Raw genomic sequence first — 119,438 nt, 5'->3', positions numbered from 1 at the left:
AGGCAGATTTCTCTCCATCCTGGATCAGTCCAATCAGGGTTGTGTCGTCCGCAAACTTGAGAAGCTTGACAGAGGAGTCAGTGGAGGTGCAGTCATTGGTGTAGAGAGAGTAGAGGAGAGGGGAGAGTACGCAGCCTTGCGATGCTCCTATGCTGAGGGTTTGCGGGTCCGAGATGTGCTTTCCCAGCCTCACATGCTGCTTCCTGTCTGTCAGGAAGCTGGTGATCTACTAACAGAGGGGTTCAGGCACAGTCAACTCAGAAAGTTTGGAGTGTAGTAGCTCTGGCACAATGGTGTTGAATGCAGAGCTAAAATCAACAAACAAAATCCTCGCATTAGTCCCGTGGCGGTCTAGGTGCTGGAGGATGAAGCGCAGGTCCAGGTTGACTGCGTCATCCACAGATCTATTGGCCCAATATGCAAACTGCAGAGGGTCTAGCAAGGGGTTCGTGATATTTTTCAACTTGGCCAGCACAAGCCTTTCAAGGGACTTCATGACTACAGAGATCAATGCGACAGGCCTGTAGTCATTAAGACCAGTAATCCTTGCCTTTTTGTGTACAGGGACAATAGTGGAGGCTTTGAAGCAGGCAGGGACAGTACAGGTTTGCAGGGACTTGTTGAAAATGTCTGTGTAGACCGGTGCCAGTTTTTCGGCACAGAGCTTGAGAGTAGAGGGGGAAACATTGTCCGGTCCTGGAAATTTCTGGCTTTTCTATCTTCTGAAAAGCCTCTCCACCTCCTCTATTTTTATTGTTGATGATGGAAAAGTGATGTTGTGCAGCACGGAGGGTGTGGGTAATTGGGTGTGAAGTGGTGATTGGAGAAGGGTGGGTGAGAAAGGGTCCAGTCTTTTCAAATGGGTGACGTTTCGGGTCAAGATCCTTCAGACTCAGTCTTCAGGTCTGAAGAAGGGTCTCGACCCGAAACGTCACCCATTCCTTCTCTCCAGAGATGCTGCCTGTTCCGCTGAGTTACTCCAGCTTTTGTGTCCATTTTCGGTTTAAACCAGCATCTGTAGTTCCTTCTTACACAACTATCACACCAAACTAATTGTCCATGTTGGCTTGCTGAATATTGCATAAGACATGGTCAGAACAAGGGGGAGGTTTTATATATACTGCCTCTTTTATGCACATTCGGGAAATAAATTAAACATGTGGCAAATATGTTATTGCTGCATTTGTGTCGGGGAAGGGGGAAAGTTGCAGTTGAATAATTTGCAATTTCCATTTCATTCTTTTCCACCCTGTGCGACGTGGGCTGATCGATACTGCATCGCCTGGCTATCTTTCACTACTTGACGTGCTCATGAGATTGATTTTAAGATGCTCAGATGATCTTCTAATGCGGCCATTGTTCTGAGTGCCAAATCCCTTCAACTGTACCTGCAGCTGAAGCTATGGGTGGATTAGTAGACCTTGAAGAGGCATTGACACTTTGTTTTTATGTAGACGGGTAATAGAGGTAAGGTAAGTGATTTGAGAGTAATATATCGTCTGTGGGGGGAAAAAGTACGACTTACTCGACACCGCTGCTAAAATGGCACTGTTAAATGCGCAAAGTTTAAAAAAACCAAATGAACTGCAAATAAACTGAAAAGATACAGATTATCTGGTGTTTTGTGCATGCGAGCTTGTTGTGTGCGTTAAGCAGGCAACTAGACGTAGGTATGTTACAATACTTACCTTCAGCGGCGCTGCAGTTCTACCACTGGCCGTGTGCGCAACTTTGGCGCCTTTGAGGGGGGGGGGGGGGTCGGGATTAAAATGGCATTTTCTCCTGCCTGTCCGAGATATATTTTCTCGGGCTGCTAGCTGATGCTGAAAAACTGTTCCGACTTGCGTTCTCGGAAGTTTTTTTTAAAAGTCGCGGGACAATTTAATCGCTGGAGTAAAATAAAAAAGCGACTTCTAACGCTGTCAACGCCGACAACGGGACGGATCTTACGTAGGGGACAAAACATAAGGCAAGTCATGTATTTTACATATAAACTTGCTTCTTAAGATGACTTTAATCAAAATTTCATTGGCGAAAATGTGATTATGGCCCCATACGAACCTGCCGATATGGGGTTCAAATTCACCGCAAACCGCAATGTTCCAATCGATCGTGTTCCACAAAAACCCACTCGCAAGATGATTAAAATGGCCATTAATTTACGGGAATTAAACATTAAATTCCTTCCATTTGGCCTATAAATTCATGACAATGAGATTTAAAAATCATGTTATATTGTGAATTCTTGTGTGAATGTTATTTGTACACTTAGGCTATTTAAAAATGTTAATCTTTTCTTAAGAAATGGATAGATGTTTAGATCTAGTAATTCAATTTTGTAATTAGCTACAATTAGGTAACTAACTAATTATATGCTTTCATTTCAGGTCATCCAAGTAAGATTGTTTCATATTTGTTTCAGAATGCTTCAATCTACAATAACTGAAAATGTATTTCAGTTCTCTTAATTTTTAAGAAAGTTATGGGCTTTTGACTGTCCTCGATCAGCGTTTGTGTTATGTCAATGGAAAAGCAATTGCTAATTGCTACAAGATGGTAATTTCCGAGTATGAAAATGGCCATAACTTTTTTAATACTGAAGATATGAAAGTGAATTAGGTGTCAAATTAAACTTCTTTTTATGCTTTATCTGATGGGATAAATTGCAGACTTGATTTTTAAAATCTCAAAATTTTGTAACATTGCTACCAGACGGGATGACTGTGTTTAAACAATAAATAGCAATAAATCAAATGTGCTTCTTGTTGTTAAGGGGATGGATGGAGTGGCAGGAGATAAAATTGTTAGTTGTCATGCACACTTGTCATCGGGCCGCCAGGAAATTTGCATCCCCCCCACCCATGTTTTAAAAAGCGATTTCCGCCCATATATTTCCAGGGAGATGATTGATATATTTCGGTGGGCACAGAGTGTAGTTCAGGGGGCTGTATATTGTAGATTCAGGGGGGTATTTCATGTAGTTCAGGGGCCTTGAGTGTAGTTCAGGGGTCTGGGGGCGTGTTGTGTTGTGCAGGGTAGTGTGGGCCGGCGGGCCAGCGGGCGGGCGGAGCTGGGCAGGAGGCTGTAGTGAGCGGAGTGAACACCCCCACTGGGCTAGCTGGCAGGCTGGCTGCGAGCTCCAGGCGACGGGATGCAGCCTGTCCGGACCCTTCACCGGAGCGGCCGGGGAGCGGCGTTGGTGACCTGGGTGCTGCTGTGTTCCTCCTGTACTCACACCCTGTCCTCCTTCACCTCGGTCGTGGATGTGCGGCGGAGCGCCCCGAACCTGGACCAAGGCGACCTGTCCGAACTGCTGGGTGAGCGCTGCTGAAATCTCGCCCCGTCTTCAGGCACTTGGGAGCGGGGACGGGACGGCAGCCTGGCCGGGCAATGCAGAGGGAAAGGGCAGCCAGCTTTACAATGGGGACGGAGGTTCCGATAGCGAGAGCGGTGCTTAAAGACATGACCATCTATTACTAAATACAATCCGCTTGGACAGCTTGTAACCTTATGGTATCAACATTGAATCCTTGAATTTCCACCAGTGGGAGAGTCTAGAACCAGAGGGCACAGCCTCAGGATAAAAGGGTAGCTTTAGAAAGGGGAGGAGGAGGAATTTATTTCGCCAGAGTGTGGTGAATCTGTGGAATTCATTGCCACAGTCGGCTGTGGAGGGCAAGTCAATGGGTATTTTTAAGGCAGAAATTGACAGGTTTCTTGATTGGCAAGGATGTCAAAGGATATGGGGAGAATGAGGTGGAGAGGGAAAGACAGATCAGCCATGATCGAATGGCAGTGTAGACTCGATAGGCTGAACCTAAGTCTACGATTTTCAAGGATGTTGCCAGGACTGGAGGGCCTGAGTTGTGGGTTGAGGTTAAGCAGGCTAGGACTTTACTCTTTGGAGCACACGAGGATGAGGGGTGATCTTATAAAGGTGTATAAAATCATGAGGGGAATAGATTGGGACGGTAAATGCACAGTCTTTTACCCAGAGTAGGGGAATCAAAAACTAGAGGACATAGGTTTAAAGTGATTGGAGAAAGATTTAATAGGAACCTGAGGGTCAACTTTTTTTTAACACAAATGATGGTAGGTTTCAGGAATAAACTAGTAGAGGCGGTTGTTGATGTAGGTACTGTCACAACGTTAAAAAAAACATTTGGACAAGTACATGGATAGGAAAAGCTTAGAGGGACACAGGCCAAGCACAGGCAGGTAGGATTAGTGTAGTTGGGGCATGTTGGGCGGTGAGCAAGTTTGGCCGAAATGCCTGTTTCGGCTCTGACTCATTGACTCCATAATTTCAAGACTCAAATTGAGAGTGTTTACTGTCATTTGTACCGAAAATTAACAATGGAACGAACCTACAAGGAACCTCCTTCCCGTTTCCCCCATCTCTTCTCTGTGCCCCATCTGAATTTGTACCTATTTTCCCCTTCCCGCCCCCATTCCCTACCGCCTATATTCCTTACACAGTTCACAGTTTGTTCATCCTTTATCCCTAACTCAAAGATGAAAGAGACAAAGTGCTGGAGAAACCCAGCGGGTCAAACAGCATCTCTGGAAAACGTGGATAGGTGACTCCAGAGATGCTGCCTGACTTGCTGAGTTACTCCAATGCTTTGATTCTTTTTTTGTAAGCCAGCATCTTGTACCTTGTACAGCAGGACAGGCAGCATCTCTGGAGAGAAGTAACGGGTGACGTTTTGGGTCGAGACCCTTCTTCAGCCTGAAACGTCACTCATTCCTTCTCTCCAGAGATGCTGCCTGTCCCACTGAGTTACTGTAGCATTTTGTAGTGGAGTATTTTGTACCTTCTGTCCTTTTATCTAAACATTTGTCTGTGGGTGTGATATATGAAGTTGTATTTTTAACAGTTTTTTTAAACATGCTCTAATATAATTGTGCAAAGTTTTAGACTTTAGACTTGGATGCGGAAACAGGCCCTTCGGCCCACCGAGTCCATGCCGACTAGCGATCACCACATTAGCACTATCCCACAAACTAGAGACAATTTACAATTTTACTGAAGCCAATCAACCTACAAACCTGCATGTGTTTGGAGTGTGGGAGGAAATTGGAGAAAACACACGTGGTCACAGGGAGAATAAACTAACTGTACAGTCAGCACCTGTAGTCTAGATCGAAACCAAGTCTCCGGCGCTGTAAGACAGCAACTCTGCCGCTGCGCCACTACAGTGCCCCCAATGGGGTTTGAACCCCAGAGCAATACATTTGTTTATTCTTAATTGAATGTATAACATATGCACTTTAGTCTGATATGACACATATGCACTTTAGTCTGTTGAATTGTTTTGACTGTTTCACTGTTTTATTACAATCCATGTTCTCGGGATATCAATATCTAAATCCAAATTTTATTAGTTATTTATGTTATGACATCGGTTGGAAGCTGCATACCAAATCTCGTTACGCTTATGTGCAATGACAATAAAAGATATTATTATTATTATTATTATTATTATTATTATTATTATTATTATTATAAATGGGCTTGTATTTATGTATTGTTTAGTTTCGTTTCGTTGAGATATACAGCATGGAAACAGGCCTTTCAGCCCACCGAGTTCACGCCGACCACCGATCACCCGTTCACTAGTTCTATGTTATCTCACTTTCTCATCCACTCTCGACACACTCGGGGCAATTTACAGAGGCCAATTAAACTACAAACTCACACATCTTTGGGATGTGGGAGAAAACCGGAGCATGTGGAGGAAATCCACATGGTCACAGGAAGAACATGCAAACTCCATACAGATAGGGCCTGAGGTCAGGATTGCACCGGAGTCTCTGACACTGTGTGTTGCTGCTTTTAAAACTGGCAGTATCATTCAAAAGTAATCTGCCGGTAATCTCAAAACAAAGCTCCCCTTCGCCAGTCATTGAATATCAGACTATCCTTGATCGGACTTTACTGGACTTTATCGTGCACGATACGTTATTCACATTATCCCCTTTATCCTGTATCTGTACACTGTGGATGGCTCGATTGTAATCATGTATTGTCTTTCCGCTGACAGGATAGCACGCAACAAAAGCTTTTCACTGTATCTTTGGAACACATGACAATAAACTAAACTCAACTTAACCCAATAAACTAGAAGTTGGAACATTATGTTACAATTATACAAGACGTTGGTGAGGCTGTACTTGGAGTGTTGTGTTCAGTTTTGGTCACTCTGCCATAGGAAGGATGTGTGGAGAATGAGTGCAGAGAATATTTACAAGGTTGTTGCCAGGACTCAAGGGGCGGAGCTATAGGGAGAGGTTCATCAGGCCAGGACTTTATTCCTTGGAGCACAGGAGAATGAAAGGTGATCATATAGAGGTGTATAAGATCATGAAGATAGTGAAAGGGTGAATGCACAGTATTTTTCCCAGAGTAGGGGATTCAAGAGCCAGCGGGCATAGATTTGAGGTGAGAGAGGAAATATTTAATAAGAACCTGAGGGGCAAACTTTTTATACAGAGGGTGGCGTATATGTGAAATGAGGTAGTTGAGGAAGGTACAATAACAAGATTTAAAAGACATTTGTTATATAGATAGGAAAGGTTTAGAAGAATATGGAGCCACATGCAAGAATTAGCTTGTAAGAGTTTCTATAAGCTCAGCCTTCTGCACTGCAAGGAATAAAGTCCTAGCCTGACCAACCTCTCCCTATAGCTCAGACTCTTGAGTCCAGGCAACATCCTCGTAAATCTTCTCTGCACCCCTTTCAGGTTATGTTGCATGATTCTGGTATTGAGTTACCAAGGAGTTATGTCAGGAATTCTTTGTGGATTTCCCACATTTTAAAAAAGTTTTTCGGATTTTAAAGAATTTTAAAAAAAAGATCTTATAGAGGTGCATAAAATCATGAGAGGAATAGGGTCAAGAATGTTTAACTGTAATATGTCCTGAAAACTGACCAGCAGCGTAACAGGTCTGTAAACTATAAATGCAGTGGTTTATTAGTGGTGAATGAAAGTTCGAAGTGAATGTGCAGGGAATGGAGGGATATGGATCATGTTATGGATGGATCATGCCATTAGATTAATGGCATCATGTTCGGCACAGACATTGTGTTCCTGTGTTGTACTGTTTATTGTATGTTCTATGGAAGTGTGAGTGAATTTGGACATTTATCTCATGGGAGAGTAGAATTAAAAATATTATTTTTGTTTAATTTGTGAAGTGAACTTGAACTAATCAAGTGTTAGTATGTTGCCAAACATGAAGGTAATTTGTTCCTGAATAAATGAAGACAGATGATACCCAAGGTGGCACGATGGTGCAGCGGTCGAGTTGCTGCCTTACAGAGACCCTGGTTTGATCCTGACCTCGGGTGCTGTCCATGTGGTGTTTGCACGTTCTCCCTGTGACCGCGTGGGTTTCCTCCGGGTGATCCGGTTTCCTCCCCCATCGCAAAGATGTGCAGGTTTGTCGGTTAATTGGCTTCTGCAAAATCATCCCTGTGTGGGTTGGATAGAACTGATGTGAACGGGTTATAGGTGGCCGGCACGGAGTTGGTGGGCTGAAGGGCTTGTTCCTGTGTTGTGTCTCTAAAACTACAAAAACCAAAACTAGTGCACATTGCAGCCACATTTCTCTGACAGCAGGTACTGCAGATTAACTGTGCACATGGTCATAAAGTATACTTTGGAAAACTCTCCCCATCCTTCCACTTCTCGATGATTCTTTGTAAATATATATTCCCATGTTCAAACAGCATCCACACGCCAAAAATCTGTTTTCCATTTGAAGAGATCTTGGAACAGTCGTAGCAAATTCTAGAAGTTGAACTGATTAGTGGTTAGGCAATAGAGTATATTTTTCCATGGTTAACTTCACATTTTGCCAACCTTTACAATGTTAAGTTTGGTTCAGGTCCATTAAGTTTGAGAAGCACAGAACCTACTTCTTTTCATTGCTTCGTGGTCTTTTTTTATTCTTAACAAGGAGCTTTTATTCGATTAATCACTGAGTACTGAAAAGATCAAGACTGCTATTGGCAGTTTGTAAACATCAGTCATCAATGTACATTGTGTAGGGAGGAACTGCAGATGCTGGTTTACACCGAAGATAGACACAAAATGCTGGAGTAACTCAACGGGACAGGCAGCATCTCTGGAGAAAAAGTACAGGTGACGTTTTGGGTCTAGACCCTTCGTATCTACAATACACTCAACCCACACCTCCCCCCCCCCCCACCGTTCACAGAAGGACAACCCAGTTCTTGAATGTGACTGATGCATCAATTTCTGTTAATAATTCCTGTTACTTATTTTTATTTTTATTTGTAAATTAGAATAAGGTATTAATAATTGCCGGTACACAAAAATGCTGGAGAAACTCAGCGGGTGCAGCAGCATCTATGGAGCGAAGGAAATAGGCAACGTTTCGGGCCAAAACCCTTCTTCAGACTGATGGGGGGTGGCGGGGAGAAGAAAGGAAAAAAGGAGGAGGAGCCCGAGGGCTGAGGGATGGGAGGAGAAAGCCCGAGGGCTGAGGAAGGGGAGGAGACAGCAAGGGCTAACAAAACTGGGAGAATTCAATGCCCGCAGGATGCAGACTCCCCAAGCGGAATATGAGGTGCTGTTCCTCCAATTTCCGGTGTTGCTCACTCTGGCCATGGAGGAGACCCAGGACAGAGAGGTCGGATGGGGAATGGGAGGGGGAGTTGAAGTGCTGAGCCACCGGGAGGTCAGGTTGGTTAATGCGGACCGAGCGGAGGTGTTCGGCGAAACGATCGCCCAGCCTCCGCTTAGTCTCACTGATGTAGATCAGCTGACATCTAGAGCAGCGGATGCAATAGATGAGGTTGGAGGAGATGCAGGTGAACCTCTGTCGCACCTGGAACGACTGCTTGGGTCCTTGAATGGAGTCGAGGGGGGAGGTAAAGGGACAGGTGTTGCATCTCTTGCGGTTGCAACGGTAAGTGCCGGGGGAGGGGGTGGTACGGGAGGGAAGGGAAGAATTGACAAGGGAGTACGGAGGGAGCGGTCTTTGCGGAAGGCAGACATGGGGGGAGATGGGAAGATGTGGCGAGGGGTGGGGTCACGTTGGAGGTGACGGAGGATTACTTGTATGTGACGGCTGGTGGGGTGAAAGGTGAGGACTAGGGGGACTCTGCATTTGTTGCAAGTGCGGGGATGGGGAGAGAGAGCAGTGTTGCGGGGTATGGAAGAGACCCTGGTGCGAGCCTCAGCTATGGTGGAGGAGGGGAACACCCGTTCCCTGAAGAATGAGGACATTTCAGATGCCCTGGTGTGGAACGCCTCATCCTGCGAGCAGATGCGGCGTAGACGGAGGAATTGGGAATAGGGGATGGAGTCCTTACAGGAAGCAGGGTGGGAAGAAGTGTAGTCCAGATAGCCATGGGAGTCAGTAGATTTATAGTGGATGTCGGTCAGAAGTCTATCACCTGCGATGGAGATAGTGAGGTCAAGGAATGGTAGGGAAGTGTCGGAAATGGTCCAGGTGTATTTGAGTGCCGGATGGAAGTTGGTGGTGAAGCGGATGAAGTCAGTCAGTTGTGTGTGGGTGCAGGAGGTGGCACCAAAGCAGTCGTCGATGTAACGGAGGTAGAGGTCGGGGATGGGGCCCTGGTACGTATTGAACAAGGATTGTTCGACGTACCCGACAAAGAGGCAGGCGTAGCTGGGGCCCATGCGTGTGCCCATAGCTATGCCTTGTGTTTGGAGGAAATGGGAGGAGTCAAGCGTGAAGTTATTGAGGGTAAGGACCAGCTCCACTAGGTGGAGGAGAGTGTCAGTGGCCAGGTATAGGTTGCTTCTCTGGTCGAGGAAGAACCGGAGTGCTTTGAGACCATCCTGGTGGGAGATGGAGGTGTAGAGTGACTGGACATCCATGGTGAAGATGAGGGGGTGAGAGCCTAGAGAAAGGAATGCGCGGAGACCGCGGAGAGTGTCTGAGGTGTCTTGAACATAGGGAGGGATTTAACCAAGGGGGATAGGATGGAGTCAAGGTATGTGGAATGAGTTCGGTGGGGCATGAACAGGCAGAGACAATGGGTCTACTTCCGGTGGCGCTGGTGCCAGCAGCCTCCACCTTCAGCCCGGTATCTTTTTGTTTTTTTGTTTTTTTAGTTATGTTAAAGTGTGTTTTTAATGTTTTTTTAAATGTCTTTATGTGGGGGAAGAGGGCACGGTAAGGGGGATACCGTCCTTCGGTCGCTTCCTGGAGAGGACGCGACTATTATTCGAGTCGCGTCCTCACCCCCCCAGCGGCCTACCTACTGGATTGGCGCGGCCTTTCCTGCCGGGATCGACCAGAGCTCCAGCAGCGGCGGGACAGCGCTGTAACATCGCGGGGCTGGCGATGCCTTACCGGGGATCGCCGTCTGGAGCCCGGAGTGCTGGACCTGCTGCACCGACATCATGGAGCTGCGGTTTGCGGAGCTCCCAACGCGGGCGGCGCTGATCAACAACGTGGGGTCCTGCGACTCCGCCCGGCTCGGCCTGCGGGCTCGGGAGCTGCGGACTCCGGCTGCGGGAGGCGGCTGATCAGGAGGTCCAGGCCGCTGAGGAGGAGGATGTTCACCGTCGGGGATCGGCGTCGGCGTTCCACCAGCCCGGCGTGAGGGCCTGAACATCGGGCCGCCCGGTGCGGCGACTGCGGGTGCTCGGAAGGCCCAGACCACGGATGAACATCTGGGAAGATCGGAGGGGAGGCTGGCTGGACTATGGTGCCTTCCTCACCTTGGTGCCACTGTGTTATGTTGTGTCGTGGACTTTCTGTGTTTGTGCTTTTCTTTTTTTTAATTCAATTTTATTTTTAATATGTTTTATTGTTTATTATTTATTTATTTTTATGATACTGCCTGTAAGGAAAATTCATTTCGTTGTCTCTAATTGAGACAATGACAATAAATTTGAATACAATACAATACAATACCGGGACAGTCAGGTTTGTGGATTTTAGGGAGAAGGTAAAATCGGGCCGTGCGTGGCTGGGGAACGATGAGGTTGGAGGCTCGGTCGGGCAGGGCGTGGGAGTTGATGAAGTCGGTGATGGTGCTAGAGATGGTGGCCTGGTGCTCGTCAGTGGGGACATGGTCCAGGGGTAAGTAGGAGGAGGTGTCCTTTGTATTACTACAAGTATATTAACATCCTGCAGTATATTTTTACTTTAACCACCTGACTCAAGTTTATGGAGCAGTCCCTTTATAATCTTAACATTTTGTCAATGATTTGTAACATACGCTCTAAATATTTAGCTTAAAAATAGCTTTTGTTTTACTCTTGGCTACTCCCCAGTAAAATCTCGGGGTTCAACTTGTGGGATATCTTTTAAGCTTCTGTCCCCCAGTTAGGAAAGATTACAGAAACAAGAAAAGGTGTTTTTTTTAAGCAAGTTCCTTGTTTCTACAGAAAAAAAGTCTTGAATAATGTTTGCCTGTTTTTATCACAACCCTTCATTCAGTGTGGTGTGATAGGTGGAATTGAATGAAGGGACAGTGGTGCAGCGGTGGAGTTGCTGCCTCACAACGCCAGAGACGCAGATTCGCACCCCACTACGGGTGAGGTCTCTATGGAGTTTGTACGTTCTCCCTGTGACCGCGTGGGTTTCCTCCGGTTTCCTCCCACACTCCAAAGACTCCAAGAAGTAGGTTAATTAGCTTCGGTAACATTGTAAAATTGTACCTAGTGTGTAGGATAGTGCTCGTGTACAGGGGTCGCTGGTCGGTGCAGACTCGGTGGGCTGAAGGTCCTGTGTCCGCACTGTATATCTAAAGTTTAAAGACGAGCTTACATGGGGCATATTAGTCGGCATGGACGAGTTGGGCTGAAGGGCCTGCTTCCTTGCTGTATGACTCAATGACTCTATGGTTGTGACTTTAAGGTTTTTATCTTCTTATGTTTCTCTCACTCTTGAAAGTAAGTCTTTATTATTTTACAGTCGTAATCTTCCAATAATTAATTTTTACAACATTCATTCTCAATTGTTAACTTACTTTTTCTCCTTCCCTAGGTAAAAACATCTTTATTCTGCAGAGTGAGCACCTCGACACGTGTATAAATGTGGAAGGCCAGGATCTTCGACTCGATGACTGCAGCCAGCCCTCAAGAAGCATGCTGTGGAAATGGGTCTCTAAGCATAGACTTTTCCACTTAGTCAGCAGCTCATGTCTTGGACTCGAAATCAATGATCAACAGCGGCCTTTAAAGTTGTTTAGCTGTGATTCAGCAACGGGGATACTGCAGTGGCATTGCACTGGTAAGGTGCTAGCCGGTGCCTCCAAGTACAAGTTAGCCGTTGGACAAGGTCATCGTGTTGTGGCAGAGAGGACCATCTACGACAGATGGAGAAGGTACATGACGCAAGATGAAGGTCCATGTAAGCATCTTTATGAAGGTACTGAAACAATATAATTTGCAAAAGTACAAAATAAATTGGAGAAACCAGGAACTGCAGAACTTTAGAATTTCCTTGATAACGTTCTCCATCTCTAAGAGGTTCCTTTTAAAGATGTTTCTGTCTTGTACATGCATCTGTGCTTTGGGGTCAAATATAGTTTGATAAAATTTCCATGGAAAATCATGAGCACAATTAAATGCATTAAAGCGATTTAGACATGCAGCTTGTGATAGTTTGTCTGTAGGTCACCTCTATGTGTACAGCATTGTTACAGGTCAGCTGGTATCACATGGTGTGACTCTTGGTATTCTGTTTTATCTACAAACTGCAGGGTCGTTGAGGGTGAGTGCCTTTGGGATATTTTGCTGGTATCGGTATTGGTCCATTATTGCGACACAGCAAAAAAATTATATTGTGTGCTATTCATAGAACCGAGAAACATAGAACATAGTGTAGATGGAATCAATGGATGGGTGGGTAGATTGTGTGATGGACCGAGCAGCCTCCACAACTCACTGCAACCATTCCTAAAAACTTGACAGATGCATTCATTCTCCTGGGTATGGTAAGCAGGGAATAACCAAGTGATTGGTTATTCAGGGGAGGGACATGAAAAAATGTCTTCATTCAGCAGCTAGTGAATCTTTGGGATTCTCTCCACCAGAGGGCTGCGGTAAGTTCCTTCACTGTCTTTTTTCAATAGGTTTTAACCGGAAGTGAAACATAACAGATTAGTGCAGAGAAGCGATGTTGAGCTAAAAAATATTACCTATTAACTTATTTGGTAGTAAAGAGAAGCAGAGGGGTGATCTTATAGAGGTGTATAAAATAATGCGAGGAATATCAGCAAGAGTCAATAGTGTTTCATAGTAATATGTCCTGAAAACTGATCAATTAAATTCTTACTTGCAGCAGTGTAACAGGTCTGTAAACACTCGTAACACAATAAACAAACTAGGCGGCACAGTGGGCAGCGGTAAAGGTACTGTCACAGACCTGGGTTCGACCTCACATTTGGTGCTGTCTGTACGGAATTTGTTCGGTCCCCCTGTGACCACATGGGGTTTTTCCAGGTGCTCTGGTTTCCTCCCACACTCCAAAGATGTACAGGTTTGCAGGTTAATTGGTTTCGGTAAAATTGTAAAGTGTAAATTGCCCCTAGTGTGTAGGAGGGGTGTACGGGGTGATCGCTGGCCGGCATGGACTCAGTGGGCTGAAGGGCCTGTTTCCTCGATGTATGTCCAAAATACAGTCTAAAAGAAAGTTCAGACATTTAAACCAAGAACAATACAGTGCTAAACTAAAGCAAAAAGATAGAGTAAAGGCAGAGTCTTTTACTTAGAGTAAGGGAATCAAGAGGTGAGAGGGGAAAGATTTAATAGGAACCTGAGGGACAACTTTTTCACACAGTGGGTGATGGGTGTATAGAACGAGCCACCAGAGGAGGTAATTGAGGCAGGTACTACAGCATTTAAAAGACATTTGAACAGGTACATGGATAGGAAAGGTTCAGAGGGATATGAACCAGACACGGCCAAATGGATGGGACATCTTGGTCAACATGGACAAGTTGGGCCAAAGGGTCTGTATCTATGTTCACTGACTCTCGAAGGTATGAGGATCCGAATGACGTACTTTTACATCAGCTTCTTACGTTTGGCACCAAGGCACCCACAAACACTATTTTGATGTAGAAAAAAAGGAACTGCAGATGCTGGTTTACAAAAAAAGACACAAAGTACTGGAGTAACTCAGTGGTAGACAAAAATGCTGGAGAACTCAGCGGTTGAGACAGCATCTATGGAGCGAAGGAATTAGGCGACGTTTTGGGTCAAGACCCTTCTTCAGACGTCACTCAGTGGGTTAGGCAGCATTTAGTTCAGACGTAACTCAGTGGGTTAGGCAGCATTTAGTTCAGACGTAACTCAGTGGGTTAGGCAGCATCTCTGGTGAACATGGATAGGTGGCATTTGGGATCAGGACCCATCTCCAGACTATTTCAAACACTTTAGACTATTCACTATTTTTATCACATTCCCTGATGGATTGTTGAGTATTGAGCAGGGGTGTGAACTGCAGTGCAGATATACTTTATAGAGTATTAACCCTACAAGTTGTTTGCTTGCATTAGCAACATATTAGAGCACACACAATTAACAAGGAATCATAGATTTTTAGTGAAACCTGTGGCTGCAGAGCCCCCTAGTGCCCACACACTAGCAAGTGTCGTGATTGAAATGTTAGGTTCATGGTAGTCTCAATGTCATAAGTCATAGAGGAGAATTATGCCATTTGGACCAAATCATGGCTAATCTATCTTACCCTCACAACCCCATTCTTCTGCCTTCTTTCCGTTACCTTTGACACCCTTACTAATCAAGAACCTGTCAAACCCTGCTTTAAAATACCCAATGCATAGATGCATAGACAATAGGTGCAGGATTAGACCATTCGGCCCAAGCCAGCACTGCCATTCAATGTGATCATGGCTGATCATCCACAATCAGTACCCCGTTCCTGCCTTCTCCCCATACCCGATTCCGCTAGCCCTAAGAGCTCTATCTAACTCTCTTTTGAATGCATCCAGTGAATCGGCAGAGGCAGAGAATTCCACAAATTCACAACTGTGTGAAAAATATTTTTCCTCATCTCAGTTTTAAATGGCCTACCCCTTATTCTTAAACGGTGAACTCCACCAACATCGAGAGCATGTTTTCTGCATCTAGTTTGTCCAATCGCTTAATAATTTATATGTTTCTATAAGATACCCTCTCATCCTTCTAAATTCCAGTGAATGACTTGACCTTCAATGCCGATTGTGGCAATGAATTCCACAGAATCACCACCCTCTGACTAAAGAAATTCCTCCTCAGTGCCATTCTAAAGCTACTTCCTTTTATTCCGAGGCTGTGCCCTCTGGTCCTAGACTCTCCTGGGTCCTTTTTTCAGACTTGTCCCAACCTGATACATCATCTCCACAGATACATTTCCTTCACGGATGCTGCCTGTCCCTCTCTTCCAGCATGCTGGACTACGCAGTTGCAGCATGGGACCCATACACAAATAATAACATTTCTTCCATCGAACGTGTCCAAAGACAGGCAGCTCGATTTGTTACTAACACCTATGTGAGAGAGAAGCGAGTGTCACCAAACTTCTGAATTCTCTGGGGTGGAACCCTCTCCAAGACAGACGTGAAGCTCACCGTTTGACCTGTTTTTACAAAATGTTAAATGGTCAGCTCGACATAGATTACAAGACCTACACCAAACCCAAACCAATTAGGAGCAGACGAGGGCATTCGATCCAATTTGTGATCCCAGCTACAAAGACAGATGTGTACAGCAATTCGTTCTTCCCCCGCACAATTAAAGCATGGAATAATCTCCACCCTACTATAGTTACCCAACCAGATGCAACTAAATTTAAAGTAGCTCTTTCTTCCCAATAACCCTTTCTGGCTTGTCCTCCCTCCACCACCTCCAGTTTAAATTCCATTTGGAATATTTTGGAGGACCAAGAAACCAACCAAGAACAGCACTTTATGACTTGCAAAAATAAATGAATTCAGTAAACTCAGTTAAAATTGACCATGTGGGGTTGTTGCCGCTTTATCTTGCACAAAATGCTATTCCCTTTTTCCCATATCTGTACACTGTCGACGGCTTGAGTGTAATTATATATAGTCTTGTCGCTGACTGGATAGCACATGACAAAAAGCTTTTCACTGTACCTTAGAATATATCAAACTAAACTATGGTTATAAAGGGGTCGGTAAAACGAGGGTTTATTGTATTGGTCAAAACTGCTAAATGTTCTTTTATTTTCCAGAAATCCACACTGTGCTGGGAACCTCCAGAGGAATGCCTTGTGCTCTGCCATTTAAATATAATAATAAATGGTACCATGAGTGTACAGATGAAGGTAGGGAAGATAAACTACTGTGGTGTGCGACCACCAGCAATTACGATGTTGATGAACAATGGGGATTTTGCCCAAACTTGGGTAAGAGTTAATGGGAACTTTTTTAAATCATCAACAGCTTCATTTAATTTAAAGTCAGATATCCAATGGTTTTGTTCTGCATTTTCCAGACACAGGATGCGATTTGCTCTGGGAGAAAGATCCTGTTTCACAGACTTGCTATCAGTTTGATCTCTTTGCTCTGCAGTCTTGGAATGTGGCACGTGCTTCATGTAAGGCACAAGGCGGAGACTTGTTGGCTATCAGGGATCATGAGCAGCAGGAGTACCTAAAAAGTAAGTTCTTAAACAGCACCCTCTGAGTTTTAACCTGAGGAAGTTATATACAACACTAAACCTTCGCTATAATGGACCATGGCGGGAGGGGGAGGGGTTGGTGTCCATTATTGACGATTGTCTGCTATAACCAAGTGGGGGGGGGGGGGAAAGTTGAACCCAAGACTGAGAGGAAAGACACGCTATGCTGGGGACGGAGGGTTAAACCAGCGGGGCTTCACAGGATGGGAAGCTCTGGCGCCTCCGGCCCCGCAAGCTGTGCACCTGGGGCGGGCCCGGTACTCACACCACCCTCATGCTGCTCGCTCCCCCCGCTCCCGCAACCAGAAGCTCCCGCCACGTGGCGCCAGCACATTGGAGTAGCTGGCAGAATTGGTGGGGCAGTGCAACGATGGCCTCAGTCCGCTATAACCCATATCCATTATATAGAGGTCCATTATTGAGAGGGTTTTACTTTACAATTTTACGTGTTTCACACCAGTAACTTGCCTTTGTTGTGATAAATGCCAGAGTAGTTTATAATTTTAGCATTAGAGATACCTTGTGGCAGCACAGTGGCACAGCGGTAGAGTTGCTGCCTTACAGTGCCAGAGACTAAGGTGCGATCCTGGCCTCAGGTGCTGTCTGCACGGAGTTTGTACATTCGTCCTGCGACTGCGTGGGTTTTATCCGTGTGCTCCGGTTTCCTCCCACATTCCAAAGCCATGTGGGCTTGTTGGTTAATTGGCCACTGTAAATTGTCCCTGGTGTGTCGGATAGAAAGAGTATACGGGGTGATTCCTGGTCGGCGTGGACTCGGTGGGCCAAAGGCCCTGTTTCCACGCTGTAAGTTTAAAGTCTTAAGCACGCCGATCATTGATCACCCGTTCACACAATTTCTCTCATCCACTCCCTACATACCATGGGGCAATTTACAGGAACCAATTAACCTACAAACCTGCATGTGGGCGGAAACTGGAGCACCCAGAGGAAACCAGTTTGGCCAGTCATTGTTATTTAATTGTTAATATTCCAGGCATAACTTTGATGTAGGTGCACAGACCAATAATAGACTTTTAGGTTAAGTGTACCATTAGAAATTCATTTGGTAATGTAACTATTTTATATCTAGCTAATGCTTTATCCTTGTTTACAAGTATGCTGAGATGTGTTTAGTTTATTGTCGTGTGAACCGAGATATAGGTAAAAAATGTTTTGGTGCATGCTAACCAGTCAGCGGAAAGACAGTACGTGGTTACAGTCAAGCCATCCACAGTGTGCAGATAAAGGATATAGGGAATAAGGTTTAATGCATGATAATGTCCTGAAAGGTCCAGTTGAAGATAGTCCAATGTCTCCAAAGAGGTAGGTGGGAGATCAGGACTGCTCTCTAGTTGTTGATAGAATGGATCAGTTGCTGGATAACAACTGGGAAGAAACTGTCCCTGGATAATGTTTTCTCTTTCATATGTAATTTTTTTTCCCCACCTCATTCTTTGATTAAAAGTTATTCTCAACATGGAGAGTCTTTGCAGTACAGTAAACATTATCTACATGGATTTTAGCCAGACCTTTGACAAGATACGCAGGCACATGGAATCCAAGGTGAGCTGGTTTATTCAACGCAAAGGGACTCTGAAGAAAGGTCACGACTCGAAACATCACCTATTCCTTTTCTCCAGAGATGCTGCCTGACCCGCTGAGTTACTCCAGCATTCTGTGTCTATCATCAATTCAATGCAAAGTTAGCTGAAAGTTAGGAGACAGAGGGTGGCAGTAGAGGTTTCTTTGCAGACTGGAGGCCTGTAACAAATGGGATTGGTGCTGTGTCCACTGCTGTTTGTTATTTACAATATATTAACAATTTGAATGAGAATGTAGGTAGGATTGTTATTAAGTTTGCCGATGACACTAAAATTGTCGGTGTAGGGGACAGTGAAGAAGATTTTCTAAGATTATAAAGGAATCTTGATCAATTGGGCTAGTGGGCCAAGAAATGGCAGATGGAATTTAATTTGAACACACGAAAGGTGTCCTTTTTGGTAAGACAAACCAGGACAGGATTGTGACTGTATATGTTAGGGCCTTGGGGAGTGTTGTAGAATGGAGACCTTGGGGTGCAGGTACATAGTTCCATGAAAGTGGCAACTCAGGTAGACAGGGTGGTGAAAATATGTTTTCGACATGCTTACCTTTATTGGTCAGGGTATTGAGTATAAGAGTTGGGAGGTGGGCCAATACTAAACTATGGATAGTTTGAGAGATAGTCTGAGAGACATCCATACTCTGGAATAATAAATAGTCCTAAACAATAGTTTATATTGAAAAGGATAAATCCCATGAAACGTTTTTGATCTGGTTGCACAGTCACACTCAGTCATCCAGGATGGAAACTGACCCTTCGGCCCAACCTGCCCATGCTGACCAACATGCCCCATCTATAGTGGTCCCACCTGATTGCATTTGACCCATATCCCTCTTAACCTTTCCTATTCATGTTTCCGGAATCATGCGATCCAGGGTGAACTCGACTCAATCCACTTGATAGAAATATATTTTATTTTTCAATGGGATACGGTTTGTAGAATTGGTTATTAGCTGAAAGTTTTAGTATCAAGAAGACCCAAATAAACACAAGATTTAAAGTGGTTGCAATTAAAAACAAAACTTTTAAAAAAAAGATGCAGAAACATCAAGAGACATAGCAATGTGTTTGAATGCACCAAAAGGTAAAGGAGAGATAAATTGAACCTGATCACTCAGTAGGTAAGAATAATAATTCACTTTTAAAACACCTTATACTTTAATTTCCTCTGAAGTAATTTACTATAATGTTTAGGTTTATTATTGTCAGGTGTACAGAGGTACAGTGAAAAGCTTTGTTTTGTGTGCTATCCAATTAAATCAGATAATACTATGCATACGTATAAACTTAAGTACAATAGGTAGAGCAAAGGGAGTGCATACAGAGTGCAGAATATAGTTCTCAGCATTGTAGCGCATCAGTTCCAGAGACAAAGTCCAATGTCTGCAATGGGGTAGAGCTGAAACGGACAGTACCCTAGCTTATGGAAGGACCATTCAGAAGTCTGATAACAGAGGGGAAGAAGCTGTTCCCAAGGTAGTGCGCAGTTTCAAGTTTCTGTACCTTCTGCGCGACGGGAACAGGAGCAAAAGAAAGAATGATGGGATGGGACAAGTCTTTGATTATGTCAGCTGTTTTCCCGAGGCAGCGTGATGGAGTCAATGGTGGGGAGTCTAGTCTGTGTGATGGACTGGGCGACATCCACAACTCTCTGCGATTTCTTGCGGTCTTGGGCAGAGCTGTTCGGGACCAAGCAGTGATGCAGCCCGACATTATGCTTTCTACGTCGCATCTGTAGAAGTTTGTTAGGGGCGCTGGAGATGAGCCTAATTTCTCTGTACCTCGACACACGTGACAACAAACTAAACTAAACTAAAGTAGTTTGACACATTTTTGCTAAATGGTGGCCGACTAGGAAAAGGGGAGATGCAGCGAGACCTGGGTGTCATGGTACACCAGTCATTGAAAGTGGGCATGCAGGTGCAGCAGGCAGTGAAGAAAGCGAATGGTATGTTAGCTTTCATAGCAAAAGGATTTGAGTATAGGAGCAGGGAGGTTCTACTGCAGTTGTACAGGGTCTTGGTGAGACCACACCTGGAGTATTGCGTACAGTTTTGGTCTCCAAATCTGAGGAAAGACATTCTTGCCATAGAGGGAGTGCAGAGAAGGTTCACCAGACTGATTCCTGGGATGTCAGGACTGTCTTATGAAGAAAGACTGGATAGACTTGGTTTATACTCTCTAGAATTTAGGAGATTGAGAGGAGATCTTATAGAAACTTACAAAATTCTTAAGGGGTTGGACAGGCTAGATGCAGGAAGACTGAGGAAGTAAAGGTACTGGTGTGCTGTTATTTTGGTCCATTTTGGTTTATTGGTCTGCTTCAGACTAGTAATGGAAATGACATGACAGAAAAGCTCTATTAAACATCTCCTTCATTGGAGACCCTGGGACTATATTTAATCGGACTTTACTGGACTTTATCTTGCGCTAAACATTATTTCCGTTATCCTGTATCTGTACACTGTGTTTGGCTTGATTGTAATAATGTATAGTCTTTCCGCTGACTGGAAAGCTTGCAACCAAAGGCTTTTCACTGTACCTCGATACACGTGACAACAAACTAAACTAAACTAAAGTAGTTTGACACATTTTTGCTTTGTGGGTCTGCATCGGACAAATAATGGAAATGGCATGACGGATAAGCCTCAACATTGTTATGTTGCTGTTAACCTTCCTTACAGAGCGGCTACAAAATGTTGGAATTCTGGCGTGGATAGGGTTAAATCACTTGGACGAAGATTCTGGATGGCAGTGGGCAGACAGAGCACCGTTGAGCTTTGTAAATTGGGATGCAGGTATTTAGCAATTACCAACAACACTCTCCCCTCTTTTTTCGCTATTCCACGTGCGCATCCTGATGGTCACGCATTTCCCCCAATATCCTGTCCCCCCCCCCTTTCCTCTCCTCCCCCATCCCCTTCCCCCTATATCCCTTCCTCTGACCTCATTTTACTCCTCTCCTCACTTATCTCACAGCCTTGTGTCTTCTTCCCCATCTCTGGCCTTTGTCAAGCCATCTTCCAATCAACTCCCTCCACACCTGTATCTACCTATCACTTGTTGCTCTTTGTCCCACCCCCACCTCTCTCCCCGTTTTCCTCCCCACTGCAACAAGCAGGGTCCCACCCAAAATGTCACCTCTCCATGTTCTCCAGAGATGCTGCCTGACGCACTGAGTTACTCCAGCACATTGTAACAGATGATGGATGCCTCCTGTGCCAAACATCCTCGGCTTACCCTGTTTCAAGACCCATTTTATCCAGACACAAGGAACTGCAGGTGCTGGTTTACAAATTAAAAGATACAACGTGCTGGAGTAACACAGCAGGGTCAGGGATGATCTGTGGAGAACAAGTAGGTGACTCCATAGCTGCTGCCTGACACGCTGAGGTACTCCAGCACTTTGTGTGTTTTTTTGTAAACCAGCATCTGCAGTTCTTTGCGTCAACATGAAACTGAAGCTTTCTGGTTTGATGTAGGCCTAATTAACCTATTCAATTGTCTTAGTAATTGGCCTGATTGCTGTGCTCTAAAAGCTGTGTAAATAAGAAGATGGCGCCCAATCTAGGCGACTCTCTGCGTGCTGGTCTCGGAAGTGGATCTGCAATCACGCATTACAATCGCTCCACTCTTTTAAACCACTGCTCCAACGGTAGCATTTCTTACTTTAACTATGCTCTTCTTAACCCCTCTATTCCCTTTATCCTGTATTTTGTGTTTTACTTTGAGCGAAACAGCATGGAAACAGGCCCTTTGCCCCACCAGATTCGTGCCAATCAGTGATTACTCTGTACACCAGCACTACCCCCACACAATGGGGGCAATCTACAATTTACAGAAACCAATTAACCCGTTTTGGAATGTGGGAGGAAACCAGAGCACCTGGAGAAAACCCACGCGGTCACAGGGAGAACATGCAAACTCCGTGCAGACAGCACCCCTGGTCAGGACCGAACCCTGGTCTCTGGTGTTGTAAGGCTGCTGCACCACTGTGCAGCCTTAACCAAACACTAAGTCACACTATTAGTAATACATTTAAGTATAACGTGAAGCATTATGGCGAGAACTCCCCAATTGAAATGCTTTCAACTTGCTTTTATTTAGAGCAGTCCCCAGTACCTTTGTTTGAAACACACCATTGTGGGACACTAAATTCTAAATTAGGCTTCAGTTGGAGCAGAGCCGTATGTGAGACAGCGCTGCCCTATATTTGTGAGAAAACATTGAACTCATCAAGAAAAGTCAATCCCTTCGGTAAGTAATGTTAATTCATCTACTTGTCCTTTCTCTCTTACCTATCAGAATGGATAAACTATGATGATAGTCAGTGCTTTTTTTTTTTATGTTGGTAAAGCAATTGGCATTGGTAAGAATTTAAAAACTATATAAGAGCTAGTGTATAAGATCATGAGAGGATTAGATAGGATGAATTCACAGAGTCCTTTACCCAGAGGAGGGGAATCAAGAACAAGAGGACAAAAAATTGTATAAGGCATTGGTGAGACCAAATCTGGAGTATGGTGTACAATTTTGGTCGCCCAATTATAGGAAGGATGTCAACAAAATAGAGAGAGTGCAGAGGAGATTTACTAGAATGTTGCCTGGGTTTCAACAACTAAGTTACAGAGATAGGTTGAATAAGTTAGGTCTTTATTCTCTAGAGCGCAGAAGGTTAAGGGGGGACTTGATAGAGGTCTTTAAAATGATGAGAGGGATAGACAGAGTTGATGTGATCAAGCTTTTCCCTTTGAGAATAGGGAAGATTCAAATAAGAGGACATGACTTCAGAATTAAGGGACAGAATTTAGAGGTAACATGAGGGGGAACTTCTTTACTCAGAGAGTGGTAGCGGTGTGGAATGAGCTGCCAGTGGAAGTGGTGGCGGCAGGTTCGTTGGTATCATTTAAAAATAAATTGGATAGGCATATGGATGAGAAGGGAATGGAGGGTTATGGTATGAGTGCAGGCAGGTGGGACTAAGGGAAAAAAGTTGTTCGGCACGGACTTGTAGGGCCGAGATGGCCTGTTTCCGTGCTGTAATTGTTATATGGTTATTATATGGTTATAGATCTAAGCTGTGGGAGGGAAAATGTAATAGGAACTCGAGGGGCAACCTTTTCACACACAGAGGATGGTGGGTGTATGGGACGAGCTGCCGGAGGAGGTAGTTGAGGCAGGTACTATCGCAACATTTAAAAAACATTTGGACAATACATGGATAGGACAGGTTTAGAGATGTGGGCCAAATGCAGGCAGGTGGGAATAGTACAGATGATGATGATACATTAAGTACAGTGAAACCTATACCTAGATATAGTGAAATTCTTCTATTTGCGTACAATGTACACAAAAGAGTCACCACAAACGCGCCGACAAAGTAACAAAAGGTACTATAAGTAATGTTTAAGAAAGAACTGCAGATGCTGGAAAAATCGAAGGTAGTCAAAAATGCTGGAGAAACTCAGCAGGTGAGGCAGCATCTATGAAGCGAAGGAATGGGTGACTTTTCGGGTCGAGACATCTGAAGAAGGGTCTCGACCCGAAATGTCACCTTTTCCTTCGCTCCATAGATGCTGCCTCACCCGCTGAGTTTTTCCAGCATTTTTGTCTACCTTTAAGTAAGGTTGGTCACCTACAAATTTGCACGTTTGTGGGACATGTCAAGATGGCGGCGCTGGCTTAAGCGCGGCCCACCTGCAGTCCGTCTGTTTATTTTCTTTCTTTTTGTTTCTTGTCATGTTTTAGTTAATTTTGTTTTATTAAGTTGTGTATGTGTGTGGGAGGGGTGGGTGGGAGAAACATGCTTTGGTCTTCCTTCCAGGGATGCGACTTTGTTTTTTTGTCGTATTCCCCGTCTCCGTCTGCGCCGAGGCCTAATGGCGGAGCTTGCGGCATCGGTGCCGTAGCAGCGGCAGCAGCAGCGGAGACCCGACTCGGCCCCGAAGCTGTGGCGGCGGCGGCAGCAGCAGCGGAGACCTGACTCGGCCCCGAAGTTGCGGCGGCGGCAGCAGCAGCGGTAGCAGAGACCCGACTCGGCCCCGGAACCGTGGCGCAGCAGCAGCAGCGGAGACCCGACTCGGCCCCGAAGCTGTGGTGGCGGCGGCAGCAGCAGCAGCGGAGATCCGACTTGGCCCCGGAACCGTGGCGGCGGCGGCAGCAGCAGCGGTGACCCGACTCGGCCCCGAAGTTGCGGCGGCGGCGGCAGCAGCAGCGGTGACCCGACTCGGCCCCGAAGTTGTAGCGGCGGCGGCAGCAGCAGCGGTGACCCGACTCGGCCCCGAAGTTGTAGCGGCGGCGGCAGCAGCAGCGGTGACCCGACTCGGCCCCGAAGTTGTAGCGGCGGCGGCAGCAGCAGCGGAGACCCGACTCGGCCCCGGAACCGTGGCGGCGGCAGTGGAGACCCGACTCTCGGAGCTGTGGCGGCGGCAGCGACCACCCGCGGAGTTTGAACCGTCGCCTCAGCGCAGAGGGAGAACAAAGGGAAGAGACAGAGACTTTAAGATTTTGCCTTCCACCACAGTGAGGAGGTGTTTGGTGAACTCACTGTGGTGGATGTTAAATTTGTGTTGATTGTGTGTTTTTGTCATTTTTTAATTATATGTATGACTGCAGGGAAACAACATTTCGTTCAGACCGAAAGGTCTGAATGACAATAAACAAATCTAATCTAATCTAATCTAATCTAATCTAACATGGGAGGCAATCGGAGTAGTTTAGTTTAGAGATACAGCGCAGAAACAGGCCCTTCAGCCCACCAGGTCCACACCGACCAGCGATCCCTGCAAATTAACACTAGCCTACACACACTGGGGATAATTGACACTTACTGTATACCAAGTATACAAACACAAGCTAAGTAATCTACAAAGCACTCAAAGGAAACCAAATCAGACCAGAATGAACCAAACCATACATTAACCTCGTACGTTGATTGTTTTGCGATGTCATGTTGAGAATCTAAGTGTCTTTTCTACTGGCTTGCATGACAGAGTTCTGGCAATATAGAGCTACACGCTGTGAGCCAGACTGGCTTTCTCACAATGGCTTCTGCTACAAGATACACAAGGAGATTCAGGGCTGGAAGGATGCACTGGCCTCCTGTCGCGAAAACGGAAGTGAACTCGTCGGTGTCCATTCCTTGGCAGACGTGGGGAGCCTCATGAAGTTATTTATGAATGGTGAGTACAGGCTTGGTTAGTTTGGAGATGCAGCATGGAAACAGGCCCTTCAGCCCGCCAAGTCCGAGCCGACCAGCGATCACCCCGTACACTAGCACTATCCTACACACCAGGGGCAATTTACAGCAGCCAATTAGCCTACAAATCTGCATGTCCTTGTGATGTGGGAGAAAACCGGAGCACCTGGACAAAATCCACGTGGTCACAGGAGAACATGCAAACTCAATACAGACTGCACCCATTGTCAGGATCAAACTTCCAACTTTTTTTGTTAATCAGCCAGGGCTTTTTAATTCATGCACCAGCCTCCTTTGTGAGACCTTTTGAAAGCAAGTTCTCCTCTAACATAGACGAAAAAAGATTTGGCAAATCACTTCCCTCAAACTAGAATTTCAGGTAATATTGCAGAAGTGTACATTTTATACGTTACTGGTTGGATGTTTGCTGCATAACTCATCCCATTTTTTCTTTTAAATTTTAAAAACTCTAAACTTAAATTGCGTGCAAATTTTAGGATTGTTGGCACTGTAAGTACCCATAATCTGTTACAAAGTGCTGCATCCACCTATCACTTGCCAGACTTTCTCTTCCAGCTTTCTCCCCCCCCCCCCTCCTTCTACAATCAGACTGAAGAAACGCCCCAACCCGAAACGTCACCTGTCTTTGTTCGCCAGAAATGCTGCCTGACCTGCTGAGTTACTCCAGCACTTTATGTCTTTATTTTGTAAACCAGCATATGCAGTTCCTAGTGTCGAAATAATCTCTCACACAGAAGCCAATAAACGTTGTGGGCGCAGCCCAAACCATCACACAAACCAACTTCCCTTCCATTGACTTCATCTACACTTCACGCTGCCTCGGCAAGGCTACCAGTATTACCACAGATTCACCCCAGTCACTCCCTCTCCTCTACTCTCCCACCAGGCAAGAGGTACAGAAGTGTGAAAACGCACACCTCCAGCTTCAGGGACAGTTTCATCCCAGCTGGTATCAGGCAACTGAACCTTCCTATCAGTCTATTCTTTAGTCAGAGGATGGTGAATCTGTGGAATTCTTTGCCACAGAAGGCTGCAGAGACCAAGTCAGTGGATATTTTCAAGGCAGAGATAGATAGATTATTGATTAGCACAGATTAGCACAGATGTCAGAGGCTATGGGGAGAAGGCAGGAGAATGGGATTAGGATGGTGAGATAGATCAGCCATGATTGAATGGCGGAGTAGGATTGATGGGCCGAACGGCCTAAGTCTACTTATTTTCCTTATGACCTTATCACCAATTAGAGAGTGGTCCTGACCTCTTTGATACCTCTTCAGAGACCCTCAGACTATCTTTAATCGGACTTTACTGGACTTTATCTTGCACTAAACATGATTCCCTTCATCCTATATCTGTACACTATGGATGGCTTGATTGTGATCATGCATAGTCTTTCCACCGACTGGATAGCACGCAACAAAAGAGTGTTTCATTGTACCTTGGTGCATGTGACAATAAACTAAAGTATCATTATCTAAGGTATATTTCTGGCCCAATACTCCAGTCCTCTGCACTAGGATTGTTAATTTTATGGCCTTTGTCCATGACGTCTCAATTTTAAAACATCACAGCTTATTTTGTCTTTTCATTTTCTACCAATTCTTTCCAAATGCCGTTCCTTTCCTATTCTTTGTTTTAATTGCAACTTTTTCATAAACAATTCCAAGGTCTCTATTTCACACATTCCATTTGCCAAAATATTCAATTCTCTATATGCTCTTGTACAAGGACCCTGAAATTTATCTTAAAAGTATATACAGTGACGTAAGCTGCGGCATGTAAAGCCTTTGCTTCTGATACACACCAGGCTGACCAAGAAATGTTTATTTGGAACTAATTTGATAATGTGTTCAACACAAAGTGCAGGTCAGGCAGCATCTCTGGAAAACATGCCTAGGTAATGTGTCGGGTCAGGATCCTTCTTCAGACAGGTAATAGGAATACAGATTACTGTTTTTATATTGTCACAAGCACCCCAAGGTGCAATTAAATTCTCTTTTTGCATACTTCAGTAAAATTATTGCCATACATAGGTACAATCCCAGGATAAGTATAGAATGTATAGAAACAGCCCACGGTGTCCATAGGCAAGAGTCATCCGGTGTTGGTGCCATTTTCAAAGTCCCAGCTGCAGCTGGCCATAAAGGCCCCTTGCAGCCATCATCCAGCGAACCTGAAAACTGTAACATCCAGGTTCAGGAACAGCTTCTTCCCAACAACCATCAGGCTCTTGAACACTGCAAACATCAACTAAACTACAAACTACAAATTGTCTTGGTTGCACTGGGAACTTCAGGCTTGTTTTGCACTAATATTTTGTTTTAATTTATTAAACCTTTTTTATTCATATTATCGATTAGTACTGCGTTTACAGACATTATGTTGCAGAAAGATTTTATTGTTCTGTTTTTGGTACATATGATAATTAAACATTCATACAGCATGGAAATAGGCCTATCAGCCCAACTTGCCCAAGCTGACCAAGATGCCCCATCTATACTAGTCCCAATTGCCAGTGTTTGGCCCATGTCCCTCTAAATCTATCTTATTCATGTACCTGTCCAAATGTTATTTAAACGTTGTAATAGTACCTGCCTCCTCTGGCAGCTCGTTCCATATACCTACCACCATCTGGGAAAAAGGTTGTCCCACGGGTTCCTATTAAATCTTTCCTCCCTCATTTATCTCCCTCATTTATCTCCCTCATCACTACATTTATCCTATCTTTTCCTCTCATGATCGTGTACACCTCTATAAGATCGCCCCTCATCCTTCTGCTCTCTACTCTTGGTGTGGCCCTCTGGTCTTTGACATTTCCACCCTGGGGAAAAATGTTCTGACTGCCTACCCTACCTTAGATAATGATGATGATTCTTGTATTCAGTCTTAAACTGTTAATGACTTTTTTTCTGACAGAAACTGTGTCAGAGGTGTGGACTGGACTATACAATAACAGAACCCCTGCTGAATTTACGTGGTCTGAGGAATCACCTGTAACGTTCACTTACTGGCACAAGAATGAACCAAACTTTCCATACAGCACCAGAGAACACTGCGTATCATTGCAGACAATTGTAAATATATTTACTAATATCTTTGCTTTTCTAAAAACTGATGTGTTATTGTCTAGTCAAAAATATTTGGGTACCGCTCTGGAAAATTTACTTGCCTTCATTTAGTTAATACAGGCACCTCGCATTTTACGCAGAGGGGTTCTGCGTTTGAAAAGCAGCGTGTAAATCAAAAAGCAGCATACATCAAACATATGCCAGGCACTGCCAGATGGTGCCAGCCATAAATTTGTGAGTGTTATACCAAAATAGGTGCGCGTAAATTAAAGTTATTAATCAGACAAACAAATATAGACGGGCAGCACGATGGCGCAGTGGTAGAGTTGCTGCCTTACAGCGCCAGAAACTTGGGTTTGATCCTGATCACGAGTGCTGTCTGTACGGAGTTTGTATGTTCTCCCCGTGATCTGTGTCAGTTTACACCGGGTGCTCCAGTTTCCTCCCACACTCCAAAGACTTACAGGTTTGTAGGTTGCTGGGCTTTGGTAAAATTGTATATTGTCCCTAGTGTGTAGGGTAGCATTAGTGTGTGGGGGTTGCTGGTCGGCACAGAGTCTGTGGACTGAAGGGCCTGTTTCTGCGCTGTATCTCTAAACTAAACTAAAAACAACCATGTTATTTTAAAGTCCCGTAACTCAAGCATGCGTAAAACATCAGATATCTAAAATATTGTCCGCCTTTGACTTTTCTTAACATCATGTAATTTTTCATCATTATAAATGATTGTTTTCTCTGTGGAGGGGAGACATGATAGAAGTGTATCAAATTCTAAGGCATCGATAGGGACAGTCAGAAGCTTTGTTCCCCAGGATGGAAAAGTCAAATACTCGAGGACTTCTCATATTGTTCTCATACAGATTCTCATACAGATGGCACAATGGGCTAAGTGTTCGGCTGGCGACCGGAAGGTAGCCGGTTCGAATCCCGCTTGGAGTGCATACTGTCGTTGTGTCCTTGGGCAAGACACTTCACCCACCTTTGCCTGTGTGTGAATGTGTGTGAATGTGTGTGAGTGATTGGTGGTGGTCGGAGGGGCCGTAGGCGCAGATTGGCAGCCACGCTTCCATCAGTCTGCCCCAGGGCAGCTGTGGCTACAGAAGTAGCTTACCACCACCGAGTGTGACTGAGGAGTGAATGAATAATGCGATGTAAAGCGCCTTGAGTATTAGAAAGGCGCTATATAAATCCCATCCATTATTATTATTATTATATTCTCTACAGATTGAGACGACAGATTTTTTTTATCATCTGTTGTCAGGGGATAACTATCTTAACTTTCTCTTAATATAAACATAGTTTGTTTGAAGCTATAAACAACTTGAACCTTATATCGCAAATTCAGTGTCACTGCTAAATGCCTGTGTCTTTATTTGAACTCCACAACTTCACAAGCAGTAATAAATTAACATCTTAATTTAAAGTCAGTAGGATATTTGCACGTCAAATTTGTTCTTTCATAGGTAGGAGTATGGTGAATTTCATGAATGTTTGCAGTTGGGGAAATCAGATAATTAGGTACGATTTGTGCTGTCGCTGTACAACATTTTCTGTTTGTGACATGAATTGTGTTTCTTTATTTCAAAGAATGGCCAGTGGAAAGTTAAAGACTGTCAGGAGAAAATGTGGAGCATCTGTAAGAAACCAGGAAAAGTGGAACAGCAAGGAAAAGATAAAGGCTGTCTTGAGGTGGGATATGTATTTCATGGAATGGTGTATTGTTTTTAAGAATTAACCTTGATTGTGTTTGGTTCTTGCTGTTGTGTAAAAGAAGTGTGGACTTTTGTAGGATCATGAAAAATCAATTGAGAGGAATATTAGTTTAATGTAGAGATACAGCATGGGAACAGGCCCTTTGGCCCACTGAGTCCGCGCCTGTACACTCGTTCTATCCTACACACTAGGGACAATATTACAGGAGCCATTTAACCTACAAACCTGCATATCTTTGGGATGTGGGAGGAAACTGGAGCACACAGAGAAAACCCACGCGGTCACAGGGAGAACGTGCAAACTCCGTACAGACAATACTCATAGTCAGGATCGAATCTGGATCTCTGGCGCTGTAAGGCAGCAACTCTACTGCTGCGCCACCATGCCGCAGAATATCTATGATATGTCCAAAACTATCTTAAGGGCTTGTCCCACTTGGGCAACCTAATCCGCGAGTTCTGGCGAGATTGCCCTCGACTCATACTTGCAGCATGGTAGACACGAGGTCATAGGAGGTCTTCATAACTCTCCTTCATGCTCGAGAGTTGTCTCCGTGTACTCGAGGCCTCAGCTAGGTCGCGGCGTTTTTTTCAATATGTTAAAAAATGCCCACGATTAAAAAATGTTGCCATGGAAAAAAACAATAATTTTTTTCCTCGTCGTAGTAGGTCGGCATGTTAGTCGAAGGTAGTCGTAGAAAGCCTTCATCATAATCGAAGGGAGGTCGATGGAGATCGAAGGAGGCCCTCTTCACTCTCCACTATTCGGTGTCCAATTTTCCCGAAGTTAGTCGTAGCTAGTTGAAGCTAGTCTTCAACATAGTCAAAGGAGGTCGAAGGAGGTCTTTACATAGTCAAAGGAGGTCTTCAGCATGACATTTTTTCAAACTCTTCTAAACTCGCCAATTAGGTTGCCCAAGTGGGACAGCCCCTTTACAGCCATAGAAGTACTTTTGAAATCCGGTTACTGTGGTAATGTAGGAGTAACGTCGATTGCTATTTACAAATAAGCAATGTAACGTTAGCGAAGATAGACACAAAGTGCTGGAGTAACTCAGTGGATCAGGTAGCATCTCTGAAGAAAAAGAATGGGTGACGTTTCAAGTCGGGACCACCTTCAGACTGAATGTAGAGGGGCGGGAACTAGAGGTAGGAAAAGGCAACAGATGACCAAGGTAAGGTGTAACCCACAATGGCCCATGTTGGCTGGGGTAGAGGTGATAACGAAGGGATACAAGGATGTGAATAGTGGAACTGGTAGGACGACTAGGGTGAGAGAGGAATGGAGGGGTTACTTGAAATTAGAGAAATCAACGTTCATATCATTGGGGTGTGAGCTGCCCAATCAAAATATGAGGTGCTATTCCCTGAATTTGTGTGTGGCCTCACTCTGACAGTGGAGGACGACCAGGACAGAAAGGTCAGTGTGGGAATGGGAAGGTGAGTTAAAATGGTTGGAAACCAGGAGATTGCGTAGGCCAAAGCGGACTGTGCGTAGGTGTTCAGCGAAACGATCGCCCAGTCTGTACTTGGTCTTGTTAATATATACGATCCTGCACTGAGAACATTTAATGTCCTTTGCAAAGTTTAACGGTGGTGTGCGGGGCAGGTATTTTTTACATAGAAGATGGTATGTGCCTGGAACGCGCTGCCAGGGGTGGTGGTGAAGTTGGATACAATGGGGATATCTAAAAGACTGAGATAGGCTCATGGATTTGCAGTGAATGGAGTGATATGGATCATGTGCAGCCTGAGGAGATTATTTTATCTTGGCATCATCTTTAGCATGGGCATTGGGGGGCAAAGGGCCTGTTCCTGTGCAGTACTGTTCTATGTTCCACGCTCTATATTGTCTGACTAAGGATGGATTTTATTCCTCAGGAATGGAAAAGATATGACGACTCGTGCTATCACATTGACACTTACCTGCAAACATTCGACGAAGCTTCAAAGGGATACCTTTGTACACTCGCCAGCATTGAGAACAGGTAACATTAAGATCACCGGACAAACTCTTTGTGATGGATGAATGATTCAGTTGTTGTGTTTTGTTACATGTGTCGGAAGGAACTGGTTTACACTGAAGATTGACGTAAAATTCTGGAGTAACTCAGCGGGTCAGGCAGCATCTCTGGAGAAAAGGAATAGGTGACGATTCGGGTCGGAACCTTTCTTCAGACTGTCATATCAATAATTTTCTTTCTGCATGAGATCAGAATTCATGTCACCCTCTATACTCCTTCTCAGCTGACCTGTGGTCCTTGATTGACCAAGTAACGCAAGTTGGATTTTTAGAATCCTGCTCTGGAAAGCAGAAATTCCTGCTTTAAACATCATTCAATGTCAACTCTCTATCAGTGACCAAACTCACAATCCAACCAGCCTCTTGGACATTGCTAACTCCTACTAAACTACCAACTGCAACTAAGCTGTCACCTACCAGGGTTCCATTAGCAACTTTGGGCTTTGTTTTATCTGTTGGAGCATTTTTAAAATGTTATTGAACTTATTTATTTATTCTCACTTGTTCTACGTTACCCAACTTTCTCATCCACTCCCTACACACTGGGGGCAATTTACAGAGGCCAATTAACTTACAAACCTGCACATCTTTGGGATGTTGGAGGAAACCAGAGCACCCGGAGGAAACCCACATAGTCACAGGGAGAACTTGCAAACTCTACGCAGGCAGCACCCGAGGTCAGAATCGGGTCACTGATGCTGTGGGGCAAGGCTCTGCACGCAGCACTACTGTTCCGCCCTTACTTCCATTACATTGAGATCCAATACAATTCCAAGGCACAATGTTCCTTTCACAACAGTAGCAAAAGTGTTTCACACAGAATATCCACAGAGTACAACTTCATGCAACACCAGTAGCTCAACACCATCTCAGATATACTCAGATATACTGATCTCATAGAGGTAGTCATGATCTTATAGAGGTGCACAAATCATGAGAAAAATAGATCGGGTAAATGCAAAGAGTCTTTTGCCCAGAGTAGGAGAATCGAGAACCAGAAGACATAGGTTTAAGGTGAGGGGAAAGATTGAATGGGACCTGAGGGATAACCTTTTTACACTAAAAGGTGGTGGGTGAATGGAACGAGCTGCCAGAAGAGGTAGTTGAGGTAAGTACTATCACAATGTTTAAGAAACATTAAGGATAGGTTAAGAGGAATATGGGCCAAACGCAGGCGGGTGGGACTAGTGTATGTGGGACATATTGGTCGGTGTGAACACGTTGGGCCAAAGGGCCTGTTTCCACATTCTTTGACTATATGTGAGACACAGGTTAGAACTGGGTGTGTTGTGAGATACACAGGAGGGGAGACCAGAACAAGACTTTAGACTTCAGAGAATCAGCGCAGAACCAGGCCCTTCAGTGCACCTTGTCCACGCCGACTGGCGATCACCCCGTACACTAGCACTATCCTAGAGACAATTTACAATTTTACTGAAGCCAATTAACCTACAAACCTGTACGTCTTTGGAGTGTGTGAGGAAGCCGGAGCACCCGGAGAAAACCCATGCAGTCACAGGGAGAACGTACAAACTCTGTACAGACAGCACCCTTGGTCAGGATCTAACCAGGGTCTCTGGCACTGAGAGGCAGCAACTCGACCGTTGCACTGCCTACAGATGAATGAGATGTGTGAGCTTCTCTGACTGATACGGAAAGTATAACTAGTGTCGGTTTGTTCCTATATTTAATTTTTTAAGTTTTCTCTTATTTTCCATAGATTTGAACATGCTTTCATTGATAGTTTGATCAGCAATTTCGCCAGAGAAAAAAATAAATACTTCTGGATCGGTCTTCAGGATAGGAATCGCACAGGCGAATATACATGGTTAACAACAAACAATCAGAAAATACCGGTTACTTTCACAAATTGGAATAAGGATCAACCAGGTGAATAACCAAGCTGTAATATTTATTGAAAAATAGATTAATTAATGTGTTACTTCCAACAATAACTTTAGCATTTTGTCATTTGTTAATTAATGTATTTACATTTGCATTTATATTACAAGAATGTTAATTTGCAACTCTTGTACTTTAAGATGATTGATAAAAACTGTTTTAAAGGAGATGTGTGGGGCTAGTTCTGTTTTACAGAGAGTGGTGGGTGCCTGGAATGCATTGCCAGGGGTGGTGGTGGAGGCAGATTTGATGGTGGTTTGTGGATTGACACATGGATATGGATCATACTATATGTGGTCAGATGAGGTTAGTTTATCTTGGCATTATATATTTTGAACATAGAACAGTACAGCACAGAAACGGGCCCTCTGGCCCACAATGTTTGTGCCGAACATGGTGCCAGGTTAAACTGATGTCATCTGCCTGTACATCATCCATATCCCTCTATTTCCTGCACTTACATGTGCCTGCCTAAAAGCCTCTTGAACACCACTATCGTATCTGCCTCCACCATTGCAATGCGTTCTAGACACCTACTACCCTCCGTGTTACAGAAACATGCCCCGCACATTTCCTTTAATCTTTCCCCCTCTCACCTTATAGCTATGCCCTCAGTGTTGGACATGTCCACCTTGGGGAAGAAGGTTTTGACTGTCTATCCATGTTTCTCTGTTGTACTTTTCCAAGTTATATAAGTTACTGATAATCTTTGTGCTTTCTTTGCTTTTCAGCATATTCAGGTGGTTGTGTGGCATTAGTAAGAGAGAAATCTCATATACTTTGGGAAGTTAAAGATTGTAAAACCTTCAAGGCCTTACCTCTATGTGAGGACAAAGTAGCATCAAGTGTAAAAGTGGACACCTTCCCTGATCCAACCATGAAGGCAAACAACAAATGTCACTTTGGATGGGAGTCAAGATCAGACCTTCACAACTGCTTTAAGGTGAAAACATTTCAAGATAGCTGTGAGAAAATTATAAGCAAAGTTCTTTTCACCATTTTTGCTGTACCTGTCATAGCTGACAGTGGTAGAACGTATAACATCGAACAGCACAGTGCAGGAACAGGCCCTTTGGCCCACAATGTCAGTGCTGAACATGATGCCAAGACCAACTCTTATCTGTCTGCACATAATCCTCTATTCCCTGGATATACATATGTCTGTCCAAAAGTCTCTTAAACGCCACTATTGTATCTGCATCCACCATCACCCCCGGCAGCGTGTTCCAGGCATTCACCACAATCTGTGTTTAAAAACAAAACTTGCCCTACACATCTCCTTTAAACATTGCCCCTTTTACCGTAAAGCTTTGTTCTCTAGTATTTGATACAGATCCACCACCGATTTTCAGACAACTGATGGCCCGGCACCTCCTTTAATGTGGACAAAATTACCCGAGTACACTTGAACTCCCACTGGAAGTGTCCCCCCCCCCCCCCCCCCGAAAATGTGGCGCCTTGGCTGGGTAAGGCTGCCGATCACGACCACATCGGGACTTCCACAGCCGATCTGCGGGTCGAATTTGTCCCCTGCAGCCAGGGATCTGGAACACAACAACAAAATCTCTTAACTTGTAATATGAGAAAACAGGAGAAGGATTGTCACCTGGCACCTCCCACGTGCCCACCATTCAGTGTGATCACACCCTAGTGCCCAAGGCTTCATCTACTCTTCTCTGCCTCTTTTCCGTCGTCCTCAGTTCCCTAAACTTTATCTACTTTCTTCATAAATACCCCTACAATCCAGCCTCCACAAACCTCCGACATAAGAAAATTCCAGATATTTTAAGGATGCCATTAAGCTGGAAAGGGTGCAGAGAAGATTAACAAGGATGTTGCCAAGACTCGAGGGTCTGAGCTACAGGGGGAAATTGGGTAGACTAGGACTTATAGAAGTGATCTTATAAAGCCACAACGGGAATAGATATGGTGAATGCACAGTCTTTTACACAGGGTAGGATAATTTCTTGCAGAGGGTTAACGGTGTATGGAACGAGCTGCCAGAGGAGGTAGTTGAGCCAGGTACAATAACAATTTTTGTTTCCAGAGGTACGGCCTGTCCCACTGAGTTACTCCAACATGCTGGGTTTTTTTACCTTTAAATGATATTTGGACAGGTGCATGCATATGAAAGGTTTAAAGCAGTATTGGCCAAATGCAGACACCTGACACTAGTTTAAATGGGGCTTGTTGTTCGGCATGGGCAAGTTGGGTCAAAGGACCTGTTTCCGTGCTTTATAACTGAGATTAATACCCTTTTAAAATACTTTCCTTTTCATCTCAGTTTTAAATGACTGCCTCAATTTTACATTCCCATATTCAAATTCTCCCATGAATTCAAACATCTATCCTGTCATATCCAAAAGATTTTGCATGTTCCAATAAGATCATCTCTCTTTCTTCAAAAGGAATTTAGAAGGATGAGAGGGTACCTCATTGAAACTTACCAATTAGTGAAAGGCCTGGATAGGGTGGATGTGGAGAGGATGTTTCCACTGGTGGGAGAGTCTAGGACCAGTGCCATAGCCTCAGAATAAAAGGACATACCTTTAGAAAGGAGGAGGAATTTCTTTAGCTAGAGGGTGGTGAATCTGTGGAACTCATTGCCACAGACAGCTGTGGAGGCCAAGTCACTGGTTATTTTTGAGACGGAGATTGACAGATACTGGATTGGGAAGGGCGTCAAAGGTTATGGGGAAAGGCAGGAAAAGGGTTGAGAGGGAAAGATAGATCCACCATGATTGAATGACGGAATACACTTGAGCTGAATGGCCTACTTCTGTTCCTATGACTTTTGAATTTATAATCTCCAATGAATCTAGATGCAATGTCTTTAGACTTTGGTGACAGACTGCCAACTCAACTCAGAGTGTAATGAGATGTATATGCAACACATGCTTTACACTGGACTTTTGAGCTTGTGGGCTGTAATCTTTATAAATCTAAATATTTATGCTTGAAGGTATTTCATCGTGAGAAAGTGTTAAGAAAGAGAACTTGGGAAGAAGCAGAGCAGTTTTGTCAAGCATTTGGAGCACATCTTGCCAGTTTTAACCATTACAGTGAGGAGGTTTTTCTGAATGAAATTTTGGGATGGATGTTTGCCAGGTAAAATGTATATCTTATATACGTTATATTTTTGAATACAGTGTGGTTATTCATTTACTCTTCTTTATGTCATTGAATTTAAACATGGGATACTTATAACATTTCTTTTCTCTATGCATTTTGACTTGTTTGTCTAAAATCAAGTGTAATGGCAATTAAATGGATTTATTTTTGTGGCACTGTATATTACAGTTGAACAGCATATTATAACATTAATTGGTGGAACATGTATTTTCTTTAAATAATTTTATTTGATAATGGCTTTATACTGTTTGAAAGAAGATTCTGGATTAGAGTCATAGAACTATACAGCATGGAAACAGGCCCTACGGCCCAACTTGCCCACACTGACCATCTCTACTCTAGTCCCACTTAGTCCCACATTTAGAGGGATTTGGCTCATATCCCTCTAAACTTTTCTTATCCGCGTACCTGTCCAAGTGTCCTTTAAATGTTGTTATTGTACCTGCCTCAACTACCTCCTCTGGCAGCTTGTTCCACCATTCTCTGTGTGAGAAAATTGCCCCTCCGGTTCCTATTAAATCTTTCCTGTCTCACCATAAACGTATATGTCCTCTGGTTCTTGATTCCACTACTTTTCCTTCTTCCTTAATTACTTTTCAACTATATATCAATAGATTTGCATGACTGTTCCACAGAAAAAAAATCAAAGGGTGAAAATAGGCACATATTTATCAAACCAATTATCCAAATTATCCTAATTTATTACCTTGCGTGGGTGCTGTGCCTTTGAGCAAAATGAACTTAAAATGACAAGCTTTAGTCTTTAACTTTTTGTACAATTTTAATAATTAGTCTTAAGTATAAAATATATGTCCTTGCTTAATGGGTAAGATGTTATTTTTATCTCCAATTATGCAGTATTTTTTAATATGATACTTTGTTCAATGGAGAAGTGTTTTTAATGTACATTCTCTAGCGATTTAATTCTTTGAAACATTGCAAAAACTGGAACGAGGGGAGGATTTTGCTAATTTTGGTTTAGTTTAGAGATGGAGCATGGAAACGGGCCCTATGGCCCTCCGAGTTACCGCCGACCATCGATCACCCTTTCATTCTTAATCTACGTTAACCCATTCCCTCCACACTAGGGACAATTTTATGAGGCTAATTAAGCCACAAACCCACACGTCTTTGGGATGTGGGAGGAAACTGCAGCACCCGGAAGAAACGCACCCGTGATCAGGATCAAACCATGGTGTCCAGCGCAGTGAGGCAGCGACTCCACCAGCTGTGCCACCTTGCCAAATATTTTTCACATTCCAGTCAATGAGAGACATGACCTTGTTAAAAAGGGGTTGACACAAGTATGCAAGGATATTTATTTATTTTATTTATTATTTATTAGTTATTAGTTATTTATTTCAGACATATTGAAATGACCTTCAGAGTCTACAATCCAAAGAGTCATTGGAAGTTAAAAAAATGTTGGTTTAGTGAAAAATGCCGTGTGAGGAATAAATTAACTTAAAGGGACAAGTTAACTTTGCTCATTTTGGTATTAATTATTGGCTAATTCTTGCAACACTTCAGATCAGACAAGTCATTCTAAATGGGGATTGACTGATATTTCACTATTACAATTACTTTTTGGCAGTCCACTGACAAAGCTCTTTATTTTAAAAAAAACATAGAAGAGTGCAGCACAGAAATGGGCCCTTCGGCCCACAGTGGGATGTTGATGAAATAATGTAAGTATTTCACAAGCTGTATTATTGATAATGTATGATCAATTGCTATCTTATCTTACTTTAACGTAACTATTTTCAGCTTTGCTTGAAGCAGATAACATGGCTACAGATTTTCAGACCCTAGTCTTGGTTTCCCTCTCCCTCCCAAATATGATTGTACTGGAAAACTACCAAAATGATAAAAGTAAACACAAATAAAACTAGCCAAGTGACAGGGCGAACCAACTGTTTCCGTGCTGTAAGAGTCTATGACATCTGGGGGGGGACTGAACAGACAACGTTTTTTAGATCGGAATCTGAAGAGCATGGATCAGACAGACGCTGCCTGACCCACTGAATTACCCTTGTGCTTTGTTTTTATCTCTAGATTTCAGCATCTGCGTGTGTGTCTCCGTAGAACAGAGTTAGATGCTGCTCTTTTGAAATGATGGGAACTTTTAGTCTTTGGTTTATCATAGTGAAAGAACACATAGTGAAAGAACACATAGTGAAAGAACACAATCGAGAAATCTTGAGTGCCTTTGAAATAGATCATTTAGTTTAGTTTTAGTTTTGAGATATAGTATGGAAACAGTCTCTTCGGTCCACAAAGTCCACGCCGACCATTGATCTCCCGTTCACACTAGTTCTATCTTATCCCACTTTCTCATCCACTCCTCACACACCAGGGGCAGTTTACAGAGCACCAATTAACCACAGTTCTTTGGGATGTGGGAGGAAACAAGAGCACCCGAAAGAAACCCATGTGGTCACAGGGAGAACGTGCAAACTCCACACAGACAGAACCTGAGGTCAGGATTAAACCGTGTTGCTTGATTGATTGATTTTATTTTATTAGGGACAGTGAATATTAATAAAACATTTGCATGTAATATGCAAGATTGTAGCCAGTGTCTAATTTCCATCTTTAGTCCCACAGTGTTCTCTGGCACTGTGAGGCAACAGCTCTACCCACTGCGCCACTGTGCCACCCTGGAGGGAAATATTGCACGCTCATCAAAACGAAATAAAACTCATGAAGGTTTTTAATATTGAAAATATAGAATTTAGAAAAAAAATCAGCTTCAATATATTGTCTGAAGAAGGGTCGCGACCCAAAACATCACCTATTCTTGTTCTCCAGAAATGTTGCCCGCTAAGTTACTCCAGCATGTTGTGTCTTTCTTTGGTAAACAAGCATCTCCAGTTTCTTGTTATTACAGCCTAAATATTTTGTTTCCCTTTCTAGGGAAGATGAAAGATGGTTTTGGATTGGCTTTAACAAAAGGAATCCCACTTCAGCTGGCTCCTGGAAATGGAGTGATGGCAGCTCAGTAAGTCATTACTAATTATTTTTACTTCTCCCTGTGACGATGTGGATTTTCTCCGGGTGCTCCGGTTTCCTCTCACGTTCCAAAGAGGTGCAGGTTTGTAGGTTAATTAGCTTTGGTAAATTGCCCCGAGTGTGTAAGGAGGGGAAGTGAAAGTGGGATAACAGAATGAGTGTGAACGGGTAATCGGCGGTCGGCATGGACTCAGTGGGCCGAAGAGCCTGTTTGCATGTTGCATATCAATCAATCTAAGAGACAAAAGACAATAGGTGCAGGAGTAGGCCATTCGGCCCTTCGAGCCAGCATCGCCATTCAATGTGATCATGGTTGATCATCCCCAATCAGTACCCCGTTCCTGCCTTCTCCCCATATCCCCTGACTCCGCTATCTTTAAGAGCCCTATCTAGCTCTCGCTTTAAAGCATCCAGAGAACCTGCCTCCACCTTCTCCTGAGGCAGAGAATTCCACAGACTCACAACTCTCTGCGAGAATAAGTGTTTCCTCGTCTCTGTTCTAAATGGCTTACTCCTTATTCTTAAACTGTGGCCCCTGGTTCTGAACTCCCCCAACATCGGGAACATGTTTCCTGCCTCTAGCGTGTCCAAACCCTTAACAATCTTATATGTTTCAATAAGATTCCCTCTTATCCTTCTAAACTCCAGAGAGTACAAGCCCAGCCGCTCCATTCTCTCAGCATATGACAGTCCCGCCATCCCGGGAATTAATCTTGTAAACCTACGCTGCACTCCCTCAATAGCAAGAATGTCCTTCCTCAAATGAGGGGACCAAAACTGCACACAATATTCCAAGTGTGATCTCACTAGGGCTCTAGAGAAAGAAATGGTTATACCAAATATATGGTTCGATAATACAACAAGAAGTATTCTAGAGAACAAGGATAGGTGACATTTCAGATGTCACCCCTTGAAGGATTGGACCCCTTCTGAAGAAGGGTCTGACATGAAATGTCACGTATCCATGTTCTTCAGAGATGCTGCCTGACTGCTGAGTTACTCCAGCACTTTGTGTCCTATTTTGTAAACCAGCATCTGCAGTTCAATAATGGCATTTAGGAGACTTTTGGATTGGCGTGGATATGCAGGGAATGGAGGGATATGGATTATGTGCAGGCAGATAAGAGTTGGTCTTGGCATCATGTTCGGCACAGTGATTGTGGGGCGAAGGGCCTGTTCCTGTGCTGTACTGTTCTAAATTCTATGTTGTTCACTTATTCATTTTGGGAAAACAGCTCATCATTGAAATATTCCTGTTGATTTTTTTTTTGTTTTAATTTCCCCAAAATGTGAATAAATTTGAAGCAAACTCTTGCAGATGGATCTCCTGACAAATGTCATTACATATTGGTTTTCAAGTTTAAAATTTTCTCAAATATATGATGGTATAATTCAGGCTTTCAAATCATCTGCTTTGGTACCTCGTGGAATGACTGATAGTGTTTGACAAAAATCTCCCGCTGGCACTAAAGTGACACTTGCTTTTAATTTCATTTTAATTGTGGTGGAAGATGCTGGAGTCAATTATAAAAGATGAAATAGCGGCACATTTGGATAGCAGTAGCAGGATCGGTCCGAGTCAGCTTGGATTTACGAAGGAGAAATCATGCTTGACTAATCTGGACTTTTTTGAAGATGTAACTGGGAAAATGGACAAGGGAGAGCCAGTGGATGTAGTGTACCTGGATTTCAGAAAGCATTTGATAAGGTCCCACATAGGAGATTAGTGGGCAAAATTAGAACACATGGTATTGGGGGTAGGGTGCTGACATGGATAGAAAATTGGTTGGCAGACAGGAAACAAAGAGTAGGGATTAACGGATCCCTTTCAGAATGGCAGGCAGTGATTAGTGGGGTTCCGCAAGGCTCGGTGCTGGGACCGCAGTTATTTACAATATACATCAATGATTTGGATGAAGGGATTCAAAGTAACATTAGCAAATTTTCAGATGACACAAAGCTGGGTGGCAGTGTGAACTGTGAGGAGGATGCTATGAGAATACAGGGTGACTTGGACAGGTTGGGGGAGTGGGCAGATGCATGGCAGATGCAGTTTAATATGGATAAATGTGAGGTTATCCACTTTGGTAGTAAAAACAGGAAGGCAGATTATTATCTAAATGGTGTCAAGTTGGGAAAAGGGGAAGTCCAATGGGATCTGGGGATCCTTATTCATCAGTCACTGAAAGTAAGCATGCAGGCACAGCAGGCAGTGAAGAAAGCGAATGGCATGTTGACCTTCATAACAAGAGGAGTTGAGTATAGGAGCAAAGAGGTCCTTCTGCAGTTATACAGGGCCCTAGTGAGACCACACCTGGAGTATTGTGTGCTGTTTTGGTCTCCAGATTTGAGTTAAAACATTTTTGCTATTGAGGGAGTGCAGCGTAGGATCACGAGGCTAATTCCCGGGATGGCGAGACTGTCATATGTTGATAGAATGAAGCGGCTGGGCTTGTATACTCTGGAATTTAGAAAGATGAGAGGGGATCTTATTGAAACATATAAGATTATTAAGGGTTAGGACATGTTCCCAATGTCGGGGGAGACCAGAACCAGGGGCCACAGTTTAAGAATAAGGGGTAAGCCACGCAGTATGACTCTATGTTCAAGAGGCACGTAGACAGTTACGAGGGAATGGAGGCAGACTGGATTAGTTTAATTTGGCACCATTATTTGCATGGACAGTGTGGGCCGAAGGGTCTCATCCTGTGTTCTGTTCTATGCTCCATTATGTCTGAGAGAAAGAACCAAGTTTAGCGCAAAGCCAAAGAAGTGTTTTCAATAATACAACAAGAGGCTGTTTAAAATCATCAAGGAATCTTTTTTTATTGCTTCTTGTGGACTGGGAAAAACATTCGTTATTAATCTACTTTTAGTGAAAGTTCAAAGACAAAACATGATTGTCCTTGGTCTGGCATCATCATACATTGCTTCCACAGTATGGGGTGGCACAGTGGTAGAGTTGTTGCCTAACAACGCCAGTGACCAGGGTTCCAACCTGACTACGGGTGCTGTCTGTATGGAGTTTGTACCTTCTCCCTGTAACTGTGTGGGTTTTCTCTGGGTGCTTCGGTTTCCTCCCACACTCCGAAGATGTACAGGTTTGTAGGTTAATTGGCTTTTCGGTAAATTGTAAATTGTCCCTAGTGTGTAGGAAAGTGCTGGTGTACAGGGTGATCGCTGGTTGGAGTGGATTCGGTGGGTCAAAGGGCCTGTTTCCCACGCTGTATCTCTAAACTAAACTCTCACCTTAAACCTGTGTCTTCTCATTCTTGATTCCTCGATCTTGAGTAAAAGACACTGTGCATTCCCCTATCTATTCCCTCATGATCTTACACACCTCTATAAGATCACTTTCGTCCTCTAAGGAATACAGTCGTAGCCTGCACAATCTCTCCCGATAGCTCAGGCCCTCAAGAAAATAAAAAATGTGAGCAAAAAAAACTTTTTGAATTTTCTCCCAAATGGTCACATAACAAATAAAAATCAAATGATTTATTCATTAGGAAATGAAAAATAAATAAACTGAAGGAAAATAACTCATGTTGTCTCTGACTGTCTATCTTGTCGTTGCTTGTTCTGCAGGTTGTGTCTCTGTTTTCGCTGGACAAAGATAAAAATGACGACCTCAGAATCTGCGCTGCTTACAGATTTGATAAAACCCTTGCACCTTTTCAGTGTGATGAGAAGCTGGGATGGGTTTGCAAAATGCCAAAAGGTAAAAAACATGTTTCAAACCATGAAGGTAGACAAAAATGCTGGAGAAACTCAGCGGGTGAGGCAGCATCTTTGGAGCGAATGAAATAGGCAACGTTTCGGGTGGAAACCCTTCTTCAGACTTGAAGGTGTTGGCTTCTCTTAGTGACACCATGCACTGGTACTGTGAACCGGCATCTCTACACGTTGTGGACGCAGCCCAGACCATCACGCAAGCCAACCTCCCTTCCATTGACTCCATCTACACTTCACGTTGCCTCAGCAAGGTCGCCGGCATAATCAGGGAGCAATCTCACCCCGGTCACTCCCTCTTCTCTCCGGTTGGTAGGCAGATGGTTGTAACAAAGGCCAGGCATGAGAAGATAGTGGGTGTCAGACAAATGGATTGAAGAGTTGCAAATTGTGAAGCCAGAGGAAGGAATGTAGATGGAGGGAGAGGGGCAGAAACGTGCAAATCAAGGTGGGGTACGGGGGAGGGATGGGGGGGAGGGGGAGAGAAAAAAAAGGAGACGGGTGTGGGGGAGAAAGGTGGGAGGGTTGGTTAGAGGTTACCTAAAATTGGAGAATATTTATTGAACAGATAACACTAGAAATACAAACAAGCCAAACTCAAGTGTACCAGCACCATTTAGTCCACAATAAAGCACTGACAATCAGTAATGTTGCTAATAAATAATAATAAATAAATAATATATAATAATAAATGATAATAAATATATTAAATAATACATCTAATATAATTTTTTTTCAGGAACTGAACTGAAAAAAGCAGACTGGTATGTTGACGGTAAGCATAAGTAACTAAACATAACAAAGTTAAGTCCCCAACACAGCACAGTGGCTGCAAAACTACAAAAGAGTTATACATTTCACAATGAACTATCTCCATACCTGGGTGGCACTGTGGCGCAGCGGTAGAATTGTTGCCTCACAGCGCCAGAGACCCAGGTTCTATTCTGACTACAGTGCTGTCTGTACAGAGTTTGTATGTCCTCCCTGCTTCCTCCCTACAGCCATCAGGCTTTTAAACACAAAACGCTCCAAATAAGCTCTGAACTCCATTGACGTGGGCATCGGTTTTGTATTTTTGCACTATTATTGTTTGTTTTATGTGTCTGTGTGTGCATCTGTGTCTGTGTCTCATGACCCGTTTCTTCCGGGTACTCGGGATTCCTCCCACATCCCAAAGTCATGCAGGTTTGTAGGTTAATTGGCTTCTGTAAATTGTCCCTTGGTCTGTAGGATAGAACTAGTGTACAATGATCGCTGGTTGGCACAGAATCAAGACGATAGTCAAGAGTTGAATTGTGAGAAGGAAGAAACTGCAAATGTTGGTTTACCAAAAAAAATGACACAAAGGGCTGGAGTAACTCAGCGTGTCAGGCAGCATCCCTGGAGAACATGGATAGGTGACGTTCTGGTTCAGTCTGAAGAAGGGGCTTGACCCAAAACGATCTCCAGAAATGCTGCCTGATCCGCACTTTGTGTTTTTGTTGAATTATCACATGTAGCGACAACGGAACAGGAGACTTAAGACATTATTGAGGGAGAAAACAAGATAAACATTTCCTTAGAATGGGCGGTGCGGTGGAGCAGCGGTCGAGTTGCTGCCTGGAGAGTGGCAGCAGATCCGGGTTCAATCCTGGCTACGAGTGCAGTCTGTACAGTTTGTATGTTCTCCCTGTGTCCGTTTTCCCCGGGTGCTCTGGTTTCCTCCGACACTCCAAAGACGTTTTGTAGGTTAATTGGATTTTGTGAAGATTGTAAATTGTCCCTAGTGTGTAGAGTAGTGCTAGTGTACGGAATGCTCAATGGTCAGCGCACACTCGGTGGGCCGAAGGGCTTATTTCCGCGCTGTACCTCTAAACTAAACAAAAGCCTTGGGTCTCTGTAGGATAGCAACATCACATCATAAAACCCATCACACCTCTTCAAACAAAGAAATGTTGTTCTTTTTAGATCTAAGCCCATTTCTAAAAAGAAAATGCCACTATAGGGCACAGATCCTCGCAACAATTAAATAACTCACTTGGATGCAATGGCACTTCCTCCTTGATAGCGGTGGATTGCATCAGAGTAGTGGAGATTCCCTCAGGGTAACTCCTTACTAACATAATGTTCCATTTTTCCCCTCCCCCGTGTTCACAATAATAATTTTTGTGGTGTAGTTGGTAAAGTACCTGCCTGGGATTTTCAGAACCAGAAATTCAAAAGTGAGAAAGATTCTTCTCTGGTTTTAAGAACGCAAAACATGGAATAGTACCTTATAAGTCCTACTAGTTTGCATCCTTGTATCCTTTTCGTTATCACACCTTCCCCAGCCAACAACGGGTCATTATGGGCTCCACCCTTCCTGAGGTCATCTGTGGCCTGACCTGATTTGTTCTGGCCTTTTCTCGCCACCAGTTCCACCCACCCTCACCCCTCCCCACCACTTCTATCTTTCAGTTTGAAGAAGGGTTCCAAGCCAAAACCCTCACCTATTCCTTTTCCCCAGAGATTTTGTTTAGTTTAATTTATTATTGTCATGTGTACCGAGATGCAGTGCAAAGCTTTTTGTTGCGTGCTTTCCAGTCAACGTAAAGACTATACATGATTGCAATCAAGCCACCCAGAGTGCAAATAAAGTTTTAAGAGTGGAGCGATTGTAATGTATGATCGTAGTTCCTCTTCTAGGACCAGCTCGCTGAGAATAGCCTGGCTTTAGCACCATCTTGCACGGTGTTTATCTTCTAATGCTAACGGGGCGGCACAGGGATGCAGCTGTTAGAGCCGCAGCCTCACAGCGCCAGAAACCCAAGTTTGATCTTGATCTCAGGCACTGTTTATGTGGAGTTTGTACATTCTCCTTGTCTGCGTGGGTTTCCTCCAGGTGCTCCGGTTTCCTCCCACATTCCAAAGACGTGCGGGTTTGTAGGTTAATTGACCCTCTGTAAATTGCCCCTAGTATGTAGGGAGTGGGATCACGTAGAACTAGTGTGAACAGTTGATCGATGGTCGGCTTGGGCTCAGTGGTCCCAAGGGCCTGCTTTAAATGTTGCATCTTTCGATTCAATAATGTTCTTTGTTAGTGGCATGTGTAGCTGCATCATTGTTAAAACATATTGTGAATTGTTTCCTCTGTATAGAAGAACAGCTGGCATTTGCACCTTGGTTCTTCTTTCAAGGAGCGGAGTATTTGTTCTTTGAAACCGAAGGCAAGTGGCTGGCAGCGGTTGTAGCCTGCAGCCTGATGGGAAGCAACTTGGTTTCCATAACGACCCAGAAAGAACAGAACTTCATTCAAAACAGGATGTCAAGGGTAAGGTGAACTCTGAAGAAGTTTCACATTGGAGCAGAATAACCAATGATATCACAGGTCAAGTTTAGTTTGGTTAAGTTAGGTTTGGTTAAGTTAGGTTTGGGTAAGTTTGGTTAGGTTTAGTTTAGTTAGGTTTAGTTTGGTTAGGTTTAGTTTGGTTAGGTTTAGTTTGGTTAGGTTTAGTTTGGTTAGGTTTAGTTTGGATAGGTTTGGTTAGGTTTAGTTTGGTTAGGTTTAGTTTGGTTAGGTTTAGTTTGGTTTAGTTTAGTTTGGTTTAATTTTGGGTTTAGTTTAGTTTTTATAAAGGACATTTCCCACCCCGGACACTCCCTGTTTGAACTGTTGCCGTCAGGCAGACGGTGCAGATCTACAAGGACAAGGACAAACAGACTTAAAAACAGTTTTTACCCCACTGCTATAAAGGCACTAAATGTAGCCGCCAAGGAACGCAGGGGCGATACATACTAAGGGACTGTGGTACACTGTGAAATCGACAGAAGGATGTAGGGTTGGGTGTTTATGCGTGCTATTTTCATGATATTTATTTTAGTTGTTTATCTTTTTTTTAATATTTTACCTTGTATGTATCGTTAGCTTTTAGAAATGTTTGAATGGTGCACTGACTGTCTGACATTTTTAAATTTCGTTGTACATGATTCATGTTACAATGACAATAAAGAAACTATTCTATTCTATTTAAGGTTTCGTTTCTTTTAGAGATACAGCATAGAAACAGGGTCTTCAGCCCACCAAATCCATGCTAACCAGCGTTCACCCTGCACACACTAGCACTATCTTCCCCACAAGGAACTATTTCCAATTTTGAAAGGCAATGAACCTTCAAACCTGTACGTCTTTGGCGTGCAGAAGGAAACCGGAGAAAACCCACTCACAGGGAGAACATTCAAACTCTGTACAGTCGGCACCTGTAGTCAGGATCTACTCATGTAAAGGATATAACGTTTACTGCAAAATAAAGTCAGTAAAGTCCAATTAAAGATAGTTCAAAGGTATCCAATGAGCTAGATGGGAGGTCAGGGCCGCTCTCTAGGTGGTCTTGACCTCCCAACTACCTCCGAATCAGATCGAAGTCTTGAAAACACAACCTGGATCACTTTTGTTTATTCAATTAAATAGTTAGGAATGTGTCGTGGACTAGAACATAGAGCAGTACAGCACAGAGAATGCCCCTTCGGCCCACAATGTCTGTGCCGAACATGATGCCAAGACCAACTCTTGTCGGAGCAGACGCATTGGGCGGAATGGCCTAATTCTACTCTTATGTCTTATGAACTTGCATTTTGATGACCAGGGAAGAGACTTGAACTTTATTTCACCTTTCATCACAGTGAGGAATGTGTAGGAGTCACTGTGGTGGATGTTCATGTTAAAATGTGTTTTGGGTGATTTGATGCTTCTATTTGTGTGACTGACTTGGCAAATGAAATTCCTCGTATGTTGCAAAACATACTTGGCAAATAAAGTACGATTCTGATTCTGATTCTGTTACCTCTTGGCTTTTTTTTGGACTGATTATTATTTGATGTTGTCATGTTCCAGAAAGCAGACAAAAGGGACGTGTTTTTGCAGTATTATGTCATGAAATGTTTAATGTTTTCCGCAGCTCTTAGCAAATGGGCATGAAAAGTGGTGGATTGGGTTATACGCAGAAAATCCCAAAACTGGATTCCGGTAAGGATGAACAGTCAAAACATTTTTTGAAACATCCTTTATCAATTATTCACGATTATTATCCAAGGAAATGCTTCATTTGTCTCCAGCTGGACAGATGATTCACCTTTGTATTACAACAACTGGGATGTCAACTATCCGAGCCTTTTACACAAGCGTAGTGGCAGATGCGTTTATCTGTCAGCAAAAACAGGTAATTATTCCATTAAACCAGTCAATACATTTGCCACTTTACTGTCTGGTGAGATAATTGTTCTAGTTATAAAATGGGAGAGTACTAGGTATCGGTCGTTAACATAGAGCAATAGTTAAGAGATGCAAGGCGGCACAGCGGAAGAGTTGCAGCTTCACAGCGGCAGAAAGCCGGGTTCGATCCTGACTACAGGTGCTGTCTGTAGGGAGTTTACACGTTCTCCCTGTGACCGTTTGGATTTTCCCCGGGTGCTCTGGTTTCCTCCCACATTCCAAAGACGTGCAGGTTTGTAGGTTAATTGGCTTCTGTAAATTGTAATTTGTCCCTGGGTTGCAGGAATGTGCTACTGTGTACGGGGTGATCGCTGGTCGGCGCAGATTCGGTAGGCTGAAGGGCCTGTTCCCACACTGTATCTTTAAAGTCTAAAATCTAATATCATAAGTCCACAATTACACACGTCACATCAGTCTGCCACAATATGGAAAAATATTGCCTAATTTGAAAGCAAAATGCTGGAGGAACTCAGCGGGTCAGGCAGCAACTGTGGAGGGAATGGACAGGCAAAGTTTCTGGTCGGGATCTTTCTTCAGGCTGTGGAGGGAAACCTCACTTTATACTTCCATCTGGGAATACCTGTGTCATTGTCCTTAATTTAGGTACTATTCCCGCCACAGATGATACCTGACCCACAGAGTTCTTCCAGCACCAGGGCCGGCCTTAGGAGATGCGGGGCCCAATTGGGAAAATTTTTCATAGAAATATAATAAATAATTATAAATGAGTCACGTGTCGTGAGTAATATGACAATTCGGGGGAGAGTTCCTTTCACAGCGTGTGGGGAGTCTAGCCAGGGGTAAAGTTGCGGGGAGGGCAGGAGCGTTGAGAAGGGGGGGTCGGGTTCTTTTACAGCCGCTTCCCACTTTACAGCCACTTCCCATCAGCTGCTAGCAATGAGGGATAGACTTGGCTATAACTCAGTACAGCAACATCGTTCTTGATGTTGCTGTACTGAGGGATAACAAAGTCTATCTTTCTTGGCTAACAGCCTAACCTTCGACCTCCAAGATGCAGGTACATTTTCTAGCAATGTTACAAAATTTTGAGATTTTAAAGATCAAGTCTACAATTTATCCCACCAGATAAAGCATAAAAATAAGTTTAATTTGACGTCTAATTCACTTTCATATCACATTCATTCAATGTGATCATGGCTGATCATCCATAATCAGTACCCCGTTCCTGCCTTCTCCCCATATCCCCTGACTCCGATATTTTTAAGAGCCCTATCTAGCTCTCTCTTGAAAGCATCCAGAGAACCTGCCTCCACCGCCCTCTCAGGCAGAGAATTCCACACTCATCACTCTCTGTGTGAAAAAGTATTTCCTCGTCTCCGTTCTAAATGGCTTACTCCTTATTCTTAAACTGTGGCCCCCGGTTCTGGACTCCCCCAACATCGGGAACATGTTTCCTGCCTCTAGTGTGTCCAAGCCCTTAACAATCTTATATGTTTCAATGAGATCCCCTCTTATCCTTCTAAACTCCAGAATGTACAAGCTCAGCCGCTCCATTCTCTCAGCATATGACAGTCCCGCCATCCCGGGAATTAACCTTGTAAACCTACGCTGCACTCCCTCAATAGCAAGAATGTCCTTCCTCAAATTAATGGACCAAAACTGCACACAATACTCCAGGTGCAGTCTCACTAGAACTCTGTACAACTGCAGAAGGACCTCTTTGCTCCTATATTAGATTCCTCTGTTATAAATGCCAACATGCCATTTCTTAGCGCTAACGGCAGGTACTCGGGAAACGTGGTAACTCGTGAAGATTTTTCAACGTTGAAAAATGTCCACGAGTAAAATATACTCAGGATGTAAAGATTTGATACTTTTTAACACGTAGGCAAGTCGAAAGTTGTATTTTATTTCAAAGTGGGAATTTGAAGATAGGGACAGAGATGTTACACAGAGATTTTAAGCTCTTTGGTGAACTCGCACAGTGGGACAGGGCTTGAGGCAGCATCTATGGAGGAAGGAAATAGCCGTGTCTGAAGACGTTGCATATTTCCTTTGCTCCATAGATGCTGCCTCACCCGCTAAGTTTCTCCAGCATTTTTGTCTACTGCAGAACGTCAATGATTCCGCGATTGCCGAACTAGCTAGAGAGAGAGGTGGGGAACGGGAGAGAGAGAGCGCGCGAGAGAGAGAGAGAGGGAGGGAGAGAGCGAAAGACAGAGAGACACAACGTGGGTCGGTAGGTAAATTAAATTACTAACCTGCTGCAGACCAAGAATCTCACCAAGAAGTCCTCAATCATGATGGTCAGTTTTAAGAAATTCTCAGTGTGTCATTAATGCATCGATCTACATTCCTCAGTAAATGTAATTATGTTTTGAAGAAGTGTTAATGACGCCGCGTGAATTGTATTCAAAGGAACGCAGCGTCATTAATACTTCTTCAAAAACACAATTACATTAACTGATGTGGATCGATGCATTGATGACGCATTGGATAACTACTTGTTAACTACTGGCTGTTAACAAGTGCTACAGTAGCAGTTAACACATCATTTGTGTCTGATGGCTGTGCAGCGCTTCTTATCCATGTTCGTTTTGTAAAAAAATCTGTATGGCGAATGTTTTTTTTTTAAATCTTTATTTAACAAAGCAAATTTGTATTTCCATATGAAATACGGAAAATTAACACCGGGCCTCCCTTGGGCGCGGGACCCAATTTGGAAAAATCGGTTCAATTGGCCTAAGGCCGGCCCTGGGTATATGGAATGAGCTGCCAAAGGAGGTGGTTGAGGCAGGTACTATAACAATATTTAAAAGGACAGCTATGTGGACAGGAAAGTTTGGAGATATATGGGCCAAATGCAGGGAAATAGGACTAGCTTTGATGGGGCATCTTGGTTGGCATGGACAGATTAGGCTGAAGGGCCTAATTCCATTCTGTATGACTTTATATGACATCATTAAGTAGACATTAAGTTTATTACAGTACAATGTTTTTTCAATTATGCACCGGAGAATTCTTGTTGGATGGGGCATCTTGGTTGGCGTGGACGAGTTGGGCTGAAGGGCGTTTCTTTGCTATATGACTCTATTTAGTCTGTTGAAGTGTAGCATTGCACAGGGCTTCGAGCTCTAACTAACCGAGCCTGATACTGCATCCTTCTAATCTCCTAAAAATGAAAATTCTGACAAAGATTAGTTTAATTTGACATCATGTTTGACACAGACACTGTGTGCTGTTCTTTTCTATGTTCTATTCCACTGTGTCAACTGTGTAATCTAATTCAGTGAATTATCTGGAATTTGGAAAATATCAAGTTATTCTGAGTAACTAGGAAGGAATGGCAGATGCTGGTTCACACCGAGGATAGGTGCAAAATGCTGAGTAACTCAGCGGGTCAGATAGCATCACTGGAGTAAAGGAATAGTTTACGCTTTGGGTTTCAAAGGTCCAGTGATATGCGAATTACCAGACAGCCGTACTAAAAAAGCAACAAGACACACAACTACATAAAAGTTAACATAAACATCCACCACTGCGGATTCCCCACAATCCTCACTGTGATGGAAGGCAATAAAGTCTAATCTTCTTCCCTCATTTTTCTCCCGCGATTGGGGCAGTCGAACCATCCGTCGGGGCAATCGAAGCTCCCGCAGCTGGTGATCAAAGCTGCCGCGTTGGGGCGATCAAAGCTCCCACAGCCGGCAGTTGAACCTCCTGGGCCGGGACCATTCGAACCTCCCGCGTCGGGGCATTCGAACCTCCTGCATCGGGGCGGTCGAAGCTCCTGCGGCTTTGAGTTCCCAAACTCCGCCTCTGACCAGAGACCATGGGCTCCACGATGTTATAGTCCACAGCCACCCGCGGTAGAGCTCGGAGGTCGATCCCTGACAAAGGGATCGCAGGCTACATGATGTTAAAGTCCTGCACACTCTCGCAATGGAACTCTCGAAATCGGTGTCCAGCAAAGGTCGCCAACTCCTCGATGTTAGGCCGTATTGCGGACGGAGATACGATACAGAAAAAATTGCATCTCCGTTGTGGTAAGAGATTAAAAACGGTTTCCCCCAACCCCCACATAAAACAAGCTAAAGAACACTAAAAACACACATATAACACATACTAAAAAACAACAAAGAAGAGAGGGACAGACAGACTGTTGGCGATGCCCTTCTTCAGACTGAGTCGGGGATAGGGAAACAAGGGGTATGAAAAGGTACAGAACAGATCAGAGCGATACCAATGACCAAAGAGCCCACAATGGTCCATTGTTAGCTGTGGAGGTCATGATAATGAGGGGGTACAGACAGTAAAACTAGCAGGACAATTAGGGTGGGGAGGGATAGAGAGGGGATGCAAGGGTTACTTGAAATTAGAGAAATCAATACCACTGGGTTGTAAGCTGCTCAAGCGACATTTGAGGTGCTGTTCCTCCATTTTGCTTGTGGCTTCACACTGACAGTGGAGGTGGCCCAGGAAAGAAAGGTCAAGTATGAGAATGGGAAGCGGTTTAAATGTTTGGCATTTCTGAATAAATGTGGTTGCAAAATTTTACCTGCTTCCGTAGAAACGCATTGGACACACCAGGAGTGGGAATTTCCCGTCCTGACCTGACCTGGCCTCCATACTCCATCAGTCTGAAGAAGGGTCTCGACCCTCAATGTCACCCATTCCTTTTCTCCGAGATGCTGCCTGTCCCGCTGAGTTATTCCAGCATTTTGTGTGTACCTCTGAATGACAGAAGCTGAGATTAAGGATGGGCAGTGATTTTAAAAAACAGTGGAGTCCGTTTCAGAGGCTTTAAATCCACTTCCTAGTCTGATTATGTCGGAATGCCGTACAGTAATTTTACGCTTGTTTGCATCTGTACCCACAGGGCGATGGGGTGACAGCAAGTGCTTTCTGTCTCTTCCTTTCATCTGTAAACGTCACAATATATCACTCGTAGAGGTTCCAACGGTCGATCGTTACCTGCCCGACATCTCGTGCCCAAAAGGATGGCTTTATTTTGAAAATAAGGTGATTTTAGCTGTAGAATATTTTTGACAGCTGTATTTTGTGGACTAAACAGTCTTAACACAGACTTTACAGTAAGGAAACAGGCCCTTCGGCCCACCGAGTCCACACCGACCAGCGATCATCCTGCACACTGATGCCCCTGTCCCACTTAGGAAACCTGAACGGAAACCTCTGGAGACTTTGCACCCCACCTAAGGTTTCCATGCGGTTCCCAGAGGTTTTTGTCAGTCTCCCTACCTGCTTCCACTACCTGCAACCTCCGGGAACCGCACGGAAACCTTGGGTGGGGCGCAAAGTCTCCAGAGATTTCCGTTCAGGTTTCCGAAGTGGGACAGGGGCTTAACACTATCCTACACAATAGGGACAATTTACAATTTTACCAAAGCTATAAACCTGCACATCCCTGGAGGAAGCCGGAGCACCCAGAGAAAACCCATGCGGTCACAGGGAGAACATACAAACTCCATACAGACAGCATCAGTAGTCAGGATCGAACGCTGATCTCTGGTGCTGTAAGGCAGCAACTCTACCACAGTACCACCGTGCCACCCATTAGGCTGAGAATATATATTTAATTGTGAGACCAGTTAAATCATTATTGCAACTTTCATTATTTTAAGGCAACAAGCTCCCTATTATATATAGATAATTAAATTGCAACTGCTATTTTTTGTCTTAACAAATGGTGGTTGATTGATTGAAAGATATTGTATGGAAACAGGCCCTTCGGCCCACCGTGTCCACGCAAACCATCGGTCACCCATACACACCAGTAATCCCACCTTCTCATCCAGTCCCCACACTAGGGGCAATTTAGAGGCCTATTAACTTACAAACTTGCACGTCTTTAGGATGTGGGAGGAAACCGGATCATGCGGAGGGAACACTCAGCCACAGGGAGAACGTGGAAACTCCACACAGACAGCATTCAGTTCCGATGCATGGTGTCACCATCCAATATAATGTGTTAAATGTCAGTGATATTAGATTAATTTCTCAGCGGTAGATTCTACTTTTCATAGCTAAATTGAACTGCACTTAGCATTTTCAGAATAATTACTTGTGATTCAAAGATTGCAGCGTAAAGAAATACTTTACTTGTGGCTTTTGTTGTTCTTGTTACAGTGTTTCCTGGTTTATGTACCAAAGGACAAGAGACAACTAAAGCATTGGTATTCCTCTCAAATGTTTTGTACAATACATGGAGGCAACCTCGCTACAATAGAAAATGAGATAGAACAAGGTAATTAAAAGTGGCTGCAGGTCCACCAGTGATTTTTCGGCACCCTTGGTTCCAGAGCCTTGCCCGGATTATCCGTTTTGCCAGACCAACAGAGGTCAATTAATAATGATACAACAATACACCTCTGACCCACTAATCACACCCTGCTAGAAACTTCAATAAAACAAATATTAAATGTGCTTACACTTGACAACATGACTGCCACTTGGACCTTACTTAGAAGCCATGGCTAGGGTTTAACGTAAGCAAAATAAGTAAAGGATTGCACAAAACCAAGGGACCGCCACCAACAACTACAGATGTAAGCAAATAACTCTTTTGGGATGGAGGGACACGTCTCGAAAGAGTGCGTGCCACAAGCAGCGCCTTCTGTGGCCGCCCAGGGAATTTCAACTGCTAAATCTAACAAAGATTTAGATTTAGCTCCCAGGGCTAAAGGAATCCAGGGATATGGGGAAAAAGCAGGAATGGGGTACTGATTTTAGATGATCAGCCATCATCATATTGAATGGTGGTGCAGGCTCAAAGGGCCGTATGGCCTCCTCGTGCACCTATTTTTCTATGTTTCTAACTTGCCCATGCCGATCAACATGTTCCATCTACACTAGTCCCACCTGCCTACATTTGGCCCATATCCCTCTAAACCTGTCCTATCCATGAGCTTGTCTAAATATTTCTTAAACATTGTGATAGTACCTGCCTCAACCACCCCTACCAGCAACCCGTTACATACACCTACCACCCTTTGTGTGAAAATGTTCCTATTAAATCTTTCCCCCCCACCAGATTAAAGGAGGTGCCAGACCATCAGTTGCCAGAAAACCAGTGGTGGACCTGTAATATAATTTAGATCTGTTTTTGGTTTAATCGTCGGTGCCTAAATTAAGGACAGTGACACAGGTATTCTCAGATGGAACTATAGAGTAAGTTACTCTCCACAGTCTGAAGAAAGGTCCCGACCCGAAGCGCCGTCTGTCCATTTCCTCCACAGATGCTGCCCAACCTGCTGAGTTCGTCCAGCACTTTCATTTCTGCTCATGATTCCAACATCTGTGGATCCTTGTGTCTCGATTTCCCTCCACTGATGGGACTTGTGATCCCAAGCCTGGAGAGTTGGTTCCACAGTCTCCAACAGTTTACAGAAGCCAATTAACCTACAAACCTGCAAGTCTTTGGAATGTGGGAGGAAACCAGAGCTCCCGGAAAATATACATGCGGTCACAGGTAGAACGTACAAACAACGTATAGACAGCACCTGTCGTCATAATCGAACCCAGATTCTCGCGCCCTGAGGCAGCAACTCGAACTCTGTACTCACTGTGCTGCTTCTGGATAGAAAAGTTACAAATGGAAAAATACTTACCAAGACTATGTTTCAGGTTAGTCCTGACCCGAAATGGCACCTGTCCATTCCCTCCACTGATTCTACTTGACTCACTGAGTTCCTCCAGCGCTTTGTGCTTTACTTTTGTGTTTTGGTCTGGAATTGATGACTTGTTTGTCCTTATGCATGTCGGTAAGCAACAATTATTACTGCAGCCATTGGCAGTGAAGCCTGAGATTACATTATTTTCTTTTTTTAATTTACAGCGTTTTTAACCATCCAGCTCCTGGAAAGATCAACTAGTGTGTGGATAGGTCTGCACAGTGATAACTTTGAACGATGGGTGAATGGGAAGCCTGTGAAGTATACAAACTGGTTACCCAATGAGCCAGCGCGAGATGCTGCAGATCCTTATGATCCCGTGAGTTTCTTTTAAATGATTTGTCCCACCCTGGTCATTCCTCTTCCTTCCGGCTCCTACACCTATTTTACTATGTTTCTAACTTGCCCATGCAAGGTACAGAAGCTTGAAACCACCGCCAGACTCAGGAACAGCTTCTTCCCCTCTCTTATCAGACTTCTGAACAGTCCTTCCATAAGCTAGCGTACTGTCCGATTCACCTCTACCCCATTGCGGACATTAGACTTTGTCTGTGGAATTGATGCACTACAATGCTGAGAACTATATTCTGCACTCTGTATATTTATCCCTTTTGTCTACCTATTGTACTTAAAGAGAGACACAAAATGCTGAAGTAACTTGGCAGGTTAGGCAGCATCACTAGAGAAAAAGAGTAGGTGACATTTTGGGTCAGAACCCTTCTTCAGACTGAAAAAAGGGTTCTGACCCAAAACGTCACCAACTCTTTTTCAGGTTTTATAATTTACTTTAACCTTAATGAAGAGTCCAGACCCGAAACATCACCAGTCCATTCCCTCCACAGATGCTGCATGACCTGCTGAGTTCCTCCAGCACTTTGTGTTTTGTTTATGATCCCTCCATCTGCAGTCCCTTGTGTCTCTACTTCCCTTTCTTTTCTTCTTTTTCCATCTCAGGCAGATAGATTAATAATCAACGTATGTTATACATCCTTTTCCATCCTTTTGGCTCACACCCTCCGTCTTTTCATCTCTGGCCTTTGTCCAACCACCTGCCGATCAAACCTCCCCCTCACCCGCATCAACCTATTACATACCAGGCTTTGTTCTGCACCTCCTCTCTTCCCACTTTCTTCCCCATCTCCCTCTTCCCCCCCACTACAATCAGTCTGAAGAAGATCCCGACCCGAAACATCACCTACCTATGTTCCCCAGAGATGCTACCTGACCCGCTGAGTTACTCCAGCACTTTGAGTCATATGTTATAAACCTGCAGATTTCCCCCTGCTTTGCAATTACACGTTGACCATATTTCCTCAACTACTCAACTACACTTCTTCCCTCCCCTGGAACAACTCCGTTCTATGCTCCCATTGCTCCGTCTCTACTGGTTTGCCTCCAATAACAATTTATTTTAACCTACCTGCATCTCTGATGCCTTACTCCTTTCTGGAACATGCCTTTCCCTTTATTGTAGCTAATGGAGTCTTTGGCCATCTCATCCACCGCCCATACATAGAGTTATACAGCGTGGAAACAGGCCCTTCGGCCCAACTTGCCCATGCCGACCAACATGCCCCATCTACACGTCACATCTGTCTGAATTTGGGCCATATCCCTCCAAACCTTTCTTATCCATGTACCTGCCTAAATGTTTCTTAAACGTCACGATAGTACCTGCCTCAACTACCTTCTCCAGCAGCACATACCATACACCTACCGTTCCTTTTGCGACAAGGTTACCCCTCGGGTTCCTATTAAAGCTTAATAGGATCTTAATTAAATCCTATTAAATCTTTCCCCCCACACTTTATACCACTGTTCTCACTCCTTCTGGCAGAGCAACATGAGCAAAAGGTAATTCCAGCATTTTTTAAATTTACTTGCAGACTTCCGAACACAATAACAGCCCTGTTTTACAAGAGGAGGCAAAAAGGTGTGCGTTATTGTCTAACAGTCATGCTCATCATTCTACAGGGAGGTGGTACACAAGCATTTGCAATACAAATCGGTATGGTTTTGTTTGTCAGAAAGCTCCAGGTAAAGTGCTTCAACTAAATTGTCAATCCGATTTTAAAGGAAAAAGAAATAAATGAAGTAATATATTTAACGTGCCAAATAGAAACAATCTTTTAATTCCAATACTTGGAAATTGATATCCCAAAGAGATCTTGTTAACCATTGAGCTTTATCTGTGATTTACTATTGTATTGTTCATCGAGGTTTAAATCTATGTTTGTTTATTTCGAAGATGCAGAGATTTAAATTATCATTGAGTGTGTGAAAGGAATCTATTCTAGCAGAGTCTGAAATCTTGATCACCTTAATTTATAGATCCTGGTTTTATAGATTATAGCTTTATACCGAAGATAGACACAAAGTGCTGGAGTAACAGCGGGTCAGGCAGCATTTCTGGAGAAAATAAATAAGTGACGTTTCGGAACCCTTTCATTGGTTTAAGATGGGAGAGGAAAGATTTTGTACGAACCTGAGGAGCAACGTTTTCACTCGGTGTATGAAACAAGCTGTCAGAGAAGGTAGTTGAGGCAGATAGTATGACAACATTTAAAGGACAAGTGCGTGTATAGGAAAGGTTTAGAGGGATATGGACCAAACATGGGTAAATTAGCTTAGATCGACATCTTGGTCGACATGGACAAGTTGGGCCAAAGAGCCTGTTTCTGTGCTGTATGACCCTGTGACTCTATAGGGCAACATTAAACAGCCACTAAAGTTTATTATAGGACACAACATTTTTTCTAAGTATGTACTAGAGAATTCTTGTTTTTGTAAAATCCAGCAAGTTTTTAAACTGAGGTCTACTCTTGTGTGCTTTTTCTGGTGTGATGTGACGTGTTGATTTAATGTAGTACAGGACGGCTCAGCAATGCAGCTGGTAGAGCTGCTGCCTCACAGCGCCAGAGACCCGGGTTCGATCCTGACCTCGGGTGCTGTCTATGTGGGGAATTTGCACATTCTCCCTGTGACCACATGGGTTTCCTCCAGGTGTTCCGGTTTCCTCCCACATCGCAAAGATGTGCGGGTTTGTAGGTTAATTGATCCTGTGAAAATTGCCCCTTGTGTAGGGAGTGGATGCGAAAGCGGAACAACATAGAACTAGTGCGATGGTCGGTGTAAACTCAGCGGGCTGAGGGACCTAAAATTGCTGGAGAAACTCAGCGGGTGCAGCAGCATCTATGGAGCGAAGGAGGGACCTGTTTCTCTGCGGTATCTCTAAACTAAACTGGACTTTTCTTTCCAAGTATGCATGGGGAAATTCTGGTTTTGTAGGAATCCAGTAAGTTGTTGAACTGAGATTAGTGGTTTGGGTTCTGTGGTGTGACATGTGTTAATTGCATCTATGCCTAAAGCCGTAGGATATTGCAGAATAGTTTTTATTCCTGTTTAAACGCCTGTTCCTGCTGAGGAAACTCAGGAGCTTTGATGTCAGACAGGACATTTTAACAGCTGTCTATAAATCACTTATAGAATCTGTACTCACCTTTAACATCACATCCTGGTTCACCCTCACCTCTGTCAAAGACAAATCAAAGCTTTCCCGGATCATTAATCAAGCAAGCAAAATAACTGGCAAAACTCAAAATCAATTATCAGTACTCCACACCCAGGCAGTTAAAAGGAAAGCCAACCTCATTACACAGGATCCCACCCACCCCCTGCACAAGTCCTTCCAACTTCTGCCATCAGGCCGCCGATATAAAGTCCCCCTATCCAAGAAAAACATCCACAAAAACTCATTCATACCCATTGCCATAAACAGTTTAAATAAAAAATGAACAAGGGACAAATTAACCCTGACGCACTGTCACTTTACACGTATCCACAACTTTTATCTTGTCTATATTTACAGTTTTTAATCTTTATACTTGCTTTTAAGATCTATACACACTGTGTGTGCTCGCAGAAATCTGTGTTGTATGACTGCTTATCAGTACATTGTCCTGGTTGTATGTTGAGCCACGTCAAAGAAGATTTTCTGTTACGACAGACAATAAAGTTTTCTGAATCTGAATCTGAATCTGAAAGCTGTTGTTCTGTAATTGGATTATTCTCCTAGCAGATGAATCTATCCCACTTTCTTTTTCTCAACAGATACATCCATCCATAATATCAATAAATCGTCTGTATATCAGATTCCTGATACATTTGCGTACGGCAATTACACATACAAGCTACTTAAGAAGAACGTAACTTGGTATGAAGCATTAAACGAATGCAAACTGAGAGAGGCTGAACTGGTCAGCATCACCGATCAATATCACCAAGCTTTCCTCACTGTCATCGTGAATACACTGGCACATTCTCATTGGATTGGACTCTCCAGCCAAGATGTACGTGCAAAACTGTGTCACTTTTTAATAAAACTTTGATATCATTCATCATGTGTAGAAATGTGGACAATCAAAACCTTTTCCCCAGGATGGAAAAATCAAATAGCTTAGTTTAATGTATTGTCACGTGTACCAAGGTACAGTCAGCGGAAGGTCTCTACGTGATTACAATCACGCCATCCACAGTGTACAGATACAGGATAAGCGGAATACCGTTTAATGCAAGATAAAGTCCAGTGGAGTCAGATTAAAGATAGTCCGAGCATCTCCAATGAGTTAGATGGGAGGTCAGAACTGCTCTCTAGTTGGCGATAGGATGGTTCAGTTACCTGGGAACTGATAACAACCGAGAAGAAAATGTCCCAGAATCTGGAGATGTGCATTTTCACACTTATGTAACTCTTGCCTGATGGGAGAGCGGAGAAGAGGGAGTGACTGGGGAGAGACTCGTCCTTGATTAAGCTGGTGGCTTTGCCAAGGCAGTGTTAGGGCATACTAGAGGGCATGACTTTAAGGCGAATGGGGCAAAGTTTCAAGAAGGTGTGCGGGGTAAGTTTTTTTACAGAGAGGGTGGTGGGTGCCTGGAATACACTGCCAGTAGCACAGAGGTACAGCCGCCGCCTCGGACCACCAGAGACCGGGGTTCAATCCTGACCTCGGTTGCTGCCTGTGTGGAGCATGTGCAAGGTCAATTTGGAATAATTTCATTAATTACACTCCATCCATCAGAGCTTGTCATTGATGGTACATGCAAGTTATGTCTGTGGACAGAGAGAGAACCAGTGGTGCAGCGGGTGGAACTGCGGCCTCACAGTGCCTGAGACCTGGGTTTGATCCTGACCTCGGGTGCTGTCTGTGTGGAGTTAGCACAGGCATGATACGTTAGAGGCATTTAAGAAACATTGGGATTGGCACATGGATCTGGAGGGACCCAAAATGCTGGAGTAACTCAGCAGGTCAGGCAGCATCTGTGGAGAAAATGGATAGGTGACATTTCGGTTTGGGACCCATCTTCAGTCCCAACCTGAAACGTCCCCTACCCATTTTCTCCAGAGTTCCTGACTGACCTGCTGAGTTACTCCAATATTTTTTGTTTATCTTTGGCATAAACCAGCATCTGCACTTCCTTTTTATTACATACTGGATATGGTGGGATACTGATTATGTGCAGGCAGATAATGTTGGTCTTGGTGTCATGTTCGGCACATATATTAACTTTAATTGAACTCTACTGGACATTGCCTTGCACTAAATGTTATTCCCTTTATCCTGTATCTGTACATTGTGGACGCATTGATTGTAATCATGTGTAGTCTTTCCACTGACTGGATCGCATGGAACAAAATCTTTTCACTGAACCTTGGTACGTTTGACAATAATAAACTAAACTAAACGATTGTGTGCTGAAGGGCCTGTTCTTGTGCGGTACTGTTCTAATGTTGTACTGTTCTATGTTCTATGTCAATGTTACTGTGAACATGTTATCATTATCCATTTGTCAATGTTTGCAGGATGGCCACAGCTTTGCTTGGTCAGATGGTAGTGCTGTCGTTTTCACACAATGGAGTGCAGAACGTCCTCATTCCTCTCACGATTGTGGATACATGGACACAAAGGGCTACTGGAGGACCGCTGACTGTGAAACTCGACTCCAGGGAGCTGTTTGCCAGGTTTTAGAAAGTAAGAGCTCAGCTTCAAACCCTTTCGAAATGATGATAGACACAAAAAACTGGAGGAACTCAGCGAGTCAGAGAGCATCGCTGGAGAAAAGGAATATGTGACTTTTCTGGTTGAGACCCTTCTATTCCTCACCTATTATAGGTCACCTAAATATGTCACCTAAATACGTCACCTATTCCTTTTCTCCAGAGAAAAGCTGTTACTCCAGCTTTTTGCGACTATCTTCGGTTTAAACCAGCATCTGCAGATCTTGTACAGGTACATGTCTGGGAACGGTCGAGGGGGATATGGGCTAAATGTGGACACATGGGACTAGCTTGGTCAGCATGGACGCGTTGGGCAAAAGTGCCTGGTCCCGTGCTATATGACTCAAGTGTAAGTCAGCCTGTTCCTACCTGTATTATTTGCATTTGGGCCCTAATGTTGAATCCTGTTCAAAGGAAGTGATTTTTTTTATTAAATTTATGTAAACCTCTGAAGAGATAGCGAGGTACATCAATTAGCATCTGAAACCCGCGATCACTAGGTTCAAGATCAAAGTCTATACTCAGACGCTTGCACACCACATGACACTAACCACTTCCTCAGCAAATACGATCTTCTGCAGATACTTCTTCTTGCGTATGGAGCACACAGCCTAAAGATGTAGGTCAACTTGTTCTATTTGATCTTGTTTGTGCTCGTCGGGTTAATTGCATTAATTGAAACAGGGTGGTCCATGTGAAGGTTGCAATCTCCCACCCCTCTTTAGGTATTATAACAACATTTAAAAGACACTTGACAGATACGTGTATTGGAAAGGTTTAAAGTGATATGGGTCAAAAACAAGCAAATTAGATTAGCTTAAATGGGACATCTTGGTCCTTGTGAACGAGTTGGGCAGAAGGGTCTGTTCCCATTCTGCACGACTCTCTAAATCTTAAAAAAGCAGTAATAGAAATTGCCCATCTACAAGTGTGTAGTAACAAGTCTTCCCTATACACCCTGCTATAAATACAAAGTGCTGGAGGAACTCAACGGGTCAGGCAGCATCTTTGGAGAATATTGAAAGGTGACATTCTGGTTCGGGACCCGTCTGATGAAAGGTCCCAACCCAAAAAATTACCTGCCCATATTCTCCAAAGATGCTGCCTGACCCGATGACTGACTCTAGGATTTTGTGTGTTTTTTTGTAACCCAGCATCTGCAGTTCATCGTTTCTATGCTGTGAATCACATTCTTGATATCCATGGTGTGGTTATCACCACTCAGACAGCAGCACAGCGCCAGAGACTTGGGTTCAATCCTGACTAAGGGCAATGACTGTACGGAGTTTGTACGCTCTCCCTGTGTCCCTGTGGCTTTTCTCCAGGTCTCGCATTCCAAAGACTTGTAGGTTTATAGGTTTCTTGGCTTCTTTAAATTGTCCCTCTTGTGTACGATAGAACTATGTGTGTACGGGTGATTGCTAGTTGGTCAGTGTGGAATCCTTAGGCTGAAATGCCTATTTCCATACTGTATCTCCAAACTAAATTAAACTAAACACTCAGATTCTAAAAGAATTGCTTTATTTCTGAACATTGAAAATACTCACAAGACCTTTATGGCCAGGAATTTAATGAAAGCACCTAAATTTCAAAATATGATGTTACATATAATATGGACACATTAGGGTGTGGGGGAACCATAGCTTAATATTCTTAATATAATAATATCTTAAATTAAGATTTAGAATATTCTAAATCTTTCTCATTCATCTATTTACAGCTGCAACATTAAATCCACCTGCACACAAAGCAGAGTGCCCTAACCTTGACGAAGGTTTGCCCTGGATTCCGTTTCGAGGCAATTGTTACCTTTTCGATTTGGTTTTATACAATTCTTCAAGCTTGACAATGGAAGAAGCGAAAGACATTTGCGGAAACCTGGGTAAGACGCAGTGCCTTGAAAAATTAGCTTTACCCTAAATAACCTTAGTTTAGTTTACAGCATGGAAACAGGCCCTTCGGCCCGCCAAATCCACACCGACCAGCGATCATCCTGTACACTAACACTATCCTACACACTAGGGACAATTTACAATTTTTACCAAAGTCAATTAACCTACAAACCTGTACATTTTTGGAGTGTGGGAGGAAACCGGAGCACCCGGAGAAACCCCACACGGTAACAAGGAGAAGGTACAGCACCCGTAGACAGGATCAAACTCGGGTCTCTGGTGCTGTAAGTAGGTATGTTGCAAAGCCTACCTGAAGCGTCTTTGAAAATCTGCCGCTGCGTGTGTGCGCGATTTTGGCGCCGTTTAGAGGGGGCGGGTTTAAAACGCGATTTTCTCTAGGCTGTTCAAATCGAAGATGTTCAGCCTAGTTAATTATTAACGAAAAATCGCTGGAAGACCCCGTCGCAAAAGCTATTATTAGGTTTAAAGGCCTCGTAAAATAGTTATAGTAGTTTAAAAATCAATCTCTAAACCCGCGACCGCCAGCAACCGCAGAGTCTCATAAAGCAAATAGCAGAAGTTAGGTTGTATATTTTTACATTAAAAAGGGCTTCTAAAGATCCCTTTATACAAAATGTAATATTGCGAGTAGCTCAATTTGGGCCCATTATATCGCGCAGTATTTTTCTGGGCATTTGGGGCACAAATCTACCGCAATGTGAACGTTCTAAACCAGCGCGTTCCACAGGGACCCACTGGAAAGCTGATTTAAATGGGCATTTATTTACAGCAATTGAACACTGAATTCCTTCCATTTGGTCTATAAATTAATGTAAATGAGATTTAAAAATCATGTTTTATTGTGAATTATTTGTGAATATTATTTGGACATTTAGGCTATTTAAAAATGTTAATAATTTATTAAGAAATGGATAGATGTTTAGATCTAGTAATTGAAGTCTGAAATTAGCTACAATTAGGTAACTAACTAATTATATGCTTTAATTTCAGGTCATCCAAGTAAGATTATTTTATATTTGTTTCAGAATGCTTCAATCTATGATAACTGAAAATTTCATTCAGTTCTCTTAATTTTTAAGAAAGTTATGGGCTTTTGACTGTTCACGATCACAACTTTTTTGTTATGTCCATAGAAAATCAATAGGGAACAAGATGCTCATTTCCGAGTATGAAAATGGCCATAACTTTTTAAATACTTGAGATATGAAAGTGAATTAGGTGTCAAATTAAACTTATTTTTATGCTTTATCTGATGGGATAAATTACAGACTTGATTTTTAAAATCTCAAAATTTTGTAACATTGCTACTGTAAGGCAACAACTCTATCAATGCACCACCGGGCCACTACAACACCATGCAGTGCAACACCATGCACTATTCAGCTTTGAATTCCTGTGGAGATGTAGCTAATGAATAATATATACAGCACTTAAAAGTAGTGACAAAGGGCCTGTTTCTGTGCTGTATGTCCCATGATTCTATGGTAAGATTACTTTTATACTCATGATAACTTACTACAAATTTCTTAACCTTACAGCTGCAAAATCTTTCATTTTACACATTAATGATGAAGAGGAGAACAATTTCATTCTTCAACAAGTAAAGCTGTACAGCCACATTGCAAATGTAATCTGGCTGGGTATTATGTTTGACAACAATGGTGAGTTATGACCAAGTAAAAAATTAAAATACTCCAAAAGAACATGCAAATGTTTTGTGTATTAACCAGCATCTAGTTCTTTGTTTCTACTTTAAAAATACTACCTTGCATTTAAAAATTCGAATTAAAAATACTTTCTTGCAAATATCTTTTGAGTCATAGAGTCATAGAGAGATACAGTGTGGAAACAGGCCCTTCGGCCCAACTCGCCCACACCAGCCAACAATGTCCCAGCTACACTAGTCCCACTTGCCTGCGCTTGGTCCATATCCCTCCAAATCTGTCCTATCCGTGTACCTGTCTAACTGCTTCTAAAACGATGGGATAGTCCCAGCCTCAACTACCTCCTCTGGCAGCTTGTTGCATACACCCACCACCCTTTGTGTGAAAAAGTTACCCCTCGGATTCCTATTAAATCTTTTCCCCTTCACCTTGAACCTATGTCCACTGGTCCTCGATCCCCCTACTCTAGGCAAAAGACATTGTGCATCCACCCGATCTATTCTTCGCATGATTTTGTACACCTCTATAAGATCTCCCCTCATCCTCCTGTGCTCCATGGAATAGAGATCCAGCCTACTCAACCTCTCCCTATAGCTCACACCCTCTAGTCCTGGCAACATCCTCGTAAATCTTTTATGAACCCTTTTAAGCTTGACAATATCTTTCCTATAACATGGTGTCCAGAACTGAACACAATATTCTAAATGCGGTCTCATCAATGTCTTATACAACTGCAATATGACCTCCCAAATTCTATACTCAATACTCTGACTGATGAAGGCCAAAATGCCAAAAACCTTTTTGACCACCTTATCTACCTGCAACTCGACCTTCAATGAACCATGCACATGTACTCCTTGATCCCTCTGCTCTACAACACTACCCAGTGGCCTACCATTCACTGTGTATGTCCTGCCCTTGTTCGACGTCCCAAAATGCAACACCTCACACTTCTCTGTATTAAATTCCATCAACCATTCCTCCGCCCACTTGGAACGGTCGATCCAGATCCTGCTGCAATCGTTCACAACCATCTTCACTATCTGCAAAACCACTAACTTTTGTATCATCAGCTTTGAAGCACTTATTCATTAACAATTTAAAATCTTGAGTTGGTGATCAGTATTAATGATTGTGACATTAAATATATGAACTTTTTTTTACCAATTTCCACTGATGTAAACTAGCAATTCTATCTCCTTTGTTAATTTTAAATTTAGACTTTAGACTTTAGAGATACAATGCAGAAACAGGCCCTTCAGCCCACCGAGTCTGCGCTGCCCAGCGATCACCCCATACACTAGCGCTGTACTACACACTAGGGGTAATTTTACAACTTACGAAGGTAAATAATGCAATCATAAGGTCCTGGGGGATTCTAAATCATAGAGCCAGACTTTTGTAAGGAATTTGGATTCTGTTCCTTTCTGATGTAACTTAGTGATGCCACCCCCACCCCCACCTTAATCCATCCCCATCCCGAACACCCACCCAAGCAATGCACAAGTGCTGGAGGAACTCAGCAGGTCAGGTAGCATCTGTGGAGAGAATGGACAGACGGTGTTTCAAGTCGGGACCCTTCTTCAAACTAATTATAATAGGGGGTCAGGAAGCTGGAAAAGAGAGATGAGTGGGGACAAAGCCTGGTAAGTGATAGTGTCTGAAGAAGGTTCCTGACCTGAAAGGTCACCTATCCATGTTCTTCAGAGATGCTGCCTGACCGGCTGAGTTACTCCAGCACTTTGCCAAATCTTTATGCCTAATTCTATGTCCGTAGATGTGGATCTACAATATGGTTGCAGTTTTTCTTGGGATAATTGCTTATTTAGTATGTCACTGAAAAGAACATGTTTCTTTATGGGTAACTTCTTTATGTTACGTTGCAGATAACACACTGAAATGGTTGGATGGCACCCCGATAACATATTCAAACTGGGGTGCAGAAGAACCTAATGCACATCATCTCTCCATTGATTTCTGTGCTGGCATGAGATCAACAGATGGTACATGGTTTCTGACCAACTGTGCAGAGAGCCTTGCAGCGGTTTGTCAAACAGGTATGTCCTAAGCTCTTTGAAACATCGCGTGCCATTATTGAAATGTTATTATTGAGCCACTTTAGTTTAATTTCGTTAGAGATACAGCATGGAAACAGGCCATTCAGTCCACCGAGTCCATCCAGGTATCAGGGGTTATGGCTAAAAGGCAGGAGAATGGGGTTGAGAGGGAAAGATAAATCAGCCATGATTGAATGGCGGAGTAGACTTGAAGGGCCGAATGGCCTAATTCTGCTCCTCCAATTTATGAACATGAAAATCCCGTAAACGAGTTCCATCCTACATACCTGGGATGATTTACACAAGCCAATTAATCTACAAACTACATCTTTAGAGTGTGGGAGGAAACTGGAGCACTCATAGGAAACCCGCGTGGTCACAGGGAGAACATGCAAACAGACAGAACCCGTGATCAGGTTCAAACCCGGGTCTCTGGCAGCAATTATACCGCTGCTCCACAATGCACTCACCAGTTTAGTGGACATTGTTTTTGTTTTATTAATGATGTAATGTTACTGAATGTATCTGGCCTAATTCTGCTTGTATGACTTGCGGACTTGTGTGCTTTGGAACCAAGACATCAATCCTGTGTCTCTGGCGCCACGAGGCAGCAGCTCTACCATTGTGTGGTTCCACAAACACTGCAGTCATAACCACTGAAGTCCTTACACAAGATCTTCTCAGGAGGCCTTTATGCCAAATATTTATGAACCCAAGATATTTAGATTTTTTTTTTAAATTAAAGAAACTAAACCATTCGAAAATATTTCAAAGCAATTAAAAATACTCTCAACTAATTTAAAAAAAAATGAATATGCTGTAAAATGAACAAACAAAAATAATTTTTCCAATGAAGAATGCTAACCTCTGAAACCTTATTTTGGGCAGCAAAGTAGTGCAACTGGTAAAACTGGAGATCTGGTTTCGATCCTGACCTCGGGTGCTGTCTGTGTGTAGTTCGCAAGTTCTCCCTGTGACCATGTGGGTTTCCTCCAAAGACGTGCGGGTTTGTGGTTTAATTGGTCCTCTGTACATTGTCCCCAATGTGTAGAGAGACGATGCGAAAGTGGGATAATCACTTTCAGGTGGTCAATATGATCAGGTGGTCAATGGTTAACGTGGACTTTTTGTGGACCCAAGAGCCTGTTTCTGTACTGTGTCTTTAAACTTAAACTAAAGAGTGTGGGGTGTGCAGGAGGTGTGGCCTGGGATCAATACACTGTGGACCATCACATGGAATTAAGTCTACATTTTGCTTGTTTATACTCCAATACACTTTTGTGCATTAGTACCGATGAGAGAGTACATTTCACATGATAATAAAATCATGAGCGGAATAGATAGGAGTAGGGGAACCAAGAACCAGAGGGCATAGGTTTAAGATGAGAGGAGAAAGATTTAATAGGAACCAGAGGGGCGACATGTTGACACAAAGGGTGGGCGGGTGTCGGTGGGCGGCGCGACTCACGTCGCAGCGACCTCTGCAGTCCGTCTGTCTTTATTATTTTTTGTCTCGTTTGAATGTAGTTTTTATTTATTTTTTTTTGTGTATGTGTGTGGGTATGTGTGTGGGGGGCGGGGGGCGGGGGGTGGGGGAAACTTTAAAAATCTAACCCCTGCATGGAGAACCCGACCTTTTCTCTGTCGGGTCTCCGTTGTCATTGGGGCCTAGCACCATGGAGCGGCCTCCAACCGGAACGACCTGGGGCTCCAGTCGCGGAGCCTGCAGACCTACTCACCATCGCGGAGCTGGCCGATTTCGGAGCGGGAGGAGCGGTGGTGGCGCGCTGCTGCGACCCGACCCCGGGGATTCGGAGGCTCCAACCGCGGATCCCTGCTGGGAGACCGCTTTTCGGGGCTTCCGCAACGGCGACTTCACCCGCCCGAGTTGTGGGGTTGAAGATTACCTGGAGCGGGGCCTTACATCATCGCCCCGCGCGGCTTGGAATGGCTGCGGAACTTTGCTAGCACCCGCCGGGGGCTCCAACAACAAGACCCGGAGCGCGGCCTTGCATCACCCGGCGCGGCGTAAATGGCCGCGGGACAATTACCATCGCCCGCCGGGGGCTTTGACTCTGACATCGGGAGGGGAATGGGGAGTGCAGGGGAGAGATAAGTCTTTGCCTTCCATCACAGCGAGGAGGAGATGCGCTGTGATGGATGTTTGTGTAAATTGTGTTGTGTCTTGGTTCTTTCTTGTGTGTATGACTGCAGAAACAACATTTTGTTTGAACCTCAATGGGGTTCAAATGACAAATAAATTGTATTGTATTGTATTGTATTGTATTGGTATATGGAACGAGCTGCCAGAGGAGGTAGTTGAGGCGGGTATAATGTCAATATTTAAGACATTTGGACAGGTACATGGATAGGAAAGGATTAGAGGGATATGGGCCTAATTTAGGCAGGTGGAACCAGCACAGATGGGGTATCTTGGTCGGCATGGACGAGTTGGGCCAAAGAGTCTGTTCCCGGCCTGTATGATTCTATCACTCCAAGTATGTCAGCCTGTCCTTACTGGTATTATTTGCTTTTGAGCCCCAACGTTCAATCTTGCTCAAAAATAAGAAGTGATTTTTTTTAAATTCATGCAAATCTCGAAAGAGATAGCGAGGTACATCAATTAGCATCTGAAACCCGTGACCACAAGGTTCAAGCTCAAAGTCAACCATCAGATGCTTGAACACGACACGACATTAACCATTTCCTCAGCAAATACGATTATCTGTAGACTGTATGTAGAAACAAGGAACTGTAGATGTTGGTTTATACCAAAGATAGATACAAAGTGCTGTAGTACCTCAATGGGTCAGGCAGCATCTCTGGATCATTTTAGGTCAGACCCTTCTTCAAACTCCTGACTTCAGACTGCCTGAGCACGGCCGTGCCTGAGGTCAATTGTTGTCGTCCTTGATTGGACCAGGTTTTTTTCTTGCCTCCTGCTCTTCACCCCCCCCCCACTCTCGTCTTTCAGTCTGAAGAAGGTTCCGGAACCGCAACGTCAGACATCCAGAGCTGCTGTGTGTATTTCCTCCAGCTGCTCTGGTTTCCTCCCACATCCTAAAGACGTGCGGGTTTGTAGGTAAATTAGCCCACTGTAAATTGCCCCTAGTGTGTAAGGAGTGGATGAGAAAGTGAGATAACATAGAACCGGTGTGATTGATGGTCAGCGTGGACTCAGTGGGCCGAAGGGCCTGTTTCTATTCCGTAGCTCTAAACTAAGCTAAACTAAACCATTCAACTTCTGTACATTCTTAGGCCACAGAGCATAGAACGGTACAGCACTTGAACAAGCCCTTCAGCCCACAATGTCTGTGCCGAACATGATGCTAAAATAAATGTATCTCCTCTCCCTGCGTGTGATCTGTATGGTCCACATTCCTCCATTGCTTGCATATCCATGTGCCTATAAATACAGTTGTGGTAAAAATGTCAAATGATTTCTATACAGATATATTGTTTTTTTGTAATATATTTCATTTCATGATTTCAGATTTGAGTGGAAACGCTTACATTCCAAAACAACATGGTAAGTTCCAAATATATATTTTTCTGTGCAGAATTATAAAAACATCATTTACATTATGATGGTTAATTAAACAGGTTCCTGATATTTACAAGATTGCAAGCTATAGAAATCTTACTCAAGCATCTGCAACCTCTTGTGTACCATAAAAAATTGCTCTTTGCTTTTCAAGGCATCCAGGCATAGGACATAGAACAGTTTTGCACAGGAACAGGCCCTTCGGCCCACTATGTCTGTGCCGAATATGATGCCAAATTAATTCAATCTATGAAACACTGGAGTACCTCAGCAGGTCAGCCAGCATCTGTGGAGGAAACGTCACCCATCCGTGTTGTCCAGAGATGCTGCCTAACTTGCTGAGTTACTCCAACATTTTGTGTTGGTCTTGGTATAAACCAGCATCTGCAGTTTCAGCAACACAGAAACGGGCTCTTTGGCCAAACTCATCCATGCTGACCAAGATGCTCCTTCTACACGTCCCACCTGACTGTTTTTGGCCCATATCCCTCTAAATCTTTCCTATCCATGTACTGCCCAAATGTCTTTTAAATGTTCTCCAGAGATGCTGCTTGACCCACTGAGTTACTCCAGCACTGTGTCATTTTTAGGGATTCTCCTACTCTGGGGTAAAAGACCTTATCCTTTGTGCAATAACCTTATCAATTCCCTCATGATTTTATACGCCCATCAGCCTCCTGTACACCAAGGAATAAAGTCCTAGACTGCTCAATCTCTCCATATAACTCAGGCCCTTGAGTAGTGGCAACACCCTCCTCTTGCCCAACTTGTCCATACTGACCAAGATACCCCTTCCAAGCTAGTCCTACTTGTCTACATAAACCTTTCCTATCCATGTATCTGTCCAAGTGTCTTTTAAATGTTGTTATAGTACTTGCGGAAGAATGTGCTGGCATTGGAGAGGGTTCAGAGGAGGTTTATGAGAATGATCCCAGGAATGATGGGATTAACATATGATGAGCGTTTAACAGCACTGGGCCTGTACTCGCTGGAGTTTAGAAGGATTAATAGGGAGACCTCTTTGAAACTTACCGAATAGTGAAAGGCCTTGATAGAGTGGTGGAGAAAGTGTTTCCACTAGTGGGAGAGTCTAGGACCAGAGTGCAGAGTCTCAGATTAAAAGGACATACCTTTAGATAGGAGATGAGGAAGAATGTCTTTAGTCAGAGGGTAGTGAATCTGTGGAATTCATTGCCACAGACACCTGCATTGGGTATTTTTAAGGCAGTGATTGATAGATTCTTGATTAGTAAAGGTGTCAAAGGTTACAATAGAACGGGTTGAGATGGAAAGATAATTGAATTGTGGAGTCGACTCGATGGGCTGAATGGCCTAATTCTGCTCCTATGACTTACGACCATGAACCTGAACTAAATACACCCACACTGAGTGTTTCTTGAGAATGTCGACTTTAAAGCAAATGATTTTTCCTGAATAATGTGAATTTCTGGAATCTGTTTATGAATGTTTATTCCGTTTGGTTCAAACTTGGCATTTTGTGATATTTCAAAGAAATTAATTTTGTTGTCTTCCCTCAGAATACCAAATTGGAAATACTACAGTGCTCACCACAGTGCTGGCATTACTGGTAACTCTGGTCATTGTCGTGGGCGCAGTTGGTGCTTGGTATCTATGGAGACGGAATCGGCCTTCATTGCGGTTTGCAGGAAATGCTTACTATAGACAATCTGCCCCAGAAGTTACTGATGACGATGGAAATATTCTAATTTCTGCATTTGAAAAGAATGGTGGAAATTAATCAAGTGAGGTTATGGCATCTATATTTACAAAAAAAGTCTTGTTGGATTATGACAGACATAAATGTTCAACAATTGGTCGTTTAATCATAAGTATGTTGAAATCATTGTTATACAATGTGAATTCAATTTTCTGCACATTGTGCATTCAGTACATGAATTATATTCTTGCTAATATTTTCTAGACTAAGTAGAGTGCCTATTTTTATACAGTACTTCTATTATTAGTTATACCAAGTTATCATTGAATTGGTCGAAACAGCATGGAAACAGGCCCTTCGACCAACAGTCTGCCCCGACCATGGATCTCCCTTTCACACTAGTTCTATGTTATCTCCTTTTCCCATCCACTCTGTACACACTAGGGGCAATTTACAGAGGCCAATAGAAACCCCAAATGTTGTAAGAAGGGACTGCAGATGCTGGTTTAAACCAAAGATAAGCACAAAAGGGACAGGCAGCATCTCTGGAGAGAAGGAATGGGTGACGTTTTGGGTCGAGACAAGAAGAGTCTCGACCTGAAACCACCCATTCCTTCTCTCCAGAGATGATGACTGTCCAGCTGAGTTACTCCAGCTTTTTGTGTCCATCTTTCTGATGGATGCTCTTCTAGTTACGACGTCCCCAATGAACTGAAGCATTATCTCGGCATGTTTATTCTTGTTCAGCAGTCATAGTAGAATTACCATTGTGTCTACTCTATTCAATCATGGCGGATCTATCTTTCCCTCTCAACCCCATTCTCCTGCCTTCTCCCCATAACCCCTGACACCCTTACGAATCGGGGACCTGTCAATCTCCGCCTTAAATATACCCAATGACGGTCTCCACAGCCGTCTGTGGTTATGTATTCCACAGATTCATCACTGTCTGACTAAAGGAATTCCTCCTCATCTACTTTCTAAAGGTGCGTCCATTTATGCTGAGACTGTGCCCTCTGGTCCTAGACTCTCCCACAAGTGGAAATATTCACTCCACAGATTCACCACCCTCTGCCTGAAGAAATTTACTTTCCTGTCCTTTGACACGGCAAATATTCCATTAGCCTTCCTACATTACCTTTTTTTTAAAAAGATATTGAAATAAGATATTTTGTGTAATAAGATCATTTCAAAATGGTCCATTTACTTTGCTTAGTTGGCTAATTCAACACAAAGTTGCTGTACGCTTACTCTGATTTACAATAAAATTATAGCAGTGAAGCAATGTAACCTGAATATTATGCGATGTTCCTGTGACCGTTTGTTGCGGACTAGGCCTTAAAACTTCATTTATACTTTTGCAGTTGAACAAATGTAAAAAATGTACTCTTGATCATGTTAGTAGGAAAGGGTCTGCATTTACTAGCACAGTAAACCCTTGTTAAAACAGTTCAAAGGGAAGAGAAATGGCGTCCGTTATTGCTGATGGTCTACTATAACCGAGTACTCCCAGTGACCGGTCTTATACAGCATGGAAACAGGCCCTTGTGTCCACCGAGTCCAAACGGACCCATTCACATTAATTCAATGTTACCCACTTACGCATCCACTCCCTACACACTGGGGGCAATTTGCAGTGGGCCAATTAACCTACAAACCAGCACATCTTTGGGATGTGGGAGGAAACAGGAGCACCCGGCGAAAAACCACGCTCCCTCAGGAAGAACGTGCAGGGAGAAAGGTATTATCATTGTACAAGTAGTATTAGTATTAGAAACAAACAGCTGCAGTTGCTGGTTAATAAACAAAAGGACAGAAAGTGCTGGAGTAACTCATTGGTCAGGCAGCATTTCTGGAGAACATGGATAGGTAAAGTTTCGAGTCGAGAACCTTCTTCAGACTCTTGGGCCTGGGATCCAGGTGAGTTGACGGCCTCGGCCTGCTGGCGGCTGGGGGAGAGGCGAGGTTCGTCGGAGTCGATGGTCGCAACCCGCGGGCGGCTGGAGTGCTGGCAAGGGTCAGCAGCGGCAGCAGATGCAGCCTGGAAGCGGCCGGGACAACTGTGTGGGCCGGCGGTGGCAACAGTGGGTCCGGTCTGGAAACGCTGGGGAGGCAGTGTGGTCAGTCCACTATAACCAAAATCTGATATAAAGAGGTCTGCTAAAACAAGGGTTTACTGTACTGTAGAGGGGTCAGGTATTTCTAGAATTGGACATAGCAGTTACTTTTCTGGAATGCATTCATTTTTCTACTATTTGTTTTTATTAGTACATCTGTTAACTGAATATTCCAGTGTTCTTAAAACTTGCTTTCTTGAACGTGAAATGTCGCTGCATTCTCTTTTACCCGCTCACCAGCCACAGAGTCAAGAGCGTTTGATTGTCATTCGTACCGACAATGGAACAATTAAATTCTTACTTCAGCAGCGCAACAGGCCTGTAAAAGCAATACACACAGACAATATATAACAGGCAAAAAAAAACAATAACTTAATAACTACCATATGACTGCAAAGAAAACTGGTCAAGTGCAACCAAAGACAGTGAATAGAAGTTCATAGTTGAGGGTAGTGTTGTACAGTGTTCAAGAGCCTGATAGTTGTTGGGAAGAAACTGTTCTTGAACATGGCGGCTAAATTATGTAATTTAAGTAATGATCACCGTATGATGTCGTTTTCTTATCCCATTGGACTCTTTTTGGGGGCCATGACCTCCGTTGATCTGACATAACATGCAATCTAGAAAGGCTCTGGAGCCAAGGGTGCCAGAAAAACGCTGGTGTACCTGTACTACAATCTACCCTCATGTAGTCAAAGATAACCAAACGAAGAATTTTATTATTCATCAATAATATCAACCAGGAATGGTCAAATCTTTTAACAAACGAACAAGATTATCCAAATGTTAAAAGAAAGGCAACCTACCCTGTTTAAGGAAAGAGAAGGCCTTGATTTTATGTTGCCTGTGATTTTTAAGGCTGGTCTGTGCATTGTGTAAAGTATCTCAGTTTAATTCCCTGCCTAACCTGCTGAATTACTCCAGCACTTTGTGTCATTCTAGACTCAGTTCCCTGACTGATGAAGGCCAAAGTACGAAAAGCCTTCACCACCCTATCTTCCTACTCACTGTCAACTTTGGATGCAAGTAAACAGTGAGCATTGATAGAATCGATTGTTTTAACACTTTTAAAAATTGGGAATGATTCATCTCATCTTCTGAACTTAGGGTGAACTTAAAATGTTGCAATTTGTTGGAAGGAACTGCAAATAATGGATTATACCAAACATAGACACAGAATGCTGGACTAACTCAACGGGTCAGGCAGCTTCTCTGGATGAAGGATTCCAACCCGAAACGTCACCTATTCTTTAAAACTCTGCAATCTACACGTACACTGCAAGGTTCCTGGACCACGCTGCCTAATGCCCGGAACGGAAATGGATGCAAATAGACTATACCTTTATTTACACAAAAAGCTAAAGTAAATAGTTTGCTTGCAATTTTATAAGTGCTTCGCTTCTGTTGTCAATTTAAGGTGGAAAGCCCCACAAATCATTGAAGCATTTATTGTTTATCACATGATGGAAGCAGCAGCATTCATGCCTGTTGGTTAATTCATCGTGATCCGCAAGAGGTCACGAATCAAAAAGAATAAACGAAGAAACTAAATTACTCAGAACGAATGCTTATCCCTTTGATTTCCCGGCCATTGCAAGAGACTTTAGAGATGCAACGCGGAAACAGGCTCTGAGGCCCCCGTACACTAACACTATCCTACACACTGGGAACAATCTACAATTTTACCAAAGCCTGCAAACCTGCAAACACTTTGGAGTGTGGGAGGAATCCTGAGCTCCCGGAGAAAACACATGCAAGTCAGGGGATGAACATACAAACTCCTATTTTTTAAGATTAGTCTATATTGGTAATAATTTCATCTTTCTGTTCAAGATGGAATAAAACAGAAAATTCTAGAAATACTCAGCAGGTCAGGCAGCATCTGTTTCTGACTCCCAGGTATTTCAGGTTCTGATGAAACATTAAATTTGTTTCTTCTTTCTTTGTTTCCACCATTTTTAATTCAAATTTCTAGCATTTGGGATTTTCTTTTATTTTTGACGTAGCAGTGGGTTTTTCTTTCATATTGCCAAAGAGCAGTAGAGTGGTGCAGCATTGAAACAGGCCCAACTCGTCCATGCCGACCAAGGCGCCTGATTTAAGCCAGTCACGTTTGGCTCATGAGGACTTGAGTCTGAAGGAGGGTTCCAATCCAAAATGTTACCTATTCTTTTTCTCTAGAGATGCTACCTGACCCACTAAGTTACTCCAGCATTTTGTATCTATCTCCGATGTAAACCAGCATCTGCAGTTCCTTCCTACTCAGGGCACGAGGGCCTGAGCTATAGGGAGAGGTTGAGCAGGTTGGGACTTTATTCCTTGGAACACAGGTGGATGAGGGGTGATCTTATAGCGATGTACAAAATAATGAGAGGAATAGATTGCGTAAATGCGCATAGTCTCTTGACCAGATTAGGGGAATCGAGAACCAGAGGACATTGGTATAAGATGAGGGGGGGAAAGATTTAATAGGAACCTGAGGCATAACCTTTTCATACAAAGGGTGGTGAGTGTATGGAATGAGCTGCCAGAAGAGGTAGCTAAGGGAGGTAATATTGCAACGTTTAAGAAACATTTAGACAGGTACATGGATAGGATAGGTTTAGAGGGTATTGGTCAAATGCAGGAAGGTGGGTCAAGTGTAGATGAGGCATGTTGGTCAGCGCGGGCAAGTTGGATCGAAGGGCCTGTTTACATGCTCCATGTCCCTCTAAACCTTTCATATCCACGTACTGTCCAAGTGTCTTTTAAATGCTGTTATAGGATCATCAAATATAGTATCAAATATTTAAAATGCTTTTCTAGTATTGCTAGGGATTTGCTTTGTATCCAGTAAAAGGTGAGAGTGACTAACTTTGATGACCAGACAACTCTGACTGAGAGTAACATTGAGGAACACTGTTAAGACCGAAGCTAAGAGGTATCAAGGGAAATATACCCCATGGTTGGAATCAAAATTTGCACAAAAGGAATGCTTTGGTTGTTTAAGCCCCAGGAGATCCCTCGGACAGCGCCGTAGGCCCAGTCACCTTCAACTGTTGCAGCACAGTGGTGCAGCGGTAGAGCTGTTGCCTCACAGCGCCAGAGAACCAGGTTTGATCCTGACCTCAGGTGCTGTCTATGTGCAGTTTGCACATTCTTTCTGTGACTGCGGAGTTCCCTTCGGGTGCTTCAGTTTCCTCCCACATCCCAAAGTCATGCATGTTTGTAAGTTAATTGGCCTTTGTAAAATTGCCCCTAGCGTGTAGGGATTGGATGAGAAAGTGGGATAATGTAGGACAAGTGTGAACGGGAGACCGGTGGTCAGTGTGGACTCAGTGGGCCAAGAGGGTTGTTTCCACAATGTATCTTTCAATTAATTCAATCAAAATCTTTCTTTCTTTATTTTTCCTATCTATAAATATAAATAAATAATTAGAGGCAATGTTAATAGATAACCGATAAAGGAGGATCCCAGCTACTTTGGTAACTGGGTCCCTGGAAACCTGGATATTTAATATGTAACCGTTAAACAAAGTCTGTACTGGTTTGGATTATGATATGCAGATGCCTCTAATAAAAATGTATTAAAAAAAAAAAAAAAAATCAATTAAAGACACAGGGTGCTTGAGTAACTCAGCGGGTAAGGCAGCATCTCTGGAGAACATGGATAGGTGACGTTTCAGGTTGGGAACTTTCTTCAGACTGAAGTATTCTACAATCAATCATTTGCCTTTCTTTTATCAAAAGTTCAGAAGTGGGGATGTTTGCCAATGATTCCATAATATTCAATTCCACCTGCACCTTCTCAGCAATTGAAGCAGTCCATTCCAGCATGCAGAAGACGAAGACAATGATCAGAGATGGTGCCAAAACACACTTCCTCATCACTTGGTTTAAATCTCCGAGCCTTAGGTGTAGATTCAGCAGAAGGACTGCAGTGGTTCGGAAAGACTGATCATTAGCACCTTCACAAGGACAAGGTTGGATGGGAAATGACATCCTTCCTAGTTCTGAATAACCAGAAATGCACAAAGTTTGGTGGAAATATTAAACAGATTGTCTCTGCAAATAAGAAAATAAAAAAGAAGTATGATAAATGGAGAGGTCAAAAATACCTAACCATACTTATGTATAAAAGGGAAGGATAATGGGTCAGCAGTTTAAATTTATTGTAGAGAACTATTGTTTCAGATTGATTATATTCACATGTATTACAATTGTAATTATCACATAGCAGAGGATGTTCTTAATGATCTTTTGCTCGCTAAAGGCTCATGTCTTAATGAAAATTAAAATACTTACTTGTGGACACAAGGAACTGCCGATACTGGTTTGCTAAAAAAAGACACAAAGTGCTGGAGTAACTCAGCGGGTCAGGCTGCATCTCTGGAGAACATGGATAGGTGATGTTTTTGCTCAGGGCCTTACTACAGGCTCTCGTGTTGTCTGCAGAATGATAAGAACGCAAGTAATGTTGTATAGAAATCTGAACAGACGTGTACTGTTTGTTTCAACAAAGTCTGCTTTGAACATTTAAATACATTAAGCAATAGAAACCACAGTGACAGTGACACAATAGCCAATGTCACTAAGTTGCATTTTAAACTTGATTGATTTAAAACTTCTGAGAAACAGTAGGATCAGCAAGCAGAATTAACCCTTGCCTGCATAGGTGAGCAACTAGAGGGAAATGAACAGAGGATTATTTGGGTCAAGCAGACCCCGAAAGGTTGTCTGCCCATTCTCTCAAACTCCCGGAAGCGATGGCTTACCGGCTGCGTTGTATTCGGCTCTGTGGGACTGGGTGGGCCCGGACCTGCTGGAATTGTACAACGACATGGTTCTAGCCGGCAGCAAGTCAGACTATGAGGAAGGGCAGCATCACCCAAATCAACAAGCAGAAGGGGGAGATGAATGACATAAGGAATTGGAGACCCATCACATTGTTGAATGTTGATGACAAGATCCTGTCTAAGGCCATCGCCAACCTGGTCAAGTCTGCTCTGGGACGGGTGATCCCAAACCTGTGATGTGCCTGGCAGGAAAATCTCAGACAGCCTGGTGCTGCTGAGAGATACCATTGCCTCCGTGCAGGACAGACGGGTGGATGCCTGCCTAGTCAGCTTGGACCAGGAGAAGGCCTTCGACACGTACATGAGGGACGTGCTATCCAAAATGGGCTTTGGGGAGGGAATCAGGATTTGGATCCAACTGCTCTACACCAATATCTATAGTGCAGTCCAAATCAATGGGTGGGAATCAGACAGCTTCCCGTCAGGTCTGAATTTAGGCAGGGTTGCCCTCTCTCCGCTGTCTTGTTCGTCTGTAGTATTGAAACTTTTGCTGTCCATCAGGAAGGACAGAACCATAAGAGGAGTCACATTGCCAGGCAATGGGTGCACTCAGGTCAAAACCTCTCTGTACATGGAAGATGTCGCCGTCTTCTGCTCGGATCCAGGGTCGGATGGCAGATTGATTAGCGTCTGCGACCAGTTTGAATCGGCCACGGGAGCCAGTGAACCACAGGAAGAGCGAGGCCGTGCTCTTTCGCAACTGGCCCGACCGATCTTCCGTCCCCTTCACCATCAAGCCTGACTTCTTGAAGGTGCTGAGGATCTGGTTCGGGGGGGCGAAGGCATGTGACAAGAACTGGCTGGAGCGGATAGCCAAGGTGGGGAAGAAACTGGACATGTGGAAGCAGCGCTCCCTCTCTATAACGGGTCATCAGGTGTGAGGTGCTCTCGGGGCTGCTGTACTTGGAGCAAGTGTGGCCTGTCCCTCCCTCCTACGCCACAGGGATCACCTGGGTCGTCTTTCAGTTCATCTGGGGGTCGAGGATAGACCGGGTACGACGGGCCACAATGCACAAGTCTGCAGACAATGGGGGTAAATGCGTGCCCAACGTCGCCCTCACCCTGATGGCCACCTTCGTGTGTGGCTGCATCAGGCGGAGTGTAGAGCCAAGGCACGTGCACCATGTCACTACCTGCTGAGGTTCTACCTGTCCTCGGTGTTGCGAAGGATGGGCCAGGCGCAGATACCATGTAATGTGCCAATCAGCTGGACATTGCCGCACCATCTGTAGTTTGTGGAAAGGTTCTTCAGGACCAACACCTTTGACCACAAGTCCATCGGGCAGTGATCAGCATGGAACGTCCTGCAGGCACTGCAGGGAAATGAATCCATGGATCCGGTGGCGTGGTTCCCAGAGCAGACTGCCCAGCTTGTGTGGCAAAATGCCTCATCGCATGAACTCACCAACAAACACCAAGACCTGGCGGTGAGGGGAACCTTCCCAGTCAGATCCTTCCTGCACCATCGGAACCTCACTATCAGCGCATGCTGCCCTCGCGACAGCTGCTATGGAGAGGAGACGGTTGTCCACCTCTTTGCAGAGTTTAGTTTTGCAAAGAAAGTCTGGAGAGGTTCGCAAGGGTCCCTGTCACGATTTATTCCAAACAGCTCCGTCACGGACTCCGTGATTTACGGTCTGTTCCCATGGACGCATTCAGATTCAGATTCAGATTCAACTTTAATTGTCATTGTCAGTGTACAGTACAGAGACAACGAAATGCAGTTAGCATCTCCCTGGAAGAGCGACATAGAATATGATTTCAATAAATAAATCTATTTACATGCATACAGTCATAGTGTTTTTCCTGTGGGAGGAGTGTCCGGGGGGGGGTGATTGGCAGTCACCGAGGTACATTGTTGAGGTGTGTGACAGCCGCAGGGAAGAAGCTGTTCCTGGACCTTCTGGTCTGGTAACGGAGAGACCTGTAGCGCCTCCCGGATGGTAGGAGGGTAAACAGTCCATGGTTGGGGTGAGAGCAGTCCTTGTCGATGCTGAGCGCCCTTCGCAGACAACGCTTGTTTTGGGCAGACTCAATGGAGGGGAGCGAGGAACCGGTGATGCGTTGGGCAATTTTCACCACCCTCTGCAGTGCTTTCTGGTCGGAGACAGAGCAGTTGCCATACCATACTGTGATACAGTTGGTAAGGATGCTCTCGATTGTCTAGTGGTAGAAGTTCACCAGAATCTGAGGAGACAGATGGACCTTCTTCAGTCTCCTCAGGAAGAAGAGACGCTGGTGAGCCTTCTTGACCTGAGACTGATTCAGAGACTGATATCAAGTGCTGCTGGATTCATTTCATTCGTACACTGAATCAAATAGTCCAGGTGTTTCTTCTTGGGGCCCATGAACTCGGTGAAAGACGCTCTTTGGTCTGCCCGAGCTTTGATGACCTCCCAGCAGAGCAGGATGTGTGTCGGGGAATGTTGCCGACTTGCCCGCTGCAGACTGCAGGAGTACGTGCTGAGGGACGCACTGAAGCTTGGTGCAGTCAATGCCAAGGCACAGTGAGGGAGGACCACAGTCTAAGGTCCTTCCGCTGCTGGACATGGGGGGCAGGGTGTGGTGGAGACGCCCCTCAAAATAAGGGAAAGGATTCCACGCTAGTGGGCCACATGGGTGGCAAGGGTGGGGAGAAATTTGTGAAATTTGAGCAATGGAAACAGTATTGAATGTTTGTATAGCCTCCGAAAATGTTGGATTAATTTTTTTACACTGTTCATGCATTGTATATTTTATTACTTGAATAAAGTCTATTTTGAAATTTAAAAAAAATGTTTTAAATATGCTGCCTGACCTATCCGAGTTGCTCCAGCACTTTGTTTGATATATTAATGAGGTGCATTTAAAAAGGTGGTGGAAATAAGTTTGACAAGTTTAACAAGGTCAGCACAGAACACCTTCAAGTACAGGTAGTCCAGTACTTTAATGGTGTTTTTTTTTCATTGGAGGGAAAGAGGAGAATCTAAAACCATGCGATCCAGAAAAACACTGTGTCGGTGGAAGGTGAGTCTTTGTGTTTTGCTCAAGATTCAAGCACCTGCAGTTCCTTGTCTCTCCAATTAACATAGTTAAATGTGCAGCCGATCTCGCCAAGTTTGTGTTGCAATAGTTTTGTGCTTAGTTTCGGTTATGAATAAAAAAAAGATAGCATTGAATTTGAACTGGCATCTCATCGGATTTAAGTGCACTGCTCAATCAGAAATGAAACTGAAACTCGGGTTAAAATCTATTCTTGTTTCAGATTTACAGTATTGCTATCTTCAGGTTTATTCTGAAGATAGACACAAAATGGTGGAGTGACTCAGCAGGTCAGGCAGCATTTCTGAACAAGAAGAATAGGTGACGTTTCGGGTTGGAACCCTTCTTCAGATTTTTGCAGGATATTTGTCTTTTGTTACCAGAAAATGGCCGGTATTTAGAAAACTTACTTAAAAAAATAAAATATGCATAGTTCTGAAAAAAAAAAAAAGATTTACAGTAAATTTGCCTCCTCCGAAACAGAGAATTGAATCTTCTGCCCTTTTATCTGTAAATAAGTAAGTAAGTTTATTGGCCAAGTATTCACATACAAGGAATTTGCCTTGGTGCTCCGCCCATAATTAACAAAATGACATACAGTGACAGTTATGAATGACTAAGAAAACACTAAACATTAATAATAATAAAACATTAATGATAAAACACCATTGAGCAAGCATGTGAACCAACAAAATACCAGGTCAAAGGGAGGCTACAGATTTTTGGCTGTTGAGTAGAGCAACTACTCGTGGATAAAAACTATTTTTATGTCTGGCTGTGGCAGCTTTGACAGTCCGGAGTCGCCTTCCAGAGGGAAGTGATTCAATCTGGCCACAAAGAGTTTGTGGCCAGGATGAGAGGGGTCAGAGATGATCTTGCCCGCTCGCTTCCTGGCCTTTGCAGTGTACAGTTCATCAATGGAGGGAAGGTTGCAGCCAATAACCTTCTCAGCTGATCGGACGATTAGGGGCTAGTGGAATCAAGGGATATGGGGAGAAGGCAGGCACGGTTATTTATTGGGGACGATCGGCCATGATCACAATGAATGGCGGTGCTGGCTCAAAGGGCCGAACGGCCTCCTCCTGCACCTATTTTCTATGTTTCTATGATGTGCTGCAGCCTCCAGGTGTCGTGCTTTGTGGCTGAGCCAAACCAGACCATGATGGAGAAGGTGAGAACATACTCTACGATGGCCGTGTAGAATTGGACCATCATTGCCTGTGGCAGATTGTGCTTCCTCAGCTGCCGTAGGAAGTACATCCTCTGTTGTGCCTTTTTGACTGTGGTCGATGGTAGCCCCCCACTTAAGGTCCTTGGAGATGATGGTTCCCAGGAACTTAAAAGACTCCACGGATGTGACTGTGGTGTTGTTGATGGTGAGTGGGGTGAGGGGAGGGGAAGCTCTCCTAAAGTCTACAATCAATTCCACTGTCTTAAGGGCATTGAGCTCTAGGTTGTTGCGATGGCACCAGGACGCCAGGATTGTTCCTTATTGTATGTGCACGACTATTAATATCCTTCTTCAATATTTAATCAACTTGCAGCCCAGTCAGAAGTAAGTAATCAGCTGACATCTATTCCACCCTCTCAGTCACAGGAGAAAATCTATATGAAATGTTTGACAACATTTTATTAGTGCAGATTTTAAAGGGGTGATTAAGTTTTGTGAACAAAATTCTGCTGTATTGACGAAAGACGAGAAAGATTTGAGGTCAGGAATGGGGGTTTGAACACGTTCATGTTTTACTCTGAAGCATCGGAAGCTGAGGGGAGATCTGATTTTTTTTGGAGTGTCTGAGGATATGGGGAAACGTCATGAGGTTAGAATTAGGCCATTCAGCCCATTGAGTCTATTCCACTATTCAATTGCTGATCGATCCTTCCATCACAACCCCATTACCCTGCCTTCTCCCTGTAACGTTTGACGTCTGAAGAAGGGTTTCGGCCCGAAACGTCGCCTATTTCCTTCGCTCCATAGATGCTGCTGCACCCGCTGAGTTTCCCCAGCAATTTTGTGTACCTTCTCCCTGTAACGTTTGACCACCTTACTCATCAAGAATATGTCAATTTCCACTTAAAAATACCCACCGATGGCCGTCACAGCCCTGTGGCAATGAATTCATCAGATTCATTACCCTTTGACTGAAGAAATTCCTCCTCATCTCCCTTCCAAAAGGCACATCCTTTTATTCTGTGGCTGTGCCTGCTGCTCCTAGACTCTCCTACTAGTGGAAACATCCTCTGCACATCCACTCTATCCTAGCCTTTCACTATTCGGTAAGTTTAAATGAAGTCGCCCCCTCATCCTTCCAAACTCCTGATTTTCTCTGGAGCATCAGAGGTTGAGGGAAGACCTGATTTTCTCTGGAATATCAGAGGCTGAGAGGAGACCTGATTTTCTCTGGAGTGTCAGAGGTTGAGGAGAGACCTAATCGAAGTAAATAAAATTATGAAAGGCATAGATAGATTAGGCAGTCAGAACCATTTTCCCAAGTGGAAATGTCAAGGACTAGAGGACAGCTTTAAGATGATTGGGGGAAAGTGTAAATGTGTAGGGTAATTTATTTTACACAAAAAGTGGTGGGTGCCTGGAACATGCTGCCAGGGGTGGTTGTGGAGGCAGGTACCAGAATGGCATTTAAGAAGCTTTTGGATAGGCGCATGGGTATGCAGGAAATTGAGGGATATGGATCATATGCAGGCTGAGGAGATTAGTTTAACTTAACATCATGTTGGGAAGGGACATTGTGGGCCAAAGAGCCTGTTCCTAGGCTGTACCATTCTAAATGATTTTCAAACGTGACATATATAATTGATTGTACTGTAAGTTCTCTGCCCAAGAAATGTTCGGAACTTGACTGACCACTCATAACACGGGGACAAACATTGGTCATTAGTGCTATTTTGAAGAGTAATGTGAGGCATAAATGACAAAATTTGATAAGCTACAGCCTGCATCTGAAAGAAATGATAGAATGCAGCTGCAACAATCAGGAGTCAAGAGTGTTTAATTGTCATTTGCACTTGCAATTGAACAATGAAATTCTTACTTTATTGCAGTGCAAGGGATGGGAATTTGACAGCAGTGGAATTTTTCAAGTGCTTTAAATACCAATTTCCCTGAAATTAATATCACTGAAACAAATTAATTACTTGCTTAATTAAGCATACATCCATTAGAACATGGAACATAGAACAGTACAGCACAGCCCCTTCAGCCCACAATGTCTGTGCCAAACATGATGCCAAGACCAACTGTTATTTGCCACAGATAGTTAGATGATAAAGGAATAGGAATACTTTAATATCACATGTGACTAGGCACAGTGAATTTCTTTGCTTGCATACACAATGTGCCACCTACGGCGCTGACAAAGTTACAAAGCACGTCGGCTCCCCCTTTTGTCCCCTCCCCACAATAGATCCCCCATGCAGGTTCCCCATTGTCCTTTGCCCCCCACCCCCCAGCCTATTGTCCATTGTCGTTTAGTGCAAGATAAAGTCCAGTAAGTTGTAGTAGCTCAGGACCACACTCTATTTCTTCTCTGATAGGATGGTTCAATTGCCTGATAATAGTTGGGAAGGATGTCTCTGAATCTGGAGGAGTGTGTTTTCTCACTTCTGTACCTCTTGCCTGATGGGAGAGGGGAGAAGAGAGAGTGACTAGGTTGAGACTCGTCCTTGATTATGCTGGTGGAAGGGAGGTTGGTTAGTGTGATTGTCTGGACTGCGTCCACAACTCTCTGCAATTTCTTGCTGTCATGGATGGAGCTGTTCCCAAACCATGATGTAATGCATCCCGATAAAATGCTTTCTACACCGCATCTGTACAAGTTAATGAGAGTTGGGGACATGTCGAGCCTTCTAAGGAAGCTCTGTGTGCTTGGCACATTGGCGCAGCTGGCACAGCTGCTGCCTCATAGTGACAGGGACCCTGGTTCGGCATTTATACATGACCTTTATACATTTATTAAACAGTGCACTACTACCCCTGTGTATTTATACCATAAGATCATTGTGTTCCTCTTATCCCATCTGCAACCTCACACTTAAAAGCTAACATTCATTTGACAATGATGTGGCTATTTTACAAGCTTGCTAATGCTTTAAATTCTTGCATTCTATCGCATCATTGCTTTGTATTAACTGTACTCTCAACTTTGGTCTTGTTGAGAAATCTGCAAATCTTGAGTTCACATCATGAATTTAAGCCACAGTGATCAAAATACTGGTCCCCATGCAAAACCACTTCCCTCTGCTTCCCCATCTCTGTATCATTAGTATATGTATTTAAAATACAATTTTAAATGAAAAAGTGTCCAGACTCAAAACGTTACCGTTCATGTTCCCCAGAGATGCTGCCTGACTCGATTAGTTACTCCAGCATTTCATGTGTTTTTCTCAAGATTCCAGCATCTGCAATTCCTTGTGTCTCAAGTGTGTAGCTGGTGGAGCTACTGCATCACAGGCTTCACAGCACCAGAAACCAGGGTTCGATCCTGACCTCGGGTGCTGTCTGTTTTGTTGTTTGCACATTCTCCCTCTGACCGCATGGGTTTCCTCCAGGAGCTCTGGTTTCCTCCCACATCCCGCAGATGTGTGGGTTTGTAGATTAAATGCTCTCTGTAAATTGTTCCTAGTGGGTAGAGGGTGGATAAGAAGGTGAGAAAACATAGAACTAGTGCAAACGGGTGATCGATGGTCAGCGTGGACTCGATGGGCCTGTTTCCATGCTGCATTTCTAAACTAAACTAAACTCTACACTAAACTAAACAGCATTACATTTTAAATGAAGAAGGGTCCCAACCCAAAACATCACCTATCCATGTTCTCCACAGATGCTGCCTGACCCACTCAGTTACTCCAGCACTTTGTGTGCTTTACTGAAGAGCCCAGCATCTCCAGTTCCTCGTGTTTAGGCACATGACTTAAGACAGGATTTTTTTTAAATAAATGAAAATGCTGATTGATTTGATTTTCATATTGGAACACGTGAAGCAAGAGGAAGAGGGTGGCTTGGATCTTAAAAAGGACGATCACCAGACACCAACAAATCTGATAAAGGATATGTTATGTAATGTTGGCCGAAAAAACAGAGAAGATGATCTAATGAGAGAATCAGCAATGTTGCCTTTTTTGAATAGTTCAATGGTTGTAATGCATTCGTGATTGAGTTCAATGGTACTTTATTGTCACATGCACCTAAGTACATTAAAATTCTTTTTTTGCATACAGTTCAGTAAAAATCTTACTAATCAGTACATAGGCACAATGTACAAGAGTGTGGCATAGTAGCGCAGCGGTAGTATTGCTGCCCTACAGCACCAGAGACTCGGGTTCGATCCTGACTAAGGGTGCTATCCGTATTAAATTTGTACGTTCTCCCTGTGACCGTGTGGGGTTTTTTCCGAGGGCTCCGGTTTCCTCCCACACTCCAAAGACGTACAGGAAGAAGGGTTTCGGCCCGAAACGTCGCCTATTTCCTTCGCTCCATAGATGCTGCTGCACCCGCTGAGTTTCCCCAGCAATTTTGTGTACCTTACAGGTTTGTATGTTCATTGGCTTCAGTTATTTTGTAAATTGTCCCAAGTGTGTAGAATAGTGCTGATGTGATTGCTTGTTGCCGCGGACTTGTTGGGCCGAAAGGCTTGTTTTCGCATTGTTTCTCAAAGTCTAAAGGTGTAAAGGGCCTGTCCCACTTGGGCGACATTTTTGGCAACAGCCTGAAAAGAGGTTGTTGCGTCGTGGTCAGGTCGTGACGCGTAGTGACACATGTAGTGACGCGCGGTGTCTCCCTGTCGCCCCTGGATTTTGGAATGTTCAAAATCCAGGGGCGACATCTGGGTGTCTCATCATGTTGTGCGCCCTGTCACACAATAACATACAATAAAATCAATTGTCCAATTGAAAAGATGTCTGAGTCGTTCAGTTTTATTTACAGATGTTTTGGTCCACTTCCAGATCCAATCACCGCTTCTAACTTTTCACAGGGATGGATTCAGTGTGTGACTAAATTCACTTGAATTTAGTCCAGTGTCTGCAACGTTTTGCTTTTGGACTGAACAGAACGCTTAGATGGACGCGACGGACCAAATGGCCTCTTTCTGTGCCGTAACCATTCTACAATGTCACATTTAGTTCAGAGATACAGTGCACTTCGGCTCACCAAGTCCGCACCGACCAGCGATTTTCCACACACTATCCCACACACGCTAGGGACAATTTATACTTATACCACGTCTATCAACTTAGAGTTAGGGTTAGGACTAGGGTTAGGGCTACGATTAGGGTTAGGGCTAGGGTTAGGGTTAGGGTTAGGCTAGGGCTAGGGTTAGGGTTAGGGTTGGGGTTAAGGCTAGGGTCAGGGTTAGGGTTCGGGTTAGGGTTTGCTCCCGCACTCCAAAGGCGCACAGGTTTGTATAAATTTTCCCTAGCGTGTGTGGGATAGTGTGCGGGGGATCGCTGGTCCCAGGCTGGGCATCTAGGAAAGTGGGGGGTTGGGTTGGAGAATGCGAAGAGAGGGGGAGAAGGAGATATGAGGGGAGGGAGGGAGTGGAGAAGGGGGAGCAGAGTTGAGCGGGGAGAAGGGAAGAATAGGGGGGGATGGAAGAAGGGGGAGGAAGGGGGGAGGGGAGAAGGGTATGGGGGGGTGGAGAAGGAGGGATGGGGCTGGAAGAAGGGGGTGGAGGGGACAGGGAGTTCAGTCTACACTCACTGAATCCATCCCTGTGAAAAGTTAGAGACGGTGATTGGATCTGGAAGCGGACCAATACATCTGTAAGTAAAACTGAACGAACATTTGCAGAATTGATTTTACTATATTAATTTTAATATATTAATGTTTAAAATCCATGCATTGAAGGAAGAATATTTTACAGCCCATCTGTGGTCCCTAACCCTAACCCTAACCCTAACCCTAACCCTAAACCTAGCCCTAACCGTAGTCCTAACCCTAACCCTAACCGGGCGTCACCCACAGGACAGCATACGTCAGCGTGTATGTCGTACAATTTGACGGTTTTATGGGCGTCAGTCACTGACACTCAAAGTCGCCGAAAAAATAGCAAATTGGGACAGTCCCTTAAGTATAGTACATTACACCAAGACAGTACACAACAGTCATCACGTTTAAGTCTCAACTTGGCAGTGGCACTGGGTTAGAGTAGTAGGGGTCGGCCTGACCAGGTGATGTTGTTGATGTCTTCCACCGTTGCTCAAATCAGATAAATGAGTCGATAGATTGAAAAAGCTTTTGCAGCCATTGTCTTTTGACAGGATTTGGTTATTTTGTGGCATCATTTGACTCTAATTGCATCATTTACAGGAACCTTGTGCTTTGTTTGGTTCAGCAATTGCAAAACAAGATGTGTAATTATATATTCCCTGTAGTCATCATGCTCCGAATCAGTGGGGGAAGGTCGCACAGAGAACCGCACAGTTACCTAAAGCCTTTCGCATTCTTATGCCCTCACGCATCTGCCAGCTGACCACAGCAAAGGGAAGCCATGAGACCAGTTACTTCATCCTTTTCCAGAGACAGAGCTCAATAAAAAGAGACAACCAACTTGGGCTCTGTAAATTGTCCCTGGTGTGTAGGTTGCGAAAGTGGGACAATATAGAACTAGTGTACAGGTGATCAATGGTCAACACAGATTTGGTTGTTTGAAAGGCAGTTTCCATGCTGTATCTCTAAACTAAACTGCTTGATTCAAACCAGGTCATCCTACATCCACATGCTTAAGTGGTATGGGATCGATTTCAAGCAGGTTGTCATATTCTACTCTCAATGTAATCGTGGATATTCCCTCACTGATCTTAATCTTCTAATAAATACAATATTATATTAATTTGAGCATTGAGCAAAAAACAAAATACTGGAGGAACTCAACAGGTCAGGCAGCATCTGTGAAGGGAATGAACAGATGATGTAGAAACAAAGAATTGCAGAGGCTGGTTTATACCAAGGAGAGACACAAAGTGCTGGAATAACTCGGCGAGGTAGGCAGTATCCCTGATGAAAAGGGATGGTTGACGTTTCGGGTTGGATCCCTTCTTCAGACTGAGTGGACACCAAACTAGACAAATTAGTCCAGTTGTGGCCACACCAATGTTCCATGAAGATTCTTCATGGTGTTCTTGCTTTTGAACCCCATGGTTCCTGAACCAAAACATAGAAGGCACAAATTGTTGGAATACCAATGGCTACATCTTTGGAGAAAGAATTGACGCCAAGTGCTGGAGTAGCTCAATGGTTCAAGCTGTATCTGTAGAGAAAGGTACAAAAAGGACCAGCAGATGCTGGCTTACAAAAAAAAGGAGACTAAGTGCTCAGTGGGTCAGGCACCATCTGTGGTGGAGTAACTGTGGATTGGGCAGCATCTGTGAAGAAAGGTAGAAACAAGGAACTGCAGATGCTGGTTTACATAAAAGAACACAAAGTGCTGGAATAACTCACTGAGTTGAGCAGCATCTATGGAGATGGACCAGACACAAAGTGCTGGAGCAATTCAGTGGGTCGGTCAGCATCTGTAGAGAAAGAACAGACACAAAGTGCTGGAGCAACTCAGTGGGTCAGGCAGCATATGTGGAGAAAGAAATGCCACAAGTCCAAGAGTAAGTCAGGGGGTCAGGCAGCATCTGTGGAGGAAGGTAGAAACAGGGAACCGCAGATCCTCGATTAAAAAAAGGACACAAGGTGCTGGAGGAACTCAGTGAGGCGGGGCTTGGTGAGGAGGGGCGGGGCGGGGCCCGGCGTGGAAGGGCGTGGACCGGCGTGGAAGGGCGTGGACCGGCGCGGGGGCGGGGCCTGTGGGCGTGGTGAGGTGGGCGTGGCCGGCGCGGGAGGACTCGCCGGTGGCGGCGCGGTAAGGAGGTGCGGTGCGGTGCGTTACGTGCGGCAGTTTAGTCGCGCTGTGGTTGCAGCGCAGGGAGCCATGAAGAGCGGCCGTTCCGCCGGACACTCGTACATCCACTTGGCTCTCATCTTCCTCGGGCGTTGCGCAGTAACGGCTTCACAGACTCCAGGTGCGGTTCAAGTTATCCACAGTAAAAATATGTTCTGTGGTATTTTTTAATAACAGAATAGATCTTGTTTTTTAATCGACATCACGGTTGATGCGTTAACAGGTTTTACAAGCTGCGTTCATAATGTGCACACAGTTATAAACAGTTGTTTTCAAGCGACGGGGGACGGACCGCGGTACGATTACAACAATATCACAGCGTAGACGAGGAGAGAATCGCCCGCTTGCCTCTGGTGATTTCTAAGATGCTAGGCTTTCATCTCAGCTTGTGTCTCTACCTCTTAACCGAAGGTTGCGCCAGTGACTACCTCTTAACTTGTTCATGCCCCCCTAACTGCTTCTTAACTGAAGGGTTCGCCTCCAACTGCCTCTTAACTGAAGAGTGTACCTCCGACTGCTTCTTTAGTGGTTTTGCTACTAACTACCTCTTAACTGATGGTTGTGCCTGTAACTATCTGAAGGTTGAGATTCCCAACCTTCACTCTTACCTGAAGGTTGGCATTCTAACTGCTACAACTTGAGGTTATATGTCCAACGACCTCTTAACTGGAGGTTGTGCCTCTGACTACCTCTTAACTGAAGGTTGTGCCTCTGACAACCTCTTAACTGAAGGTTGTGCCTCTTACTATGTCTTATCTGAAAGTTCACTTGGTGAAGAACTTAAAATTTGAGGTTAAAATAATCTGTCTATCTGTTGGATGTGTACAGCCTTCTGTTATTTCAGATTTAAATCATTTACAATTAACAAACTCAGTTGTACACCTAAAATGTTAATCCTCTCTCCACATGCTGCCCTAACCTGTAGGGTCTTTCCAATATTATGTTATTTCAGATCATCTATAATTAACAATCTACAATCATTTGGTCAATCCAAAAATGTTAATTTACATTCTCTGTCCATAGATGTTGTTGGGAGGCATTCTGTTTGATTTCAGACTGAAAGTATTTACAATTAACAACTGGAGATGCAAAGAATTGCAGGTGCTGGAAACTATTAATACACAAAGTGCTGAAGTGACCCTGGATCAGGCAGCAAGTGCGGACAGAATGGACAGATTGTGATATGGGTTGGGACCCTTCTTCAGACTTGACAACTATTCAAATGGTTGACCTGAAATTAATTGTTTATCTCTCTGCAGATGCAGACTAACTTCTTAGTTGTTTCCAGCATTTGGTTTTATTTCAGATTTAAAGCGTGTGCAATTCTTTTTCTCAGTTTGAACTCTGTTTCTCCTTTTAAATCTCTAATTTGGACACCTGGGGCTGTAATATCTTAACTCCAGACCACTTTATGACTGTCATAATAATCTAAATTGCTTATGCAGCTGGTGGAACCTTTGGTGCTGGACAATGTTATGTACTGTACTCTCTTGTGCTTCTTGACTTTACATTTAATAGCTGGTAACCACTGGTCGGGTTTCCCCATGGGAAAGTCAGTGTGTACAAATAATGTGCAACTTTGGTGCCCTACAGTTGACAAGCAGAAGTTGAAAGTGCAACATCCCGGTAGGGTAGCACATTCAAACAGTGGTAGAGTTGCTGCCTCCGTGCCAGAGACCTGGGTTCGATCCTGATTCTGAGTGATGTCTGTGCGGAGTTGATACATTCTGCCTGTGACAGCATGGGTTTTCTCTGGGTGATCTGGTTTCCTCCTGCATTCCAAATACCTGGCCACTGCCCAGGTTTGTAGGTTAATTGGCTTCTGTAAATTCTCCCTAGTGTGATCGAACAATTGTTGTTGGAGTGATCCTTGATCGGCGTGGACTCGATGGGTCGAAAGGGCTGTTTCCACTCAGTACCTCTAAACTATAAAAATTAGGTTTAAGCTCCAAATCATACTTTCCAATGGTTTCAATGTAATCGTCACCATTTTTATTGCCTTGAGTCCTGATTGTGGTACGTTGGTGAAGTCATAAGATCTTGTGAGAATAGTTTGGTATTTGGAGGAAGAAAAGGCACTGCTATTTCTTTATCTTACATTTAAGAACCTAATACAGCTCTGTCACTGGTGTTGCCTCTGCATTTAAAAAAAAAAAGGACACGGGTACGGGGGTAATTCAGCAGGTCAGGCAGCATCCCTAGAGAAAATGCATGTGACGTTTCAGGTTGGGGTCCTTCGTCAGACCCGTCCAAACCTAAAATGTCACCTACCCATGTTCACCAAATATGCTGCTTGGCCCACTGAGTTACTTCAGTACTTTGTGTCTTTTCCCTTCTTATTTCTGTGTTTTATTTTAGCAGTTCTTGCATTAGACCCAATTAAATACTTTGTTCTAATATCTCTGTTAAGGTAATGGAATTCATTTCCACTAATGGAAAATTAGTGACACTAACAAGTGTTCTACTCATTGCGGTTTCTGCGTGATTTGAAGAGTTGAGTTCAGTTTTTATTTTGACTCTGCTGTTTAAACTTTCAGTTTTGAATTTTGTTTTTTGTTTTTTTATATAAATATACCGAACTTTTTGTTTATTATGGGTTTTACAGAGTACTATGCTTACATATCTGTTGTGCTGCTGCAAGTAAGAATTACATTGTTCTGTTTCGGGACATTTGTCAATAAAAATGTATTGACTTGACTCTTCACCTTGAGATTTGATTTGTAAACATTCCATCAACAGTTTAAGCAGTGTTTTCGTTTCTCATTTCTCCACCATTCTTCTTACCCCTTAGGTAATGGCATCTTTGCTATCCAGCACCAAGGCAGTGTAAAATGCCTCAAAGTAAATGCCTCTGGAATTACAATGGACACCTGCAATCAACAAGAGCAGTTTCAACAATGGAAATGGCTGTCTGGCCATCAGCTGTTTAATATCGGCGACAGAAAATGCCTTGGTCTTGATACTTTAAACCAAGCACAACCATTAAAAGTATTTGAATGTGATGCAGGAGGTATATTTACATGGTGGCGATGCAAAAAGTACACAGTTTATGGTTCCTCATCCTATAAACTGACCGTTGAACATGGCAACCCAACAGTAGACATTGATGCAACTGATGCTTGGAAGCAAAGCGGCTCTGACAGCGATGTTTGCGAGCAACCTTATCGCGGTAAGTAATATTTACATTAGATGTCAAATTTTGAGTTAACTAATATGCAGAATGTTCTACTAAATTAATTGCATCATGCTTTAAATTTAGAGGAAGAATTGAACTTGGCTTACATGGACAATATTGATAATAACTCGCATTTGTAGATCGTGAAACATGTTAATAAGTTATAGGAGCAGAATTAGGCCATTCGGCCCATCAAGTCACATTCGGCCCCTCACAGCACTAGAGACCCGGGTTCGATCCTGACCTCGGGTGTTGTCTGTGTGGAATTTGCACGTTCTCCCTATCAACGCATGGGTTTCTTCCGGTTTCCTACCATATCCCAAAGTCGCACGGGTTTGTAGATTAATTGGCCTCTAGTGTGCAGGGAATGGATGAGAAAGTGGAATAACATAGTGGTCAGCATGGACTCGGTGGGCAAAATGGTCTATTTTCCTACTGTATCTCTAAACTAATGACAAGTAAAACTATATCCCCTGCCTGTATGTGATCCATATCCCTCCATGTCATGCATATCCAGGTGCCTGTCTATACAAAGTTCTCCCCAGATATTCTAGTTTCCTCCCACACCTCAAAGTCCAACTTGCTGTTGGGTTAGTAAACTACTTTTAAACTGCCCATGGTGTAGGTGGCTGGTGAGAGGAGTTGTTGAGGTGATTCTACATTGGCATGTGTGAAAGGATGAGCTACAGGAAAACAAGTGGGGGAATTGGTTTGAGCTGTCTTAGATTCTAGCCCTGAATGGCTTCCATTGTCTCAAAGAAACATGTGGGGGGAAAAATAATTCAACAGAACTAAATAAACTCCACGTAAATTTATTTGGAAAGATATTTAAATGGTTTCACAATCTGGACAGGATGTTCCCTGTACCCATGTTCATTAATTCTAGGAGATGAATTAGGCCATTCGACCCATCAAGTCTACTCCGTCATTCAATCGTAACTGATCTGTCTTTCCCTCAAACCCATTCTCCAGCCTTCGCCCCATAACCCCTGACACCCTTGCTAATCAAGAATCGGTTAATCACTGCCTTAATCTCCGCCTTAAAAATATCCATTGACTTGGCCTCCATAGCTGTCTGTGGCAATGAATTCCTCAGATTCACCACCCTCTTCACGGCCACCCTGTGCTTAAGAACTGCTGTTTTGCAGGCATTTGCCCAGCTTGTGTGTTCAAAGTTCATACCCAAGTAGTCCGCTTGAATGGTACTATTGAACTTGTCTGGCTTTCCCAGTAGTGCAAATCCTTTGTTGGCTGAAGGAGTTTTTGGTGCCAACAACAAATATTGATGTGTGTACACTCTAGGCAGGGGTGAAAGTAACTTAAAATTCATACGGTCATGATTGTATCTCTAACACTATACGTTTAATCCATTTGTGCTGATTGTGTCATCTGCTTTCTTACCAGCATCTTGTACTATCTAACTTTCATCTCTTACTATGGGTGTCAAATTCCCATGACAAAAGCAATACCAGCTGATAAAGGAACAGGTGTTCTGCTTGCATTCACTGGAGATGCATGTGTCTCATGGACACTCAAAGCAAAGGGATGGTAAACCAACTTTATTCATCACAAACAAATGACACAAAGTGCTGAAGTTGCTCAGCGGATCAGGCAGCATCTCTGGAGAACATGGATAGGTGCCATTTTGAGTCGGGACCCTTCTTCAGATTACTAGACCAGTCTGAAGAAGGGTCCCAATCCGAACGTCACCTGTCCATGTTCCCCAGAGACACAGCCCGACCTGCTAAGTTACTCTAGCACTTTGTTGGGGTTTTTTTTGTAAACCAGCATCTACAGTTCCTTGTTTCTAATTTGTTCATCTCAAGGTTGCCATCATGAATTCCAGATTGAACACAGAATGCAAATTGCCCATCCTAGCAGGGAGAGTGTGCGTAGTACACTTGGTATAGCCAGATTTGTTTTGACGTTGGCCACAAGTTTCAAGGACAGATGAGAAGTGAACAGGAACAAACCTCCTTTAAATTAAAGGTACACAAAATTGCTGGAGAAACTCAGCAGGTGCAGCAGCATCTATGGAGCGAAGGAAATAGGCGACGTTTCGGGCCGAAACCCTTCTTCAGACTCCTTTAAATTAAGTAGTTGTAGGCTAATAATTCATTCCTCAAACTGAAAGCAAGTGTTGCAATGAAAGCTTCTCTTTCTAACATGCAGGAAAGGATTTCACAGACATTGCTGTACATCAAGAAAGGCATTTTGTTTGTTAGTAAATCTCCCCATAACTTCAGTACATCAACATGGAAAGCTACATTTTATCTGTGCTGTTTATTCCATCCTTTCGGATTTTCTTTCCATTTGCATGAAGCTGTCTCCCAGATTTAAGTTTGGGGGGGGGGGAAAGAGAAAAATAGTTTTACACTAACAATCCTATGAGTCAAGTCACAAACTTAATTTTGCCTCCTTTGTTCTGCCAATTTATATCTGTTATTTAAGATTTCAACATGTGGGAAAATTATGGTAAGCTGACCATATTCCAGTTTCATTATTATTGTTGCTTGAAACTTGCGAGAAGTTTGGAGAACCACCTTTTTAGTTTAACAGAGAAAAGGTACAGATTTTCTAGAAGTTTAGGGAGGTTCATTTAAAAAAAAAAAAAATTGTAGTATCTCCCTTCCCTCCCTCACTGCAAAGGCAATAATGCTATGCACATTAAAATCACTTTTTCCCCGGCAAACTCTGCATTTGTGTTCAGTTTATTTATATAATGTTCTATGTAGGATTTCCGTGATAACCTGATTTAAGGTCGTGGCTATCCCTCGAGGTCGAGGATGATGGTCTACGTTCTGTTGTTTTTATGGACTCTCGGGTGGCTTATGAGTCCAATCCTGGCTTTGAAAGGTCTTTGGCATTCAGGACAGGTAATTCCAGATGGCAGATCGGGCTTTGGTTGTTGCTGCCTCTTTCCGTTTACTTCTCTTTTCTTCTCATTCTGCGCATCTCTTGGCTTAGCAGGTCGCTGTCCCTTCTTGGATGATGGTTCGCCAGAGTTTCCTGTCCTTAGCAATTGTTTCCCAATTGACAATGTCATCATGCTGGCTTTTAAGGCGTCTTTAAATCTCTTCTTTTGTCCACCTCTTTTACGTTCTTTAAGCTGGGAGTAGAAGGTTTGCTTTAGTAGACGCTCGTCTTTCATCCGAACAACACGAACGACCAATCTTAGTGGGTTCTTGATGACGAAGGCTTCGATGCTAGATGTTTTTGCTTCATTCAGCATGCTGACGTTGACCCATGTCCCATGTAGGATTTCTGTGAAAACCCGATTTAAGCAGGAAATGGGTATGAGAGGGCCGTCTGTTTTACCATTCATCAAGATCAAGTATAGATTTTCCTGCACTGTCCACACTCCCTTAACACCCAGAAACCTGTTGCTCTCTGTTTAGAATGAACTCAGTCTGGCTTCTACAGTTCTTGGGATGTAAAATATTCACCATTTTAGTTCAGTTTATAGATACAGTGGAAACAGGTTCTACAGCTGTTATTATACATTTGTGCACTACAATCTTGCTACATTCTGCTGCTTTGCATCGTTGTCGTATCCATTGACAGGACTTTCACTTAACTTTTTTTCCCTGTTGCCAGCCGGGCAACTTAGGCAGCTTTTTAGGTTGCCAAATGACGGTTTAGGTGGTCAATTTAAGACGGCTTGCATGATGCGTGCGATAATGTGCTCGAATGAAGCGCGTAGTTACCAGTCGGAATTATGCTCAATGAAGCATTCACATATTATTTCTGATTCAAATAAAGTCACAAACTAAACATATTGACCAATCAAGACATGATATATACCACAATGACATGCAGCAAAGTTACAATACAGTGTATCAACTCTTTTTACACATTGCAATTAATGCAATTTCTATTATTTCTTTCCACTTCCCAACAAAAATGTGGTTGGATTATTCAGCGTATGATCAACCTGTGTCAATAAATCCTGGATCATGGTAACATATATGCTTAACCATGCACACTACAGATTGATGCAAGCATGTTTTCTGTGAAGGACCGAAAATGATCATGACATGGCCATAGCACGGGTCGTTATTGCTATTGGTACAGAAACACTCTCGTTTCCCACATAATTTATCCACAACAAAATATACAGGTTGCAAGGAAATTTCTAAAGGCATTTTATGATAATAGCTGTTAAAATCGACTATACCCATCTGACAGGTTAAACGTTACACTAACTGACAAGGGATGGCCAAAGGACATAACTGCAGCAAATGTTCTTTTGGTAATATGTTTAAAGGTCAAAACGGCACATTACCGGACATTCAGATTAGATGTATGTGTTGTGAACAGCAATGAAGATACCCAGTTTGTAAGCGCCAGATTTAAAAAAATTATTGATAAACGCTGTTTTCATCATTCCCACTTCAGAATTAACATTAAAATTTCAACTGAAATATCTCCTGACCAAATTTGTGATGTATATGACCGACTGTAGAAGTAAAACCTGGATTAATCCAACATATAGTTGTGAATGTTGCTCATTAAATAACAGTACTGATACTCCATATTAAGAGCATTGATTTGCCGTTAAAATGAATTCTGTAATAACGTGTCAACGGCAGCAGTGACAATCGAACACTGCGGTTTTAATGTTTCACGTGTTCACAATTTAATTAACCCACCTTTATGGATTAAAACAAATAATAACATTGCGATTTAAAACACATTTGATTGCATTTGTTATCAAATATAGTCAATTTTCACTCCGAAGACATTTCCAGCACAGTAGGGTCGGGGGGGAGGGGCACTGTGAATCAGTGCGGGAAGGAAAGATGGCAGAGGTGGGGGGGTTCTTATAGGATCTTTGGCCGCTGCTGTGCGGGACCCGTCATTCGCTCTGACCCTCCGTCACCCCACACCCCGTATCTTTGCTCCGCACTACGTCGCCGCCGCCGACACGAAACATCACGTTTCTTTTCTCCAGAGATGCTGCCTGACCTGCTGAGTTACTCCAGTTTTTTTGTGTCTACGGTATAAACCAGTATCTGCAGTGCCAAGCCGGGTAAAATGACTCGGCATTAGGTTGCCTGGTGGCACTTTGGGTGGTCATTGGCACCGGGGCAACCGCTAATTTCGAGCCCTGATTGATGTACCTATCATTATCATCTCTATAACTAAGTCTCATCATGACCACTTCCTGTCTGCGCTGAATATTGATTTTAGAAAAAACCCTACCGTATATCGCTATGATTTTTGGCCATTTTACTCACAGTCCTCCTCCGCTGAGGCGGCCCCAAGAATATTTCCGATCGATGAAAAGTAAAAAAGTTATGAGTGTTTTAAAAAATCTTGAGATCAGCTGATTTGTCCTCTCGCCTGTCAATCACCACAATGAAAGTAACCGCCCTTCCGGGGGGGAGGGGGGGGGGCAGGACTATAAAATCCCGGATGCCTGGACGTGTCAGTCACTCTGGAAGATCGCGCGGGAGAGTCCACAACTGATTCTAAGCTGTGAATCAACTGAACTGTGAGTCTGCAATGTACTTGCAATAAATGAATTGTTAGCCCTTAATGACAATGTAATGAGTTGTTTGGCAATTTGGTGGCCTGCACTATGCCTGCTTGAAATGCTATGAAATTGAATTTGGTGGCCTGCACTATGCCTGCTTGAAATGCTATGAAATTGAATTTGGTGGCCTGCACTATGCCTGAAATGCTATGAAACTGAATTTGGTGGCCTGCAATCTGACTGAAATGCTGTGAACTGAATTTGGTGGCCTGCACTCTGCTTGAAATGGAATTTCAAGGAATAGCCATGAGTGAACTACCAGCCCACCAGCCCTGAGTGACTGAGCTGCCAGCCCACCAGCCCTGAGTGACTGAGCTGCCAGCCCACCAGCCCTGAGTGACTGAGCTGCCAGCCCACCAGCCCTGAGTGACTGAGCTGCCAGCCAACCAGCCCTGAGTGACTGAGCTGCCAGCCCACCAGCCCTGATTGACTGAGCTGCCAGCCCACCAGCCCTGAGTGACTGAGCTGCCAGCCCACCAGCCCTGAGTGACTGAGCTGCCAGCCCTGAGTGACTGAGCTGCCAGCCCACCAGCCGTGAGTGACTGAGCTGCCAGCCCACCAGCCCTGAGTGACTGAGCTGCCAGCCCACCAGCCCTGAGTGACTGAGCTGCCAGCCCACCAGCCCTGAGTGACTGAGCTGCCAGCCCAAGAATCCATTCGGCCCACAACGTCCATACTAGAACTCCAGAAAGCCTTCCCCACTGGCCACCAATATTGGAATTGGTTGAGAGGTGGAATATTGCTTTGGGGGAGCAGCCCTCCCATGTGAACATGGGACCCAACGGGTCTCACAGTCTAGTATGTTATTATATATGCTAGGAGCTTCATATGAACAAGGACTTTCATTGCATACTGGTGTATTTGACAGAGTAATCTGAGCCTGACTCCTTTTTATCATTTTACGGCTTTTGACCCTTGGATTGCTTTTGTCAGGCCTTCCAGAAAATGTAAATGGAATTAGTTTAGCATGTCATACACTTTAACTGTGTGTGAACCTTTTAGTGCTAGTGTGGCATTCAATGTTTATTGGGTGGGATGAATGGGCAAGGGGCAACATTTTAAGGCCTTGGATAGTTGGGGAGAGAAACGAGGAGAAAGAATGTAAGTTTTTGAACTCCTGTGCACACGGGGAATTTTACAAAATCCTGAACAATGTTTAAACTGAATGCAGGTGTACATTGACCTCATTTCCGTCAGAGGGGAAATCCCCTCCAAAAATGGAAGTAGTCAGATTGCATGATTTGTTTTAAATCATGTATCTTTCTAAGAGCTGTACTTAGTAATGCTTACTGCCTGAAAATCATACCTGTTGTGAATGAATGGAGAAAAGGGCCGTCTTTTGGCACGGAGGTAATTTGGCATGAATGAACAGTGAGTTTTACACGCAATAGGGAGATGTCTTCATTTTGTAGTTGTGAAATAACCTCTTTGAGGATTAAGGAGGCAGAAGAAGCAAAGAGGATCATAAAGGAAGTCTATGTTCTAGAACGTTCTAAGTATTCCCTCAAGCACAGCTTTGGGAACTGCCCTCTTTACTGAGAACCTGCTTTTATGCTCTTTCCCTCTGAACAAAAGTCAGGATATTATCTGGAGATACAAAGAACTGCCAGTTTACAATAAAAGGGCAAAGTGCTGAAGTAAATCAGTGTCAGGCAGCTTTCCAGGAGAATATGGATCGTTCTTCAGGCTGAAGAAAGATTCAGACTGAAATCACAACCTAGCCATATTCTCTTGAGATGCTGCCTCACACATTGAGTTACTCCAGCCCTCTGTCCTTTTTTTGGGGGGACATTATCCATTGCTCTGATCCACAGACTTGTTCCACAATAATAAATTGTCATGCAGGGCTCATGTGCATCTGCACTTTTGCCAAGTATCTTATTGCATCACCTTTTGATTTTTTCAGTATGACTCAATTCAACACATCTATCCCACCTTTCCTAATCACATTGTCAAACTTACATGCGGATCCTGCTCTACTGGTTTTGGTGTGAGATTGAGCCGATTTGATTTTGGAAAACAATAGACAATAGGTGCTGGAGTAGGCCATTTGGCCCTTCGAGCCAGCACCGCCATTCAATGTGATCATGGCTGATCATCCCCAATCAGTACCCCGTTCCTGCCTTCTCCCCATATCCCCCGACTCCGCTATCTTTAAGAGCCCTATCTAGCTCTCTTGAAAGCATCCAGAGAACTTGCCTCCACCGCTCTCTGAGGCAGAGAATTCCACAGACTCGCCACTGTCTGTGAGAAAAAGTATTTCCTCGTCTCCGTTCTAAATGGCTTACTCCTTATTCTTAAACTGTGGCCCCTGGTTCTGAACTCCCCCAACATCGGGAACATATTTCCTGCCTCTAGCGTGTCCAAGTCCTTAGCAATCTTATATGTTTCAATGTGAGACCCTCTCATCCTTCTAAACTCCAGTGTACAAGCCCAGCTGCTCCGTTCTCTCAGCAAATGACAGTCCCGCCATCCCGGGAATTAACCTTGTAAACCTACGCTGCACTCCCTCAATAGCAAGAATGTCCTTCCTCAAATTAGGGGACCAAAACTGCACACAATACTCCAGGTGTGGTCTCACTAGGGCTCTGTACAACTGCAGAAGGACCTCTTTGCTCCTATATTCGATTCCTCTTGTTATAAAGGCCAACGTGCCATTTGCTTTCTTCACTGCCTGCTGTACCTGCATGCTTACTTTCATAGACTGATGTACAAGGACCCCCAGATCCCGTTGTACTTCCCCTTTTCCAAAAAGGGGAGAAAACTTGGATATAGTAAACAAATTGGGCAGCATCTGTAAAGAAAGTAAAATGTTCATTTTCTTGGTTGAGTGCCTTTGTGGAAAGGCAAGTGTGTTACAAATGTGCAACAGCTAAAACTAATAAGGAAAGAGAAAATAAAACTATGCAGTGTTCATGCAGACACACCCAATGCATTAAGGGACAAAAGTAAGATATGAAGTTTGGGTGAAAAACAAAGTATAGCTTATTTACAGAAGTGGTAATTGCTTAAAGGAAAAGGTTTACCACTGAAGTAGATGACAGGTTGTGCAATTTCTGTGTGTATGTGTGTCTTTTTTATGCCCTAAACAAACCAGACTACACTCATATTTTCATCTAACCTCAGCAGAATGACGTTGTGGTCCTTTCTGCTTCACATGTTTATCTGGCGTTGTCCCGTATACCTTGTGCTAGCAGATGCGTTGTGATGATTTAATCTTCTCATTCATGCCAAGAAATATCTACTCCTCCTCCTCCGCTCTGAAATATCGACTTCATTTCCCCTCCTTGCATTTCCTCATTGGGTTTATGGTGTCTGTCATATTTTTAAGGGCCTTCGGTTCCCAGTGCAAGATATGTCCTGCTGAATTTTAAAAGATTTAAAAGAACATTATCTTACTAAGTTAGAGGTTTCAAATGGAAGACTCTCTAATATTACATTGGGGGATGCAAAGTGCTAGTGTATCTCAGCGGGTTGGGCAACATGTCAGGAGAACATGGATAGGTGACGTTTTGGGTCAGGACCTTTCTTCGGACTCTTTCCCGATCTGAAATGTCACCTACCCATGTTCTCCAGAGTTGCTGTCTGACCTGCTGAGTTACTCCAGCACTTTGTGCCCTTTTGTGCAAACCAACTTCTGCAGTTCCTTTTTTCTGCAGTTCCTTGTTACATTGAAGTCAGTTTTGTTCATCATTCCAAAGGTCAGAGTCAGACACCAAGGAATCAGACCCGTTGGCACACATAGTCTGCAGTGACAATCAGGCACCCACTTAAACTTCTCATGCTAATCACACTTTATTTTTCCCCATCTTCCCATCAACTTAATTGTCAACAATAGGACAATGAGATTCCTACTTGCACGTAACAAGCCTGTAAATACTATGCACATGATTAATATGAAATTAATAGGAAATCATTAAATGATTAACCCCAGATACCAGTGCAAAAGGAAACCAGAATCCTTGATACAACCAAAGATAGTTTGTCGGTCTGTGTTGTGTTCAAGATGGTGGTTGGAATGAATCTCTTTTTGAACCTGGTGGTCACATTGGGCAAGTTCTGGCCATTAACCAAAATCACATGTGGTTAAAGTGAACATTGTCAGATTTTATTGATGTGTATTTTTATACATTTTGGTATTCACCATGTAGAAGTTACATCTATGTTCATACATAGTCCCCCCATTTCAGGGCACCATAATGTTTGGGAGACATGGCTTCACAGGTATTTGTAATTGCTCAGGTGTGCTTAATTGCCTCCTTAACAGGGCTCTCGCTTAACTTTTTTTCCCTGTTGCCAGCCGGGCAACCTTCGCAGCTTTTTAGGTTGCCAAATGACAGTTTAGGTGGTCATTTAAGATGGCTTGCATGACGCGTGCGATAATGTGCTCGGACGAAGTGCGTAGTTACCAGTCGGAATTATACTCAATGAAGCATTCACATATTATTTCTGCTTCAAATAAAGTCACAAACTAAACATATTCAACAATCAAGACATGATATATCCCACAATGACATGCAACAAAGTTACAATACAGTGTATCAACTCTTTTTACACATTGCAATTAATGCAATTTCTATTATTTCTTTCCACTTCCCAACAAAAATGTGGTTGGATTATTCAGCGTATGATCAACCTGTGTTAATAAATCCTGGACCATGGTAACATATATGCGTACGTATAGTTGTGAATGTTGCTAATTAAATAACTACAGTACTGATACTCCATATTAAGAGCATTGATTTGCCTTTAAAATGAATTCTGTAATAACATGTTAACGGCAGCAGTGACAATCGAACACTGCGGTTTTTATGTTTCACGTGTTCACAATTTAATTAATCCATCTTTATGGATTAAATCAAATATTGGGAATTAAAACACATTTGATTGCATTCCGTTATCAAACATAGTCAATGTTCGCTCTGAAGACCAATAGGGTCAGGGAGGGGTGTGTGCGTGAATCAGTGCAGGGCGGATAGATGGCGGGGGGGGGGGGGGGGGGGGGGTTAGAAGGCAGTCGGTGCAGAACGGATGGATTGAGGCAGGTGAATTAGTACGTGTTGGTTGGAGTAGGTAAAATTGTGAGGGGAGAGCACGGGGATGTCAGTGGTGTTGAATGGGGGGGGTTCAGTACGGGATGGATGGGGGTAGACAAAAGTGCTGGAGAAACTCAGCGGGTGAGGCAGCATCTATGGAGCGAAGGAAATACGCAATGTTTCGGGTCGAGACCCTACTTCAGACTGTTCACCCCCCATTCTTCTTGAATGGGAGGATCAGTACAGGATGGATAGGGGGGGGGGGGAGATCAGCGCAGGATGAATGGCGGGGGGTGGGTCAGTACAGTGGGTCGGAGGGTCTGTCCAGGATGAATGGGGATCACTACAGGATGAATGAGGGGAAGGTGCAGGGTAAATGGAGGGTGGGTCAGTACGGGATGAATGCGTGGATTAGTACAGGATGGATGGGGGATCAGTACTGGATGGATGGAGGAGAAATGCAGGATGGATGGGAAAGGGGTAAGTACAGGATGAATTGGGGGACCAGTGTAGGATGGATGGGGGGTGGGGGTGGTGGCAGGAGAATCAATGCGAGGTGGATAGGGTGATCAGCGCAGGATGAATAGATTGGGGGGGGGGGGGAGATGGGAAGGGGAGCACAGGGGATGTCAGTGAGGACTGAATAGAGGCGGGAATGGGGATCAGTGCGGGATGGAGAGGAGGGGTCCCAGGCTAAGGGGGGGGGGGGGTGGAGGAGGCGTACAAGAGAGAGAACTGGGGCGGGGTATGGAGGAAGGAGGGTCAGTGCTCCTCGGACAACATCGCCCTGCTGCCTTGGCGTTGGGAACTCCTCGCCACCGCCTCCCTCCTCCGCCAGCCAACAGCAAGGTGCGGGGCCGAGCGGTGCAGCTCAAAGATCCTATTGCTATAGTATCTTTGGTGCAGCTGCTTCAGAAGGGTCGGAGCGAATGACGGGTCCCGCACAGCGGCAGCAGCGGCCACGATAGCGGCTCCATCACCTCCTCCTCCCGCACGCCCCTCCGCCCTGATAAGAGCCTCTGCTTGCAAATGCGCTAAAGGCGCTTTTGCAGGCCTCGCCCTCCCTCCCTCCTCCCGGCCTCGGCGTGTGGGAGGGTTTGTATTGAAAGCGCCGTTAGCGGGTTTGCAAGCAGCGGCCGTTATCAGGGCGAGCGGCATGCGGGAGGAGGAGGAGATGGAGCCGCTATTCGGGGCCCGTCATTCGCTCCGACCCTTCCTCACCCCGCACCTAGTACCTTTCCCACGCAATACAGCCGTCACCGCCGACACAAAACGTCGCGTTCCTTTTCTCCAGAGATGCTGCCTGACCCGCGGAGTTACTACAGTTTTTTGTGTCTATCTTCGGTACAAACCAGTATCTGGTTGCCAAGCCGGGCAAAATGACTCCGTGTTTAGGTTGCCCGGCGGCGCTTTGAGTGGTCAGTGGCACCCGGGCAACCGTTAATTTCGAGCCCTGCTTAATGCAGGTATAAGAGCTCTCAGCACCTAGTCTTTCCTCCAGTCTTTCCATCACCTTTGGAAACTTTTATTCCTGTTTATCAACATGAGGACCAAAGTTGTGCCAATGAAAGTCAAGTAGCCATTATGAGAGTGAGAAACAAGAATAAAACTGTTAGAGACATCGGCCAAACATTAGGCTTACCGAAATCAACTGTTTGGAACATTATTAAGAAGAAAGAGAGCACTGGTGAGCTTACTAATTGCAAAGGGACTGGCAGGCCTAGGAAGACCTCCACAGCTGATGACAGAAGAATTATCTCTATAATAAAGAAAAAAAACCTGTCCGACAGATCAGAAACACTCTTCAGGTGTGGATTTGTAAATGACCATTGTCCACAGAAGACTTTGTGAACAGAAATACAGAGGCTACACTGCAAGATGCAAACCACTGGTTAGCTGTAAAAATAGGATGACCAGGTTACAGTTTGCCAAGAAGTACTTAAAAGATCAACCACAGTTCTGGAAAAAGGTCTTGTTGACAGTTGAGATGAAGATTAACTTGGATCAGAGTGATGGCAAGAGCAAAGTATGGAGGAGAGAAGGAACTGCCCAAGATCCAAAGCATACCACCTCATCTGTGAAACACGGTGGTGGGGGTGTTATGGCCTGGGCATGTATGGCTGCTGAAGGTACTGGCTCACTTATCTTCATTGATGATACAACTGCTGATGGTCATAGCATAATGAATGCTGAAGTGTATAGACACATCCTATCTGCTCAAGTTCAAACAAATGCCTCAAAATTCATTGGCCAGCAGTTCATTCTAGAGCAAGACAATGATCCCAAACATACTGCTAAAGCAACAAAGGAGTTTTTCCAAGCTAAAAATGATAAATTCTTGAGTGGTCAAGTCAATCACTTGATCTGAACCCAATTGAGCATGCCTTTCATATGCTGAAGGGAAAACTGAAAGGGACTTGCCCCCAAAACGAGCATAAGCTAAAGATGGCTGCAATACAGGCCTGGCATAGCATCACCAGAGAAGACACCCAGCAACTGTCCATGAATCACAGACTTCAAGCAGTCATTGCATACAAAGGATATGCAACAAAATACTAAACATGACTTCTTTCATTTACATGACACAGCTGTGTCCCAAACATTATGGTGCCCTGAAATGGGGGGACTATGTATATATATTGCTGCAATTTCTACATGGTGAAACCAAAATGTATAAAAATGGCCTTTATTAAAATTTGACAATGTGCACTTTAACCACATGTGATATTTTTTCTATTACAAATCTCAAATTGTGCAGTACTGGGGAAAATAAATAAATGATGGGTCTTTGTTCCAAACATTATGGAGGGCATAGGACTGCCAACTCTCACGCTTTGAGCATGAGAATCACGCATTTGGACAAATTCTCACGCTCTCACGCTGATCACAAATTTCTTACGCTCTGTCATGAGAAATTCTGTGATCAACGAAAATTTCAAAACTCACATAAACTGCATGGGCCGCGGGTGTTGGAGAGCCGGGGCTGAAGCAGCGGCGGGGACAGATGCCAGGAGTCGGGGCTGGCGAGTGTTGGCCGGGCTGGCGAGTGTTTGCCGGGCTGGCGAGTCGCTCGCTGCAGCTCCGACCATGGAGCAGCATTAGTGCAAGAGTCCCGGGCCATTTGAGGCGTCGGAAGCGTTGCGCCGCTGCACTGAGAGTCTCTGTGCCGAAGGGACACCTCATTTTGGGCGCAGATGTGGCATAGAGGGAGGTATTGGGATTAGATGATAGAGTCTTTGCAGGAGACAGGGTGGGAAGAAGTGTAATCTAGATAGCTGTGGGGAGTCAGTACGTTTATAATCAATGCTATAAATACTGCTTGATCTTTCTATCACTTTTTTTCAGTTTGCTTGAGATTGTTTTAACTTTTTTTTAAACTTGGAAATATGGTCTTTACAGTTCATTATAACTAAGAATCATTGAAATCGGTTTGGATATTATCCAGGCTGTGCCAATCATCTCTGACCAAGTGTGAAATATCCTTGGTGGGTATTTTATTTTCTGTTCTCATTCTAAGTTGAACAGACGACAAAGTTGTGCGCAGCTCCTATTGGGCAGCTGCAGCTTTTGCTTCTGAGGTTGGCAATTTATTCATAATAAATTCCATGACACAACAATTGAATCATTTTGTTTTCTTAAAAATAATTGAGGGGGATGTCCTGCAATTTGCAAATGCTGGTTCTAAAATATCAATGTTCCTCTTAGCAAAGGAATTGCCCATTGAATGTTTCCTGAAATATCCCCAGGGAGTTTTCTCAAGAGTTGTATCTGTTTGTAGTACTTCACTGCTGGGTTTGCTTTCAATGTCTTTATTTTGAAGTTACTGGATTGCAAACATACAAATATTGCTTCCAGTAAAATGATGGATTTAGTTTGCATTGAGCAGTGTTCTGCCAGAAATATTAATTGTTTAACATTTAGAAACAAAACTGCAGGTGCAGGTTTACAAAAAAAGGCACAAACTGCTGGAGTAACTCAGTAAATCAGGAAATCACAAACAGTGCATTCAGAAAGTATTCGGACACTTTCATTTTTTCCACATTTTGTTACATTATAGCCTTATTTTAAAATGGATTAAATTATTTTTTTTATTTATCTACACACAATACCCCAGAATGAAGAAGCGAAAACAGGTGTTTAGAAATTTTTGCAAAGTAATTAAAAAGAAATAACTGAAATATCACATTTACCTTTTTTCAGACCCTTTGCTATGACACTCAAAATTGAGCTTGGGTTCATTGATTATCCTTGAGACCTACAACTTGATTGGAATGCACCAATGGTAAATTAAATTGATTGGACATGATTTGGAAATGCACACAACTGTCTATATAAGGTCCTACAGTTGACAGTGCATGTCAGAGCAAAAACCAAGCCATTGAAGACAAATAAATTGTCCGTAAACCTCTGAAACAGGATTGTGTCAAGACACAGATCTGGGGAAGGGTATAAAACAATTTCTGCAGCATTACAGATCCCGAAGAGCACAGTGGCCTTTGCCATTCTTAGATGGAAGAACTTTGGAACCACCAGGACTCTTCATAGAGCTGGCCGCCCGGCCAAACTGAGCAATCGGGGGAGAAGGGCCTTGGTCAGGCAGGTGACCAAGAACCCGATGGTCACTCTGACAGAGCTCCAGAGTTCCTCTGTGGAGATGGGAGAAAATTCCAGAAGGACAACTATACCTATGGCACTCCACCAATCAGGCATTTGTGATAGTGGCCGGATGGAAGCCACTCCTCAGTAAAAGGCACATGACAGCCTGCTTGGAGTTTGCCAAAACGGTTGATTACTCTGGTGCTCTGGTCTGATGAAACCAAGATTGAACTCTTTGGCCTGAATGCCAAGCGTCACGTCTGGAGGAAACCAGGCACCGCTCATTACCTGGCCATTACCATACCTATGGTGAAGCATGGTGGTGGCAGCATCATGCTGTAGGGATGTTTTTCAGTGGCAGGTACTGGGAGATTAGTCCGGATCGAGGGAAAGATGAACGGAGCAAAGTACAGAGAGATCCTTGATGAAAACCTGCTCCAGAGCGTTCTGGACCTCAGACTGGGGCGGAGGTTCACCTTCCAACAGGAAAACGACCCTAAGCACACAGCCAAGACAATGCAGGAGTGGCTTCGTGACAAGTCTGTGAATGTCCTTGAGTGGCCCAGCCAGATCGAACATCTCTGGAGGGACCTGAAAATAACTGTGCATCGACGTTCCCCATCCAACCTAACAGAGCTTCAGAGGATCTGCGGAGAAGAATGGGAAAAATTACCCAAATACAGGTGTGCCAAGCTTGTAGCGTCATACCCAAGAAGACTTGAGGCTGTAATCGCTGCCAAAGCTGCCTGAACAAAGTACTGAGTAAAGGATCTGAATACTTATATGTAAATGTTGTAGCGGCACCAAACCTGGTGAACAAACAGTTGCTTTACTCAGACATTGCATGTTTGGTGTACATGCAAATTTGATCCCCTAACATACTGGCTCGTTGCTGCTGAGCGAGGGTGCTGCCTCGAGCTCAGCTACTTGTCGACTCGTGATCTCAAGGTAAGATTGCTTATGTAGCAGGACACTCCCTTTAACCCATGACCTCACGTGACAGCCCTCGTAACCACTGACGAGGGTTCAACCGTAAGTGGTCTGACGATCAGGTGACGCCACAGGACCCCCCCCCCCAGAACCGGAGGAAGGAAAATGAGCAGGCCAACGAAACGCGGCAGCCAAAACTCGTAAATGCACAGGCCAAAAGGAATAGAACACGCTAACCTTCTTCAAGAAGGTGTGTAAGCATGGTTGAGGGCGGCTCCTGCTGTGGGTCGGGGGCACCCCGCCGTGGGTCTCGCGGGCGCAGTCAACGTTCCGGCTGTGGGCCATCCTGGCCGTATGCCGAGGGGTGGAAGGAGACCAATGCAAAAGCCGCAGGATGGACAAGACACAGTCGCATCTTATCAACCAGCAGGGGATCGTGTCCCGAAAAATACGGCATCCAGCAACGGCCGGGAGACGTCGGCAACAATGCAAACCAAAGGAAACACAAAGAAATAAGAATAAACTGATAGCTAAACCCGGCGAGGTCATTACAGTGTAAAAAAAAAGAAACAAAACAAACTACAGTGAGCAAACAAGTCCAAAGTGGTAGGAAACTTAGTTCAAATTGTCCAGTGTCTGATGTGAAACTGTGCTGGAAGCTGGAAACCTGGAGGTCCAGCACCACCTTCCACTATAAGGGACGGGCCCCGGGCATGTGACAGAGATAAGGGCTGGGAGTGAGGGTTAATGGCGGATTCATCTTGTCGGAGTAAAGTCTCGTCTGGTCGTCGGATTTTAATGACAGTGCGCCCGGGGGCTTGGTGTTAATGGCGATGCGTTGAGTCGCTCCTGGGATGGTGCCATGACTGAAAGGATGCAGATGGAGTACATGGGGAGGTTTACGGGGCTAAGCTGCGACAGGTACGACAGCAGTTACCGCGACCGCAGCCTGCTGGAAAACTGGAGGTTGCAGTGACACCATCCGACCTGAAGTGGTCCTGTTGCCGGCGGTCAGGCTGCAGAGACACCATCCGACCTGAGTTGGCACTGTTGACGGCGGTCAGACTACAGAGATGGCATCCGGCCGGAAGGTGGTGCTGTTGACGGCGGTCAGAGCAGGTCGAGAGTCGCTTTTAGCCGGCCACGGCAGCCATTTTGGCATTCGATTGCGGCGGCCATGTGGGAGTAGGCCGCGGTGGCCATTTTGATGACCTTTACTGGCGCCCGACCGAGGCAATTCCCCGATGCGTGCAGGACGGCCGGCAGCGAGGGGCTTCGCCCCACCACTGCAGGTAGGAACTCCACCCACCGTCTCCGGTGGCGACGGGGACAGGCTGCGCTTCCGCGCCCTTGGCGGAGACTGGAAGCTGTCTGGGAATCCGTCGCGGGACCGCCAAACCACGATCGGCCGAGGCTCCACCCCGCTGCTGGGCTGACCACCACTCAACAGGACGGGCTGCCAGCGGCCGAGGATCTTCAAAATCCGCGCCAGTGGGGAGCAGTAGGATGTCTTCGGGCGGCCGCACCAGGTAGGCTCGCTAGATCGACATTGAGCAGTGGCCGGCGGGGTAATGGGCAGGTCCGCTCTCTTTCCGCTCCCGGGGATGGCGGGTGGGCGGGGGTGCCAGTGACGGGTGGGGCTGATATACTCGCCCCTGCAGCAGGTGGTGGTGGAGCGGCGGCAGCCACAGTCTCTCAGCCCCGGTGGGCAACAGCTGGTGGGGGAGCGACGGCTGGTGGGGGAACAACGGCAGCCGCGGCCTCTCTGCTCCGGTGGGCAGCTGCTAGTGGGGGAGCGGCGGTAGCCGCCCCCTCTCAGCTCTGGTGTTCGGCTACGGGCGGATCATGCGGGAGAGATTGGCGGCCGTCAAACAAGGCCTGGACCGCGTCCATCGACCCGGGCGGCCTGCGGCTGCTGAGACCAGTCACAGGAGCGTGTTGAGGCGGTCGTCGGCAGCATAAATTACGGTTGGGCCGGGTTGGCGGCAGCATCGTTCAGCAGGGCTGAGCTGTTGCAGACATCAGGTCTGCGTGCCTCGGGAGAAATCCAAAATCCTAATGTGGATCGTCGCGGGTCATCAATGTGGCGAGCAAGGGTGTTGCCTCGAGCTCAGCTACCTGTCGGCTCATGATCTCGAGATGAGATCTGCTTATGTAGCAGGACACTCCCCTTAACCCATAACGTCATGTGACAGCCCTCGTAACCAATGACGAGGGTTCGACCGTTAGTGGTCTGACGATCAGCTGACGCCACAATGTGATATTTCAGTTATTTCTGTTTAATTACTTTGCATACATTTCTAAACACCCGCTGTCACTTTTCTATTATGGGGCATCGTGTGTAGATTGATGATTAGAAATTTGTTTTAATCCATTTTAGAATAAGGCTGTAACGCAACAATATGTGGAAAAAGTGAAGGGTCTGAATACTTTCTGAATGCACTGTATTTTAGATAACCTGTAAACCCCCCCCACCCTCCATGTGTCCCACCGGAAATGCACCTATTTCTTTCCTCCTCCCTCCACCTACATTCCTGTGGCTTTGTAATTCGCAACTCTTTAATCCTCTTGCAGCTTTTTTTGTTGTTGTTCATCTCTGGCCTTTGTCCGGCCATCTCCCTATTAACCTGTGTTTGCAAATGATCCACTACAACATACATGGTAAAACATACATGGTAAACCATATTCCATTCAGAAATACAGAGCATTTAAACTGCACAGCCGTGCTCATGAAGCTCAGCATATACTCTGCTAGCTGGCTGTCCTCGTTAGTGTAGGACCATAATACCTTGTAATGGGTGGCATGTATTATATGTGTAGTGGAGATTATAAATGGCATGGATTAATAAAGGTTAATCTAAATCCTTCCTCTTAAAGAAGCAAAGCATATAAAGAGTGGTTAGTGGAGTATATATTGTAAAACATCAGTATTGGTGTGTGCATTTTTATTTTGCTTGTACATTGTGTGAGCACATAAAACAAAGCGGGTCATGCGCAGTTCAAGTACAGCCGGTGAACAGACACGGCGTACACATGTACGGTAGTACCCCTCGTGTGCCTTATCTTTCTCTGAGGAAGCGAGCCCCTCATCGGGTGGACGCGGAGGAGTAGACACCGGTGGAGATGGGGGCACCGGGGAAGGCAGGGATGGTGCTGGCACCGGTAGAAGAGTCGCTGGAGTGGCATTCGCGGAACGTGGGAGAAAGCCGACCGGCTGGTTAGGGTAAGGACGGGAAGGTGCCGGTTCATTAACCGGGAGGTGTTGGCGGGTACATCGGTAGATGCCGTTGTCAAAACTGACCAGGTATGAGCATGGCTCTGCGGTTGCCCCCAGAATGACACGGAGGCGGTCATAGCCTCTGAGCGACTGTAATCGGACAACCTGTCCCTTGTTGAGCAGTTGAAGCGGAGAGCTGGTTTTATCGTAGTATTTTCTTTGTGTGTCTCGGCGGTGTTGGAGCTGGGATTGGATCGCCGACGGTGTGCAAACTTGTGGTTCTTTTTTTTTCCACTTAAATTTTTATTGATTTTTAAGAGATACTAGACCAAGTGCAGACCCGTTGGGTCTGTTTCCCCAACGGCATTTGCGGGGGGCGGGGGGGGCTGAGGCATCACACCCAAAACACACAGGTGGGGGGAGGGGGGGTGAGAAGTGGGGAGGGAGGGGAGAGGAGGAGGAAGAAACGGGACAGATTTGGGAGGGAAAGGAGAGCGGGGTAGGGGGTGAGAGAGGGGGATGGTGAGAGAGATGTGGGTGAGGGGGGGGATGGGGAGGGAGGGAAGGGGAGAGGGGTGGGTGGAGAGAGGGGAAAGAGTGGGGAGGGAGAGTGGAGGGGGAAGGGGGGAGAGAAGTGAAGTGGAAGAGAGGGATGCGGAGGGGAGAGAGATGTGGGGGGGGTGGGATGGGGATGGAGAGGAGGAGGGAGGGGTAAGAGTGTGGAGAGAAGTGGAAGAGTGGGGAGGGAGGGGTAGGGGGAGTGGTGGAAGAGGGACAGAGGGGTAGGGGGAAGGGGGCGGGGGGAGAGAGGGAAGGGGATAGGGTAGAGAGTGAAGGGGGGTGGGGAGAGAGGGATGGGTGGGAGAGGGAGAGGGGTCAGAAGAGGGAAACTTAGAAACATAGATATTAGGTGCAGGAGTAGGCCATTCAGCCCTTCGAGCCTGCACCTCCAGTTAATGTGATCATGGCTGATCATCCAACTCAGTATCCTGTACCTGCCTTCTCTCCACACCCCCTGATCCCTTTAGCCACAAGGGCCACATCTAACTCCCTCTTAAATATAGCCAATGAACAGGCCTCAACTACCTTCAGTGGCAGTGAATTCCAGAGATTCACCACTCTCTGTGTGAAATTTTTTTTTCTCATCTCGGTCCTAAAAGATTTCCCCCTTATCCTTAAACTGTGACCCCTTGTTCTGGACTTCCCTAACATCGGTTTCTATAAGATCCCCCCTCAATCTTCTAAAATCTAGCGAGTACAAGCTGAGTCTATCCAGTCTTTCTTCATATGAAAGTCCTGACATCTCAGGAATCAGTCTGGTGAACCTTCTCTGTACTCCCTCTATGGCAAGAATGTCTTTGAGCATTGGACATTGTGACATCACACAATGGAACGTTCACCATGGGCTGGGACTCCTGCAAAGGCATATGTAAATGGATCCATTCCGATTGGACATATGTGAACATTGGGCATTGTGACATCACAAGATGGAACAAATCAAAAGGAAGAAAGGCAGCCGGCAGCCGGACGGACGGACGGCAGGCGGCAGCCACAGACTTTTATATAATAACTAGACCAAGTGCCAGATCTAACCCTCTTAAATATAGCCAATGAACTGGCCTCAACTACCTTCTGTGCCAGTGAATTCCAGAGATTCACCACTCTCTGTGTGAAAAATGTTTTTCTCATCTCGGTCCTAAAAGATTTACCCCTTATCCTTAAACTGTGACCCCTTGTTCTGGACTTCACCAACATCTGGAACAACCTTCCTGCATCTAGCCTGTCCAACCCTTTAAGAATTTTGTAAGTTTCTATAAGATACCCCCTCAATCTTCTAAAATCTAGAGAGTACAAACCGAGTCTGGGGCTGATTCTAAGGGTGAGATGCCAGTTTTTTTTTAAATATTTGGTGGGGGGGGGGGGGGAGGATTCGATTAAAAATGTGTACATAAACACGACGAAATGTAGGAGTTTCTATAAGATCCCCCCCCCCCAATCTTCTAAAATCTAGCGAGTACAAGCCGAGTCTATCCAGTCTTTCTTCATATGAAAGTCCTGACATCCCAGGAATCAGTCTGGTGAACCTTCTCTGTACTCCCTCTATGGCAACAATGTCTTTGAGCATTGGGCATTGTGACATCACACAATGGAACGTTCACCATTGGCTGGGGCTCCTGCAAAGGCATATGTAAATGGATCCATTCCGATTGGACATCTGTGAGCATCGGGCATTGTGACATCACACGATGGAACGTTCAGCAGGGGCTGGGGCTGGTGTTGCTTCTATGGGTGAAAAGCCAGTTTATTTTTGAAATATTGGGGGGGGGAGAAGGATTTGATTAAAATCGTGTACTTAAACACGGCAAAATGTAATGAGGAGCGGATACTTAGAAAGAAAAGTGAAATCTCTACCGAAATGGAAAAGATGTCGGCGATTCTGCGTCTGGTTTCGGAGTTGCAGTGAATCAAAGGAAGAAAGGCGGCCAGCTGCCGTCCATGTAAATGGATCCATTCCGATTGGACATCTGCGAGCATTGGGCATTGTGACATCACACGATGGAAACAAATCAAAAGGCAGAAAGGCAGCCGGACGGATGGCACGAGAGTTTTATATATTAACTAGACCAAGTGCAGACCCGTTGGGTCTGTTTCCCCAACAGCGTTTGCGAGGGGGGGGGGGGGTGAGAAGAGGGGAGGGAGGGGAGAGGAGGAGGAGGAAACGGGATAGATTTGGGAGGGAAAGGAGAGCAGGGTAGGGGGTGAGAGATGGGGAGAGAGGTGTGGGGGAGGGGGGATGGGGAGGGAGGGGAGGAGGGAGGGAGGGGGAGAGGGGTGGGGGGAGAGAGGGGAAAGAGGGGGGAGGGAGAGTGGAGGGGAAGGGGGAGAGAAGTGGAAGAGTGGGGAGGAGGAGAGGGGTAGCGGGAGTGATGGAAGAGGGACAGAGGGATAGGGGGAAGGGGGTGGGGGGAGAGAGGGAAGGGGTGGGGTAGAGAGGGAAGGGGGGTGGGGGAGAGAGGGGTGAGGAGAGGGGGAGGAGAGAGTGGGAGAGAAGTGAAAGAGTGGGGAGGGAGGGAGGGGTAGAAGGGTAGTGGGAGTGGTAGAAGAGGGACGGGGGAGTGGAGGAAGAGGGACAGAGGGGAAGGGGTGGGGGAGAGAGGGAAGGGAGCAGAAGAGAGGGGTGGGGGAGGGAGAGGCGTCGGGTAAGGGGATAGAAGTGGAAGAGTGGGGAGGGAGGGGTAGGGGGAGCGGTGAAAGAGGGACAGAGGGGTAGGGGTAAGGGGGTGGTGGTAGAGAGGGAAGGGGGTGTGGGGAGGGAGGGATGGGTGGGAGAGGGAGAGGGGTGAGGAGAGGGAAACATTGAAACATAGAAATTAAGTGCGGGAGTAGCCTGCACCACCATTCAATATGATCATGGCTGATCATCCAACTCAGTATCCTGTACCTGCCTTCTCTCCATACCCCCTGATCCCTTTAGCCACAAGGGCCACATCTAACTCCCTCTTAAATATAGCCAATGAACTGACCTCAACTACCTTCTGTGGCAGAGAATTCCAGAGATTCACCACTCTCTGTGTGAAAAATGTTTTTCTCATCTCTGTCCTAAAGGATTTCCCCCTTATCCTTAAACTGTGACCCCTTGTTCTGGTCTTCCCCAACATCCGGAACAAACTTCCTGCATCTAGCCTGTCCAAGCCCTTAAAAAATGTATACGTTTCTATAAGATACCCCCTCAATCTTCTAAAATCTAGCGAGTACAAGGCGAGTCTATCCAGTCTTTCTACATTTGAAAATCTTGACATTCCAGGAATCAATCTGGTGAACCTTCTCTGTACTGTCACTATGGCAACAATGTATTTGAGCATTGGGCATTGTGACATCACGCGATGGAACGTTCACCAGGGGCTGGGGCTCCTGCAAAGGCATATGTAAATTGATCCATTCCGATTGGACATATGTGAACATTGAGCATTGTGACATCACACATTGGAACGTTCACCATGGGCTGGGGCTCCTGCAAAGGCATATTTAAATGAATCCATTCCGATTGGACATCTGTGAGCATCAGGCATTGTGACATCACACGATGGAATGTTCACCAGGGGCTGGGGCTGGTGCTGATTCTATGGGTGAGAAGCCAGTTTATTTTTGAAATATTAGGGGGGGGAAGGATTTGATTAAAAACGTGTACTTAAACACGACGAAATGTAATG

The 119,438-nt window shown here is 44.4% G+C and overlaps 2 protein-coding genes and 2 long non-coding RNA genes across 5 annotated transcripts in view; 2 read left to right on the top strand and 2 right to left on the bottom strand.

Moving 5' to 3' along the window:
- Positions 1 to 3,108: 3,108 nt before the first annotated feature.
- Positions 3,109 to 74,312, top strand: pla2r1 (phospholipase A2 receptor 1). The gene is made up of 30 exons (XM_033024135.1): positions 3,109 to 3,317; positions 12,002 to 12,385; positions 16,220 to 16,393; positions 16,483 to 16,647; positions 20,956 to 21,069; positions 22,379 to 22,528; positions 25,264 to 25,452; positions 28,407 to 28,564; positions 30,146 to 30,247; positions 32,152 to 32,258; positions 34,014 to 34,183; positions 34,927 to 35,138; positions 37,158 to 37,303; positions 40,244 to 40,328; positions 43,925 to 44,057; positions 44,808 to 44,843; positions 47,185 to 47,357; positions 48,982 to 49,049; positions 49,139 to 49,242; positions 54,136 to 54,278; positions 55,404 to 55,521; positions 57,112 to 57,266; positions 58,834 to 58,984; positions 61,058 to 61,296; positions 62,808 to 62,976; positions 64,723 to 64,884; positions 66,454 to 66,576; positions 68,466 to 68,636; positions 72,130 to 72,165; positions 73,719 to 74,312. Exons 1-30 carry the CDS (start codon positions 3,152 to 3,154, stop codon positions 73,937 to 73,939), a joined length of 4,524 nt encoding a protein of 1,507 aa, XP_032880026.1. The 5' UTR covers positions 3,109 to 3,151; the 3' UTR covers positions 73,940 to 74,312.
- LOC116975265 lies at positions 21,578 to 31,325 on the bottom strand. The gene is made up of 3 exons (XR_004412580.1): positions 31,307 to 31,325; positions 23,826 to 23,831; positions 21,578 to 21,636 (listed from the first exon to the last, which is right to left on the bottom strand). It is a non-coding gene; the product is annotated as an uncharacterized LOC116975265 (long non-coding RNA).
- An 8,789-nt stretch (positions 74,313 to 83,101) lies between the features above and the next one.
- On the bottom strand, positions 83,102 to 92,850 carry LOC116975263. The gene is made up of 3 exons (XR_004412579.1): positions 92,839 to 92,850; positions 88,336 to 88,347; positions 83,102 to 83,161 (listed from the first exon to the last, which is right to left on the bottom strand). It is a non-coding gene; the product is annotated as an uncharacterized LOC116975263 (long non-coding RNA).
- Positions 92,663 to 119,438, top strand: part of ly75 (lymphocyte antigen 75) — a 128,752-nt gene continuing 101,976 nt past the window's right edge. For both annotated transcript variants that reach the window (XM_033024132.1, XM_033024133.1), the window contains exons 1-2: positions 92,663 to 92,855; positions 95,526 to 95,903. In XM_033024132.1, the coding sequence (XP_032880023.1) occupies positions 92,765 to 92,855; positions 95,526 to 95,903 (469 nt within the window). In that variant the 5' untranslated portion in view covers positions 92,663 to 92,764. The remainder of the gene's footprint in view (positions 92,856 to 95,525; positions 95,904 to 119,438) is intronic.

Source organism: Amblyraja radiata, chromosome 7 (assembly GCF_010909765.2).
Source record: "Amblyraja radiata isolate CabotCenter1 chromosome 7, sAmbRad1.1.pri, whole genome shotgun sequence".
NCBI classification, from domain to species: domain Eukaryota; kingdom Metazoa; phylum Chordata; class Chondrichthyes; order Rajiformes; family Rajidae; genus Amblyraja; species Amblyraja radiata.
Note: the sequence above shows the minus strand (reverse complement) of the source record. Positions and strands in the feature narration are given on the sequence as shown.

Excerpts from the sequence above, each read along its gene's own strand:
- pla2r1 (XM_033024135.1), top strand. The coding sequence starts at position 3,152 with ATGCAGCCTGTCCGGACCCTTCACCGGAGCGGCCGGGGAGCGGCGTTG. Across the intron at positions 16,394-16,482 it reads GGGATTTTGCCCAAACTTGG|ACACAGGATGCGATTTGCTC; the intron begins GTAAGAGTTAAT and ends TGCATTTTCCAG. Across the intron at positions 64,885-66,453 it reads AGACATTTGCGGAAACCTGG|CTGCAAAATCTTTCATTTTA; the intron begins GTAAGACGCAGT and ends TTAACCTTACAG.